The following is a 123,589-nucleotide window of genomic DNA, read 5'->3' on the forward strand; positions in this document are numbered from 1 at the left end:
AGGGCACAACTACACAACAAAGCAATAGAAATATCAAACCTCATGGGAAACTTTTAGTCATGCTTGCTGTCATCAATGTAGTCTCTTTTTTTTTTTTTTGTTATTTATCATCAACCCTAGTTTGACATTCTCACCAACAAATCTGGAACATCTAGAAAGATAACCAGTTTTTTTAAAGTAAACTATGTCCAAGTTTGTATCAAGTATGTCATTAGCATCTGCCAATGTACTTCTAATTCTGTTATGATATTCTCACAATCAGATTCTTTTTTAGGCTACCACTTAAGAATCTAATCAAAACCCATTAAAATACCGAAAAACAGAAAAACCTATACCAAATCAAGTGATTGATATCCAAAAAACAACCCAAACCCATCAACATTTCGAAATCTAAAATTTGGGAAAAAAAAATCATAAAACAATATTCCTTGAGGCTGCAACACCACACTCACGACGGCTCCAACATATTTTTAAGGTTTCAGCAAAACGTATGCGGCGGTGTATGTGGCAAGGTCGCAGGGTGGAGCTCCGGTGCTAAAAGGAGAGGAGATGAGATTTGGGGTCTTTGAGTTTAAATTGGGCCATGACCAGACCCAATTTAAACTCAAAAACCAAATACTGAATAGAAGCCTACAAAATAAAAGGTCAAGTAAAAATTTATGCCTAGCAGGTCCTGAAGTTTCAACGCATTCACTTAAGTTTTGTTCGAGCAATCCCACATTTGACAGCAAGAAATAATGGGGGAAAATGGCTAAATACCTCTCTTTTGGAACTTGATATTGCTAAATTTGAGTTCTGTGTGGAATTTGACTTCACTAATATCGAGTTTCATGGGTGTTTCGTCACGATAGCAATCTCTGATGTGGCTTTTCTGAATAAAGAAAGGCTATGTGGAACTCAATATTAGTAATATCAAGTTCGATTGCACAACATACTCATCAAAACAGAGGAGTACTTCAAATCCCGAACAAAAAACTGCCATACACCATAAAACCCCAAAAATTAAAATAGCATGCGAAAACAAGAAAGTTCAAAAATATTATAATTAGGTGCCCATGATGAAGAAAAACATTCACATAAAAATATCAATTCCTTAAATTCTAGATTAATTGGTTTATCGTATATTTTAAATTTAAATACAAACATATGACCATTTAGATTCTATTGCAGCAAAACAGCAAGATCTTATTCCTAAAGCCAAACCGAAAACAAACAAGCAAACATGATCCCATTACATGAAATTTTCCCATCAGTTTTTGGTTGAACATCACCTAATTTTCCTTGGATATTAAATGGAAACTTACACCCTCTCATCATCGAAGGCAATGCCGACCAATTTGCAATGAGGCAATCCCGTGATTTCTACTTTCCGTCTTTGTATTATAATAGACTAAAGAGCAATGGTTAACACCTAATTCCAGAAAGATCTCATCGGTGTTAGTGTTGATGGCAAGAATGCGACTCAATCGCTTCAGTTTAGACCAATCAAAAGGAAAACGAATAGTTTGTTTAACCCAAGAGTAGTTGCAATTGTGGTAGTCCTCCAATATCCAAATATTCAATTTGTCAGGCTGCAACTTTTCTATGAAAGCCAAGCGTCCACAAACCGCAGCAAGATGTCCATCATGGTTGTGTACTTCTAATTTAGCACCATCAGGATAAGGGCTTAATCTAAAAATCTCGTCGTGGAGATCAAATGCCACTATTTTGGGTGGCAGTCTGTCACAATTGGTTACCCAATCGGTAAGCCAATACATTGCACCATTAGCAGAAACACCAACTTCGTTAGGAAAATATATATTACGTAATAAGTCAGCTCCGTAGAATTCTTCAGGAGCTAACTGTCTCCAACTATTACTTCCTCCGTTGCCGTTGTCGTTGCCATTGCAGTTACCTAACGTGAAAATGCTAGGAGATACTCTGTTGCTCCAAGGTCAACTGAAGAACTTGAATTGGTTGGACAAAGGATCAAAGCCCAAACCGCTAAATTCAAAGTCGCTTGCTGGACTATACAAAGAGCCAAACTCTGTGAAGGAGTGCTGACATTCAAGATATTTACAGCTTCCCTATTTTGAAAACATAGAAAACCATTGACGAGTTTAAAATATTCATCAAGGTCTCCATAAAGAAAGTCGAAAGGGAGCGTGGCAACAAGAGTGGCGGGTCCTATGTTAACGCTGCCTCCCTCATTCAGGATCTCTGCAGAATAAAAATCCATACCTTTATCTTCGCGGCTGCGGCTGCGGCTGCGGTCGTGTACCAAGATTCGGGCCTTGCTGCTGCTGTGCTGATGAGGACGTTGAGAATGAGAATTTTTTTTCTTCTTCATGCTTGCTGGCGAAGGATAAGCAACGTCTACTGTTGTGGCGGATTACATTTTGAAGGGAAGAAGAAGTAGTACTAGCACTTGCAGTAGCAGAAGAATCAGCAACAATGGTGTTCAACTTCAACTTCAACAATTGCGCCCCACCACATCTCCAACATAAGAGAGACATGATTGAAACTGCGTAGTTTCTTTTGTGCGGTATGTCGGCGGGGCTGGATATGATATCTAATTATCTCTCATTTTTGGGTTTATTTTATTTTATTTTTATAAATTAATTAACGTTTTTTCTATAAATTAATTAGTAAATACTATATTAAATAGGAGTATTAAATTAAGGGCAAAATGAGGTTGTTTTCGGGGATTTCAAATGATAATGGAATAATAGAGTTTTGAAACTTAGAAAACATGAAAAAATGCAAATTTTTAGATAATTGAAATGAAAGATAATGAAACTTAAAAGGTGAATTTTGGAATTTGAGTTTTTTTTTTTGTTAAAATATTATTTTAGCTTCTAAATTTTACCAAAATTTTAGTTTTTCATTTTTGAAAATTTTTTTTTTTTATCTCACACTTTGTAAGGTGTTTTTTTTTTAAAAAAAAAAAATTTAGAGATAAAAAAAAGATAACAAATTTTTTTTTCAATAGTTTAGAAACGAAAAACAAATTTTTAGTAAAATATAAAGATAAAAAGTAAAATATTTTTAATAGTTTAGGAAAAACAAATAAACTTATCTATTGTTTAGGGAATAACAAACTTTTTAAAGTTTAGAAATAAAAAACAAATTTTTGATAAAATTTAAATAGAAAATAATAATAATAACAATAATAATTATTATTATTTATTTTTCAGTCACAACAGAGTAATAGACAATGGCAAGGGTTTATGCTTAAGCCCTAAACTAAAATCCCATATCCCTTCCTCTGCTACAATTACACATCTCAATTCTCAAAACCCCATTCCAATCCCACAAAATAAGAGAAAACCCAGATGCTTCTCAATCGCTCAGCTTCATTGCTTTACCTCCACAAGCTCTCACCTTCTCCTACTAAATTCTTTTCCCATTTCAAACATTCATACTCTCTTCCTCTCTTTAACCCTTCACCACCGCCACCATTACTTCCTTCATGCCCTTCATTTTCTTTGCTCAGGGTCAGCTTCTTTTGCCTGAACCCACCTCGCCATAGACAAGCTAGACCTTTTGCTACCGCCACCGCTGCTGCCGCGGAAAGGAAGGGAACTGACACGTTTTTGGCCCTTTGAAGACGTGTCGTGGGCATCCCTCGAGGTGTCCGATAAGCTCTCTCGGGCTCTCTATAGTGCCGGCATCGATAGGCCCTCTCTGGTTCAGGGACCCACACACACTCACCCTGGCCTTGTTCGCTCATTTGTTGAATTATAGCAGGAATGTCAATGTTTTGTTTTTGATTGTTTTCGGAGAAATGAAAGGTAAAGAGGGAAAAGCAACATATTTAGAATTGTGGGTTTTGTTTTTTGAGGGGAAAAGATGAAAACTTTGACCAATACGGTGTTTAATAAGCGAAAATTTCTGTACTTTACTTGTTAAAGGCTTTGTTTTGGATCTCCCTTTGTAATTCTTAGGTTCAATTTGGTTTTCAGTAGTATAAATTGATTGATATAAATTTAACAACACATGATGATAATAAGGTTTTGAGATTTTCTGTATAAAAAAAAAAAGGTTTTGAGATTTTGCTAAAGAAAAACACATGATATTATGAATATGAAATGACATTTTACACTTAAGGTCTGTTTGGATAGAACTTATTTTGTTGAAATTGAAAACTGAAACACTGTAGCAAAATAATTTTTAAATGTGTGAATAGTGTTGTGGGACCCATTTTTAATGAAAAGTTGATAAAAAGTGGAGTTTGTGAGTCTGTGAACAGTGCACAAGTGCACTGTTCACAATTGAAAAGTCAATAAAACCGGCTCTGAAAAAAAAAAAATCTGAAAACGCGCAAAGTTGAAAACGTGAACGTGGACGTGTTATCCAAACTGCACCTTAGTCATTTCAAATCCACACATTTATCATGCTTAAATTCCTTCATAAATTTCATTAATAAAGAAAAACCTATCATTTCATACTTATTCAAGTCATTTAAAACTAAAGATTGAAATCCAAATCCTTGTGCATTTATTTTTAAGTGAGGTTTGATATTTTGCAATTAGAAATAATAACCATCATCACCATCTCTAATTCCACGAAATACCACAACCACCATTCCCTTGACAAACAATAACAGCAACAAAGCCCTCATCCAAAACTATGGGATCAGCTATAGATCCTTAATCATTCACTTGTATTCTTTTTCCGCTATTCTATCCTATATAAAATAAACTCTTTGTCACCTCCTTTATTAACATCTCTTTTTATACTACTTCTCCGGTGTTCGTTTTTTCTTTTCTTTTTTAATTGATAAACTACACCCACCCACCCACCCATTAGGTCTTGAATCGAACAAAATTTCTCTCCAAATTAGTTTGGAGAGAAACTTTTCAAACTTCTCATATATATTTTTTTTGGACGTGAATTTTGAAAATCCAACCGTTGAATTTTATGTTCCTTATGTTCTTAACAAGCATATCAAATTTCATTCAAATAAGATATTATTTACTATTTGATCAATTAACTTATTTTTTATATACAACTTTAGATTACAAAAACTTGAAATTATAACATTTATTTGATGACATAGCAATTGATCTTTGATTTTCTTGAAATTTTGTAAGCATTAAGGATGTAATAAGAGCATGCAATCTAACGGTTAGATTTTCAAAATTCACACTCAATATAAATATATATGATGAGTTTGCAGGGTTTTTCTCCAAACTAGTTTGGAGAGAAACTTTGTTCGTCTTGAACCCATGACCTCACTAGCTCACTCAGTCACCCTCCAACCCATTATTATGGCTACTAGTGTTATTTTAGTCCTCCCTCTAACTACTTTAGTTCCCTATCCTTATTAAAAGATGCACTTGAACTCTTTTGCTTACAATTAGTCTTAAATCCTTACTAACTATTTATAATGGCTATATAGTGACTATAAACTGCAGCTGATTATAATCGATAGACTACTCAATAAGTCCTGGACCATTACTACTACTGTCAATTCTGTTACAGTCAGCTCGAAAGTTGACAACCTAGCAAGTCTTACAACTCTTACTACTATTATTAATGAACTATTGAGGCTTCTTTTCTAATGCTGCTATGAAATGCCATACTACTAATTGCTTTGTATAGGTAGAATCATAGTTTTAGGAAAACTTACACTTTTTGAAAATTTTGGGTTGGGAATTCCAGCTGCCAATGATCTGAATTCTGAACAGTAGTGTTACGTGTAGAAGGGAACCGAATTCTATACTTGATGAGACAAAAAAAAAAAAAAAAAAAACTCCATCATCGTTTGGTTGTTCATCACAACACATGAAAATCCCTACAATAAGATTATTTATCAGTAATTCTAACTTAGTCAGGTGATGTCATAAATAAAAAGAAAAGAAATCTGGTAGGGTGAGACGGAGGGAAGAGTAGAATGAGAGGAGAGGGAAAAAAAAAACCCTAAATAGGCTAAGAAAGAGAGAGAGAGAGAGTAGCTGACTGTGTGAGCCGTGGCAGAAGAGTGACAGTGAGAGAGACGGAAAGGGTGTGAGACGGAAAGGATGCTTACCCATGTAAATGCATGTTATACAAAACTCTTTCACACACAAAAGGAACTAACTTGAATAAGATTATAGGGAATAATCGAAACTACAAAAGCAAAAAAAGAAAAAAAAGGACATTGCTTGCTATGCTTTTTGACAGAAACGAGGACAAAGAATCACTTGGTTCACTCACACCAACTATGAAGTGATAGATTATGAAAGAAGTAATAAAGGCAGCGTGTATGGTTCCATGGTTAATAAACCTAGAAGGTAGCCTAAACAAGCTCCAGAAGCAATGAAAATCCCTATCGGGTTGCTTGTAGCAATCCCTTGATATCATAACCTTGAAGCTGCAAACAAACACAGTTTACAGTTAGTTTTTACTTTTAACACTTGATACAAAATTATACATGTAAATTTACACGGTAATGACATATATGCCTGCTTGGTTGTCCTTGAGATCCAGTGCAATATAATAACAGTAAAAAAGGTCGTTGTCAACGGCGAATCAAGTAGACTTATGCACACACGTCATAAAACTTCTACCTGAAGAAAGTTGAGAAGCAATATCACTCCAGAGTTCCAAAAGGGCATGTAAAACCTCAAAGTAGTCCCTGCAGGAATCACAATGTACTGTTATTTTATAACAATATACGGAGTAAGGAATTTTACTGAAAAGATAACATGCAAGAGCCATTTGCCGTAAAGTTCAAAAAAATGAGCATCATTCACGTAAGTTAGCATTTAGGTAAGGAATTAACCATTCATTAATAAGAAAAGAAGAAAAAAAAAAAAGCTGAGAGAAAAAGCTTTTGAGAAATGAATCCATAGGCAATTTGACAAAATGCAAAAAAAGTACAAAGCACATTGAATACCTTCATGATGAACCCTGTAATCTATCAGACCATGGCAAACCCACAGTAAGAGAAGATGTACTAGTACCACCCATATGGGTTTCTGTAGAACTTGTGAATTTACTCTAGTTGGGCCATTGCCAGATCTTAGAAACAAAAAAACTACACCTTTACTTCCAATGTTAATCTTCTTCCCCTCACCATCCCCATCAATTATGGAAGTCCCATTTTGTCAACCTCTCCCTTTCACAATTCTCATACTACCACCAACTCTATTGGCCAAGGGAGTTAATACCATACCGAAAGCTGTACCGATTTAGACAGTGGTACAATATATTTCGGATACCGGTCAATACCAGTGTACCGTTTCGGGTTTACCGTTATTTTTTTATATTTATAAATAAATATACATACATACATACATACTGTGGGGCCCGGCCCAAAATAATGGGCTAGTGAAATACGGGCCCGTCCAAGAAGCATCGTGTTCGAGGAGAAGTCATAGCCAAAACATTATTCAAGCCCAACTGCGGTAAAAGAAACCTGTCCGAGGAGTAACACCTTCTCAGACATTACGAAGTCCAGACCAAAAGCTCGCCCCAACCACTGCAGTTCATCCTCCAAGCATATAAAAAAGAATAAAACCCAAAATATCTCATGGAAAGCTGCCACCACCACATTAAATGTGTCATAACCACCCTCTTGGCCGCATTAATGAGGAAAAGACCCCTGAACAGTACTACCTTGGCCACTGCAACTCACAAGAGAGTGATAAGGGTGTCTGATAGGACAGGTGCTCAAGTAAGGGCTTAGATGATCAACAAGTGTAAGGTTCAGATAAGAATGAAAGAGCTATATAATATAGTAGAGTCCCTCAAAGAAGGGGACGAAAAAATGTATTATCTATACCCAGAAAATATAATCTTCTGTGAGACATTCATTCTTGTGTTTTTGCTTCTGCAATGACGTTGTCCATGCATCAGACCGACTAAGTTCACTGAGGCTAAGTTCTTTGACCCATCCTCTACAAAGATTTATTGTGTGTTGCACCTTGGGCCAAGGCCTGATCAGTAGGATTTGGACCAGGAAAATCGTGCAACTACAATTGGTGCCGTCTGTGGGAAGAACTAGGGCATCAGCTAGCACAGCGGTCGAGCATGGCAGAACTAGGTCCACACCAGGAGAATCCTCACCAGGCTAACTCCCAACAGACACAACCCGCCGAGTCCCAGAGGCAAAATAACCCCACCAACCCAGGCGGCAGGGGGAATCGTGAGGGAAGTGTGCATACTACCCGGACGAGCCAGAGTCACACTCAGATAGGTAGTCACGTGTCCCAGAGGCGAAATAGTCATCAGGCCATGCAGCGAGAGATAGATGACCTGAAAAGGAAGTTACGACGTGTGCAGCGAAAACGACCTCCCTCTAACTCAGACGAGTCTTCTAATGCGGAGGATGCGAGTTACCGACGGAGGTCAAAGACCCCCCCAAGTGAAACCTTTTCCTACGAAAGGGAACCATGTCCTGTACGGAAGTATGAGAGCCCATCCAGCAACGGTTCGGGGAACGATGCTATGAAGAAGGCGCTGGACCAGGTTTCAAGGTCACCCTTCACGTATAGAATTGAAGGGGCTAAGCTACCTCGTCGCTTCAACCAACCGGCGTTCGCCATCTATAACGGCCGAGCAGACCCGGTAGAGCATGTAAGTCAGTTTAACCAGAAAATGGCAATCTAATCGCAAAATGAAGCCTAATGTGCAAAATCTTCCCATCTAGCTTGGGATCAATGGCAATGAGGTGGTTCAACAGCCTGAAGACAAATTCCATAGGCTCCTACAAGCAGCTCACTTAGGCTTTCTGCTCCCGTTTTATTACAGACACCAGAGTCCCTCGACCCCTCAGTTCGCTATTGTCCTTATCCATGCACGAAGGAGAAACCCTGAAAGTATACTTGGATAGATATTGGGAGGTGTATAACGACTTAGATGACAACCATGATGATGTTGCTATTAGCACGTTCAAAGGCGGTCTCCCCACCGAGCATGGCCTAAGGAAATCCCTCACTGGTAAACCAGTTGCCGACGTTCATCAGTTGATGGATAGGATCGACAAGTACAAAAGGGTGGAGGAAGATCAGCTGCAAGGAAGGGAAAAGGAGAAGGTCATCCCCCCCAAAGCAAATGATTTTAGGTCGGAACGGTATAACCCTAGCCAGCCGAGGAGAGATTTTTCGCGACAGGCTGGACAGAGCAACCCGCAAACAGTGAATGCCGTATTCAGGGAGCTAGTACAACAGGTACTGGAGAAAGTAAGGAACGAGCCCTATTTCAGATGGCCGGGAAAGATGGCTGGAGACCCTTCCAAACGTAACCAGGACCTATACTGTCACTACCATCAAGACCATGGGCATACCACTGAGGATTGCAGGAATCTATGGAATCACCTAGATCAGTTGGTCCGAGAAAGGAAGTTACGTCACATTCTGCACCCCTCGAGTGGCCATCCCGGTTAAGCAATACAAGAGTCTCGAAAGGATGTGTCCTTAAGACCCCCCACCGGAACGATACATATCATCCTCGTTGCACCAGGAAGAACTGGGCCACCCATCCCCAGTGTACTGGCTGTTGATCGGCTCCCCTCCGAGGACAAGCATAGGGAACCCAAAAGGTCAAAAAAGCGAAGCCCTTTGATACTGGGATTCTCGGGCGAGGATAAGAAAGGAACTATTCAACCTCACGACGATGCCTTGGTGGTTACGTTAAGAATTGGAGGCTTCGATGTGAAAAGGGTGTTTGTAGAATCGGGAAGTGCGGTAGAGATAATGTACCCTGATCTATACAAGGGGCTGAACTTGAAGCCGGAAGATTTGGCAGCTTATGATTCCCCCCTTCTCAGCTTCGAAGGGAGGATTGTTACACCAAAAGGGCAGATCCGACTACCCGTGCAGACTGGGTCGGAGGTGGTGGAGGTAAATTTTATCGTGGTCGACGCTTACTCACCCTACACCGCAATAGTTGCCAGGCCATGGATCCACGCCCTAGAAGCCGTATCCTCCACACTCCACCAAAAAGTAAAATACCCATCCAGAGGACAAGTAGAAGAGATCCGAGGAGATCAGGCCGTGGCCAGGAAGTGTATGGTGGCCGCCATCTTACATCGGCCCCGTGCCGAGTCCTCAGCCCCCGAGAGCTTATAGCAACCAGCCACCTCGGCAACGCAAGGCGATGGGCTAGCCGAGGAGATAAGATGTGAAAGTTTAGATAAGATCGCTGTCAACAACGACCCGGAGAAGTTTTTTCAGGTCGGCTCTGAGTTGCCTTCTCAAGAAAAAGAGGAACTGGTCAGATTTCTCAGAGGAAATGTCGATGTGTTTGCATGGGACGCCTACGACGCCCCGAGAGTTGATCCTAGCCTTATTTGTCACTACCTGAACGTCAACCCCTCTTCCATTCCGAAGAAGCAGCCACCCCGACGCCCTTCAAAGGAACATGCTAGTGCCGTAAGAGACGAGGTGGCAAAACTGAAAAAAGCAGGGGCTATTAAAGAGGTCTTTTACCCCGAATGGTTGGCAAACACGGTGGTGGTAAGGAAGAAGACAGGGAAGTGGAGGGTCTGCGTGGACTTCACGGACATGAACAAGGCGTGCCCAAAGGACCTATTCCCCCTACCCCGAATCGACAGGTTGGTGGATGCAACCGTGGGTCACCCTCGGATGAGCTTCCTAGACGCCTTCCAGGGCTATCATCAGATACCCCTTGCACTGGAAGACCAAGAGAAGACGGCTTTCATGACGCCCATCGAAAATTATCACTATAAGGTGATGTCGTTTGGGCTGAAGAACGCAGGCTCAACCTACCAAAGGATGATGACCCGGATGTTCGAGCCACAGCTGGGCAAGATCATTGAGGTTTACATAGACAATATGGTTGTGAAGAGTAAAAGGGTGTCCGAGCACGTGAAAGACCTTGAAAGAATCTTCGCTATCTTAAGGGAACACCGGTTGCGGCTGAATGCTTCCAAATGTTCATTCGGGGTCGGGTCCGGGAAATTTTTAGGGTACATGGTAACCCACAGGGGAATAGAAGTAAGCCCCGATCAAATCAAAGCAATTAACAGCCTACAGGCTCCTCGGAACCCGAAGGAAGTGCAGAAGCTCACTGGTATGATTGCAGCATTAAACCGGTTCATATCGCGATCAGCGGATCGATGTCGACCTTTTTACCTCCTGATAAACAAGTGGAAAGGGTTTGAATGGTCGGAGGATTGTGTTCGGGCTTTCCAGCAGCTTAAGGAATACCTGTCCCGACCACCCATCATGTCCAGCCCCGAGGCAGACGAGGTGCTGTTTGCGTACATCGCTGTAGCTCCCTATGCTGTAAGCCTGCTACTGATACGGGATGATAATGGGGTGCAGCGACCGGTTTACTATGTGAGCAAATCATTACATGAGGCCGAGGTGCGATACCTGCCTCTAGAAAAGGCAATTCTGACGATAGTACATGCCACACGGAAGCTCCCTCATTACTTTCAGGCGCATACGGTCATCGTTCTAACTCAGCTTCCCCTACGAGCAGTGCTTCAAAGCGCTGACTACACAGGAAGAATCGCCATGTGGAGTGCGCTTTTGGGGGCCTTTAATATTAAATATATGCCCAGATCCTCCATCAAAGGACAAGTCCTCGCAGACTTGGTAGCGGAGTTTGCTGAACCCTCTATAGAAACGATAACCGAAAAGAAATACATGGATGGAAAATCGGTTGGTGCAATTTCAGTAAGGGGGACCTTGCATTGGAAGGTCTATGTGGATGGCGCGGCCAACCAGAAAGGATCTGGAGTTGGGATAGTTTTAATATCACCGGACGATGCTGCCATTGAAAAATCACTGAGGCTCGGATTCTCGGCTACGAACAATGAAGCCGAATACGAAGCCTTACTTCAAGGGATGACGATGGTTCAAAGATTGGGCGGAAGAATAATAGAAGCATTCTCGGACTCCAGATTGGTCGTCGGACAAGTGATGGGTGAGCTGGAAGCTAAAGATGCTAGGATGCAAGAGTATCTAAGACAAGTCAAACGCCTACAAACGAGTTTTGAATCCTTCAATCTGACGCACATTTCCAGGAGTGTAAACACCCATGCAGACTCGCTGGCCACTCTCGCCACATCCTCGGCGCATAATCTGCCGCGAATGATCCTTGTTGAAGATCTAGCCCAGGCAAGTCCCATCAGCAGAAACCCGGCCCAAGTCCATCAGATCAGAAAGAGTCTCAGCTGGATGGACCCCATAAAGAACTTCCTCCAAAATGACACCTTATCGGATGAAAAACTAGAGGCCGAGAAGATACGTAGGAATGCTCCTCGGTTCTGGCTATCAGAGGACCACAAACTATATCGGCGCTCGTACTCTGGACCGTACCTACTCTGCGTACATCCAGAAGAATCCGAGTCTCTACTTGAAGAGTTACACGAAGGAATTTGTGGAAGTCACACCGGAGGAAGGTCGCTGGCGCACAGGGCACTCACCCAAGGATACTGGTGGCCGAACATGCAAAGGGAGGCCCAAGAATACGCTAAAAAGTGCAATCAGTGCCAAAGATTTGCCCCGAATATCCACCAACCCGGAGGGGTTCTCAACCCCCTCTCTAGCCCATGGCCGTTCGCACAATAGGGCCTTGATATTGTCGGACCTTTCCCCAAAGCTGCGGGGAACAAGCGATACATAATAGTCGGAACCGATTACTTCACTAAATGGGTGGAGGCTGAACCTTTGGCCAACATTAGGGACGTGGATGCCCAGAAATTCATCTGGAAGAACATTATCACCCGCTTCGGAACTCCACGTACACTCATTTCCGACAATGGTCTTCAGTTCGACAGTAAGAGCTTTAGGGAGTATTGCCGTGAGTTTGGGATCATTAACCGATATTCCACCCCCGCCTACCCCCAAGGAAATGGGCAAGTCGAGGCCGTGAACAAGTTCATAGTGAACGGACTGAAGAAAAGATTGGATGAGGCAAAGGGGAGATGGGTAGAAGAGCTCCCGCACGTCTTATGGACCTATCGGACAACGCCGCGACGGTCAACCGGTGAGACCCCCTTTTCGATGACTTATGGGGCTGAGGCCGTGCTCCCAATCGAGAACAACTTTCCCACATTGAGGTCTAACACGTTTACCCCAGACGGTAACGACGAGTTATTGGGAAGAAGTCTAGACCTAGCCGAGGAAAGAAGGGAAAAAGCAACGATTCATATGACCTATTATCACCAAAAGCTGAGACAAGGGTATGATGCCAATGTTAAACTGCGACCTCTAGGTCCGAGTGATCTCGTGATGAGGAAGATTCTCGGCAGTGCAAAAAACCCTTCTTGGGGCAAGTTGGGGCCCAATTGGGAAGGACCATACCGTGTCACATCCGTGGCCGAGATAGGCGCCTACTACCTAGAAGATTTGGATGAAAAAACTGTACCTCGACTATGGAATGTAAATAACCTCAGAAGATATTATTATTAATGAAAATGGCTTAGCCCATGTTTTGTTTCGTGATTATCCTCTGCCTACTGGTCTATTTACGACTATTCATAGTTTTAAACAGAACCTAAGTCCTGCATGGCTCCTCGGACCACAGACTTAGGGGAAATTATTACTCATGACAACTTATACAAGTTTTAAACAAAACCGAAGTCCAGCATGGCTCCTCGGACCACAGACTTAGGGGAAATTATTACTTGTGGCGACTATTCATAGTTTTAAACAGAACCTAAGTCCTGCATGGCTCCTCAGACCACAGACTTAGGGGAAATTATTACTCATGACAACTTATACAAGTTTTAAACAGAACCTAAGTCCTGCATGGCTCCTCGGATCACAGACTTAGGGGAAATTATTACTTATGGCAACTATATATAGTTTTAAACAGAACCTAAGTCCTGCATGGCTCCTCGGACCACAGACTTAGGGGAAATTATTACTTATGGTGACTATTCATAGTTTTAAATAGAACCTAAGTCCTGCATGGCTCCTCGGACCACAGACTTAGGGGAAATTATTACTCATGACAACTTATACAAGTTTTAAACAGAACCTAAGTCCTGCATGGATCCTCGGACCACAGACTTAGGGGAAATTATTACTTATGGCAACTATTCATAGTTTTAAACAGAACCTAAATCCTGCATGGCTCCTCGGACCACAGACTTAGGGGAAATTATCACTCATACAAGTTTTAAACAGAACCTAAGTCCTGCGTGGTTCCTCGGACCACAGTCTTAGGGGAAATTATTACTTATGACAATTTGGAAAACTATTACCTAAGGGAAATCATTTTAAGGCGTGCGCGCAGTCTAGCACCATTGCAACCCTCATTCAAATTCGCTACATGACATCCTCTTCACCTTGACCGTTTATATCATTACTAGCGTTAAATAAAGGGATGGTACCAGCATAAATCCATAAAAATGAAGGAAACATTCTATATTAATATTCCGAGATCAATACAAAAAGAAAGGTCCTTACAAGAGAACACCAAAAACAGGACGACTCTCATTTATTAAAAAAAAAAAAAACTGAAAGCCTAAGTGCTAAGCCTTAGCAGGGGGATCCTTCTTCTGCTCTAGCTAAGGAGGAGGAACGTCGGAGATAGAGTCAACAGCGGGATCTTTCGCCTTGTCAGGCACGGGGACGGCATCAGGCACCGCCAAATCCTGCTCAGAAGCTGCTTGGACGCCGTCAGGATTCTCTCGGATCTCCTGAGGGTAGAAAACGTTCTCAGGCAGTCTTAGCGCCGAATCCGCAGGAACTCCTGCAGCATCAAGGGCCTGAGCCCATGAGATGCTGCAATAGTCCCTGCACACCTCGGGGATCTCCTCGGATAGCCTGGCCTCCGTTTCTTGGACCCCGAGCTGGCGAGAAGCATTCTTTTCAGCCTCTGTGGCCTCTCGGATCAGCTGAGCCTCCTCTTTGACCCGTCGCAACTCATCCTCGACTTTTTGCAGAGCAGTCTTGAGATCCAGCACTGCCTGCTTCTCGGTGGCAAGGTTGATCTGGGTCGAGTACAGCTCTTTGCGCTGGTCCTCCGCTTGGGTCTCAGCACTTTTCAAACCAGCCTCTGCACTTTTGAGCCGTTTCTCCGACTCCTTGAACTTCTCCGTGAGTTCAAGGTGATCGTGCTTGAGGGACCCCAAGGCTTTCTCCATCTCCGTCCGAGATTGGGTCTCAGCCTCAGCCCGACTGCGATTATCACGACAAAATTCCTCAGCCACAAATACCTGCTGAGTAATCTGCGAACGAAACAAGATTGATTTAGAATTTAACAGGGTTAAATAAATTAATAAAACAGTAAAAGGATTACTTACCATCGCAAGATCCCTTTTGAGGGATAGGAAAATCTCGGGCTGAGAGAACCGCCTATAGGCCTCCATATTCCGAGGAAGGAGTAGGGGTTGCTTCAAGGCATCAGCCACGTACCCTACTCGGCCCCGGTTGTACTCTCGGATCGACGAATTTTAGGGAATGGCAACCCCATCTAGCTCCAACTTAGGGCTCCATTTACGCGGGGTAGCGCGCACCTCAGCACGGTTCTCCTCGTCCCGGCTCTCCGAGGAGTTTGCCCTCTTACTCCTCTGTCCTTTAGTAGCCTTTTGCTGCTTAGCAGGTCGAGAAGCCAGTTCACCCTCCTCAAGAATGTCAGCCTGCATCTTCTTTTTTAGGTCAGGGTTAACCTTGAGGTTAGGGTCAGAAGGGACCTGAGGGGCGATTGGAGGAGGGTCCTGGGTTTGTGCCTTGGCAGGCGCCTTTGAGGACTGACCCTTTCCTCGGCTGGACATCAATTCTCACAAAGACTTTCCCATATCACCTACTTCTCCGTTCGAGGAGTCTTCCGAGCAGGTTATTATGATTGGACCGCCAGCCACAGAATTGCGATCCTGCTCTCCTGCAGGATCAGAAAGCTCAACCACGGGGTCTTGCTGAACCTCCTCCTCAAAATAAAACTCGTCTATCTCTTCCTCAAGGGAAAGACGAGATGATTCAGTTTGCCCCTCAACCGGAACAGCAACGCCAGGCTTGTCTGGCGGAGGTAGTTGCTCTGCTAGATAGGGATCTCGAACACCGGGTAGTACGACTGGTGGAAGATCACGTTGAGCTAGGAACCCGGTCTTAGACATGTCAATCCTAGCCAACCTCGGACTGCCAGCCCTTATGGCGTGACCGATAGCTTGGAAAGAGCGGCTTAGAGGTTGATAGCCCAGAACCAGATGAGCCGCACGTAACTGTCCGTCCTCAGTAACGTAAATTTCCGACCTCAGAAGGTAGTTCAGCGCCGGCACATTCACGAAGTTTAGCCGAGGAGCGACATGAACTTTATCTGCAAACGTCCAAGAGAAGTGGGATTAGTTCATGAAATTCTCCAATTGTAAAGAAAGCGAGAAAAATAACCCCCCAATACTAAACCCTTTCCCAAAAAGGATTGGCCCTAAAGACGCCGCACCTGGGATTCCTGCCCGAGTCAGACAATGAATACCATCGAACCACTCCCCCGAAGCAATAAGGAAATCATTCTTCACGGTCTTATTGGATATTGGAAGACAAGAGATCAATCTAACAACCTCGGATCGGGATTTAAGATAATACCCTCCGCTCTCGAGGCGGTGACACTCGTACAGATAAACCACATCGTGCCAAGTAAGGCCTAGATTCATCCGCTCGCCTAAGACATCTACACAGCCTAGTATCTTGAACATATTTGGGGCACACTGATGCGGCGTCAACCTATGGTTGAACAGGTATTCCCTTGTAATCCTACGCATGGGAATTGTCATCCCTCCCTCTATGAAAGCAATCATGGGGATAACAACTTCTCCCTCGCCTCTATCTGTCAATACTCCTTCAAGAGGACAGTACTGCAGCCCCACCCCCGGGGGAATGTGGTATTTTGCCCTAAAGGCCTCCATAGCGGCCGAAGTATTTACTAATTTTTCGAATCTACCCATCTGAGCTGTACTGGAGGAATGAAAATAAAGACCGAGGAGAAAAACAAAATCCAAGGAAGAAATCGAAGCGACAAAGCGAACAGAACTTACAGATATCTTCTCAAATGACCGATGAGGTGATCGGAAAGCTCTTCTATGGAGGGTGCTTCGCAGAAACGACTATGAAGATCTGAAGGAAGGAGGTGCTCAAGGATTTCTGGGCGCTGGAGTTCTCTAGAGGTCTCTATTCTGATGTGCGGATAAAAAAAGAAAAAGGGAGCCTATCTGACGTCTTATATAGTCGGGAGGAAAGAGAAAAGATCGATCTTGTCTAAAAAGTCGAGAAATAATGATGGCCGTTCGATCCACGCCTCACCGTTGGATGAAGGGGACAAAAAGCCTCCGGAAGTAAATGGCCGTGCCTCGTAAATTGTAGCGCGTCCAAAGTAATTGTCCGCTCGCGCGCCCCAAGCCCTCCTTACTTCCATCCTCTCACTGACATCAAAACCCCACTTTTCTCCTCGGAAGGAGATAAAAACCGGAGTTTTGAGGGGCTATTGTGGGGCCCGGCCCAAATTAATGGGCTAGTTAAATACGGGCCCGTCTGAGAAGCATCGTGTCCGAGGAGAAGTCATAGCCAAAACATTATTCAAGCCCAACTGCGGTAAAAGAAACCTGTCCGAGGAGTAACACCTCCTCGGACATTACGAAGTCTAGACCAAAAGCTCACCCCAACCACTGCAGTTCATCCTCCAAGCATATAAAAAAGAATAAAACCCAAAATATCTCATGGAAAGCTGCCACCACCACATTAAATGTGTCACAACCACCCTCTTGGCCGCATTAATGAGGAAAAGACCCCTGAACAGTACTACCTTGGCCACTGCAACTCACAAGGGAGTGATAAGGGTGTCTGATAGGACAGGTGCTCAAGTGGGAGCTTAGATGATCAACAAGTGTAAGGTTTAGATAAGAATGAAAGAGTTATATAATGTAGTAGAGTCCCTCAAAGAAGGGGACGAAAAAATGTATTATCTGTACCCAGAAAATATAATCTTTTGTGAGACATCCATTCTTGTGTTTTTGTTTCTGCAATGACATTGTCCATGCATCAGACCGACTAAGTTCACTGAGGCTAAGTTCTTTGACCCATCTTCTACAAAGATTTATTGTGTGTTGCACCTTGGGCCAAGGCCTAATCAGTAGGATTTGGACCAGGAAAATCGTGCAACTACACATACATACATATATATATATATATATATATATATGTATGTATGTATGTGTGTGTGTATATATTATAATAAATATAAAAGTTTACCATAAAACATTTCCTCAATTCAGAACTAATTATTCATGGTTTTAGATTTTAGTATCAATTAAAAGAAAAAAAAAAACACAATATAAAAAATAGAAAGCTTAAAAGTTACCATTGCATACTAAGAAAACAAGTAATACTAATAAGTTAATGCACATAAGTTATCATTCTGCCTTAACAAAAATTCAAAAATTACAAAACTTAAAAAAAAAAAAAAAAAAAAAAAAAAAAAAAAAAAAAACTTTTTTTCTGTACTGGCCGATATTGCTCGAAATTGGCCGGTATGCCCGGTATTTTTTCCAGTACGAAATAGGGGGGTTATATGTACTGGTTTGCTTGTCGGTACGGTATATTCTGGCGGTATCGGCCGGTACGATACGGAATTGACTCCCTTGTTATTGGCACATAGAGCAACTTGCAGCTCTTCATGCATCCAAAGTACTACTCTCTCCCACTCCTTTCTCCACTACGATTCCTACTTCACTTCTAAACTTGCCAAGTCTGAGTCTTACAGAAAATACCCTCTTTTCACTAACAATGGCATTTTCTGCAGGTTTTTGACCAGAAAGAAACCCACTTGACCCATTGCTTGAAAACCCATCTTCTTCTCTTGGGTCCTTAAAAAAAACTGGGTTTTCAACGTAAAGTCCAGCCCAAGTGTGTAAAGGTTTCCTCTATAAAGGGGGCAAGTTGAATTAGATAGTAACCATGTGCAGGGCCAACCCAACAACTTGGGGTGTTAGGCAAAAATTTTAAAAGGTATTTTATTTATTTATTTAAGTATTAATTAAATAATATTTATTGATTTTTTTAATTTTTATTTAAAATATATTTTTTCATTATTTTTTATATTCAAAATTATTAGTTAAGTTTTTGTTTAAAATCTGATCCATATAATCTTTATTGTGACATAGTAAACCTTAAATAAAATTTTATTAATTTAAGTTTTGATTTTTTTTTTTTTTTTGCAAATGCAAATGTACTGATATTTTATAAGCAATATATGCATTTGGAATAGAATCTAGCCTTTTTAAATAATTAAGTACATTGGCTTCCAAAAAAAAAAAAAGTTCATTAATTAGAGTATTTTCATTTATTTGCATAACTAAGTACAATAAATTACTTTCTCAAAAAAAAAGTACAACAAATTAGTATCACTATAATACAAATGGGTTGATATGATATACATCAAATTATTAATTAGTGCGATAACTTATAATAATTAATAAAGGACAAGTCTAAATTATGCATGTACAGTGTAGTGGGTGTGTGCCTATGCTACGAGTATACAATGAGATTGAATGTGGGTTGTGGGTTAGTTTGTGTTGGCTAGCCAGCTAGCTATAAGATGTGGTGTGGCCATGGCAGTGCCTATGTTAGTGTGCTTTCCTGTCCTTGCTATCAACTGTATGTGCAGTAGCAGTGTGCAGATTAAAAAATAAATTTTGAAATAGTGATATAAGGGGGCCTTTTTAATCTTCTGTATTTTAGGATACAATAGGACATTTTTAATGCATTCTATTGATCAATAAAATGATTGAAAAAAAAAAATTGTAATTAAAATATATAGATAAATATATTATATATAATTTTTTTTCCTTTTTTTATAAGGGGGCTTTTTTTATTTATTTATTTGGGGGTCTTAGCTAATTGCACCAATTGCATCTATAGTTGAGCCGGCCCTGACCATGTGTTTATTGAGTGTTTTATACAAAGAACTATAGGAAAACTTTTGACAACCAGTTGTTTTAAAATAGAGTCCAAACTAACTTGTCTAAAATTTCACACACAAAACAAAAAGAAAAAAGAGGTAATACAGGTTAATTCCGAACTTCAATCACTCTTCCTTTTTCTTTGCAACTCCCCAATAATAAGAACCGTCAAAGCCTCTGCCTATCTCACTATGGGGCTCTTCAGTTTCTTCTTTTTGGTCCCCCATCTTGTTCATATCTTTTGTCATCTACACAACAAATGAAAGATATTTTTCAAGGAGAGGTGCATCCTCATGGTACCTCGTAGCTACAAATACAAAAACAAAAGGGAAATTTAAAAACAATAATTTGTTGATAGTGAAAAACTTATTTATTATTAAAAAAAAATTAAAAGTTACTTTAAGACATTAAGGTTGCATTTGGTATTGGCTGAAACAACCTTTTTTTTACCATTTTATCTTCTTTTTTTTTGCTACTATTCAGCTTATTTTTGTTACTATTTATAGGTCTTATTGCACTTTTTGGTATTATTTATGAGTTCCATTGTACAGTTCATGGGTTCTATTGTATAATTCAACTACCTTTTCGCTTTACCTACAATACTTTCAACAACAAAAATTTTGTTTCAACTAAATAAATTGTTTCTAAATGGACCCTAAATCTTCTTTGCTTCAGTAGGTCTTGAAACAAATACTTCCCATACTGCATCAAAAACAAAAACAGTTTCACACAGTAAACAAATTAATTGAAAAAAGAAGAAGAAGAGAAAATACACAAAATAACAACAAATAGAAATAGAAATAGAGGAAAACAACAAATAACCTACCTCATCAAATTCATAACCTAGGAAGCACGGTGCGAATTTGGGTTCAGGTTCAATATGGTGATACGACATTTTTTAAAAAGTAGAACATGGGTGTGGTAGGATACGTTTACTAATTAATTATTAAATATATTTTTATTTATATTTTCTATATGTTGCTAAACTTTTTTTTTTTTTTTTTTCATATAATGGTAAACATGATAACTAAATAAGCAATCAACATATTTTTTTAGTTATCAAAAAAAGAAAGAAAATCAACATATCTTTTTCAATCAAGAAATCAACTAAAATTATTATTGTAGGGTAGAGGCCTGAATCACATACTGGGCCTTGGACCCTGTCCAAGGAGGTGAGTAATCCAAGGACTAACAATCAACACAAATCGTTTTGAGTCAGACTTCACGAGCAGAGTATGGAACAGGAAGGTTGTCCGAGGAGGAGTGTCTCCTCGAACCGACTCGGAATGGGTCAAACACTGGACCTAATGATCAAAGCTACCTACCAGGATGCATCAGTGACAACGACGTACCCTCAAAACGTGCAAAAGAGAAGAAGACCCCAAAAGAAAAATATAATATATCTGAAGGAAAGCTACTACCACCGCATTAAATGTACCGCAGCTACTTTTCTTGCCGCATTTATGTGGAAAAAACCCCTAAACAATAAAGCCTTGGCAACCGTAACTCACAGAAAGCCAAGGACGGTGCCAGATAGGATAGGTACTCAAGTAAGGATTTAGATGGCCAACAAGTGTAAGATCAAGATGGTCTGAGGAGGATTATATAACGTGAAAACCCTCCATGAAGTAAGGCGGAGAAAAAAGACTGTAATGAAATCTGTAAAAGAACTTTAAGAGAAAAATACTTAAGAATCAGCGTCCTCGAACCGTTCCGAAAGCATTATTCCTTAACAAACTTCTGTCATCTTTCCAAAATTTTCCATTTATTTACTTAACTGTGGAGTTCACTTTTAGCTTTAATCCGATTGTTCTATTTCACAATTTTCACTATCTATTAATTGGCATGATTGTACTGCAACTCTATAGAACTCTAGTATGCCATCACATATCTAACCATTATATAGTCTACTACTATTCTTTAGAAACTACATATTATAATCTTAATTAATCAATCCAATAGCCTATTATTCCCTGAATGCCGCAAAACATAAATGATAAAGTTGGACTAAGTATTTGAACAATGATATGTTCGTGGATGATAGATTGGTGGTGAACTTAGTTAGATAGTATAATTATATAATAACCATAAAGCACCTTTTTCCCATTAGCATGGTGACAAAATTAGATTGCTTAAGTCCCTCCTACCAACCTATGATCTATGGGCACAAAGACTAAATATACATAACCATTCTCTTTCCTAGATGTGGGAGATATCACTAACCCATAAACCATATATATGCTTGATAGATATCACGTAAATAAAAAAACCCAAGTAGTGAGGAGGGCTGACCTGATTCTCCCAAGCACAGCCACAGAAAAGAAAATCAAGAAAATTGTGTGGTGCCGTTAAAAGAGGGGAAATCTCTTATTTATATATAAACGGCTAGGGTTTTTTAACTTATCAAGGCCCATATATTTACTTATGCCATCTTTCTGGGGCTTCTTATTCCATAATAATTATCTTATTTAAATATCTTAGACCCAAATCAATTAAATCCATTTAATTGTGGGCTTCCTCTTTAATTTATGTATATGAAATAAATTAATAACAAAATTATGGGGTGCTACATGGGCAGTCAATGTCGACAGCTCGATGTCCAGAGCCATTGTTAAAATCATCAGTGCCGGGATTTGTGGCCAGAGTTGTCATTTTAGCGATCGTTGTTGAGGGTCCAATGGCCAAAGCTACCATTTTGACCACCAAAGTCACTACTTCGATTATCGGTGCCAAGTTTCGATGGTAGAAACTGCCATTCCAACCACCAAAGTCATTGCTCCGACAACCGGTGCTAGGTTTTGATGACTAGAGCCATCGCTTCAATGACCAATGCCGAGGGTTCAATCATTAGAGCTGCTATTCCGACGATCGGTATTGGCAGTTGATCACTGGAGACACGGTTCTGGTGACCGATGTTGGAGGTCTGATAACCAAAGCCTTTGTTTCAGTCATCGGTCTTGGAGGTCCGGTCATCAGAAACACTGTCCAGTGACTGGTGTTGGAGGTTCGATAACTGAAGTCGTTGTTCTGGCTATTGGTGTTGGCAGTTTGGTCACCAAAGACATCGCTCTGACAGCAATCGCCAAAGCCACCATTTAGGTAGTTTGGTCACCAAACCTTTGGCACCAACGACTCTAGTGGTTGAGCCACCTATTTTGATGGTTTGCTTTAAAAAACATACTTGTCTGACCAAATACCTAGAAATATTTTATTGAAAATGTTTTACTTGTAACATTTTCTACAAGTAAAATTTTAAGTTTGAAAATATTTTACTTGGAAAAAAACGAAGCATAAAATTCAAATATGTGTTTGTATAGTTTAAAAATAATTAAAGATTTGGATTTGACAAATCATGGAGGATTTTAAACCTTGAAATCCTTAGATTTGAAATAACTTCTAAATTAATAGAATTTTAGATGATAAAATATATCCAAATAAGGAATTTTTAAATTTATAAATTCAAAATTAAGACATTTTAAATTCTTACTTTAAAATCCAAATTCAAATTCGAATTTAAGTATTCAAACATTGACTTAGACTAACTCTTGTAAATTTTGTTCCAATCCCTATTGGGTTTAGGTTTAGCACTGAATGATCTTCTCTCACGTATATAAATAAACAACAAAAGCCCAGCCAAGCCTAGCCTAGCCTCTACTCTCCTCTCCCACTCATATTGCCATGGATTTGAAGCTATGCTTTCAAAAAAGCACGTGGACACGCAGACAGAGTTCCAGTCTGACACGCCAAGGCAGAAGAACAATGACTTTGGATGATCTTCACGAAGATATATTGGTGGAAATTCTGATTCGGCTGCCTTCAAAGTCTGTGTTTCAATGCAAATCCGTCTCAAAACGTTGGTATTCCATAATCTCTACTTCTTATTTCACTAACCGCTTTTATATGCTGAATCCGTCCTTCACCTTGCTCATCCAGAGATCATTCTACTCTATCCATGTAGTACCCACGGATCCCAAACTCAAACCCTTAATATCATTCAAATTCAAAGAAATAGTAAACAAACCATTCATGGTTCAAGCTTCATGTAATGACTTGCTCTTATGCACCTATTCCAATTGGCCCGTGATTGATCAATTTCATATGATCTACTACTACGTGGTAAATCCAATTGCTCATACATGTGTTGGGCTCCCCCCTGTAACTCTACTTGGTACGGGCTATCGGATCGGGTTCATCTACCGTTATGGCAATCATGACCAGCTCATTTATAGGGTGGTGCTTATTCCTCCCTTTAGTGACAAGTTGAAGGAAACTAAGGTAGAGATCTTCGCATCTGAAACTGGTAAATGGAGCAATTCAGTGTTACCGTGTCCAGGTAACTTTGATCGCCGCGGTGTTCCCTATAAGAATTTGCTTTTTTGGTGGGATAGTGAAGGTGGCCGCCTTATTTGGTTCGATCCATACAATAGTGACTGCTGTGGTTTCTTTGAACACCCTGAAAAGTTAGATCCATTTCAGGGTCATGTTATAAAGGATCCACTTGGAGTGTGTCATGGTTGCCTGAGGCTATGTCAGTTTTTAAAGAATCCGCAAGAGGGTTTACGCCTTTGGGAGATCAAAGACTATGATGATAAAGGAGGAAAATGGTACTTGGAGCATGAGATGTATTTTAATGAGATGGTTTCGCTTAAATGTCCTCAACTTCTACAACACATAAACAGGAGTTCTCATCCAATGTTAGCTTATCATCCAAAGGACAAAGATATCATCTATTTGATTCTTATTTTTTGGGCGTTTCCTGGTTCAGAACAACGCATGGTTATATCATGCAACATGAGAACAAAAACATTGGAAGTTATCCATGATACTCAATCCATCTTTTACTTTCCTCACCATCTTAGGACACGCCATTTATTCGAAGTTTTCACCTTTGTGCACCCTCCCGTACTTTCTCTTTTATAGAACGCCTCTCATATGGAATATAGTTTAATTATCGTTTTGTTGGCTTCCATTTGTGTATTACGATTTGCCTACATTTATAGTTTATTATTATTATTATTGTTGTTGTTGTTGTTGTTGTTGTTGTTGTTGTTATAGATTAAAATATCCCACATTTTATGGTTATTTGGTGATGGCTAATTATATTTACACGCCCACATCCACATGTTGATGGCAATTGAATTACTGCATTTGCTACAAGTCTGGAGATAAAATACACCATTAAAGCAGAATGATTAAATCAATCAATAATCGAATAGTGTTTAGCAAACAGAACTTTCATCCAGTTGAAAGCTCAGGTTAGGCTGTGTAACAATCTGTATTAACCCAGCTTTCATGTGCTTCTGCATCAAGTTGACTTGTGAATTCCTTTATACATAACTGACTAAAATAAGATTATGCGTACTTCATTTTTCTTATTTAGTTTTATCCGAGCCTCTGAAATTTGTTCAAAAAGAAAGAATGCTGGAAGTATAAACTGACCAATTGACATTTAAATACTATATGTATGATAGAGCATTCCTCGGCAAGTGATATTATTATCTACCTAAAAATGCACAGTACTGAGTTCTGCATAAAACCAAAACATAGCATTACAAACATTTAGATGGTATAGCACTCGAGATGGGTATTCAAGCTCAACAAAATTGACAAGAAAATATGCATACCTGAATTGCTCTTTAATGAAGAACTGCTGCTTCATATAAACCACTGATTGCAATTGAGCAACTTTCAACAAACATAATGCACAAGCAATTTATAACATCTGTTTAGCATTGATCACATGAGATAATAAGCCTGAACCAAGAGCCATTGATTTAGTAATGAACTTCAAATCAAATTTGAGAATATAAGAAAACTTGTTAGTGCTATAGGTTGAAATCCCCTCTCAAGATATAAAGAGAACCCTCAAATATTGTCTAATGTACAGCGATTTTTTCATGCCTCTAAGCCTTTGGTTATTCAATCTACTCTCCATTTATTTTGTTGTACATAGTTCCAACATGGACGTTGTTAAATTCTCAAATAGGTGTTGTTGGTGCTTGTCACGTCATCAAAGTTCACTAAAAGTAGCGAAATGTCTTATAAAGCAAACCACAAAGAGGTGGTATAAAGTGTTTTGGACGCATGTATCTTCACACTCACATTAGGGACTCACACTTGTGGGACCCACTCTAATGTAAGTGTGAAGATGCATGCATTCGAAACATCTTGTATTTTCTCAACCACAAGAGTGATAAATGCCTCGTAAATCAAACTATAAGTACAATGAAGGTAAGTATCACAAAATAATACATAGGATAGCATTTTCAACGTTGGCGGGCTGAAAGAAGTTGTAGCTTGTAGTAGCAGAATTTGGTGTTGGTGGAGTGGGCATGAAAGTTCCTCTTGTTCTGGAGGTGGAGCTCTCAAGTTATGGGCTTGGTTGGTCTTTTTATATTTAGTATTTATTAGTGAATCAGTACCGCATGGAATACGGTGGACCCCACGGTATCTCACGGCGGTACCAGTGCTATTGGTTTCTCACTGCATCTCAAATTTCTAAATCTACTATTATGACCTAGTACTGGTGCAAAGGATAAAAGAAAAGTATTTTTAAGGGTCTTTTACTGTTATTTCTTAACAAAGATTAACGGAATGTTTGAATTGAAAATTTTAAAAGTTAAAGTACTCAAATGAATGAAAGTAAAATTAGAGGTCTTAATTGAATTTTGACAATCATGTAATTTGCATTTTAGCCAAAAATATAATTTAGAAAACAAAAACTACCTTGTCTCTATGATTAATATAGACCAATTGACAAATTTCTTAATTTTTTTTAAGAGAACTGTTGATCTAACTCAAATATTTGGAGGGGGCAACTCCTATTTTGTAGGCTAAATCTTAAAAGTTTTTTTAATGTTTATAATTACCTATAAATCATAAAAGAAATTTTAAAAAATTTGGGGGGCCCACCCGTGCTTATAACTACGCCCTTGGTTGTAACATAAACCTTGTTGGACTCTTCTACTTTGCGAATCTCTTCAGTGCACAAATACTCAATTCGTGTCTAACTTCACTACAACAACTCTTCTTCCTTGCAGTAGCTTCACTTGGAACACCTTAGAAATCTTCTATACGGCGTCAGAGACTATATTTTGTATGAAACCCTTGGAGCACAAAAATTGCAACAAAATATCCTTTTCTTGTGTTTCTGAACTCAAGTTTAATGTGGAAGGATGGGATTCTTTATGAATATCTTAAGATTTCTGCCTCTACACCTTATAAAAATTCAAGCATAATGGGACTTTATATAGGCTTTCTATTAGGATTACAAAAACCCACTTATAAGTCGACTTAAAAAAAAAAAAAAAAACAAAAAAAATAATAATAATCCACAAGTCACAATCGGTCGAGTGGTATCTAGCCTAGTGTTGAACTTCAATCATCCACAATCGATTGAGATGCAATCGAGGAAACAAATTCAGCAATTATTAAGCTTCTTGTGTATTTAAACATAATCTTCAAACATGCTTCTAGACACTAAGAACTTACAACTCAAAATATAATTGGACACATTTTGGATATAGGCTGGCAAAACATAATAATTTTAACCTTAACTGTCAACATGCCTAAATAAATATGTACTTTTTTAAAAATAGTTTTTATTTATATGTAATCTAATTTCCAATTTTTGTTTTAGAGTTGAGAGAGAAATATATTATTTGGTGTGTGATTGTGTGAGATATTGAATGATTAAAGTTAGCAAGCAACCATGTGGGAGATTTATTTACAAAATTTGAACTCTAAAGTTTACAGGCAACCCTCATGATCAAATACAATATTATATTTTATAGTTTCCTTCAGCAATAGATTCTCTCGTTATTCTCAACATTCACAAGCATATAATAGATTTACTTGAATCAAATTTTTAATATAATTATTCACATCAATCGCATATATTAAGCATAACGTATAAAAAATAAGATAAACTTATGTATCTTATATAAGGTGAATAAGTTTAAAATTAAGAGAGAAAATTAATTGTTTGAAGATATTTTTTAAAAATTTTTTTTTTTAAACCTCAATAATTAGGGTAGGGGGATTTCAACTACGGATGTCTCCATCGAAAATATTAGAAGGTACCAATTGAGTTATGTTGGAACATTTTATATAATTAAAATTGATTTATTTTACAACATAAAGGTAAAGATGTGGGAGTTTATATGGAAGATGGGGAGTTAGTGAAAATGTTTAATCCCACATTGAAAAGAAGAGAAACTATTTTATTCTTTTGAATTGTGGTGATTAATGAGCTAATATGAATTGACTCAGATATTGAGTTAGATACATGTGCAAGAAGGAGATAAAGGGAGGAGGTGTCAAAAATGGAAATGAATCAACCATTAAGTCTGATTTTTTTAAAGAGATGGAGATTTTTTTTTATGGGAAAATGGACACATAGCTAATGAAGTTGTTTTTTAAAATTTTCATTTAAAAAATAATTACAAAATTGTCTACCAAAGCAAATAAAATATATAATTCAATGTAATCACTTAAAGTCTTCAAAACATGGACGATACATAATTTTGATAGATAAAGTGCAAATTTAATTAAAAAAAGATATACTAAAAGGCAAATTACACATTCTAAATTTGACCTAAATTCAATTCAGGCTGCTAATTTTACTTTTGTTCATTTGAGTACTTTAACATTTAAAGTTACTCAATTCGGCCTTCATGTTTAGAAAGATTTTCACTTACATTTGGTTAAATTAAAGTGGACCGAAATGTTATATTGATGTGGCTCAATAAGAGCATAACAACAATAAATTTTATACATAAGATTTTAGGTATTACAAGTTTGAGATTTATATATTTTCTAATAAATTTGGATTTAAAATAGGTGTTCTCAACCCAAACCTATATTTCTCCATTATGCAATTACACAAAAATGGATTAAATGCAACAAAGTGGACCAAAATAGACCGACGTGGACCGCATACGACCAAAGTGGACATAATGGACCGAAGTGGATCAAATTTGATGGAATTGGACGAAATAGGAAGAAAGTGGCCATACTGGACCAATTAGGACCGAATGGACCGAATAGGACGGAATGGGACCAAAGTGGACAGAATTGACTGAATATGACCAAAGTGGACCAGATACAACCAAATTGGACCGAAGTAGACCAAATAGAAGTGGGTGTTTTAAATAATATATCATTTTGAAGGGAAAGTGAAGTAGTGTACAAACGGGGGGAGAGAAATCTAGATTAATACTATCGTGGGGAAGAGAGTGAAGGAAGAGAAGTTTGAAAGTTGAATGGGAGTGGTGATGGAAGAGAAGCCTTGCGACATTAGGGTTTGTGGATAGCTTTTAAGAGACCTCATTTGCTTTTAAAATTTAAACAAACTTAAAATTGATATTTAAATAATATTTAATTGATATTATTTAAAAGCTTTATGCTTAACAGCTTAATGAATGAGGGAGAGAGAGGACAGCAGTACAACACAACAACTACTTGTTTAAAAAAATGAAGAATAAAAGACATGTAATGTACCTATGCTCAAGAAAAACTATAAGACACTCTTGAAGTATGGTGTGTAGTGCTCTCTCCTATTATATTCATTGTAAATCTCATTATTAATTTTATTAGTAGAATCCACACACAAAAAATGAGGGGAGGGAGCACTACGTTACCGTACTCTAAAAGTATCTAATAATTGCTTAGAAAAAACAAAGCATATAAACCATAGGAAGTTTACAAACAAATTGGCACCAGCCATTATATCTACCTCCAATTACCAAATACCATCAAATTTTGTAACTTCAGTCACAAATCACCATCTTCTAAAACCATACTTTACTATGCAATTTGTTTCGAGTTGCATATGTGTCAACTTGTTATTGGATGACGTCTCTTACACATAGGTCTACCATTAAGATGTGGTGAAAAATAATCTAATTACTACTTAATACAAGTAGAAGTTGTGACAAAGAGTGTAACAAAGTCTGTATCCCTAAAATTTTCCGTTCAAAAATCAATGGCCTCAACTACGAACTTCAAAAAGGCAAAAAAAACAAAACAACACAATATCCTATACGATATGACATTGACATACAAGCGTTAAGAACTTTACAACAAAATCCAAGTAAATACAATGATTAACCACCTATGAGGTTCAGACCTAACCCCTATTATGTGTATATATTGATACCCAAGAGAGACTCAGATTGTTTCACATTTTGGCCACCCTTTGAAAAAAATTTCTAAATTTTAAGTTTATTTTAGTTTTTTTTAATTACTGGGGCTATTGATTTGGGCTTCAATGGAAGCAAATTCACATGGACTAAAAGGAGGTGGGGGAAGAACTGTATCAAAGAATGGCTTGATAGGGGTGTGTGTAATGATGAATGGAGGATTCTATTCCCACACGCTGGTATATGGCACTTGCCAGCCACACATTAAGATCAAAATCCTATATTACTGGATACATTCATAAACATGAGGAAGAAGGGGAAACCATTCAGGTTTGAAGTTGCTTGGGCGAGGGACAGCTCCTGTGTAGAGATAATCAAGAAGGCGTGGCAGTCAAGTTGGGAGGGCAATCCAAGCTATCAACTGTGTAGGAAAATGCAAACAACAAGGGAATATTTATCGAGATGGAGTAAAGGACTTAGGCAAGGGGACCCTCTCTCTCCCCTATCTTTTTATCATTTGTCAAGAAATGTTGTCAAGAATCATTAACAGAGCCATGCAAAGGGGAGAAGTAAATGGAGTGAGAGCTAACAGATCTGACCCTATTTTTACCCATCTCATGTATGCAGATGATGTTATTTTGTTCTCCAAAGCAAAATTGGCAGAAATACAGGCAATGGAGCAATGTGTAAATCTCCACTGCTCTTGGTCAGGACAGATTAGTAAGAAGGAAAAGTCTGGAATTTTTGCTTCCAAGTCTGTGAACCCAACTTTTTGGAGACAGGTAACACATTTGTTGGGAATGAAGAAGCTACCCCTAGATTCAAAATACTTGGGAAATCCAATGTTCTGATCAAAAAAGAGATCAAAAAATTTTAAACACTGATTCTCCTGAGGGAGAGCATAGGAATAAACACCAGTACAAAGTGCAGGTGTTCCTTCTGGTATTTTGTCTGAAATTAAGGAAACCAACAGGTGCCTTCAAATCTATATGGTGCCGCAGCTCACACCCAGGATATGTGCATAGACCAAAGTAAGTGTCAACATCAGAATTAGTACCCCGTGCAAACTTTTGCATAAAGTTAATGTGGGCATATTACAGCAAGTCTGACAATCACAAGGATCTCATTTCCTATGATTGCAAAATGCAATTTGCAGAAACAAACTAATAGCTCTCAAAGTTCACAAGTTTTATTGTAAAACAATGGTTCTTAAAATATGCTACAAAAGATGACCAAAAATAAAAAAGGAAGCATCCGAAAAATAGATACCTATAAACTTCAATTATCTCTCCTTCTCATATATAACATAGAATACAAGAAATAAGAGAGTCATGCATTCAGCAAAGAGGGAGGGAGAGAGATAGGTCAATCAAACAGAAGAAAAATGATATTACCTCCTCACTGTGAGTAGTGAAAAATCAAATTCACTCTTAAGAACTTCATATCCTTTATACGCTTGACATATTTTGATAAAAAATCTCTATGTAAGTACAGAGTAATACCACGTATATGAAAGTCAGAATTTACAAAGCAGAAAGACAATAAGTCATAAAAGAATGTAAGACAGGTAAAAGGGTGACATAAAACAAACGATAACATTTAAAAATAAATAAATAAATAAAGGCGTGTCAAAGAATTAGGGCACAAAGTGGCAAGATCTGCAGCAATCAAGGGTCAATTCAATTAGGTCATAAGAAATAATGTCTCTCATAGAATCTTATATCTGTAGAAAAACTGTTTGTTAGAATTTGGAGGCATGCAGTAATTCAATCCACCCTCTTGGGAACCAAGATCAGCCAGTATATGGTGGGCAATCAAAAACTTATTTGATAGGTAAAAACAAATAGATAAGGTCTGTGTTTGAGTTCTTATAAAAAACAAATAAGGTCTGTAAAAAAATGTCATGGATTTCTTTTACTAATTGACCATAATAATTTTTTTATTGGCAGCTTACACATACACTCAATGGGTTTGAAACCCACAACCTCACCCCTACCCTTTTCTTATAGGGGAAGAAGGTGCCATTTGACAACTCCTTGGCTATTTGACCATAAATTTTTTTGAAAATATTTCTTCTACCATTTACATTTATATTTCATTCTGTCAAGGGAAGAAAGAAGAGTCATAAAGAGAACAAAGGCTGAATTCAGGAGAGAAGAAAACAGTTGGCGTAAAAGCAACTGATCTCCTCTAAGATCAAGACAAATGAAATTATTGTCAATAAAACAAAATATAAGGTGACACAGTAGGAGATGAAGTAATTTTGTACCTCTTCCCATCAGGATGTGTAATTATAATGTCTAAATCCCCACAGGAAGTTTTTCCACGTCTAAATGATCCTCCACAGACTATGTTCACCTTCAAGACTGACATCAAAATAGTAGGATAACCCATATACAAATATGCATTATTAATGCTAAAATTATAATTAATACTTTTGCCTTGAAATTTGACTGTCAAGGAATTATATCTCAATCCACATCTAATTGAATAACAATGATGAACCAAAATTAAATTCAGCATATAATCAATTCATTTAACATTGTCACCTGATATTAACCAACTAATTTATAATGCTAAACACACAGAGAAAAAGAAATCACACTTATTGCTAAAAGAAATTTTGGGCAGGAAGCATTTGCACCAAAGAAAAAGTGATAGTGCTCACCCCATGCAAAATATCCTCCCCAACTTTCTGAAGAAGAAGAAGAAGAAGAAGACCCATCTCTTGAACCTGTGGAATCAGAAATAATTTCAAAAACATCCAAGGTGAAGTAAATCTAGACCTTCCAGATTAGCAATGCAAAATTCCAAGAAGTAACATGGATATCAGACCTCATGACGTGGAATCCTCTGCTTGATATCATCAAAATATTTTAACCCAATTCTCTGTGAATTTGTTAATGAATTCTCGTTTTTCAGATCATCTAGTGTACGATACCCTTTCTCATATAATTTAAGGGCAGTGGCAGGACCAATACCCCAAACTTCGCCAAATAAGGTGATTGTTCGTACCTACAAATGGTAATGCAGTTGAAAGAAAGATTATTAAAAAGATAAGAGTTATGGTCAGATATAGCTTGTATATATGTATATATATTCATAATCTCCAATACTGCGTAAGTGGATAAACAATTTAAAACCCACTCTGAATAGAATGGAATTTCTTTCTTGCTAGTCACTGTACATAGTGCCAACAAAGAAGCTCCAAAATATAAAACTTCAAAAAAAATATTAAAAGAATAAGATCTTCAATCAATGGATCTTCAATCATTGGCATACAAAGACTAGATTCACGAAAGCAAGTCCAAATTAATGAAATAATCATTTTATTCAAAAAGGTGATAACAAGGAAGAAGATACTTAACAATCAGAAAGAATGTAAATAACTCATGATGCATTTAGCAGTTCATGATAGTAAATTCTACTTTTACTGAGGACCTTTGCAACACCTTTTCATCTTTTTCAAAGTGTTCCAGCTTGGATAACTTCCCAGTTGTCACTATCTCCTGGATCTGCAAGTAATTACACACAAAAAAAAAAATCTGTAAACTTTAGATGATAGAATTTAAAGCATCCTGTACACCAGAGAGTGCATAATTTTACAGCATAGGCTTCTCTAAATTCTGATTGTAACTCTTATGTGTAAGGATCCAAAACTAATGCACAAAATTTTGAGCTTGAAGATTGGAATTAAATACCTCACCACATTAATCTTCGATGTTCGAAGCACACAGTATAGATAGTTTTACATAACAGACCACAATTCAGCTAAGCATGTAACAATATCATGATGAGACTCATGACTTAGCAAAAAATTTCCTAGTGACTCATAATCATATATTCATCATTCATATAGGCAAGTAATAAAATACCCTATTATTCATATAGGTAAGTGACTAAGAAACTAGTCAGCTGTACCATTCTTAGAAGTGCAATGTTTAGCATCTGTATAGAATTCATGTGACGACCAGCTTGAGATAAAAGACTAAGCTTTAAAAGACAAGCCAAGTAAACAACCTAGGCCAATAATGCAGACATCTACTCATGAGCATGTTCACTTACATGATCTTGCAGTGACTTCCCAATTGAGGGTAGGTCTTTGACCTGGTCTGCACTGTCAATTTTAAAGGACAACTTCTCAATAACTGCAATGGCCTTGTAGTAGCTAAATGACCTCCGGTCTTCACCCAATGCCTCTCTTAGCAATAATCACAAGGAATCAGATCACCAAGAGGTTAAAGAAAAAAGACAACCAAAAATAAAAAAATTTACTTTAGTCTCACCTCTATATATGTTAACAAGCTTTCCAAATATCTCGGTTATATTCCTGTTTAAATCAGGAGGAATATATGGCAAGGATGTTTGCATTGTGTCAACCTGATTGAAAATAGTAAAAGTATTTAGTTGCAAAAAGAAAAGAAAGCCTAAATTCCACAAAACAATTGCCATGGCTACAAAATTTCCAATACAAAGTTCCAGAGAATATCTGAATCATTGGCATCTTACATCCTTATTAAAAGGATCTGGGGTCAGTGGACTGGTATTCACTGGGTTTAGAGTACTGGGTGAATTATCAGAACTTCAGGGAGTACTCGGTGTGTCATATAGAGCACTACTTTTTGCATCTTCCTTGCTTTCTGCATTTATATTTTTTGAATCTTCAGGAGAGGATCTGATTTTTTTTGCTATCTGATGGTTCTTCATCGCTAGTAGTGTTTTTGTTCGCTTCTTTAGGAACTAAAGACTTGTCTGGGATGTTATCTCCTTTTCGGTCCTCTTTAATATTGTACAAATCCTCAGATACCTTTTCTCCTGATCTCAAGCTGTCCTCTAGCCACTGATAAAGGAGAGCCCTCTGCAAAAAGTGATAGTACATAGATGAATATGATATATGAAGACAAAAAATCTAATCTAACAAAATTATCACGTTTTCTCAAGAAACAAGTCAAAATAATTTATCAGAAACTACTTGATAGAGAAGTCCTACAGAGTTGAATGTTGAACTTGGCCTATACCTAACTAGAGAGTCTTGCCATAACATGTCCTTTATATTCTATGTTCCTGAAAAACAGCCTCTGAGGATTTTAATGTAGGCAATGTAGTAGTTTAAGTGTAACTCCTTTGACCATAACTGATTTCCCATAATTGATGTGGGTCATTAAACTCAACTAAACAAGAGTCCAACATAAGATAACATAGAGGTAAAGTACACTGTACACCACTTTTTTTTGATAAGTGCACCACTTTGACTACAATCTTTGTCAGCTGCTATGATTTTAAGCACACTTGTGTGCATTTTGCAAGCACAAAAAGGCCAGTTTTTTGGGCTTTCGAGCATATTTTGGTGGGCCCCATATTGAAAAAAATTCCCCTTAAGCAAACAGCAAATCACATTCAAACTTCAATCTTAGCAAGCAAATTTAGCTGCTAATTTGGTCCACCAGTAAAAATATTAATCATGAACTCTAACTAAGAAACTGAATGGAAGTAATAAAATTTTAAACAATAGAATTAGACTTAAAGTTATATGTCAAACTTGTAAGTAAGACCATATTAAATTAAATGATGCAACAATGTAGGAATATGTAAACCATCATACAAAATGAAAATCATGCTCAAACAGAGAGACAAGAACTGAGACTCACTCCCTTAAAGCGTTCCAAGCATTCAGCGGCCACTTGTTTGAGAAGAGCTTCTGAGTTCATAGCAAATACATGAGTGACCCTTTTGGATAAGCGCTCTTCTATTACAGCCCCCATTTGCACTAGTTTCTGCTTCCAAATCTTTATATACCCAAAGAAAAGAGAGACAGAAAGATTCAAACACAAATAAATATTGTGTAGCTAGGTGGGATTTGTGATATATGGGCAAAACTGAGGTACAAATCCCTTAGTTAACAATAAAATTCTTGCATTGACCAATACAACAAAATTAATGTTTTTTTTTTTTTTTTTTGCTAAACAGCCTAAACTACAACAAAATTTATGTTAACTTTCTCAAAGAGAATGAAAATAAATGCAGTTATGTATGTGTTAGAATATAATTGGAGAAGCTAATGTAGAACACCTAGGAACTGTAACTAAAGTTTTGTTTGATAATATACTAAAAACAAAGTACAAACGTAGATGGAGTTAGAACCTGTAATCGGCGAGGCTGAAATCCATGTTGGACTAAGAAAACAACCATTCCTGCGAAAATCCCATCTGGGTCTTGAGGGGTACTTTTGTTTTTCGTTGTCTTTGGCGCCATTGCTATCAGTCTCTTTGCTTCTCCTACAACTACAAGCCAAGTAGGGTGTGCATGGGTCGGGTTGAGGGAATTTTTTTACCCAACCCACCGTGGTGGGTCAAAAAAAATTCAATCCAATCCAATCCAACCCAATTCACGTGGATCGGGTTGAACCCATGGGTTTGACAATTTTTTATTTATTATTAAATTGAGTAGAAAAAAAAATATAAATATTAATATATTAAAAAAACCTAAAGATTAGTATCAATGTAACTCCTTGAGGCTTAACACTAATGACTAAACAACAATAGTAATTTATTAGAATTTGTGTGAACTAATTGGCTTTTATATAGGATAGGAAAAATTGGTTATTTAAAAAAATTTATTAATTATATAATATTATATATATATATATACATATATATATATATATATATATTAAATTAGTATTAGTAGAAGGAATTGAGGAAATGCAAATTATTAAATATATAATATATATTTAAATATATATGTATATATATATATATATATAAAAGTGCCCTACAATTGATTTTTTTTTTTTAAAAAATTATTAAATATAAAATATATTTTAAATATATATTAAATATGGGTGGGTCGGGTCGGGTTTGTAATTTTTTGACCCAAACCCAACCCGACCCACTATAATAATTTTTTTGGTAACCCAACCCAACCCACCAAGCTTTAAAAACCGACCCAACCCGGTGGGTCGGGTCGGGTTGGATCGGGTTTGGTGGGTCAGTGGGTTTTCTGCACACCCCTAAAGCCAAGTGACTTCTGTACATAGTAACTTGTAACCGAAAATGATGGTATTTTATTTTCTAATTACAAATTAACCCCTAAAATTTGGAGTAATTTTGATTTTGTTCTTTAAAGTTTCAATTTTTTAATTTGCCTCCTTAGGTCAATGTACTACACTACCGTACTATACTTTACCAAATTGGCACAACATATTTGCACACCCTTTTCTAAATTTGTATTAATTTGATTTTAAACCTTCTATGTTTGTTTGAAGTTATTTTTTATTAATTTGACACTTAACTGACAACTAAGCATGACACGTTGACGAAATGAAGTAAATCTAAACCATACCCAAGCAGAGCTAGACCTTTTGCTACCGCCACCGCTACTGCAGGAAGGAAGGGAACTGACACTGACACGTTTTATGCTGATGAAGACGAGTCGTGGGCATCCCTCGGGGTGTCCAATAAGCTTTCTCAGACTCTCTCTATAATGCCGGCATTCTGGTTCAGTCGTCCGTTGAATCATAGCATGAATGTCAATGTTTTCTTTTTGATTGTTTGCGGAGAAATGCAAGGCAAAGAGGGAAAAACAACTTTAGAATTGTGGGTTTTGTTTTTTGAGGGGAAAAGATGAAAACTTTGGCCAATGCTGTGCTTAATAAGTGAAAAATTCTATACTAGACTTTTTAAAGGCTTTGTTTTGGATCTCTCTTTGTAATTCTTAAATTCCATTTGGTTTTCAGTAGTTTAAATTGATTGATATAAATTTAACAGCACATAATGAGGTAAGGTTTTGAGATTTTGCTAAAGAAAAATACTTGATATTATGGATATGAAATGACATTTTACACTAAATCATTTCAAATCAACACATTGATAAAGCTCAATCCCTTCACAAATTTCATCAATGAAGAAAATTCTATCATTTCATACTTTATTCAAGTCATTTAAAACTAAAGATTGAAATCCAAATCTTTGAGCGTTTATTGTTTATGAGTTTAGTGAGGGTTGTTATTAAGATATTTTTATTTGAAATATAGGCTGCTTGTGTACCAGCTATACTTTCGGGAAAGGATGTGGTTGAAGCTGCAGAGACCGGTAGTGGTAAAAAAAACAAGGATATTTGATTCCCCTGATCAATATGTTCTGCTCTGCACATGATGATTCTGTAACTACTGTTTCTGATCAAGAATCAATCCAATCCCAAAGGATTTTTCTTCTTCTTTGCCCAAATGTGCTGCTTTGTGAGCGAGTGGTGCGGATGGTGAATGTCTTCGTGGCGATGATGGTAAACCGCTTCATACAGTTGCAGCTGTCTGTGATGGGCAGGTGCTTTATTTGCAAATTATTCTTGTGATAGATATGGGCTAATCAGCCTTTACATGCATAGTGTGTTTGGTATTTGGGTTCAGTTTTCTTTGGGGGTATGTCTGTAGACATTTTAAGATTTTTTGGTTCTCACAAATAAGAAACTTTGACAGCGGGGATGGCCGGTTAACGAGCCTTATATTCTTGTGTAGAAACCATCTGCTCTCCTGAATAATATTGACCCAGATAAACACCGTTGTTTGGAGTTTATGCGTGGGGTAAAATATGTGGTATGCTTTTTGTGTAACTAACTATGCGTAATTATGTTGTTTATCTCAATAATCCCAAATCTGATTTGGCAGAATGATAACATAGGAGAGATCACATTATTTATAAGTAACATATCTATTTACTATAACTTGCAGGTGTTAGATGAGGCAGATATGCTTCTTTGTGGGGGCTCCCAGAATAAAGTTATCTGTCTATTAAACATGCTCCATTTTGATGAAAAGCTATTGTCTCAGTCAAAAGAATCTGTATCTGAGTTACCAGTGGAATTGGAGTTTGAACCTTCATCACACTTTACTTTAGAGGATAAGGAGGACCTACAAACTGACATCATATCAGAAGGGGAGGAAAATTCTGAGGATGTTCATGTTGATGACTTAGCAGAGGATGTCGAAGCTGGGTCTAATAAAACAAAAGGCCGGAGGAGAGTGAGAAAAAATTATGAGAGCAGTAAATGGTACATTTGCGTTGCAGCCACTCTTACAGTAAATGGAAAGAAAACTGCTGGGGCAGTGTTGAAACAGATGTTTACAGATGCCAATTGGGTCAGTGGAAACTACCTCCATTGTCACAACCAGGTGCCCCATCTATTTCTGGTTGCCTACTATTTCTCTAGTGATATTCTTTTCCCCTTGCTAGTAACACATGGTGAAATATTAGGTTTACTGCTGGCTCAATGGAAAATTTTCGGTATCACAATGCAATGTGTGTGTGTGTGTGTATAAAAATTATGGTATGTATATTAATTATAGTCTGTACTATTTAGGACTCTTCCTATAAAGAGTAAGTGTATGGTGGACTAATGACTTATCTTAACAACAATTGCTAAATGCCAGTTCAGTCACTTACATTTAGCCCACTATAAGGCTGTTTACAACCATGCAAAAGAATTATATTATGGTGCCATAGCACATGAAATGACGAAATTATACACATGGTTGGAGATGTTTACTCCATGCACTGTGTTCATATATGTATGCGTATACGTCTACATCTATATTTCCATGGTGATCCTTTTGATTCACATTGTCGATGCCTAAAAGCTATCAGTGGGCATGAGTTCGGATTATAAATTTTGGACCACTTCAGGGCCAGTAAATGACAATTTAATCCCTTGCTTGGTACATTGAAGTATTCTGTAGATGAGAATTATTAATTTTTCTGCGTAATAACTAATAACGAAATATTGGATAATAGAATTGAGAGGGATAGGCAGGGCATATATATGAAATTTGTGATTCATACCCATCGCTCCTGAACTATGTGGGTCAAAATTATGATATCTTCCACTTTAGCAGATCCTTAGCCAATTCATTGGCAATTTGGCAAATGATTTAATAATAGCTTGATCGCATTGCCAATCATTAGTGTAGAATTTCAGGTGAGGCCTTGCATGTTTGTTAGGTGGAGCCCCATAGGTGTGCAGCCATTATCATGTGCTTAGCTCATGGAAATTAGTGTCGATTAAGAATGGGAGGAGTCAGGAGGACGGAATTTAACCTCAAATAAAATGCAACTCCAGTGATTTATGTTGAGATATATCTTCTTACGTTCCAGTTCTAGCCAAATAGCTTGACCTTTTTATCTAGTAAAGACTTAGGGAACTCACGGTTTTCTTTTTATCTGGAGTTGACTCAACTTTCTTTGTGTGTGTGTGTGTGGGGGGGGGGGGGGGGGGGGGGGAGTGGGGGGTGTACGCAACATAGCCCTGCCTTGAAGAGGCTTGCCGCCATAAAAAAGAAAAGAAAAAGGTATGCTGCTAAATAACCTCTTTGGTGTTATGATGCATGTGGAAATGCATAAGAGTTGGTGATTATTGATACAATTCCATTTCAGATTGAAGCAGAGGTGGATTGAAGTTACAACTGAGACTCAGGCGGATGAACTCATAAATGCTGTGAATCAAGTTTTTAAATCTAAAGCTACTGAATGCCGAACCATGGTGTTTGCAAATACTGTTGAGGCTGCAGAAGCAGTGGCAATATATTGTTGAAAGCTGGCATTCAATGTTACTGTTACCATCAGGATGTCTCCTTGGAGGAACGTTCCCAGAGCTCAACTGATCTCAAAGAGAAAGGTGGTATTCTTGTGTGCACTGATGCTGCTGCACGTGGTGTTGACATACCAAATGTCTCACATGTTATTTAGTTGCATCTCTTTTTATGAAATTAGCTATTCCTCCATCATGTATCTGGTTCGTTTTTCACAGGACTGAAAGCCCTGCTAATGCTAGTTTTTTTCTTCTTTTCCTGATAAGTGCTAATGCTAGGTTTCATAGCAGTTAGTAAATGAGAAAGTGCAAATGACAGACATCAAAAGAGCTTTTTAAATCATGAGAGTAAGCTCTAAGCACTTATTAAGCAACTATGTGTACTTTTACTGATTCTGATACATTAGAGTGGAAATTGATAAACATTAATTTTTTTAATGAGTGGTCACTAAACAATTAGAGTCACTTTACCGACTCCATGCCATTAGAGTAAATCTAAATAGGAAAACAAAATTATATAATTGTAAAAAGGAAAAAGGAAAAATATTTGTACATTTATATAAAAGTGGTAAAATACACCCAACTGTAGACTTCCTATTAGTTCAAGCAAGGTCAATATCAAAGTGACATTTGCTTTTTATATGAGTATTCGCATTAGGTCATGCAAAAATTTCTATCTATTATAGTATAAAAACCTTTTTTTTTTTTTACATACCTACTTTTCAAAGCATTTCACATTAAATTATCTATTTTACATACATTTCATTAAAAATATCAATCTTTTTCTTTTATTTTTTAAATTGTTTATTTTTCTTTACATACAATAATCACCATCTACTTTCTTCTTTCATGCTTGAGTAAAGAAAGAATAAACAACTAAATATAAAATGAATAGTATAAGTGTAAATTTACACAATTATTGTAGATGTGAGTCATTTTTAAGCAAAATTATATAAATTTTACACATATTTCTATTATACACTAACTAATGTCAATGCTCTGATAAGTGAACCATAAGCCTGGGTTGATTCCCATATCCTCCATACCCTCTTGGCTAGATACGTGTGTTTTTTTAAGCCACATGTGCCTTTGATAAGATTTTTTTTTTTTCTTCGTATCTTTACTTAATAATAAAAAATAAATAAATAAACCTCAACTTTCTAAAGAATTTGGACGAGGTTGAATAATATCTCATCCTATGCCAATCCAAACCCATGACCATTGTGAATAGCTTTTAGCTCCTGTCCAAACACCATTAGAGCATCCGTAGCAGATGTTGCAAATATTATGTCATTTTATCACACCAAATGTCTACTTTATTATTTTACCACATCATTTTACAACATCCCATTTATCAGATGTTTTATAATTCGATTCTATACATTAAAATAATATTTACACTCATCAACACAATCAATAGCCATCTGCCAACAACCAACAGCCACCACCACACAACCACCACATCCTCCACAACCAAAAACACAACTCACAGCAAACCCAAGCAAGTCCAACCAAATTCCACAACAAACAACCATAACCCCAACCCAAACAACCCATCAAATCCCAGCCAAATCCTTCACGACCCAAACAAATCCCAGCCAAACCCCAACCTAAACAAATCTAGCCAAATCTCTGCCACCCATCAACTGCCTCAACCAATCACCGACCCAAAACCCTAACCCAACCAACCCATCAACAAACAAACTCAACTAACCACCGGACCAAAACCCACAATGCTGCCGCAACCAACCTCAACCCACAATGCCGCCGACCCAAAACCTTGACCCACAACCCATAGCCTACCAACACCAAATCGGAAGCCCCACCACCACCACCACCTCAACCACAAACCCCGACAGACCCACCGCGTCCACACCCTCACCCATACCCACTTCCAAACCCAAAACCTTCATAACCCAGACTGCAAACCCACCATCTTCATCGTCGTCATCGTCATCGCTGACTCACACAACAGACCCACACCGACATCGCCGACCTATAGCCTAGCCCATCCGATCCCACCCACCTCCTTCGGAACCAAACTCATCAAACCACAGCAAAAAAAAAAAAAAAAAAAAAAAAAAAAAACCATTGCTAAAGAGAGATCGGAGTCAGCGTCGGCATGGGCATTGGCATGGGTGTGGAAGAGCAGTGAGGATTGGGGTGAGAGAGAGAGGAGAGAATTGGGGTGAGAGAGGTGAGACTGACGAAGAGATGAGAGAGAAAGAGAAATAAACAAAGAATATAATTATACCACACTAGTTCCGTACCGTTGCAAATTTGCAATGGTACTGTTCAAATGTTGTAAAAATTTTGAGATTTAGCCCATCTGATATTTGGTATTTTTTGTGTTTGGTGTAGCAAATGTGCCAAATATTTGGCATTTGGCACGTTTGCCACACCTACTGTGGATGCTCTTAGGGAGGAGATCTGACTATAAATAAAATAATAATAATAATAATTCAACAAGGCCTCCCTAGATTTTTTTTTTTTTTTTTTTGATAACCCCGTCTTGTTGATTGAGAGAGAAATGTGTGTGTGATGGTGGCAAGTAGCCATGTCCTCGATGCGTTTGAGAATCAGAAGTGCCTGCCAATCTTTGCGTCTTCGTCAACTATGTACATCCACATCCAAATCCGATACCACCCACGACTTCCTAATTTCTACCTTCAACAGAGACACATTCCTACAACACTTGTTCTTCATCCCGATAATCCATCAAACACTCTCTTTGGGATCCAAACCCACCTCACTCCTCACACCCACACTCCCTTTCTCCCATCCCAAGGATCTCAACATTTCTCAGTATCTCAACCCCTTTTTTCTCCTTCACCCCAATGACTATCCCCATTCCAGTCACACCCCTATTCTCACCTATAACCCTTCCACCCAACAAACTCTAACTCTTCCCCTTGATCCTCATTCACTCATTCCTGAAATAGATACCACTACTTTGTCTGTTGATGCACATTTTGGCTTCGACCCTTTAACCAAAACCCACAAAGTGTTACGACTTAAATGGACAGTTGCTATTCCAGAACCATATCCTAGAGTTACTCAAATGTTGTGCACAATTTTGACACTAGGCTGCAGTAGCAACGGTTCGTGGAGAATGGTAAAGATAAACCCTGAGCTGCCTTTTCATTCTATCAAGTATATGAGTGTTAGGAAGAGTGTGTGTATTAATGGTGTACTACATTGGCTACCACAATATGGGAATTCTATTGTGGCTTTTGATCTTAAAGACGAGAAATTTAGACTAATCCCACGTCCCCATGACTATAAAGCTCAAAACTTTATACTGCCACTTAATCGATTAATTGAACTTGGTGGATGCTTGGCTTTGGTAGCTGATAAATACAAATATGGTAAACGCGATGATTCCATTTTGCAGTTGTGGCTACTAAAGGATTACCACAATCATGTATAGGTTAAGGTGAAATTTTGCATTCCATTTTATTGGGAGGATTGGCAACTTTCTATTGGGACTATTCCCTCTGGGGAGATAATACTTAAGGCGCTTAAGAATACCTGCTGGGTGATTTTCTATGATATGGAGGGACAAGGTTTCAAGGTGGTTGATATAACTGGCTTGCCTGAATGGGTTTATTCAAATTGTTCTGGAATTAACACAACCGTTTCTATTTATGAGGGCTAGTGAAGGTCTAGGAAATGGCCTTAAATTTGAGATTTGCATGAGAGCAGCAAAGGGTAGAGTATGATGGAGCATTCTATGTAAAAGGCTTGTTTGATATAATGTGGTGTGTATTTATTGTGCTTTTCCTTAGCTATGTGGGGTGTATTTATTGTGTTTTTTCTTAGCTTTAAAGATGAGTTCTTCTTATGGTTTAGCAGAACTTACTAACTAAATTAGCTACGTCTAGTTTCGCCATGGATAACAATGAGAATTGATGTTGTCAGTAGCATACAACAAGCATCGTAAAAAACTTTTAGTCCTAATATTGTTTTTTATTTTATTTTATTTTATTGACAAGTTACGCATCTAACCTTCATCTTCTTATTAGTAGAAATATCATTTGAGTTAGAGTTCATCAACATTATCAAAGACATGCACCACATAGAATCTTAATAAGTGCTTCTTGGTTTCACTATTGTAGTGGTTATCTTTCTTTCCTATAATAACAATTGTAGTGGTTATCTTTATTTCCTATGTTGCACTTGAGAGAGTGAAGTGGCTATCATTTTTCTTTTTCTTATGTTAAGCATGAATTCAAGAATTTGGTCGGTGTAACTTGTGTTGAATTTGATATAGAAGAAGCCAATGGCTTTGACTAAATGGCGCATTTTCTACCTCACAAGTATGGGGTGGTGGGTAAGGGTTTAAATTCCCTCGGATGGTGAGTATTACAAGAAGAAAGATGAATTCTCAATTGTGATTCTCTTCATGTGAAAGCAATGTCCTTAAAATTAGTTTTTAATGTTGTTCCCTAGTATATTGCCTTAATGTATTAGATATTACTTAGAAGAGTTCTAAGTTTTAAATAAAATCGCTAGAAATTTGTGGACAAGAACAAACTAAGAATTTTCCATTATATTTTATTTGGTATAATTGAGTTTTATTGTGTTAATTTGAAATGCTTAATCAGTGGTGTTATATATATATATATATATATATATATATATATATAAAGAATTGACGAAAAATGCAATAAGGTTTTTAAATTGACACGAGATGAATTTGATTAGAAATTTACAATTATTTTTACATCTAAGAATTTCAGTGGAAGAATATATTTGATTGCAACTACAACAACGCATAGGCGAATGCCAAGTCAATGAACAAACTGAAAATGCAATATTTCTCTAGTGTGATGCTACTATTGTTCCCTAACCTCTAGTATTCAAAACCCCAAGACCAAAAGTGTTTTATTTTTTGGATGAATCAAGTAAATTTCATTGGAGTTCATTAGATTATATCTAAACTCATGTAGCTTCAATAGATCAAGACATTGCATTGGAGGCATGCAGATAGGTTTGAAATTGACACTTAGTTAAAGAACTTGACAAGTTTGTGAGGGAGTAATTAGGTAGCATATCTCGTTGCCTTTATTCATTAAGAATTTTTGGGTGGACAACATAAAACATAGCTTTTGTCCCTTGAGACTAAAGCCTTCTAATGTCATAGTCCACATTGCTGTCTCCAACTAATTTGACAGTAGAACAGAAACTCAGTTGTCTTACTTGCATTGCTGCTTTGATCTCCCATAAGCTCTTTAGCATACCTGCAAATTAAAATCTACTAGAATATAGTTGTTCCTTGGCTTCCTTCAAACAAAGCCCAGTCTCTATTCCTTCTTACATATGGACTATTGCAATAATGATAATTGCATTCTCATCAAATGGTACATAAGGTTGTTGTGCTGCATGTAACAAGATTCTCAAGTCCCAAACGGCCAAAATAGGCAACTAACAATAAATTTTCAACTATCTAGTTAGGATGCAATGTTTGCAAACTATATTTTTTACTAGCATCTCGAGTCTAAGAGACTCGATTTTGGCCTATAAATCGAGTCTCAAAGACTCGATTTCCATGGTCTGATGTGGTATCTTTTTCCACATGGTCCTAAAAATCAAGTCTCTAACACTCAATTTACAAACCAAAAAAATTTAAAAAAATTTGAAGTCTCAGAGTGAGAGAAAGAGTGACCCAAAACTTTCAAGCTCAAATACCCATCTTCAACCCAAACCCCAAATCTCAAAAACCCAGTCAATCTCAGTAGCCCATCTTCCGTCGACAAAGTAGGGGCTTGCGCGGCCCCTAGGTCGCGCGACCTGGGGCTCGTAGACGGCCCCTAGGTCGCGCGGCCCCTGGGTCGCGCTGCCTGGGGCTCACGCGCTGACCCTGGGTTGCGCTGCCCCTGGGTCACGCATCTAGTGGTTGCGATGGTGGTGGCCTGGGCATTTGGTGGTTGCAGTGGTGTTTTTGTTTCTTGGATTGAAGCATGAGAAAGAGAGAGCGGCCTTATTGGGTTTCTTTTCTTCTTTGGCTTCTTTCTTTTTTCTTTTCTTTTCTTTTTTTTTTTTCTGGCTCCTGACTCTGATTTCTTTGTTTGTGTTGTTGTTCTGATTTCTTTGTTGTAGTTTATCTTCTTAGAAATCGAGTCTCTAAGACTCGATTTCCAGGTGGACGCCATGTGGAAAATGTGCCAACTTAGACACGATCAAAACATAAAAATCAACCCTCAAAGACTCGATTAATGGACCCTAAATCGAGTCTCTTAGACTCGAGATGCTAGTAAAAAATATAGTTTGCAAACATTGCCTCCTAACTAGATAGCTGAAAATTTATTGTTAGTTACCCATTTTAGCCGTCTCAAACTATTGTTTTATGGAACTTTGCTGTAGAAGACTTGTACTTAAAGTCAGTTTAGATACAAGCCAAACTGCCCTCGCTAAATTACAATGAAGCAATAAATGATTAATGTCTTTATTATTCTTATCGGACAACACATACTTTGTATGTACTTTATGCCTCTTTTGACGAATTTAATAAGTAGGAAGGGAAGGGCATTATTATGGGTGGCAAAATTGGACACGAACCACAAAACTGACACGACACGATACGAAATTAGCAAGTTATGGATCGAGATTTAATAGGTTCATGTCATATTCAAGTTGACATAACTGACCCGTTTAATAAATGAGTTGGGTTAGTGTGTAATTCATAGAACCTGTTTGACCCGTCTAATTAAATGACATTTTATCAATATACCCTTTAAACTCTAGGTATATAAACTTATTAGCTGTTATCGTTTATTTACTTTGACATATTATGATTGATAATTTGTGATATTGGGATATGCTTTAATTTTGAATGATTATTTATGATGCAATTACTCTTTAGTTTTGAATTTTATATTAAAAATATTTATTTGTTTGTTTTTTCATAATTTTTTTTCTTCATTTTGATAAAATCTGATAAAGAGGTTGACACGATTAACCCGTTTAATAAATGGGTCATATTAGGGTTAAGGAATCTTAACCCGTTTAATAAACATGCCGAATTGGTGTTAACCTATATAGTCGAATACTCATGAGTTGACTTGACATAAACCTGACTCGTGAACAAGAATTGCCACCCCTAGGCATTATGTCCTAATTTCCACAACTTGTGCTTTGTTAGCTTATATTTTGGTAGCTTATTTGTGTAAAGCCATTTTCCTAGGAGTCCTTGCAAATAAGCTACAAAAATCTAATTTAGAGCGTCATTTCCATGATAATTTCATTTTATCCCATTTTCCTTTTTGTCCTTGCAAATTAGCTACAAAAGCCTAATCTATGGCATCATTTCCATGATAATATCACTCTATCATCAGACTAGAACACCAATTAGATTTTGGTGTAAGTGGGAGTTTGAACCCCAAATCTTTTATTTGACGACAAGAGATTTTACCGATTGAACTTATTGGAACCACACTCCTACGGTAACATTAAATCATTTGTTGTTGAGAATCAATCTATTGTGTGCAGTCTCTTGAAAACCCAACCATTCAACTCATTATGTTATCTTCTTATTGTAATGAGTTATTCACCTATATTAATTGAGTAAGAAATATGTTACATATACCTACATTTACCTACATTTACATGGTAGTTCTGTAATGTAATGTAGACGGACAAACTTAAATACATGAATGAAGAATTGATATGACATCAATTATGGTGGAGCCAAGTAACAAGAGCAACTCATAGCCAGCCATAAACATGCCAGGATATCTACTCTTTATCATCAACAGTTTTATAGACACTAATCCCTTCTATCTTTGTTTAGCAGGAAAAACTACAAAAGAAGCAATTTATGTCATTAGAATGCAGTAGTCAGGTAAAGAATGACTTTAACTAGTGTGAGAATTTTAGGCCTGATGTGTTTCCTTGGTATGATCATAATATGTATTCTAAATAGCTTTATCTTGCAGTTCCAAAATGGGATGCATATACCCTTCAGAGTAGGTGCTGAACAATAGCTCCAACCATTATTGTGGATGCCTAATAATGAAAGTTGGCATATGATTTTTCCCAAGGACCCAAATTTGCTTCCCCATAGGTGAGTGTTCTCCTAAAAAGCAATACGATTGGTTCGGAAGTCAATAAACCCAAAGTTAAAGGATGTGGTAATTGAGTCAAGGAAGCCCAAAAGATTTAGCAAAAATCCATGAGAATGTAAGAATTAGGAAATAATGAAATGGGTCAAGGATACCCAAATAATGAAATGGGCTGAGGATGCCCAAGGAATAAAATGGGCCAGGGAAACCCAAGATGTTGTATGAACTGGCCCAGCAAAAACACTGGGCAATAAAAACTAATAGAATGAATAATATATGAAACTAGCATGGTAGGCACTACAACCCACAAGCCCAGAAGTAATAAGTTGAACAAGTGTAAGTGATATCATAGCAGGAACAATGTAGTGACATGGTAGGAGCACTAGCTAGCCCATGGACAAGGAATGAAAGGAGACGTGGGCCTAATTAAAAAAGAGAAAGCCCACACCCAAGTAATGTCCAGCCTGAAGAAGGAATAAGATTCAAAGAATGAAGACCCAAGAACTCATCCACACCACAAGAGTTAAACAAGCACCAGAGCATGCAACAGAGTCAGACAAACTTGTAGGCAATGGCAAACACATGAACGCCAAAAAAGTAATGGACTCATATTGAAGTGGAGCACGCACATAAGGCTCAGGCACCACCTACCTGTACTGAGCCAATACAAGGGAGGTGGACCACAGATCAGAGGTAAGAAGGGGTGTGGTCTGGTGGTGGGGAGAAGGGGGAGCCTATTTTGGGGTTCCCTCTCAAACTTTTTTGGGGGAAATGTCTTGCTGGGATGATATCTCACCCAAAAGAGGCAAACATGAGCTGGAATCACTAGGTGCATGCTAGAGGGGTTGGTAAGAAAGAAGCCCAGCCCTTATCCGGATGGGAGTACCAAGGGAAGTAAAGAACAAAACAAATCCACTTTTGTCTAGGAATAAGGCATAGCACTACCAACATAGTGTATTGGTGGTGGTTAGATAGCCGATAGACCATTAGGCAGTCCATGCAGATCTGTGTATGAAATGGTAAAAAAAAGAAAAAGTAATGTCTTGTTTTTGGATGAGATATTATTTTATGAGAAGCATATGATAGGGTGAAAGTTTAAACACAATGTATGATGATAATCATGATATTCCATGGAAGAATTCATGATTGATGCCTTAATCTAATATTTGTTGTCAACTCGTCAAATCAAGCTGTTGTTTCTTATAGGCATTTGGAGTGCTCTGCAACTTCCCCCCTATGGAGTTATTCTGGTTACTTTGGCACACGTAAAAATTTCAAGATTCCTAATTCTGGGCAAGAAAATAGCATGCTAAATCAGTTAACTTACTTTGCTCCTCTAAGGCTACTTTTGACTTTTGAGTGTCTTTCCAACAATGAAGTTGGTAAAATATGATGTGATTTCCTTGTTACATTTCAGAACAATTTTGCAGTGTAATTTAACTTTTTTTTTTTTTTAATTTATATATGTGTGTGGGTGTGTGTATATATATATATTAATTTATAGTTTTATTGAAAACAAGAAACTTTGTGTATAGAAAAATGTTTTAACAGGATTACACAGTCTAATCTAAAATGACCAACTAGTCATTTAAAGATGCCTAATAGGCTTATTGGTCGTTTCTGATTCTCTGTTATCTCTCTTGGCTCAGTTATATTTCAAATGGTCACCATTTGTTAGTGCTGAGTCTTAATGATGATCTTGGAACACCTCGAGACTTGTCTTTTGTATGTAAACTGTTTTATTATGTACTTTATTATTGACTGAACCTCACATTCTCACAAAACACCAGACATTTGGAGATTGAAGATCTAAGCTATTGTTTGTCTTTGGTAGTGTTCTTAGTAACAGATCCTTGTAAAGTTAGGACTTTAGATCCAAGGCAGTTGCTATATTACACCTTTTCCCACCCTAGTGAAGCAGTTTCTACCGTAACATTAAATCTTCTGTTGTTGAGGATCAATCTAAGGTGTGAAGTCTCTTGAAAACCATCCCATTGAACTCATTGTGTTGTCTTATTATTGGCCTATATCAATTGAGGAAGAAAGATAATAGTAATAGTACATACACCTATATTTACAGGGTAATTCTATAATGTGGACGCACAAACTTGCATATACATGAATAGAGAATTGAAATGACATTGTACCTTTTATTTAATCCCTTTCTTTTTATTTGTCAATATTTTTTTTCTTGATCACAGTTACCTATCAATCTGTCATGGAAATACTATTGGCTTCTTATAAATGTTACTATTGTTGTAGCAACCAAACAGAGATACACAAGCTATCTAACCATTTATCCTTAGATGGAATAACTAAAAAAACTTTGGTCAAGCTACTCATCCCTTAAGATTTTTTTGCAATGGTAAACTTTGTGATGAAATATCGCACAACCAACCAGTAATGTATAGCATTAGCATAGCATGAATGCTCTAATCTATATATATTATTGCTACACTCATGTTGAGTTACATCAGTGGCCACATCATCCACTTATTTTCTTTTTTTAACTTTTATTATCCCTATTTTAAAAAGAAGAAGGAAAAAAAAAAAATTCTTCTCTCTATTAGTCCACATTTACTGTTACACTTCCTCTAACATTTCCCCCCTCTCTTTTTTATTTTGTGTAAATTCGATACCAATTCTTTCATTCAATCCATATCACAAAAAAATTGTGAGTACTCTCTCTCTCTCTCTCTCTCTCTGCATTCCAATTTGATAAGGAATCAAACACTACAGCAAATCATATTAGATCAAACTCAAATATTATAGTAGATAAGAACAATTCAGGATAAGCCCAAGCACTTTCATATCTCATATGCTTTTCTATCTTATCTACAATTTGTATTTCAAATGAATCGTTTTGTATTCAAACATAATATCCTATGTAACTGATTTGATTACATATATGAAAATAACTCCCAACGTTGAGAGTGTGGGGCATAAATTCAATTCATATAATATCTTTGTTCTTATACTTGAGTGTGAAGCATAAATTCAATTCATATGATATATCTCTCTCTCTCGGTAGATTTTTGTTCTTTCTTTTAATTGTGATTAAGGTTGATGGTTTTTTTTTTTACAATAAATGTGTTATAGTATTGTGTTTTTTTAATCTCTCATCGCTAACTCTTCCCTTTCCCTTTTATAATTTTGCCTGAATTTTGTTTTGGGTTAATATTTAATTTTTTGGGAAATAAGAATTTAAGTTTATAGTAAGACACAATCTACATAACTATGAATTTGAATATACCTACCAATTGTTTGACTAATAAATTATTATAAATTCTACCTTTTTTCCTTTGGTTTTATTTTAATTTTGATTAAAATAACATTGTAATTTTGTATTAAGTTTTTATTATTTTGATAATCTCTGAGATGATAAATTTGAAATTTATCAAATTTAGTTGTATATTAAGTAAAAAATAACACACTACAACATAAGTTAGAAGAATGCAGTTTACCGTAAAAATATATTTATCAAACATACAACAAATCACCTCATTACATAATATTTATATATTCTCACGCATTGCGTGAATATACGGCTAGTATTAATCTTAATTGCAGGCAAAAGGAATGTTTCTGGCTCTCTCAAATGTAGTGCCGCTCTTTTGATATCAAATCTTATATACAAATTATTTTCACGTTAGCTCTGCTAGGTTTTTTTTGCTGCCTTCTCATTTTTTTGGTGTCAAGGCTACTAATAGCAGCCCAACTGTGACATCCCTAGCTTCCTCTTAGTATCATGAGCTGTAACAAAATAATTTACTGCAATGGTAGTAACCCAAAATCACACAATTGTATTAAAAATTTTATCTCAAAGTCCTAATGGATTGTCCTCTCATAAATATGACATTTTTTTTAATAGGTAATAAGATTTTTATTGAAAAAAATTGAACATCATGTTCACAATGGTGAACACTATAAACAAGAAACAAATACAATATAATCAAGAACTAAAGGAAATAGAGACTAAGAATTCAGATAAAGAAATATAATTCGTAAACCCCCAAATACGAGCCCACTGAAATAGAGCACCAAAGATGAGAGATTTTGGATGATCTAATGTTCTCTCCTTATCTTCAAAAATGTGAGCATTGTGTTCCTGCCAAACTAATCACATTAAACATGCCAAGACCATATTCCAAATGGTTGAAAGATGCTTTCCAAACCAGTTTCTCCATATAAAGAAAAAGGAGCTAACTGACCTCGGCATTACCCACTGGATCCCAAACACTGCAAAAGCTTCACACCACAAGGCATGAGAAAACTTACAATGAAGAAGAAGGTAATCCACTGATTCCCCGTCGTAGCGTCATAAATATGACATGTCATTGGCTTTCTTTCCCTGAAGCAGCAAGATAAACCTTAGCTATGGTTTCTAGTGTAATTGGATGGACTATGCATACTAAGACCCCAAATTCAGTTCTGTCGAGAGTCAACATGGATAGGCTATGATATACTCAAGTGGTTCAGGATATTTAACCCAAGATTTGTTGTTAGAAGCAAGTTGTGATAATATCTTCTTTTTTTTTTTTTTTGAGGGGATTGTGATAATATCTTCTGTTCTAAGTTTTAACTGTGTGTGTATATATATAAGTAAGTTTGTGCAATATATTTATAGGTAATTTACCTATCAAATATATATATATATATATATATATTTATAGGTAAAAAAATTTATCCTGGATGATAAACAATGCAATTTATTCCTACTTAACATCAACAACAAAGCCTACAAATACACTCCAAATCTCCTCTTTCCTGTTGATAAATCATAATCTAATTCATCTTGCCTTGGTCAATCAGAAACAAAATTGTTTGGAATGGATTTGAGAATTTCTAGTCAAACCTTGTTACAGCATTTTCACTATCCAAGTGGACTCCTTCCGGTGGATTTTTGAAGGAGAATGGCCGGTGGGGTTCAAACCCCAGTGCCCAGCACCACTAGAGGTGCTGGAACGACTGGGATATCCCTCAAACCCCATTTTTCCATTTGAACATAATTCTAAGCATTTCTGCCATCTGTAGTATTTGCTTTTAGACAACAGTAAAGGAACATATGAAAAAAAAAAAGGTTAAGTTATGACCACAAAAGAAGAGACATAAAAAGCACACAAGCTAGCTCTAAAATTCTCTGAAAGGATTATAATAGGAGTAACAAAGTTTGTTTTGTTTTCAGTGTAATAATTCAAAGCATAATTCAGCACTTAAAACTTTGGTCAAGGTTAAGAATCTGGAGTTCTTATTTATGATGTGTCAACAGAATTTGTACTTTTGTAGTCCTGTGTAAAAACAAGCAACCTCAATGATATTTTTTTTTCTTTTTTTCTACTCTCTGTTGGGCTCACACTCATCCATGCATCTCCATTGGCTAAGTTTACATAAATCTTGTATTAAATATTTTGGATTCAATAACGTAATATGCATCTTGGTTATGCAGCAGATCTCTGATCAACCTTCCTTTTATATATATATATATATATATATATAAATGTAGGTAAAATAGGGGGAGGGGGCTGGTGGGGTTCAAACCCCAATTCCAAGGCACTACAAGAGGTGCTGGAACTACTGGAGTATCCCTCGAACCCCAGCTCTATGATAAAATTCTTTTGACAGAATTTGCACTGAGGTTATAATTTGTCAAGAGTGCTTGCTAAGGAAAGAAAGTTGGCAACTACTTTAGTTTACGTCATCCAAGTCACTATGGTAAATAAGTAACAAGCTTGCATTTTTAGAAATAAAAACTGATCACATGATTAATAATTCATCCCCCTTCCCCACAATGTTCTTTCCGTTAAGAATAGTAGTACTAAAATGGTAATAACTGCTGCTGCTAGACCAGTATTACTGGTTTCACTATCAGTAGATGTCCATGAACATGAGACACATTAGTCCTTTTCCACCACAAACTATTATAAATTTCATTCTTTAATAACTACTACTACAGTACTACAACTAATACTAGATTTAAAGTTAAGCAATGGCTTTATCATCAGTAGACTCAAAAGTTCTACTTGTGCTTGATATTTTGCAATCAGAAATAATAACCATCACCAACGTCTCTAATTCCATGAAATACCACAACCACCATTCCCTTGACAAAACAACAACAACAACAACAAAGCCCTCATCCAAAACTATGAGATCGGCTATAGATTCTTAATAGACTAATTAGAGTTATTCACTTGCATTCTTTTTCCGCTATTCTATCCTACATAAAATAAACTCTGTCACCTCCTTTATTAATATGTTCTTTTATACTACCTCTAGTAGTGTTCGTTTTTTCTTTTCTTTTTTAATTGATAAACTACACCCACCCACCCGATAGGTCTTGAACCCATGACCTCACTCAGCCAACCTCCAACCCCTTATTATGGCTACTAGTGTTATTTTAGGCCTACCTCTTAACTACTTTAGTTCCCTTTCCTTAACAACAGATGCACTTGAACTCTTTTGCTTACAATTAGTCTTGAATCCTTACTAACCATTTATAATGGCAATATAGTGACTATAAACTGCAGCTGATGATAATCTATAGACTCTGATCTTTGTCTAGCCTCCTCTTCTACTTCTACTTCTACACTGCTCAATAAGTCCAGGACCATTACTACTACTGTCAATTTTGCTGCAGCCAGCGCAAACATTGACAACCTTGCAAGTTTTACTACTATTATTAAAAGAACTATTGAGACTTCTTTTCTAATGCTGCTATGAAATGCCATACTACCGATTTCTTTGTATTGTTAGAATCATAGTTTTAGGAAAACTTACACTTTCTGAAAATTTTGGGCTGGGGATTCCAGTTGCCAATGATCTGAATTCTGAACAGAGGGGTTACCTGAAGAAGGGAACTGAATTCTGTACTTGATGAGACACAAAAAACTCCATCATCGTTTGGTTGTTCATCACAACACATGAAAATCCCTACAATAGGATTAGATATTTTATCAGTAATTCTAACTTAGTCAGGTGATGTAATAAATAAAAAGAAAAGAAATCTGGTAGGGTAAGGCTGAGGGAAAGATTATAAAGAGAGGAGAGGGGGAAAAACCCTAAATTGGCAGAGAGAGAGAGAGAGAGTAGCTGACTGTGTGAGCCGTGGCAGGGGAGTGACAGTGAGAGAGAAGGAAACGGTGACAGAGTGTGAGTTACTGTGAACCTAACTTGCTCTAAGCATATAAAAATGCAAATTTTATTCGCAACTGAACCTAACTTGAAATAGTTCAACTTCCCCAAAAGCCTCAAGCCCTTGAACTTTCAAAAACATAGCAAATTTTAACATAGGCATTATGGCCTTTCTTGATAAATGGATGCTTACCAATGTAAATGCATGTCATATAGAACTCTTTCACATACAGAAGGAACTGACTTGTATAAGATTACAGGGAATAATCGAAACTACAAAAGCAAAAAAGGAAAAAAAGGACATTGCTTTCTATGCTTTATGACAGAATCGAGGACAAAAGTCACTTGGTTCACTCACACCAATTATGAAATGAGAGATTATGAAAGAAGTAATAAAGGCAGCCTGTATGGTTCCATGGTTAATAAACCTAGAAGGTAGCCTGCACAAGCTCCAGAAGCAATGAAAATCCCTATCAGGTTGCTTGTAGCAATTCCTTGATATCATAACCTTGAAGCTGCAAACAACCATAGTTTACAGTTAGTTTTAACTTTTATCACTTGATGCAAAATTGTACATGTAAAGTTACACAATAATGACATATATACCTGCTTGGTTGTCCTTGAGATCCAGTGCAATATAATAACAGTAGAAAAGTTCGTTGTCAAGGGCGAATCAAGCAGACTTATGCACATACATAATAAAACTTCTACCAGGAGAAAGGTGAGAAGCAATATTACTCTGGAGTTCCAAAAGGGCATGTATCGTGATTGGCATTAGAATATTGCAGGTTTAGGCATATGAAAACCTCAAAGCAGTCCCTGCAGGGATCACAATTTACAGTTATTTTATAACAACTTTAACAACACACCCTACATCTCATTCTCATTAAAATAATATTTATTTTATGCGCATAAAAAAAATTAAAAAAAAAAAAAAAAAAACCATGTTATTGTACTTTTTGGTGGCAGTAGAGAGAAAATATATATATATATATATATTTTACATGTTCATTGCAGCAAGATGCAAAAAATTTAGCAATATGCTTCGCCAGATGTGGGATTCTATTTGTGGATTTGGTGTTACAATAATAGCTAAAATGGATTAAAGGCATTTTGCATCACCGGATGCTGATGATCTTAGGGGCTTCTTATGCATAGCTTCTGAGTTTGTCCCTTTATCACCTGTCAACCAGATGTGGGAATCTATTTGTGGATTTGTTGTTACAATAAAAGCTAAAATGGATTAAACGCATTTTGCATCACCAGATGCTGATGATCTTAGGGGCTTCATATGCATAGCTTTTGAGTTTTGTCACTTTACCAATTCTCAACAATAAAGTGACATTAATTCAACTATGGAATTTATTTTGTTTGTATGTAGGTAGGATAGCATTCAAACACAAGTTCCTTAGTTAAGGGTCAAAGATTTTACCAGTTGAGCTAACTGAAACCTATTTGATTAAGGATTACTATCTCTTATTGCTTGAAACCCCATACATTGGTTTATCAACATATAGAGAAGCTACTATGATGGCATCTTAACAAAATAACTGTCGTATTCCAATAGTTTTTCCAATTATATTCAAACACATGACTATATTAAATCTAGTTGTTATTAAAAAAGAAAAAATTATTTGTCAATTTTTTAAAATACAATGTCGATTAATTGAACTAGTAAGTTACCCATACAATGCATGGATAATGTTGTGATGTTTTATATGAAACGTTGGATAATGTTGTACATATATTAAAGCATCCACATTAGTGAAGCTAAAAGTTTTAGCATTTAACAACTCAAAAAACTACTTTATCTATTTTAATATAATTTCACAACACACCTTGCATCAAATGGTCTAATTTTTATCATCAATCAAACACTATTCATTTATATATATATATATATATATATATACCACTTTAGTACAGTAAATTGCTAATCTTGACAGTTCAAGATAGCAAGAAGGCAAAATATTTTGTCTTTGACTACACCAATGTTGGCACTTAAATTGGAGTGTGAGGTGATAAAAAAGCTAACCACTACCAATGGTGATGCTCTAAAGAAAAAGTCAACTAATTTAATAATTAGAGTAAAGAAGCATATAAATTTTGAGATATTAAAAATTAAATTAGTAGCAAGTAGCCATGTATCACAAAGATCAACCTACTCAAACCATATAATGAGTCAATGACAAAGTTTTCTTCATCACAACAATGAGTTAAAAATTAAAAATAGAGAGACAAACCACGTAGAAAGGACAACAAATATTAATTTTTCTCCAATATTCCTCCATAAGCTTTTTTTTTTTTTTTTTTCGCTTTTGTTTTTAATACTAAGACGGTGGGTATGCTATAAGTCATGAAGAAAAGAGAAATGTATGGTGTAAGTTCAGGCAATTATTGAGAGATTCATGAGATAATAGTAAAAATAAGTAAATGTGATATTTTGAGTAACAATAAAAAAACTCAACAAAAAGAGGTAAATAAAAAATAAAAAAATAAATTCAAAATTAGAGCGCCACATGGCAGGACATCATGCATTCTCGCATTTTATATATATATATATATTGATATTGATTGGATACCCAATATTCCTAACTTTTGCCCCCAAAAAAAGGCACGAATGAGGAGGAAAGCGTCAAATTGTAGATGTAAGGAGTTCAAAAAAATGATGAAGTGCAAGAGCATTTTCCATAGAGTTCAAAAAAATGAGCACCATTCACATAAGCTAGCATTTAGGTAAGGAATTATCCATTCATTAAGAAAAGAAGGAAAAAGCTTTTGAGAAATGGACCTATTGACAATTTGACATAATGCAAAAAAGTAAAAAGCACATTGAATACCTTCATGGTGAACCCTATAATCTATCAGACCATGGCAAAGCCACAGTGAGAGAGGATGTACCAGTGGACCGCTGCCAGATCTTAGAAACAGAAAAACTATACCTTTACTTCCAGTGTTAATCTTCTTCCCCTCACCATCCCCAATCCCATCAATTGTGAATATCCCATTTTGTCCCTCTCCCTTTCACAATTCTCATACTACCACCCACTCTACTGGGACAGAGCAACTGGCAGCTCTGAATCAGCAACCACATATTGATATGATCTCAATGAGTAACATCTTGCATCCAAACTGCTACTGCTGGTCTCTCCCACTCCTCTCTCTACTACAGCTCCTACTCCATCATTTGAGCTTCTAAATTTGCCAATTCCCACAGAAAATACACTCTTTTCACTAATAATGGCATTTTCTGAAGGCTTTTGACCAGAAAGAAACCCACTTGCCCCATTGCTTGAAAACCCATCTTCTTCCCTTGGGTCCTCAAAACAAAAAACTGGGTTTTCAACGGAAAGCCCAACAACCCAGGTGTGTAAAGGTTCCCTCTACAAAGAGTGCAAGTTGAATTAGATAGTAACCATGTGCCTATACAATCAATATGAAAAGCATGGCTAAACTTGTCTTGTTCTGAAAACTCACAAAGACAAACTGCACAATCAAATGGCTCTTTCAGACCGATTATCTCCTTATAGAGGAAAACTGGGAGAGCATCTACGAAAGCTTGATCTAGGTCAGAATCAAGAAAGTTGAAAGGGTTGTTGCAATTGTCTCTTAAAAGCATCAGACTCAGAAATCTCTGGGTGTCTGTTTGATTCACTAATTGATGATGAAGATCTATGTTTTGTGAGAAATCTAATAAGCAAGTGAAGTAGATCAGATATAAAAAAGATGACAGCTAGAATAACTATGATAAAAAGAATTGCTGGGCTTATTTTACTTCCAGATGATGACGATGGGCTCGGTTGTTTCTGGTAATCAATGAAGGAGAAGAAGAAGGTGAAAGTAGATGAGAGAGAGGAGGGCTGGTGAGAAAACCATTTCTCAGTCTGACTTGAGATTGAACCAAAGACATTTTAGGATATTGGCATACTAAATTCACCACCACTTTTCTCAGCTGAATTGCAACAAACACTCAGTTATCAATGTGTTAAGTGTAACTCTCAAGACACAATTTTTCCTTGCTACCTTTGACAACAAAGAATCAAACCCCAACTCATGTAATGTGGCAAACAAGCAAAACAGTCACTTGTATTTCTTGCACTCACAAGAAACCAAATACAGTTTAATCAAATAACATGAGAAAGAATCTAATTTTATTTTGACTCAGATTTGTAAACCAAAATGGTTAAAAGGACAATATTTTATTGTTACCAGAAACTCTAGTTCTTATCTTTTGCATTGACAAGAAAGAATATTGAAAAAGGAACAGCTTTTCATAGACAGTAACCATGTTTTGTAAAGGTTTCCTCTATAAAGGGGGCAAGTTAAATTAGACGGTAATCATGTGTCTATTGACTGTTTTATACAAAGAACTATAAAGGAAAACATTCTGACAATCAGTTGTTTCAAAACAGAGTCCAAACTAACTTATCTGAATCCCACACACAAAACAACAAGGAAGTAATTCATGTACAGAGGTTAATTCAGAACCTCAATCACTTTTCCTTACTTTTTCTCTACAACTCCACAAAAATACGAGTTGTCAAAGCCTCTGCCTATCCCACTATGGGACTCTTCAATTTCTTCTTTTTGGTCCCCCTTCTTGTCCATATCTTCTGCCATCTTCGCAACAAGTTAACAAAATTTTTCAAGGCGAGGCACATCCTCAACAATGGAACCTCGTAGCTACAAATACAAAAAGAAAAACAAAGGGGAAATTTAAAAACAGTAATCTTTTACAGTTACAAACTTATTTACTACTAAAAAAATTAAAAGCTACTTACAATAGGAATTAGGCTATATTCTCCAAAACCTATCCTTTTCATCTTCAAGACCCTTTCCGGGCCTAAGACATTAAATTTTCTGTGAGTTGGAAGTTTATCAAACAAATACTTCTTGCGCAGCTTAAAAAAAAAAAATTAAAAAAAAAAAACAAAACAAAACAAAACAGAACAGTTTCACAAGGTAAACAAATTAACTGGGAAAAGGAGAAAAGACACAAAATAACAACAAATAGCAATATAGAGGAAATCAACAAATAACCTACCTCAGATGGATAAGTCATATCATACTTTGTTAGTAAGACAAGCTTGCCCTAAATTTAAAAAATACTAATAATAAAAATAATAATAACAAAATCATAATAAAAACAGAGAATTTTAAAATTAACAAAAAAACCCACATCCACGCAGTCAATGGTGTGTTCAGATGCTTGGCAAAGAGCTTTCATTCTTTCTACCTTCTCCTCCTCTAGGTATTTGAATAGACGTGTACCTGATTTCTGTAGAAGAAATTAAATATATACATACTACTACCAACTTGTAAACAAACTCCTAATGCAATTGAAATAAGAAGAAATTAATTATATACATACTTTTATCACATCGTTCACCCATTTGGACTGACTTCTTAAATCAACATAGATGACATGCAAACAAAAATTTTAATATTATAGTTAAGAACATTATGCAAATACCACAGGTTCTTAATGTTACACAAGTAAAAACAAATAGATCACAGTATTATGAGGAAGAAAACTTACCATAGAATAGAACCCTGGAAACAACTGGAACGGCTCAATAAGCTTAATAAGCCGAACGTCTATTTAGGAATAACCCACCTAAAATGAACCTCAAAATTGAGAGTGATGCTGAAACTGTTGTTAAATTTTTAACTGGTGAAGCTGGTTGCAATGATGTTAAGCTAATAGAATTCAAGAGAAAATTTGTTCCTTACAATTTAAAGGTTATATGGATAAATGGGAACTCAACGGAATTGCACATAGCCTTGCACAATATGCATGTGAGTGTCAAAGGCTGGAGAGTCTTAATCATAGCACGGGAATTGCATTTAAAACAACAAAAAGGGAAGAAGTGTGGGATTATGAAAACGGTTTTCCTGCGGGTTTGATTGCCACCATATTAGAGGACTATGGGAGGAGAATGGTTAAGGTCAAATTTGGAAATAACGACATTGTTGACACTGTAAGTTGGCCAATGTTCAAATTTGGCCAACTTACAGTGTCAACAATGTTGTTACTTCCAAATTTGAACTTAACCATTCTCCTCCCATAGTCCTCTAATATGGTGGCAATCAAACCTGCTAGAAAACAGTTTTCATAATCCCACACTTCTTCCCTTTTTGTTGTTTTAAATGCAGTCCTCGTGCTATAATTAAGACTCTCCAACCTTTGACGCTCACATGCATGTTGTGCAAGGCTATGTGCAATTCCGTTGAGTTCCCCATTTATCCATATAACCTTTAAATTGTAAGGAAAAACAAATTTTCTCTTGAACTCTATTAGCTTAACATCATTGCAACCAGCTTCACCAGTTAAAAATTTAACAACAGCTTCACCATCACTCTCAATTCAAGTTCATATTAGGTGGGTTATTCCTAAATAAACGTTCTTCTTCTTCTTTTCTTCTTCTTCTTCTTCTTCTCTCTATTTAAAAAATAATAATAATAAATAAATAAATTTGTCTTATATATCTAATCTAAGAAAAACCTTTTTAAGCTAGAGTTTTGCAATAACCACCAGGTACCAAAAACCACTTGTGATCGAGCATACTTTTGGTGTGTGAAAGAATAAATGGAGAATTATCAGAAACATGCCATCTTTTCCATAGCTTTTCATAATTTTGTTAGACTAAATGATAGGATGATAGGGGTTTCAAAGGTACCAATCAAGATTTAATTCCTATGAGACAACATAATAGTGAAGCAGACAACACAAGATCTTTAACAGACCTTGAGATGGTGATTTTTCAAGATTCCATTGCTAATTCCACTTGGGGATAACAATTAGTAGTTGTATATGTATTTTACTATCTTTTTGCATTATCATTTTGTGCATATTGATTTTTTGAGATTTAATTAATATTGATAAGAAGTTATTAATAATAATAACAAAAAATTATGACACTAAAAAAACTAATATATTTATTATTATTATCATTATTTTTATAAAGTTGATACTAAGTATGAAATAAATTCTTTTATGTGTTTTTTGAAATTGCCATTTAAAAAAAAAAAAAAAGCATAATATCAAAATTTTAAAAAAAAAAAAAAAAAAATTGAACCAAACTCACCCTCAATACCGGAACAAAATCCACGGTTGTAAGTAAAATCGGAGTAGCCATGATACTTGCTACTAATTTAATTTTTAATATCTCAAAATTTATATGCTTCTTTACTCTAATTATTAAATTAGTTTACTTTTTCTTTAGAGCATCACCATTGGTGGTGGTTAGCTATTTTGCCACCTCACACTCCAATTTATGTGCCAACATTGGTGTAGTCAAAGACAAAATATTTTGCCTTCTTGCTATAGGGAACTGCCAAGATTAGCAATTTACTGTAGCAAAGTGGTATATGTGTATATATACATATATATACATATGAATAGTGTTTGATTGATGATAAAAATTAGACAATTAGATGCAGGGTGTGTTGAGTCAACTCCAGATAAAAAGAAAACCGTGAGTTCCCTAAGTCTTTACTAGATAAAAAGGTCACACTATTTGGCTAGAGCTGGAACATAAGAAGATATATCTCAATATAAATCACTGGAGTTGCATTTTTTTTTTTCCCACCTGAAGTATTATTTGAGGTTAAATTCCCTCCTCCTGACTCCTCCCATTCTTAATCGACACTAATTTCCATGAGCTAAGCACATGATAATGGCTGCACACCTATGGGGCTCCACCCAACAAACATGCAAGGCCTCACCTGAAATTCTACACTAATGATTGGCCATGCGATCAAGCTATTATTAAATCATTTGCCAAATTGCCAATGAGTTGGCTAAGGATCTGCTAAAGTGGAAGATATCATAATTTTGACCCACATAGTTCAGGAGCGATGGGTATGTATCACAAATTTCATATATATGACCGGCCTATCCCTCACAATTCTATTATCCAATATTTCGTTATTAGTTATTACACAGAAAAATTAATAATGCTCATCTACAGAATACTTCAATGTACCAAGCAAGGGATTAAATTGTCATTTACTAGCCCTGAAGTGGTCCAATATTTATAATCTGAACTCATGCCCACTGATAGCATTTAGGCATTGACAATGTGAATAAAAAGGATCACCATGGAAATATAGATGTAGACGTATATGCATACATATATGAACATAGTCCATGGAGTAAACATCTCCAACCATGTGTATGATTTCATCATTTCATGTGCTATGGCACCATAATATAATTCTTTTGCATGGTTGTAAACAGCCTTATAGTGGGCTAAATGTAAGTGACTGAACTGGCATTTAGCAATTGTTGTTAAGATAAGTCATTAGATCACCATACACTTACTCTTTATAGGAAGAGTCCTAAATAGTACATAATATAATTAAGTAGTACAGAACTTTACCGTTGATGCACCATAGCAGGAGCCTAACACCATGCTTGAGCCTACCACCATGTCTTTCAATAAAGAACAGAGATATGTGACTCAGAGAGAAGAGAGAGGCATGGCCATGGTCTATGGGACTCAGAGAAAGAAAAGAAAAAAAAAAAATGAGGAGGCGCTGAAGCGTGAACGGTAGAGAGACGAATTTGGGGAGGGGGGCGGCTGAAGGAAAGAAAAGAATAGGAGGGTATTTATATCATGCTATTATTAGGGTTTTAAAAAATTAAATAGCAAAAACGCACGCGCGAAGGTTCGAACTGGTGATCACTGATCAGCTAGGCAAAAGGCAGGGGGCATACCACTAAGCCACTGATCAGCCTCCTCTTAGAGCTGCCTAAATATAAGAATATATATAAATCGGTTGGTTTTGGGGTAGCTAAATCGACCACCAAAACCAAACCGAAATATTTCGGTTTTCTAAAATTCAAACCGAAACCAAACCGAAAAATTGAACTTGGTTCAGTCGGTTTCAACCGGTTTTTTCAGTTCATCGATTTTATGCACACCCCTACTTGAAATCCCATGCCCAAGGACCAAGGTCTAGAAATTTCTGAAGCTAATCCCTTTTCTTTTATTATATATATAGAAACATTTCATCATGATATTATTCAATTGACTGGTAAATCAGTTTGAACAAAATTTATCAATAAGAGGAAGAGACTCTATCCAGACTAAGAAAGGAAAAGAAAATCTTGCTCTCCTAGCTAAAGAATGTGCTATAACATTGTCTTGCTTATAAGTATAGGAGAAGGAAAAACACTAAAAATAGTTAATGAGGATAAAGTATCTCTTGCTAAATGACCAAAAGCAGTAGATAACATATCACCCTTGCAAAGAGAATTGACAACAACTTTTGAGTTTCCTTGAAAATTGAATGTTTGATTTTGATTTCTTGAGTGAAGAGAACAACTCTTCTAGCTACTAACATTTCAAGGATAATCACTAGAATTTTATCTGATAGGGAAGCCATGAGTTCACCAAGAGAATTTCAAATCACCACCCTTATACCTACGTCACTTGAGACTCTAAAATTCGCCCCATCAAAATTTGTTTTGAACATATCTGAAGTAGGTGATATCCACACAGTTTTGCAGCCCGAGGAGTCTTTAGTGGGGTCTTGTGATATTTCTTGAACTTCAAGAAAAAAAAAAATTTGCCATCTCAAGCAACTTATTCAAAGGAATTGTGCCTTCATTTATGCAACTTTTATTCCGACGATTCCACACATACCAAGTTGTAATTGCAAAGAGTTCTGGTGCAAGAGGTCAATTATGAATTAAACCAAATAAATTGGCTAAAGAAAATAGATTATATTAAATATAGGTGGATTGGGTTGGATTAGGTTAGGTGGATTTGTGAATCTTATAAACTACACCTGAGCCAACTTATAGTAAAAAAAAATGGTAACCCAACCCAATTCAACCAATCTGCACGGATCAATTATACTAACTAGTAATTCAAAATAAAAATAATAAAAAAAAAAAGAAAAAAAGAAAACTAACTATCTTTTTTATAAGAAAACCTCATTTATTTAATTAAGAAAATAAATTTAAACATTACAAAAGAAACAATGTTTCGGGTTTTTAAAAATGTAAACGTGACAATAATTTATGTGGCCACGTGGTGCAATAATGATTGGTTAACAAAAAATCAAACGTTTTGCTTTTATATTAGAGATAGATATAGATATAGACTAGTAACTGAAAGAGAGATAAAGGAAACTGACTAGCATTTTTATAAGAAAACCTCATTTATTTAATTAAAAATTTTAAGAAAATAAATTTAATTAAAAACCTCACTTATTTATTTATTTATTTATTTTGTTAGGACTTGCTGAGTAGGAATAGGAATAGGAATAAAAAGATGATAATGATAAAAAAATAAAAAATAATAGGGGTGTTTTGATAAAATTAAAAGATAGATTTGATTTAGATAACCGACTATAAAATCACACCGACTCAAATGCTTCTATAGGTTATCAAACATGGTTTAAACACTAATATTTACAATAATGCCAAAAATATAAAAAGTTTATAATCTTTTTAATTTCCTCCAATATTTCACTTGAAATTAATATAAAAATATATTGGTTTTTTTTAATAACTCAATAGCGTGTGGAAAGAACCAAATAGTGTTAATTGAACTACAAAATGATATTTTATATGCTTTAATTAGGGCCAAAGTAGGTTGTTTTTTTTAAGAGTGATGGAATTCATTATTAATGTATGTGGGCATGCAACATGCATTTATACTTTATGGGTGAGTTATTTATATATATATATATATATATATAAAGGAATAGTTATGTGTTTGAACGAATTGACATAGCTAGGTATACGTTGGTATATGGTCATGTGACAAATATTTGACACGTGTTAGCATATCAATGGGTCCGGTACCATTGGATTACATGCTTTTATTATATCTTCTAACCTTGCAAAATTTCTAGAAAATTAAATATCAATAGCTATATCATCAATAAATTGTTAATTATAAGGTTTTGTAGTTTAAAATTAATTATAAGGTTTATTTTATTGAATAAGATTGTAACCAATTTTGTAGCTAAATTTTGTTCTTTAAAAAACTCCCTCAACGTGACTTAACCCAACTCATGTACACTCTAGTTTTAACTTTAAAACGTCAATTTATCTTTCTTTTTTTAATTATTATTATTACAAACGAGAGTGTTTAAACCTCTTCAAGTATTTGACTATTCTCTTGAGTGTATGCAGTTCCCCCCATCTCACATACATTAGTTATTAGAAATTCTATAGAGGAGGCCCTAAGATGTTGGTAAGAGGTTTCGAACTTAAGATCTCATGGATATTAATTTATCTTTGCTAGCAAGTTAAAAACTTTGATTCTTAAAAATAAAAAATAAAAAAATTATGTACAAATGTACATTTAAACGGCTAATCTTGTAAACAAAATATGTCGGTAAAATAAACTCATTCGCACACTTTCTAAGTTCTGAATGTAAACTCATATCCCTTTATTGGTGCTGATTGATAACTCTTGGAAAGATATAGGTTGCGGCCCCTTCTTGTGTATCACGTTCTACACTTCTAGATTCATTAGCTGTCACTAACTTCCGGAAATTTGACCAAGGTTTGTTGTTTCAAATGACTTTTTAAGTGACTTTCTTTGAGTGATTAGTGATAAGAAATAACATGATGACCCAGGGAACAAAATTAGTCGTCGCTGGGCTGGATGCTTTCAGAAATAGAAAAAGAAAACCTTTTATGCAAAAATGAAAATATTAAAGCATATGTACGAGGAAAAAGGAATGGCATTGGTAATTCATCATAAGCTAAAACAGTAAGGACTTTATAAAAGAATTCCCATTTAAATACATTCCAATAGAACGAATCTAACAAAACAAATCTGCATGGCCATTCACACAAACATGTTGTAAAATAACAGAAACTCAAATTACCAACATTGATTGTGAAAATATTTTAGGCTTAAGAAAGATATCCAAACAAACAATAGGAACAAAGAAAATTAATCAAAAAGAAAATAAACACAAAATACCAGGAATTATGTGGTTCGGCAATAGTCTACATCCACAGGTGACGACAAACAAATTTCACTATAACAAATTTGAGATAATACAAATTGGTGTAGAGACAATCTTACAAACTCAAATCCCAAAAACACCCGAATAGCTCTCTCACAAATACAAACCAAAGAACCAAAGGTTCACAAATACTAAATGCGAATACCAAATACCAATACGAATTGCGCACAAACCAAAGAGAGAGCCACAAATCAAATTCAAAAGTTGCAACACACCAAGAGAGAGTAAATCACCAAACCATAAAACCAAAACCAAGTAGCAGAAAACCCCTATCACTATTCCAAATTACAACCCACAAATATCAAATAACCAAAAAAGAGAGAGCCTCTTTTTCTCACACCACACACACTCTCAAATCTCAAATAACCAAATTGCAACCCACAAATATCAAATAACCAAAAAAGAGAGAGCCTCTTTTTCTCACACCACACACACTCTCAAATATGTCGCATAGCATTATGCTTATACAAAAGACTTAAGTCGGCTAGCATGTCCAAAACCAATAAGGACTAGACTTTTTTTTCATGCATAAAAGAAGAATCATTCCATATCAAACTCAAAATCCAGTGGTAGACAAAACTTTTAATAAAGCTTGATAACTTTAAATAACAGTAACTCAAAAATAATAAAATTCCTTTATTATCCAAACCCAACAAGGAGTCGAACTCCTAATTCATATTCTACAAAACACTAATAATTTATCTTATGCATTCGACATATGTATTAGTTTTCTCATAGCATGTGAACCGTATATATTGTGAGAATTCTCATATTGTGAGAGACAATACATTTATCATATATATGAGATACATTCTCCTCACTCACGAATACTAACACACTCTTAGAAAAGTTCATTGCCTATCCTTTTGTACCAAATGCTGAACAAATTCATTGATACGCTTGTCAGAGCTCCCTCCTTCACTGACTGCTTTCTTGGCCAACTCCCTCCATTTACTAGCATTCTTCTTAATTTGCTGGTTCCTCTTTCCCTCCATCGCTTCCTTCAAACCCATTACAAGTTCTTCTTTTCTCACGACTTCCTTATCATCCTTCTTGGCTCTTAGCCCCACACCCCAAATCTCCTCCACAAACTTTGCATCGGTCAATTGGTTCCGATCGATTGCAGTGGTTAGATCGGTACATTGCTCACCCCTAGTCACACTTGCCTGTAGATAGTAGGCGGATTTTCTTTTAAAAAAATTGCAAAGTGAGTGATTAGGAGAATATCAATATATTTATGTACTGTAAATAAATTAGATGGTTTCACAAAAGTGATTTTTATAAATAAATAATAATATATATTTGATCAGAATACAATGCTCTTTTTTTTTTCTTTTTTGGGGGAGAAACAATACAATGCAAATTTTGGGACGGTGTAATAGTAATTATAACCTAGAAGGGTATTATGTTTAATTAGATTTACAGCAGCCATAATTAATGTAAAATATGCTTATTAATATTCATTTGTTGATGTAATAATGCATTATTTGCATATGCATATTATTGTAATAAATATTTAAATAATATGAAATTTTCTTAAAATTATTTAACAAGGAGGTAATAATAAATGGGTACAAATTACAATTTTTTTCCTCTCATTTTTCTTTTTAACAAAACAAAGAAAATGTATGACACTCACTTTTCTATATATCCTTATAACAAATACATATTATTGAAAAATAATATCTTTTACGTCCATCCGATATATTCCATCACTCTACATTTTTATCTTCCCTACCAAATGCAAAAGCAAGACAACTATTCCCCTTGTTGGTAGTATTAAGAAAAATCTGAGCTAAAGTATTTTGGTTGTTAATCCATCTAAGAAATGTACCCCTTTGAATCCCAGTTGGTAAAAGATATATGTATTATGTCATATGTGCGTACATTCACTTCAAAAGAATCGCGTTTATATGTAAAATATTTTTTTAAACATTATATATATGTGTGTGATTTTGTTGTCTGGCTGATTAGAAATCCCTCTAAAATTTGGATATTGTGCTGAGTTTGCCTTGGAAGGCCTGTAATATTTGAATAAGGTTTTTTTTTACAGAAGGCTTCTTGATTTTCAGGGTCCCAAAATAAGAAACTTAAATATCATTATTTTCTCCATTGATCTAAACAATTTGATCCCGGGGATGAAATCTTATGTAGAACTCACTATTGTGTCTTTATGACGAGTTGTTATTTTTTTTTTTTTTTTTTTTTTTTAAATAAACTCAAGTGTTTGGAGTAAATAAGTGTATTCGGTCTTAAATCAAACAGAGGATTAATTATAAAGTTACAAGCTATGACATAAGCTGGTAATGCCATCGTTGCCAGCAACGCTGCTGCCGCTGGCAGCTCTACATCTGCGCATCGTGATGATGAGTGTAATCAACACGATCAATAGAGGCTTCCTATCTGTACAGCCAGTTTAACGTGCATAAGCGTCTTTTCCTCCCTGTAACAAAAGAAAATCGTATTAATAATACTAACACAAAGAATTAGACAAAGAATGGCACTTGAAATTTAGTTATTTGTACCCATTGGGAGAGGGTGATGATAGTGATTTCATCATGCAAGGAGCTGGAGCCTGAGAATTGGCAAATGCCATAGGGCTATAATAGTTAAAGAGGCAAGGGCGCTGATTTTAGGGTGAACTCTAGAGCTGGTGCGGGTGAATTTATAGATAGGGGAAGGGTTCTTCTTTTTTTTTTTTGGTGGTAAATAAAAATTACTTAGGCTGTGTTTGGTTCGCGTAAAATCATTTCCGGAAAATATTCTATTTTCCGGAAATGCTATTTTCCGGAAAGGAAAATGTTTTCATGTGTTTGGTTGCATTTCAAAAAATATTTCGGAAAATATTTTCTGATGTTTGGTTGTGTTCTGAAAATAGCATAGAAAACGCATTTTCACATTTTCTCACATTTTCTTGGTTACCAAACGATTATATAATATCATTTATTCATCAAAACACAAACAAAACCCAGAAAAAAATCATCAAATCCGGACAAACGAAGGCGAGCTCGCGATCGAAGAGATCGCGATCGGCGCGATCGCGCTCGGCGGCGCGATGCGTCGATCGCGATGAGATCGCGATCGGCGCGATCGTGATCGGAGCGGTCGGCGCGATCGCGCTCGGCGGCGTGAGGCATCGATCGCGATCGCGATCGACGCGTTCGCGCGATCGCGATCTCTCCGATCGGCGCATCGCGATCGCGCGAAGATCGACGCTTCGCGCGAAGATCGAAGCGGAGATCGCGATCGGAGCTCTGGGTGGCTGGATCGATCGGAGCTCTCGCACTTCGTTGGCTTCGATCTCGTTCGTGGATCAGGGTTCGTGATCTCGCTCCTTGGAATCGTTGTGTTCTTCGATTGTTTTTTTTTTTGTTCTTTCTCTCTCGCCGATGTGTTGTGTTCTCTGTTTTTTCTCTCTCTCTCTCTGCGTTTTGCAAGCCACGGAAATGAATTGAAGTGAAAATGAAGGCAGAAATTCATTTCCGTGGTCAAGGCTTCAAACTTCGGTCAACAGGAAAATATTTTCCGGAAAATAATATTTTCCGTGACAGCCAAACGCCCTATTTTCCAGAAATTGATTTCTTGAATTCGTTTGAAGCCGATTCAAACGCACCCTTAATCGAAAAAAAGAGCTGTAGTAGCTATAGTACTCAGTCCCATTTAAGTTAATGTTTCCGACATTCGCTTTCCACATCACCTGACAAGACATCCGTTATAGATAATAAATAAATTGATAAAGATATTTCATCTGATTTGGTACCTCTATTATCCATTTACACCTATGGAAATTTTTCTCATGACAACTACAAAACCATCACACATACAAGTGACTCTGTGTATTACATCTTTAAGCAATTGTTTGCAACCAGCCTTTTTGTTTAGCTTTTAGCTTCTTTTTTTTTCTTTTTTTTTTAATTTTTTTTTTATGGACAACTTTTTAAAAATTACTTTTTTCAAAATACAAGCACACTTTAACCTATTTTAAGTAAAATGAAAAATAAGTTCATGCAAAAAGTACTTAGCAGTTGGAAGGATCATATAAAGTGTCCCTGTGATGCATGTTTTTATAAATAGAGCAGGTTGATCATTTAATGATTAACCTGCCCTGGGTTCAAATGGTCCGAGTGGGTGGGCATGAAAGTCAAGCATTCGATATTAAGCTTATAAACATTGACTGAATTGGTACACAATAATAACCGCGACCACGAAAAAGGATAACAAAGTATAGCCTCAATGGTAGGCAGGCAGCTCACCATATTGTCATGTGTCCTGGTCTTCACAACAGCTGGAGCAGGTTGGTAATCCCTCATAGATTTCCCTAGGCTAGGAAAAACCTGCACCCTACAATCCAAAAGATCAATAGGAGATTGCATTTTTCCATTACCACAAGCTTTCCAATGTGAATCAATTTGGAATAATTTTATTGGACCTTTCTCAGATGCTCCAGTGTAAAGTAAATGGAATTTCATAATCTATAAGTCATGAAAAGATTATTCAGAAACAATGATTACACTATTTCATCATCTGATATATTGTGATATTACAACAACACTCTGGCTCAAACTGGTTAGAAGTGTGTTTGGAATTCCCGTCACATTTTATCTTTCATAACTTTTTAAGGTAAAATATCCATTTTTTTTCTGAATGTAGCATTCACCCATTGTTATTTTCTCATATCCTATATAGGATGGTTGATAAGTACTGATAAAAGGCCCATTTGCTAACATATAGCGGATTAAATAGTCCTTTCATTACTAGGTGAAGTAAATGTAATATTTCATTGTCATGCAAATGCCCAACATCCAAATGCATCCATATCAGAATCATCCAAATCTTACAAAGAAAGTGAAGTAAAAATGTGGAGAGATGGAGCATCTTAAATATTTTCTCAGACTAAATGAATTGAAGAGCAGATGAACCAAGAAAAGGACAAATAAAAACTAACATGGAGATGGAATGTTATGATTGATTTTAAAATCAAAGGCAAAATTGTAATTTTTGCAATCCCCACAAATTAAGGGTATTTTGGTAGTTTAGTTGGTTCTAGAATTTTCAAGGTGATCCTAAGTATCTTAGAGTTTATTTTATTAGTTATTTCATTTTTTTTTCATTAGTCATTACATTTTTTTAAATGACAAGTTATACACACATCCAGATGATCTTAAACGCAAAACCTCACTCTAAAAAGTGCCAGATAAATTATATTGAGGAATGAAGTTGCTGAATAAGATACTTTTTAAGCATCGAGGCATGATGGTTGTTCGTGATGTTTTTTTCCTTCCCCTTTTTCTTCTTTACTTTCATCTGGTATTGTTCATACAGTCATTAAACAACATAAAATTCTCTCTTTTCCTTCTTCCTCAAGAGTTTAAGTCTTGGTGCAATAGCAAGTTTCATCCACCAAATGCGACAAACTGCAAGTTCAAGTTCAAATATCAATCTCTAATAAATTGGAGGAAAGGTAGTTTACCATGACCACTCTCAGACCCACAAAAAGTGAGAGCTTTGTGCTGGATACAACTTTTTTTTCCTTCTTTCTCAAACACAAAAATTCATGGCCTTAAGCTTAACCTAACAAAAACCTAAAACCCCCTATAATTTCATATACCAAATATCCATAAAATAACTCATCAAATCAACTTCTAATTCTTACCACCACCCATGACTCTTTCTTCAGCAATTCTAAAACCTAGATACACAAAATTCTCTAAATCATAAACACACCATAGACATATTCTCCACTTTGTCCTATGCCACCACTTTTGAGGTGGAATAGTTTCTAGACCTCAAGGGAATTTAAAAGATTTCACATTGAGAGGAGCTAGATGAAATTAGTTAAGAGTGTAGCTTGAGGAAATGTGGAGCAAGACAAAGGCCCTGTTTGGGAAGAGGGAATGGAATGGAATGGAAAGGAATGAAAGGAATAATTTTATAATATTCTTCCCTTTCCTTGTTTGGGAGTTTTAATTGATGAAATGGAAAGTTCATTCCCTTGTTTGGAAGTTTAAGTGGGAGGAAATGGAATGGGTAGGAGGGAACATTTATTCATCTTTATTCCCTTAAAATCTCAAATTTTCATTCCCCTCGAAATTGGGAGGAATGGGAAAGAATGGAATTAGATTTAATGAATTTTTTACTAAAACTCCCAAAATACTCCTATATATTCAACTTTTTATTTTACAATAGGGGTCTAATAGTAATATTGTTATAAAATGATTCCATTTCATTCCCTCCATGTTCTTACACTTTTTTCTTTTTCCTTTTTTTAATGGAACTTTTTTTTTGATAAACTGTTGCACCAAATTTAGGAAGGGAAATTCTGTAAATTTTATATTGCTAGTATAATTAAAAAAAATAAAAATAAAAAAAGACAACACACACTACTTGTCAACAACAACTCGAACTTTGATACACTAGTCTGTGTGTAACGTGTTGGCAAACAATGTAAAGTGTGTGGGCCCATGAAAGACTCACGTGAACTAAAATTGGTCCAAGTGTATAACCCTTGTGTATAACTCCTAAAATATAAATAGTGTATCAATTATCTTAAATAATCTCGGAGCCAACCTTTTAGTAGCAAAAAAATTCTTTCTTTTGCATCATTTTGAGCAATACCAAACCTAAGGATATATCCAACCTTTAGTGTTAGATGATTTTGTTGAACATGAAAAAAGAGACAGCCATGTTGAAATCAAAAGATAAAAAGGAAAAAAAATATGTTGTGTGATGGACTGTGGTAGAATAGATGAAGAATACAAAGTTGAGGGTTAAACTTACATAGATGGGCGGCTACACACAAACGCCTAAGAGTTTGCAAGTTTATTCTTGCACTTTTTTCTTTTTTCTTTTTTTGATGGATTTTTTTTTTTAAAATTGTTACACTGAATTTAGGGAGGGCAATTTCGTAAATTTTCTATTACTGGTATTATACACAAAAAAAAAAAAAAAAAAAAAAAACAAACAAACAAACAAACAATGACAACACACACAACTTATCAACAACAACTTGAACTCTGATGCACTAGTCTGTGTGTAACGTGTTGTCATACAGTCTAACGTGTGTGGGCCCATGAAAGACTCACGTGAACCAGAATGGGCCCAAGTGTATAACCCTTGTATATAACTACAGAAATATAAATAGTATATCAATTATCCTAAATAACCTTGGTGCCAACCTTTTAATAGTAATAGAATTCTTCCTTTTGCATCATTTTGAGCAATACAAAACCTAATGATATATCTAACCTTTAGGGTTAGAAATTTTTGATGAATAATAAAAAAGGAGAAAGCCATATTGAAGTCAAAAGAAAAAAAGAAAAAAAAAATGTTGTATGATGGACGGTGGTGGTATAGATGAAGAATATAGAGTTGAGGGTTATACTTACATAGATGGGCGGCTACTGACAAACGCCTAAGGGTTTGCGGGTTTATTCTTGCATTTCTTTCTTTTTTTCATTTTTTGGTGGAAATTTTTATTTTTGATAAACAATTGTACTGGATTTGGAGAGGGAAATTTTGTAAATTTTCTATTAATGGTATTATACAAAAAAAAAAAAAAAAAAAAAAAAAAAAACAAACAAACAATGATAACACACACAACTTGTCAACAACAACTCAAACTTTGATGCACTACTCTATGTGTAATACAGTGTACCGTGTGTGGACCCATGAAAGACTCACAATAACCAGAATGGGCTCAAGTGTATAATCCTTGTGTATAACTCTTAAAATATAAGTGTTGTATCAATTATCTTAAATAACCTCGGAGCCTTCCTTTTAGTAGCAATAGGATTATTCATTTTGCATCATTTTTAGCAATACCAAACCAAAGAATATATCGAACCTTGAGGATTAGATGATTTTGTTGAACAATGAAAAAGGGGACAGCCATGTTGAAATCAAAAGAAGAAAAGAAAAAAAAATGTTGTGTGATGGACTGTGGTCGAATAGATGAAGAATACCGAGTTCGGGGTTATACTTAAATAGATGGGCGGTTGCTCAGAAACGCCTAAGGGTTTACGGGTTTGTTCTTGCGTTTTATTTCTTTTTTTGATGGAACTTTTTTTTTTTTTTTGATAAACTGTTGCACTGAATTTGAGGAGGGAAATTTTATAGATTTTTTATTACTAGTGTTATATAAAAAAAGAAAAAAAGAAAAGAAAAAACAAACAGCGACAACGCACGCAACTTATCAACAACAACTCGAACTTTGATGCATCTGTGTGTAACGTGTTGCCATACAGTATAACGTGTGTGGGCCCATAAAAGACTCACGTGAACCAAAATAGGTCCAAGTGTATAACCCCTGTTTATAACTCCTAAAATATATGTAGTGTATCAATTATCTTAAATAACCTCGGAGCCATCCATTTAGTAGCAATAGAATTCTTCCTTTTACATCATTTTGAGCAATACCAAATCCAAGGATATATCGAACCTTTAGAGTTAGATGAATTTGTTGAACAATGAAAAATGAGGCAGCCATATTGAAATCAAATGATGAAAAGAAAAAAAAAAATATGTTGTGTAATGGATTGTGGTGAAATAGATGAAGAATACGGAGCTGAGGGTTATACTTAAATAGATGGGTGACTACTGACAAATGCCTAATGGTTTGCGGGTTTGTTCTTGCACTTTTTTTTTTCTTTTCTTGGTGGAACTTTTTTTTTTTTGATAAACAATTGCACTGAATTTGGAGTGGTAAATTCTGTAAATTTACTATTAATGGTATTTTACAAAAAAAAAAATTAAAAAATTAAAAAATAAACAAACAAACAAACAAACAATGACAACACACAACTTGTCAACAACAACTTAAACTTTGATGCACTACTCTGTATGTAACGTTTTGCTATATAGTGCAATGTGTGTAGGCCCATGAAAAACTCACAGGAACCAGAATGAGCTTAAGTGTATAACCCTTGTGCATAACTCCTAAAATATAAGTAGTGTATCAATTATCTTAAATAACCTCGGAGCCTTCCTTTTAGTAGCAATAGAATTCTTCATTTTCCATCATTTTGAGCAATACCAAATCCAACGATACATCGAACGTTTAGAGTTAGATGAATTTGTTGAATAATGAAAAAGGAGGCAGCCATGTTGAAATCAAATGATGAAAAGAAAAAAAATATGTTGTGTAATGAACAGTGGTGGAATAGATGAAGAATACGGAGTTGAGGGTTATACTTAAACAGATGGCTGACTAATGACAAATGCCTAATGGTTTACGGGTTTGTTCTTGCACTTTTTTCTTTTTTCTTTTTTTGGTGGAACTTCTTTTTTTAATAAATAGTTGCACTGAATTTGGAGAGGTAAATTCTGTGAATTTACTATTAATGGTATTATACAAAAAAAAATTAAAAAATAAACAAACAAACAAACAATGACAACACACAACTTGTCAACAACAACTCAAACTTTGATGCACTACTCTGTGTGTAACGTGTGTGGACTCATGAATGACTCACAGGAACCAGAATGGGCCCAAATGTATAACCCTTGTGTATAAGTCCTAAAATATAAGTAGTGTATCAATTATCTTAAATAACCTCGGAGTCTTCCTTTTAATAGCAATAGAATTCTTTCTTTTGCATCATTTTGAGTAATACCAAATCCAACGATATATCGAACGTTTAGAGTTAGATGAATTTGTTGAACAATGAAAAATGAGGCAGCCATGTCGAAATCAAATGATGAAAAGAAAAAAAATATGTTGTGTAATGGACGATGGTGGAATAAATGAAGAATAAGGAGTTGAGGGTTATATTTAAATAGATGGGCGGCTACTGACAAACGCCAAATGGTTTGCGGGTTTGTACTTGCACTTTTTTCTTTTTTCTTTTTTTGATGGAACTTTTTTTTTTTTTTTTGATAAACTGTTGCACCGAATTTGGGGAGGAAAATTCTGTAAATTTTTTATTACTGGTATTACACAAAAAAAGAAAGGAAAAAAAGAAAAAACAAACAAACAAACAATAACAATGCACGCAATTTGTCAACAACAACTCGAACTTTGATGCATCTGTGTAACGTGTTACCATACAGTATAACGTGTACTGGCCCATGAAAGACTCACGTGAACCAGAATGGGTCCAAGTGTATAACCCTTATTTATAGCTCCTAAAATATAAGTAATGTATCAATTATCTTATATAACCTCAGAGCCATCCATTTAGTAGCAATAGAATTCTTCCTTTTGCATCATTTTGAGTAATACCAAATCCAAGGATATATCGAACCTTTAGAGTTAGATGAATTTGTTAAACAATGAAAAAGGAGGCAGCCATGTTGAAATCAAATGATGGAAAGAAAAAAAATATGTTGTGTAATGGACGGTGGTGAAATAAATGAAAAATACGGAGTTGAGGGTTATACTTAAATAGATGGGTGACTACTGATAAATGCCTAATGGTTTGCGGGTTTGTTCTTGCACTTTTTTCTTTTTTCTTTTCTTGGTGGAACTTCTTTTTTTGATAAACAATTGCACTGAATTTGGTGTGGTAAATTCTGTAAATTTACTATTAATGGTATTTTACAAAAAAAAATTAAAAAATTAAAAAATAAACAAACAAACAAACAAACAATGACAGCACACAACTTGTCAACAACAACTTAAACTTTGATGCACTACTCTGAGTGTAACGTTTTGCTATACAGTGTAATGTGTGTAGGCCCATGAAAAACTCACAGGAACCAGAATGAGCCTAAGTGTATAAACCTTGTGTATAACTCCTAAAATATAAGTAGTATATCAATTATCTTAAATAACCTCGGAGCCTTCCTTTTAGTAGTAATAGAATTCTTCATTTTCCATCATTTCGAGCAATACCAAATCCAACGGTATATCGAACGTTTAGAGTTAGATGAATTTGTTGAACAATGAAAAAGGAGGTAGCCATGTTGAAATCAAATGATGAAAAGAAAAAAAATATGTCGTGTAATGAACAGTGGTGGAATAGATGAAGAATACGAAGTTGAGGGTTATACTTAAATAAATGGATGACTAATGACAAATGCCTAATGGTTTACGGGTTTGTTCTTGCACTTTTTTCTTTTTTTGGTAGAACTTCTTTTTTTGATAAACAGTTGCACTGAATTTGGAGAGGTAAATTCTGTAATTTACTATTAATGGTATTATACAAAAAAAAAATTAAAAAATAAACAAACAAACAAATAATGACAACACACAACTTGTCAATAACAACTCAAACTTTGATGTACTACTCTGTGTGTAACGTTTTGCCGTACAGTGTAACGTGTGTGCACCCATGAAAGACTCACAGGAACCAGAATGAGCCCAAGTGTATAACCCTTGTGTATAACTCCTAAAATATAAGTAGTGTATCAATTATATTAAATAACCTCGGAGCCTTCCTTTTACTAGCAATATAATTCTTCCTTTTGCATCATTTTGAGCAATACCAAATCCAACGATATATCGAACGTTTAGAGTTAGATGAATTTGTTGAACAATGAAAAAGGAGGCAGCCATGTTGAAATCAAATTATGAAAAGAAAAAAAATATGTTGTGTAATGGATGATAGTGGAATAGATGAAGAATAAGGAGTTGAGGGTTATACTTAAATAGATGGGCGGCTACTGACAAACACCAAATGGTTTGTGGGTTTGTACTTGCACTTTTTTTTTTTATTGATGGAACTTTTTTTTTTTTTTTTGATAAACTGTTGCACTGAATTTGGGGAGGAAAATCCTGTAAATTTTTTATTATTGGTATTACACAAAAAAGAAAGGAAAAAAAGAAAAATCAAACAAACAAACAATGACAACGCATGCAATTTGTCAACAATAACTCGAACTTTGATGCATCTGTGTAACGTGTTGCCATACAGTATAACGTGTGCTGGCCCATGAAAGACTCACGTGAACCAGAATGGGTCCAAGCGTATAACCCTTATTTATAACTCCTAAAATATAAGTAATGTATCAATTATCTTATATAACCTCGGAGCCATCCATTTAGTAGCAATAGAATTCTTCCTTTTGCATCATTTTAAGTAATACCAAATCCAAGGATATATCGAACCTTTAGAGTTAGATGAATTTGTTGAACAATGAAAAAGGAGGCAGCCATGTTGAAATCGAATGATGAAAAGAAAAAAAAAATATGTTGTGTAATGGACGGTGGTGGAATAGATGAAGAATACGGAGTTGAGGGTTATACTTAAATAGATGGGCGGCTACTGACAAACGCCTAATGGTTTGCAGGTTTGTTCTTACACTTTTTTCTTTTTTCTTTCTACGGTGGAACTTTTTTTTTTTATAAACAGTTGCACTGAATTTGGGGAGGTAAATTCTGTAAATTTTCTATTAATGGTATTATACAAAAAAAAATTAAAAATAAATAAACAAACAAACAATGACAACATACAACTTGTCAACAACAACTCAAACTTTGATACACTACTCTGTGTGTAACATTTTTCCGTACAGTGTAGCGTGTGTGGGCCCATGAAAAACTCACGAGAACCAGAATGGGCCCAAGTGTATAACCCTTTTATATTACTCTTAAAATATAAGTAATGTATCAATTATCTTAAATAACCTCAGAACCTTCCTTTTAGTAGCAATAGAATTCTTCATTTTTCATTATTTTTAGCAATACCAAGCCTAAGGATATATCGAACCTTTAGGATTAGATGATTTTGTTGAACAATGAAAAAGGGGACAGCCATGTTGAAATCAAAAGAAGAATAGAAAAAAATATGTTGTGTGATGGACTGTAGTCGAATAAATGTAGAATACCGAGTTCGGGGTTATACTTAAATAGGTGGGCGGTTGCTCAGAAACGCCTAAGGTTTTACGGGTTTGTTCTTGCATTTTTTTCTTTTTTTGATAAATTGTTGCACTGAATTTGAGGAGGGAAATTTTATAGATTTTTTATTACTAGTGTTATATAAAAAAAGAATAAAAGAAAAGAAAAAACAAACAATGACAACGCATGCAACTTATCAACAACAACTCAAACTTTGATGCATCTGTGTGTGACGTGTTGCCATACAGTATAACGTGTGTAGGCCCATAAAAAACTCACGTGAACCAAAATAGGTCTAAGTGTATAACCCCTGTTTATAACACCTAAAATATATGTAGTGTATCAATTATCTTAAATAACCTCGGAACCATCCATTTAGTAGCAATAGAATTCTTCCTTTTACATCATTTTGAGCAATACCAAATCCAAGTATATATCGAACCTTTAGTGTTAGATGAATTTGTTGAACAATGAAAAAGGAGGCAGCCATGTTGAAATCAAATGATGAAAAGAAAAAAAATATGTTGTGTAATGAACGGTGGTGAAATAAATGAAGAATACGGAGTTGAGGGTTATACTTAAATAGATGGGTGACTACTGACAAATGCCTAATGGTTTGCGGGTTTGTTCTTGCACTTTTTTCTTTTTTCTTTTCTTGGTGGAACTTCTTTTTTTGATAAACAATTGCACTGAATTTGGAGTGGTAAATTCTGTAAATTTACTATTAATGGTATTTTACAAAAAAAAATTAAAAAATTAAAAAATAATCAAACAAACAAACAATGACAACACACAACTTGTCAACAACAACTTAAATTTTAATGCATTACTCTGTGTGTAACGTTTTGCTATACAGTGTAATGTGTGTAGGCCCATGAAAAACTCACAGGAACTAGAATGAGCCTAAGTGTATAACCAGTGTGTATAACTCCTAAAATATAAGTAGTGTATCAATTATCTTAAATAACTTCGGAGCCTTCTTTTTAGTGGCAATAGAATTCTTCCTTTTCCATCATTTCGAGTAATACCAAATCCAACGATATATCGAACGTTTAGAGTTAGATGAATTTGTTGAACAATGAAAAATGAGGCAGCCATGTTGAAATCAAATGATGAAAATAAAAAAAATATATGTTGTGTAATGAACAATGGTGGAATAGATGAAGAATACGGAGTTGAGGGTTATACTTAAATAGATGGGTGACTAATGACGAATGCATAATGGTTTACGAGTTTGTTCTTGCACTTTTTTCTTTTTTCTTTTTTTGGTGGAACTTCTTTTTTTGATAAACAGTTGCATTGAATTTGGAGAGGTAAATTCTGTAAATTTACTATTAAAGGTATTATACAAAAAAAAAATTAAAAAATAAACAAACAAATAAACAATGACAACACACAACTTGTCAACAACAACTCAAACTTTGATACACTACTCTGTGTGTAACGTTTTGCCATACTGTATAACGTGTGTGCACCCATGAAAGATTCACAGGAACCAAAATGAGCCCAAGTGTATAACCCTTGTGTATAACTCCTAAAATATAAATAGTGTATCAATTATCTTAAATAACCTCGGAGCCTTCCTTTTACTAGCAATAAAATTCTTCATTTTGCATCATTTTGAGCAATACCAAATCCAACGATATATCGAACGTTTAGAGTTAGATGAATTTGTTGAACAATGAAAAATGAGGCAGCCATGTTGAAATCAAATGATGAAAAGAAAAAAAATATGCTATGTAATGGACGATGGTGAAATAGATGAAGAATAAGGATTTGAGGGTTATACTTAAATAGATGGACAGCTACTGACAAACGCCAAATGGTTTGTGGGTTTGTACTTGCACTTTTTTTTTTTTTCTTTTTTTGATGGAACTTTTTTTTTTTTTTTTGATAAACTGTTGCACTGAATTTGGGGTGGAAAATCCTGTAAATTTTTTTATTACTGATATTACACAAAAAAAGAAAGAAAAAAAGAAAAAACAAACAAACAAACAAACAATGACAACGCACGTACTTTGTCAATAACAACTCGAACTTTGATGCATCTGTGTAACGTGTTGCCATACAGTATAATGTGTGCTGGCCCATGAAAGACTCACGTGAACCAGAATGGGTCCAAGTGTATAACCCTTATTTATAACTCCTAAAATATTAGTAATGTATCAATTATCTTATATAATCTCGGAGCCATCCATTTAGTAGCAATAGAATTCTTCCTTTTGCATCATTTTGAGTAATACCAAATCCAAGGATATATCGAACCTTTAGAGTTAGATGAATTTGTTGAACAATGAAAAAGGAGGCAGCCATGTTGAAATCGAATGATGAAAAGAAAAAAAAATATGTTGTGTAATGGACGGTAGTGGAATAGATGAAGAATACGGAGTTGAGGGTTATACTTAAATAGATGGGCGGCTACTGACAAACGCCTAATGATTTGCGGGTTTGTTCTTGCACTTTTTTCTTTTTTCTTTTTTTGGTGGAACTTTTTTTTTTGATAAACAGTTGCACTGAATTTGGGGAGGTAAATTCTGTAAATTTTCTATTAATGGTATTATGCCATAAAAAAAATTAAAAATAAATAAACAAACAAACAATGACAACATACAACTTGTCAACAACAACTCAAACTTTGATGCACTACTCTGTGTGTAACATTTTTCCGTACAGTGTAGCGTGTGTGGGCCCATAAAAAACTCACGAGAACCAGAATGTGCCCAAGTGTATAACCCTTTTATATTACTCTTAAAATATAAGTAATGTATCAATTATCTTAAATAACCTCAGAACCTTCCTTTTAGTAGCAATAGAATTCTTCATTTTTCATTATTTTTAGCAATACCAAGCCTAAGGATATATCGAACCTTTAGGATTAGATGATTTTGTTGAACAATGAAAAAGGGGATAGCCATGTTGAAATCAAAAGAAGAAATGAAATAAAATATGTTGTGTGATGGACTGTGGTGGAATAGATGAAGAATATAGAGTTCAGGGTTATACTTAAATAGATGGACGGTTGCTAACAAACGCCTAAGGGTTTGCGGGTTTGTTCTTGCACTTTTTTCTTTTTTCTTTTTTTGATGGAACTTTTTTTTTTGTTGATAAACTATTGCACTGAATTTGGGGAGGGAAATTCAGTAAATTTTTTATTACTGGTATTATACAAAAAAAGAAAAGAAAAAAAGAACAAACAAAGAAAGAAACAAATAACGACAACGCACGCTACTTGTCAACAACAACTCGAATTTTGATGCATTTGTGTGTAACGTGTTGCCATATAGTATAACGTGTGTGGTCCCATGAAAGACTCGCAAGAACTAGAATGGGCCCAAGTGTATAATCCTTTTATATAACTCCGAAAATATAAGTAGTGTATCAATTATCTTAAATAACCTCGGACCCTTCCTTTTAGTAACAATAAAATTCTTCCTTTTGCATCATTTTAAGCAATACCAAATCTAAGGATATATCGAACCTTTAGAGTTAGATGAATTTGTTGAACAATGAAAATGGAGGCAGCCATGTTGAAATCAAATGATGAAAAGAAAAAAAAATATGTTGTGTAATGGACGGTGGTGGAATAGATGAGGAATACGGAGTTAAGGGTTATAATTCAATAGATGGGCAGCTACTGACAAACGCCTAATGGTTTGCGAGCTTGTTCTTACACTTTTTTTTTTTCTTTTTTTGGTGGAACATTTTTTTTAATAAACAGTTGCACTGAATTTGGGGGGGTAAATTCTGTAAATTCTCTATTAATGGTATTATACAAAAAAAATAAAAAATAAACAAACAAACAAACAAACAATGACAACACACAACTTGTCAACAACAACTCAAACTTTGATGCACTACTCTGTGTGTAACGTTTTGTCGTACAGTGTAACGTGTGTGGGCCCATGAATGACTCATAGGAACCAAAATGGGCCCAAGTGTATAACCCTTGTGTATAACTCCTATAATATAAGTAGTATATCGATTATCTTAAATAACCTCGGAGCCTTCCTTTTAGTAGCATTAGAATTCTTCCTTTTGCATTATTTTTAGAAATACCAAACCTAAGGATATATTGAACCTTTAGGATTAGATGATTTTGTTGAACATTGAAAAATGGGACAGCCATGTTGAAATCAAAAGAGGAAAAGTAAAAAAATATGTTATGTGATGGACTGTGGTGGAATAGATGAAGAATACTGAGTTCAGGGTTATACTTAAATAGATGGACGGTTGCTCACAAACGCCTAAGGGTTTACGGGTTTGTTCTTGCACTTTTTTCTTTTTTCTTTTTTTGATGGAACTTTTTTTTTTTTTAATAAACTGTTGCACTGAATTTGGGGAGGGAAATTCTATAAATTTTTTATTACTAGTATTATACAAAAAAAGAAAAGAATAAAAGAAAAAACAAACAAACAAACAATGACAACGCATGCAACTTGTCAACAACAACTCGAACTTTAATGTATATTTGTGTAACGTGTTGCCATATAGTATAAGGTGTGTGGGCCCTTAAAATACTCACGTGAACCAGAATGAGTTCAAGTGTATAACTCTTATTTATAACTCCTAAAATATAAGTGGTGTATCAATTATCTTAAATAACCTCGGAGCCATCCATTTAGTTGCAATTGAATTCTTCATTTTGATGCACTACTCTGTGTGTAACGTTTTTCCATACAACATAAGGTGTGTGGGCCCATGAAAGACTCACAGGAACTAAAATGGGCCCAAGTGTATAACCCTTGTGTATAATTCCTAAAATATAAGTAGTGTTTCAATTATCTTAAATAACCTCGGAGCCTTCCTTTTAGTAGCAATAGAATTCTTCATTTTGCATTATTTTTAGCAATATCAAACCTAAAGATATATCGAACCTTTAGGATTAGATGATTTTGTTGAACAATGAAAAAGGGGACAGCCATGTTGAAATCAAAAGAAGAAAAGAAAAGAAAATATGTTGTGTGATGGACTGTGGTGGAATAGATGAAGAATACAGAGTTCAGGGTTATACTTAAATAGATGGGCGGTTGCTCACAAACGCTTAAGGGTTTACGGGTTTGTTTTTGCACTTTTTCTTTTTTCTTTTTTTTATGGAACTTTTTTTTTTTTTTTGGTAAACTGTTACACTGAATTTGGGGAGGGAAATTCCGTAAATTTTTTATTACTGGTATTATACAAAAAAGAAAAGAAAAAAACAAACAAACAAACAATGACAACGCACGCAACTTGTCAACAACAACTCGAACTTTGATGCATGTGTGTGTATCGTGTTGCCATACAGTACAACGTGTGTGGGCCTATGAAAGACTCACGTGAACCAAAATGGGTCCAAGTGTATAACCCTTGTTTATAACTCCTAAAATATAAGTGTTGTATCAATTATCTTAAATAACCTCGGTGCCATTCATTTAGTTGCAATAGAATTCTTCCTTTTGCATCATTTTGAGTAATACCAAATCCAATGTTATATCGAACCTTTAGAGTTAGATGAATTTGTTGAACAATGAAGAAGGAGGCAGCAATGTTGAAATCAAATGATTAAAAGAAAAAAAAATATGTTGTGTGATGGACGGTGGTGGAATAAATGAAGAATATGGAGTTGAGGGTTATACTTAAATAGATGGGCGACTACTGGCAAATGCCTAAGGGTTTGCGGGTTTGTTCTTGCACTGTTTACCTTTTACTTTTTTTGGTGGAACTGTTTTTTTTTTTTTTTTTTTGATAAACAGTTGCACTGAATTTGGGGAGGGAAATTCTATAAATTTTCTATTAATGGTATTATCCAAAAAAAAAAAAACCGAACAAACAATGACAACACACATAACTTTTTAACAACTCGAACTTTGATGCACTAGTCTGTGTGTAATGTGTTGCCATACAGTGTAACGTGTTTGGGCCCATGAAAGACTCACAGAAACCAGAAAGGGCCCAAGTGTATAACCCTTGTGTATAACTCCTAATATATAAGTAGTGTATTAATTATCTTAAATAACCTCGGAGCCTTCCTTTTAGTAGCAATAGAATTCTTCCTTTTGCATCATTTTTAGCAATACCAAACCTAAGGATATATCGAACCTTTAGGATTAGATGATTTTGTTCAACAATAAAAAATGGGACAGCCATGTTGAAATCAAAAGAGAAAAAAATATGTTGTGTGATGGACTGTGGTGGAATAGATGAAGAATACAGAGTTCAGGGTTATATTTAAATAGATGGGCGGTTGCTCACAAACGTGTAAGGGTTTACAGGTTTGTTCTTGCACTTTTTTCTTTTTTCTTTTTTTGGGGGAACTTTTTTTTTTTTTTTTTTTGATAAACTGTTGCACTGAATTTGGGGAGGGAAATTCTATAAATTTTTTATTACTGGTATTATACAAAAAAAGAAAAAACAAACAAACAAACAATGACAACGCACGTAACTTGTCAACAACAACTCGAACTTTGATACATCTGTGTGTAACATGTTGGCATACAGTGTAATGTGTGTGGGCCCATGAAAGACTCACGAGAACCAAAATGGGCCCAAGTGTATAACCCTTGTGTATAACTCTTAAAATATAAGTAGTGTATTAATTATCTTAAATAATCTCGAAGCCTTCCTTTTAGTAGCAATAGAATTTTTCATTTTGCATCATTTTTTGCAATACCAAATCTAAGAATATATCGAACCTTTAGCATTAGATGATTTTGTTGAACAATGAAAAAGTGGACAACTATGTTGAAATCAAAAGAAGAAAAGAAAAAAAAAATGTTGTGTGATGGACTGTGGTGGAATAGATGAAGAATACAGAGTTCAGGGTTATACTTAAATAGATGGGTGATTGCTCACAAACGCTTAAGGGTTTACGGGTTTGTTCTTGCACTTTTTTTTTTTTTTTTTTTGATAAACTGTTGCACTAAATTTGGGTAGGGAAATTCTGTAAATTTTTTATTACTGGTATTATACAAAAAAAGAAAAAAAAAAAACAAACAAACAAACAATGACAATGCATGCAACTTGTCAACAACAACTCGAACTTTGATGCATCTGTGTGTAACATGTTGCCATACAGTATAACGTGTGTGGGCCCATGAAAGATTCACGTAAACCAGAATGGGTCCAAGTGTATAACCCTAATTTATAATTCCTAAAATAGAAGTAGTGTATCAATTATCTTAAATAACCTCGGAGCCATCCATTTAGTAGCAATAGAATTCTTCCTTTTGCATCATTTTGAGCAATACCAATCCCAAGGATATATCGAACCTTTAGAGTTAGATGAATTTGATGAACAATGAAAAAGGAGGCAGCCATGTTGGAATCAAATGATGAAAAGAAAAAAAAAATGTTGTGTGATGGACGGTGGTGGAATAGATGAAGAATACGAAATTTAGGGTTATACTTAAACAGATGGGCGACTACTTACAAACGCCTAAGGGTTTGCGGGTTTGTTCTTGCACTTTTTTCATTTTTTGGTGGAATTTTTTTTTTTTTTTATAAACAGTTGTACTGAATTTGGGGAGGGAAATTCTGTATATTTTCTATTAATGGTATTATACAAAAACAAAAAAACAGACAAACAAACAATGACAACACACACAACTTGTCAACAACAACTTGAACTTTGATGCACTAGTATGTGTGTAATGTGTTACCATACAGTGTAACGTGTGTGGGCCCATGAAAGACTCACAGGAACCAGAATGGGCCCAAGTGTATAACTTTTTTGTATAACTCCTAAAATATAAGTAGTGTATTAATTATCTTAAATAACCTCGGAGCCTTCCTTTTAGTAGCAATAGAATTCTTCCTTTTGCAACATTTTTTGCAATACCAAACCTAAGGATATATCGAACCTTTAAGATTAAATGATTTTGTTGAACAATGAAAAAGGGGACAACCATGTTGAAATCAAAAGAAGAAAAGAAAAAAATATGTTGTGTGATGGACTGTGGTGGAATAGATGAAGAATATGGAGTTTATGGTTATACTTAAATAGATTGGCGGTTGCTCACAAATGTCTTAGGGTTTACGGGTTTGTTCTTACACTTTTTTCTTTTTTCTTTTTTTGATGAAACTTTTTTTTTTTTTTTATAAACTGTTGCACTGAATTTGGGGTGGGAAATTTTGTAATTTTTTTTTTTTATTACTTGTATTATACAAAAAAAGAAAAAAAAGAAAAAAAAAAAACAAAGAAACAAACAATGACAACGCATGCAACTTGTCAACAACAACTCGAACTTTGATGCATTTGTGTAACGTGTTGCCATATAATATAACGTGTGTGGGCTCATGAAAGACTCACGTGAACCAGAATGGTTCCAAGTGTATAACACTTGTGGATAACTCCTAAAATATAAGTAGTGTATCAATTATCTTAAATAACCACGCAGCCAACCTTTTAGTAACAATGAAATTCTTCCTTTTGCTCCGTGGTTATTTAAGAAAAATATGGGATTTCTAAGAATGATTTCTTCTTTTTGGAGAGAGCTTCTTCTACTAGGTGACCACAAAATGACCCATTTGTCAACAGCTTCAAAATCATCAAACCCAAAAGCACCATGTACAAACAAAAATATTGCTAGACTTATAAAAAAATCCAATTACTTGAATAATGAACAATATAGCATTGTAATAATGTGTTTTCCCAAAGTTATTTTTCTAATGGTGAATCTACATACAAAACAAATTACAACCCATTTGTCAAAAGCTTCATAATCAAATCCAAAATATACAAAGCAATCAGAACACCATTCTCACAAAGCAACGGAAACAAAGGCAAACCAAAATTTTGCATAAAATAACATTTGTTGATTGAAATGAATATTTGACATGAGTGAAAAGAATAGACTGTCTCTCATTGTTTGATGTGGTGCATTTGACGGGAGAGAAACAACTGGTGTTTTGAAGATTTCTAATAGGATTATAGACGACTTAAAACTTTTCCTTTTTAAAAACATTATTAGATTGTATGTCTATCATAGGAAGTCATTCTATTTTTTGGGTCCATGTTTAGATGAATGCTTGTAATTTGTGTATTTAATTGTTTCGGTCACTTGCTGTATATTTCCAATATACTTGGGTAACTCCTTTTTATGATTTTGAATAAAATTTTCTTTACTTATCAAAAAAAAAAAAAAAAAAAAAAAAAAGTCTAACAGAATATAGACATACGGGTGTATGATATATAAAAGTTTTAGTCCTAATTCAAGGGTGTGCGTCAATGTGAGATTTAATAGTTTTAGCCCAAACCCGATGACCCAACCCATGGACAACCCAACTCAAATGCAAGTTATGTTATAATTTATAATGTATATTGAATGCTAAACAAGTATTTCATGATAAGGTATGAATGTAACTATTGGATTGAAATTGAAACTGTTTGGTGTTTATTTTGTTGAAACTGAAAACTAAAAGTTAGTTGAAATAATATAGTGGGACCGTGAATAGTACCAAAAAGTGCAGTGGAACTCATGAATAATAGCAAAAATAAGTTAAATAATGAAATAATTTTTATTTTTTATCGGTATCCAGATGGAGGCTAAAAAAAAAAAAAAAAAAGATCATGAACCTACACACAGCACACACATACCTATGTCTCACGTTACGTTAACCATTGCGGAAGATTAAAAAAATAATAATAATAAAAAACCTAGAAGGAAAAAAGAGAATTCAAATAAAGGGTACAAAAATCATATCCTTTTGCTAAAGAGAATTCAAATAAAGGGTACAAAAATCATATCCTTTTGCTTCATGGCCAAGATTGACTTTAAATTATTTTTTGTTTTTCAAATAATTTGCAATTGCTTGAATGCGAATTGAGTTAAGAATGAAAAATGTGAACTTTGAAATACTTCTGGGATGCAATGGTTATGGATGTTTGTGCATTTTGATGTATTTTTGGAATTATTTTTGTTTTAATACCAAGTAGACAATAAATAGTTTTGGGCTTGATGATTTACTGGAATCTTCAATGGTTGTTGATAACTTGATATGAATAGGTGCTTTTCAATGATTTTATTTTATTTTATTTTATTATTATTTTTTTTTTAATGAGCTTTTGAATCTGGGTGTTGTTGTTATATGAGATTGTTGCTCTAGGCATTCTTATATTTAAATTCCTTTTTTTTTTTTTTTAATGTTACTTTCAATTTCATGGCCAGCTTATTGATTTTTAATTCAGGGATCATTTTACTTTCAAACTGAGGCTGCTTGGGCCTTCTTTATCTTAGGAGATTCACTGGTTGACAATGGCAACAATAATTACTTGCCAACCAAATTGACTTTGTGCCCATGGACAGAAGCTGTACAAAATTTCTGGTTTTATAAACATTGTTAAGATATAACCAGATGCGTATCCTACACTTGCAGCTGGCATATCTGATGGAGAACAATGAATTATAAGTTCATGACTGTTGCATTTGGTGAGTTCTAATCCCTTGCAATTACTTGTAAACGTTTTATCTTTGTTTTCATAATTAATATGCCTTGTTTTTTGGGATAGGTTACAAAGTCCCAGGCTTCTATTGCCCTTGCAACTAGTGAGGCTTCTGACATATTAAGTGGGTAACTTGCATGGATTGAAGCAGAATCAATGATAGAAAATGTTGTTGCTGTGCATACTGCTTCAGTAGCTGAAGTTGAGAATGATATCAGTCCAAGTTTTAAAATGGAGCTTTCTTTTGAGAGGAAAAAGATTTGATACAGTGGAGAAAAGTGCTGAAGAGGCAAGGCATGAATTTCGCATTTCAAAGAGAAAAAAAAATGTAAATAATCATAATCATCAGCAAATGTGATAGGTTTTGATATGTGTATTGGTCACATAGTGTGTTAGTAATGGTTTCCTTTTAACAATGAAGAGTAGTCTACCTCAGTGGATAGTTTGGTGATTGGCAACAACAATACACTAGCTGTTAGTAAACTTGATTTGTAATAAAGTTTCCCTGTGACCATATGCTTATTCTTATAAACCTGGCCTTCAAAGCATTACGGTAGAAGTCAGTATTTTCCAAGATACTGGCCTTGTTTGGGACCCTGATCTGTAAAAGTTCACATGATTAAGAAGCAATGTCCTTTAATGTATCATTTCTGGAGGCCCATTTTTTATGATCATGCTGGAGCATTAGCCAAGGTTTAGCCCAATTCCTATTGCTCCTATTGCTCAGATTTGAGTGGACTCTGAACCATGCCCACTCATCTACCTGAAAAAAAAATATATATAATGGAATATTATATCAAATTTTGACAGAAAAAATATATAGAAATAAATCGTAAGGGTAGCTGTAATTGATCTTTTTCTTTTAGCTTCTTCAGTTCTCTAGCCCCTCATTGTGAAAGCAAAGGGAGTAATTAATACTTGGAAGGGGCAGCGCCTGCACTAGTAAATTCATATGACACATTTATTGAGTTTGACATTTTTTTTTTTCATTTATTAATCACTAATGTGAAAAGAGTGTTCTCCACGAAGAGGGTTCATTTAAGCTTTTAGCTAAATGTAAACAACTGATCATTCCTGCAATTTTAAGTTGTTTTGCAGTAGACTAATAAACTCAAGGCAACATCTAGGACCTCGCTTGGCTTAACTGAGCTTTTTCGCATGTGCATCACCTATACAGGATATCACACTAAGAGTCTAAGATGAATAGTTCTATAGAAGTGATGGTGCCTTTTTAAGTACTTAGAGCATTTTGGGAGTTGCTCAGATATAAAAAATTTTAAGTTTCTGCCATGATATTTTTCCTTTTGAACATATTTTTTTTGGCTAGGTAAAAAGGGCCAGTAGGGTTCAAACCCCAGTACCCAGATCCACTAGAGGTGCTGGAACCACTGGGATATCCCTCTAAACCCATTTTTCCATTTAAACTTAATTCTAAGCATTTCTGCCATCTGTAGTATTTGCTTGATTTGTTTTTAGACAACAGTAAAGGAACATAATAAAAAAAAGGTAAGAGTTATGACCACAATAGGATACAGAAATATAGAAGAAGAGACATAAAAAGCACACAAGCTAGCTCCAAAATTCTCTGAAAGGATTATAATAGGAGTAACAAAGTTTGTTTTATATTCAGTGTAATGTTGAGAGTAGAACCTCTTACACTCTCTTGCTTTACAATATGGTAATATAACTTCAAGTTTCCATCAAATTTTGATGCATAAAATAATTCAAAATGTAATTCAGCACTTAGAATTTTGGTCAAGGTTAAAAATCTGGAGTTCTTATTTATGATGTGTCAACAGAATTTGTAATCCTGTGTAAAAACAAGCAACCTCAATGATTTTCCTTTTCATTTTTTCTACTCTCTGTTGGGCTCATGCTCATCCATTGGCTAAGTTTACCTAAATCTTGTATTAAATATTTTGGATTCAATAACGTAATATGCATCCTGATTATGCAGCAGCTCTCTGATATACAGGTAAAATAGGGGGGAGGGGGCTGGTGGGGTTCAAACCCCAATTCCAATGCACTACAAGAGGTGCTGGAACTACTGGAGTATCCCTCGAACCCCAGCTCTCTGATAAACTTCTTTTGACAGAATTTGCAATGAAGTTATAATTTGTCTTAAGATGCTTGCTAAGGAAAGCAAGTTGGAAACTATTTTAGTTTACTTCATCCAAGTCACTATGAGTTCTTAGTTAAGTTCCATTTTGCATAGATAGTCTTTCCCTATTTTCAGAATCATTTTTCCAACTTCTATTATTTGCCCCCCAAACACCCCCCCCCCCTCTTCCCCCTTTTTCTTTTTATGGTCTCTTTTTTAACTGCGGTGTACATTCTTAGCATTATGGTAAATAAGTAACAAGCTTGCGTTTTTAGAAATAAAAACCGATCACATGATTAATGATTCATCCCCCTTCCCCACAATGTTCTTTCTGTTAAGAATAGTAGTACTCTCTAGAGCTTAAATAATTGTATAAACTTTCAAATCTTGATCAGGTTCAACTTTGGCAGCCCCAGAAACAAGGTATTCCATATACTAAAATGGTAATAACTGCAGCTGCTAGACTAGTATTATTGGTTTCACTATCAGTAGATGTCCATGAACATGAGACAAATTAGTCCTTTTCCAACACTAACTATTATAAATTTCATTCTTTAATAACTACTACTACAGTACTACTACTAATACTAGATTTTAAGTTTAAGCAATCGCTTTATCATCAGTAGACTCAAAAGTTCTACTTGTGCTTGATATTTTGCAATCAGAAATAATAACCATCACCACCATCTCTAATTCCACGAAATACCACAACCACCATTCCCTTGACAAAACAACAACAACAACAACAACAACAAAGCCCTCATCAAAACTATGGGATCAGCTATAGATCCTTAATTGACTAATCAGGGTCATTCGGTTGTATTCTTTTTCCACTATTCTATCCTATATTAAATAAATTCTTTGTCACCTCCTTTATTAACATCTCCTTTTATACTACATCTCTAGTGTTCGTTTTTTTCTTTTCTTTTTAATTGATAAACTACACCCACCCACCCAATAGGTCTTGAACTCATGACCTCACTGGCTCATTCAGTCACCCTCCAACCCATTATTATGGCTACTAGTGTTATTTTAGGCCTCCCTCTAACTACTTTAGTTCCCTTTCCTTCACAAAAGATGCACTTGAACTCTTTTGCTTACAATTAGTCTTAAATCCTTACTAACTATTTATAATGGCTAAATAGTTACTGTAAACTGCATCTGATGATAATCGATAGACTACTCAGTAAGTCCCAGACCATTACTACTACCGTCAATTTTGCTGCAGTCAGCTCGAAAGTTGACAACCTAGCAAGTTTTACAACTTTTACTACTATTATTAAATGAACTATTGAGACTTCTTTTCTAATGCTGCTATGAAAAGCCATACTACTGATTGCTTTGTATTGTTAGAATCATAGTTTTAGGAAAACTTATACTTTCTGAAAATTTTGGGCTGGGAATTCCAGCCGCCAATGATCTGAATTCTGAACAGTGGGTTTACCTGAAGAAGGGAACCGAATTCTGTACTTGATGAGACTCACAACACATGAAAATCCCTACAATAAGATTAGATATTTTATCAGTAATTCTGACTTAGTCAGGTGATGTCATAAATAAAAAGAAAAGAAATCTGCTAGGGTGAGACTGAGGGAAGAGTAGAATGAGAGGAGAGGGAAAAAAAAAACCCTATAAATCGGCTAAGAAAGAGAGAGAGAGTAGCTGACTGTGTGAGCCATGGCAGAGGAGTAATAGTGAGAGAGACGGAAAGGGTGCGAGATGGAAAGGATGCTTACCCATGTAAATGCATGTTATATAAAACTTTTTCACATAGAAAAGGAACTAACTTGTATAAGATTAGAGGGAATAATCGAAACTACAAAAGCAAAAAAAGAAAAAAAGGACATTGCTTTCTATGCTTTTTGACAGAATTGAGGACAAAGAATCCCTCGGTTCACTCACACCAATTATGAAGTGATAGATTATGAAAGTAGTAATAAAGGCAGCGTGTATGGTTCCATGGTTAATAAACCTAGAAGGTAGCCTGAACAAGCTCCAGAAGCAATGAAAATCCCTATCAGGTTGCTTGTAGCAATTCCTTGATATCATAACCTTGAAGCTGCAAACAAACACAGTTTACAGTTAGTTTTTACTTTTAACACTTGATACAAAATTATGCATGTAAATTTACACGGTAATGACATATATACCTGCTTGGTTGTCCTTAAGATCTAGTGCAATATAATAACAGTAGAAAAGGTTGTTGTCAAGGGCGAATCAAGCAGACTTATGCACACACGTAATAAAACTTCTACCTGAAGAAAGTTGAGAAGCAATATTACTCCAGAGTTCCAAAAGGGCATGTATTGTGATTGGCATAGAATATTGCGGGTTTAGGCATATGAAAACCTCAAAGCAGTCCCTGCAGGGATCACAATGTACTGCTATTTTATAACAACTTTGACAACACGCCCTGCATCTCATTCTCATTAAAATAATACTATATTTTATACGCATAAAATAATAAAATAAAACCATGTTATTGTACTTTTTGTGGCAATAGAGAGAAAAAAAAAATTATCTTACATATTCATTGCAGCATGATGCAAAAAATTTTGCAATATGCTTCACCAGATGTGGGATTCAATTTGTGGATTTGGTGTAACAATAATAGCTAAAATGGATTAAAGGCATTTTGCATTACCGGATGCTAATGATCTTAGGGGCTTCATATACATAGCTTCTGAGTTTGTCACTTCATGACACTTCTCAAATAGATGTTGGAATCTATTTGTGGATCTGGAGTTACAATAAAAGCTAAAATGGATTAAAAGCATTTTGCAGCACTGGATGCTGATGATCTTAGGGGCTTCATATGCATAGCTTCTAAGTTTTGTCACTTTACCACTTCTCAATGATAAAGTGACATTAATTCAACTATGGAATTTATTTTATTTGTAAGAAGGTAGGGTAGTATTCAAACTCAAGTTCTTTAGTAAAGGATCAAAAACTTTACCAATTGAATTAATTGAAACCTACTTGATTAAGGATTACTATCTCTTATTGCTTGAAACCCCATACATTGGTTTATCAACAAATAGAGAAGCTACTATGATCGCATCTTGACAGAATAACCTAAATGTTTTTTTTTTTTACTTGAAAATGTCGTATTCCAATAGTTTTTCCAATTATATTCAAACACATGGCTGTATTATATCTAATTGTTATTAAAAAGGGAAACATTGTTAGTCGATCGTTAATGCAACAATGTCTATGAATAGAATTGGATACCCAATATTCCTAAGTTTTGCCCCAAAAATAAAAAGTAATAAGGAAGAGGAAAGCATCAAATTTTAGATGTACGGAGTAAGGAATTTTACTGAAAAGATAACATGCAAGAGCCATTTGCCATAAAGTTCAAAAAAATGAGCACCATTCACGTAAGTTAGCATTTAGGTAAGGAATTAACCATTCATTAATAAGAAAAGAAGAAAAGGAAAAAGCTGAGAGAAAAAGCTATTGAGAAATGAATCCATGGGCAATTTGACAAAATGCAAAAAAAGTACAAAGCACATTGAATACCTTCATGATGAACCCTATAATCTATCAGACCATGGCAAACCCACAATAAGAGAAGATGTACCAGTACCACCCATATGGGTTTCTGCAGAACTTGTGAATTTACTCTACTTGGACCATTGCCAGATCTTAGAAACAGAAAAACTACACCTTTACTTCTAATGTTAATCTTCTTCCCCTCACCATCCCCATCAATGATGGAAGTCCCATTTTGTCCACCTCTCCCTTTCACAATTCTCATACTACCACCAACTCTATTGGCACATAGAGCAACTTGCAGCTCTTCATGCATCCAAACTACTACTCTCTCCCACTCCTTTCTCCACTACAACTCCAACTCCACTTCTAAATTTGCCAAGTCTCACAAAAAAATACCCTCTTTTCACTAACAATAGCATTTTCTGCACGTTTTTGACCAGAAAGAAACCCACTCTGCCCCATTGCTTGAAAACCCATCTTCTTCCCTTGGGTCCTTAAAACAAAAACTGGGTTTTCAATGTAAAGTCCAGTCCAGCCCAGGTGTGTAAGGGTAGAGAGTAACCATTTGCAGGGCCGGCCCAACAACTTGGGCGTTAGGCAAAATTTGTAAGCGGCCTTTTTTTTATATTTAAATATTAATTAAATAATATTTATTGATTTTTTTTATTTAAAATCTATTTTTTCTTTCTTTTTGAGATTCAAAATTATTAGTTAAGTTTTTGTTTATAAGTTCCCCTAACATTTTTTTTTTTCAATTGATAATATGTCTAATCCATTTAATCTTTCTTGTAACATAGTAAACCTTAAATAAAATTTTATTAATTTTAGTTTTGAAAAACATTTTTCTACAAATGCAAATGTAGTGCTATTTTATAAGCAATATATGCATTTGGAATAGAATCTAGCTTTTTTAAATAATTAAGTACATTAATCGGAGTATTTTCATCTATTTGCATAACTAAGTACAATAAATTACTTTTGCAAAAAAAAAAGTACAATAAATTAGTATCACTATAATACAAATGGGTTAATATGATATACATCAAATTATTAATTGGTGTGATAACTTATAATAATTAATAAAGTAAAAATCTAAAAGATACATGTATAGTGCAGTGGGTGTGTGCCTATGCTAAGAGTATACATTGAGATTGAGTGTGGGTCATGGGTTAGTGTGTGTTAGCCAGTCGGCCAGCTATGAGATGTGGTGTGGCCATGGCAGTGCCTGTGTCAGTGTGCTTCCCTATCATTGCTGTCAATAGTATGTGTAGTGGTAGTGTGCAGATTAAAAAATAAATTTTGAAATAGTGAGACAATGGGGCCTTTTTAATCTTCTGTATTTTAGGGTAAAATAGGGCATTTTTAATGCATTCTATTGATCAATAAAATGATTGAAAAAAAAATTTGTAATTTAAAATATATAGATAAATATATTTTCTTTTTCTTTTTTTATTTGGGGACCTTAGGTAATTACATCAGTTGCATCTATAGTTAAGCCAGCCCTAACCATGTATTTATTGAGTGTTTTATACAAAGAACTATAGGAAAACTTTTGACAACCAGTAATTTTAAAACAGAGTCCAAACTAACTTGTCTGAAATTCCACACACAAAACAAAAAGAAAAAAGAGGTAATACAGGTTAATTCAGAACTTCAATCACTGTTCCTTTTTTCTTTGCAACTCCCCAGTAATAAGAATCGTCAAAGCCTCTGCCTATCCCACTATGGGGCTCTTCAATTTCTTCTTTTTGGTCCCCCTTCTTGTTCATATCTTTTGTCATCTACACAACAAATGAAAGATATTTTTCGAGGAGAGGTGCATCCTCAACAATAACAGTAATTTGTTGATAGTGAAAAACTTATATACTATTAAAAAAATTAAAAGCTACTTTAAGACATTAAGGTTGCATTTGGTATTGGCTAAAAAGGCAGCCTTTTTTTACTATTTTTTCTTATTTTTTGCTACTATTTAGCTTATTTTTGTTACTATTTATAGTTCTCATTACACTTTTTGGTACTATTCATGGGTTCTATTGTATAGTTCATGGGTTCTATTGTACAATTCAACTAGTTTTTAGCTTTACCAACAATACTTTTAACAAAATTTTTTTTGTTTCAGCTAAATAAATTGTTCTTAACTGGACCCTAAATCTTCTTTGCTTCGGTAGGTCTTGAAACAAATACTTCCCATATTGCATCAAAAACAAAAACAGTTTCACAAGGTAAGCAAATTAATTAAAAAAAAAAAAAGAAAATATATAAAATAACAACAAATAGAAATAGAAATAGAGGAAAACAATAAATAACCTACCTCATCAGATTTATAACCTAGGAAGCACAGTGCGGATTCGAGTTCAGGTTCGGTACAGTGATACGAAATTTTTTTTTAAAGTAGAGCATGGGTGTGGTAGGATACGTTTACTAATTAATTATTAAATATATTTTTATTTTATTTTCTATATGTTGCTAAGATTTTTTTTTTTTTTTTTCATATAATGGTAAACATGATAACTAAATAAGCAATCAACATATTTTTTAGTTATCAAAGAAAGAAAGAAACTCAACATATTTTTTTTTCAATCAAGAAATCAACTAAAATTATTATATTGATATATATATATATATATATATATATAAATGTTACATTATTATTATTGGCATCATTATTGTGAGAGAAATACGTGTGAGCGCTATTATTATTGGCACCATTACTATGAGAGAAATACATGTGAAGAGTAATTAAGTTTCAAAATAATTTTTTCAAATTAAATTAATATCCTAAAGTGAAGTGTTTTTTTTTTTTTTTTTTTGAAAAATGCCTAAAGTGAAGTGCTGAATAAAAAACAAATGAATTGAAGAGTTACACTAAAAGGAAGTGAAGCAATTGTGTTATTTATAACCAGGAACTTCCTGGAAGTTTCTTAATTTCCTTTCAACTCACTTTCCAATGGTTAATAAAACTTTTCACATGTGAATTATTGTTGTTTTGATTTTTAAAGTTTGTTTATCACATTTATCTCTCGCTCTCTCTCTCAAGCAAGGAAGCACGGGTGCGCCATCTTCGTTGGCGCACTTGCGTCGAACTTTGTGGGACGTGTCATGCGGCTTGGATGTGGTTGCACTTGCATCCCCTAATGAATTTTTTTTTTTACCTATGTGGCCCCGATACGGTTCGAAATAGGACCCAATATGGGCCGAAATACTTATTAAAAAAACATTAATTTCAAACTTATCTTTTATTTAGTTTTAGTTTCAAACTTTCGATATTGTATTCTAATTTATGAACATCATGTAATGGTTATGTATTCACTTTATTTTCTACCATTGCTCTTAAATTGATAAATATATTTACCATTATATGAAGAAAAAGATGTTTAGCAATATATAGAAAATATAAATAAAAATATATCTAATAATTAATTAATGAATGTATCTTGCCGCACCTGTGAGGAATGGGTTTCATTTGAGGATGTAGCCAGACAAGACGAAGGTGGAATCATGATCCGATTTAAGCTTATATATGTGCTAACTTCTAAGCTATTAGTCATAGATGAAATTGATTGTGCAGGGTCATGAACTAGCAAGTATCTATAGCTCAAAAATAAGGCAATAATAAGGCCCTTGACATGGTTTAATTGTTTGATGTTATTGACATTATTTTTTTTCTTATTTGCAGGTATAGAAGGCCAAACAATCGGCTGCTAGTAAAGTCACCTGGGTTGTTGACAGTATTTTTGACTTAGTTAAATTGAGAGGATTTTGAATTTAGTATCTTTATTGTATATGTGGGTTGATATTATATTTTTCAAACTATTGTTAAAATTGTGCAAGGACATGTTCACTCATATGCAAGGAAGCACGGGTGTGCCATTTTTGTCAATGTAACCACACCAAATTCGATCGAATGCATCGTGCGGCTGTACACGCATCCCTTGACAATTTTTTTTACTAATGCGGTCCGATACGGTTTGATTTAATAATTAATAAAAATATATAGAAAATAATTAATTAAAAAAATGCTGAGCAATATATAGAAAATATAAATAAAAATATATTTAATAATTAATTAATAAATATGTCCTGCCGCACTCGTGTCCTACGTTTTCAAAAATTGTCGTGTAGTCGCATTGCACTTGAACCTGAATCCACGCCCGTACTTCCTAGCTCTCAAGTCAGAAGTCTTCTTTTTCATATAATTAACTTTTTTTCATAAGTATATTGACACATATCAAGTCATACCGGGTACTATTTCGGACTGTATTAGGCTACGTCGGGGAAACAAAATGGTCAGGAGACACATGTGCAGTTGCGTCTAGGCCGCACAGCGCGTCTCGCCGAGTTTAACACGGGTGCGCCGACCAAAATAGTGCACCTGTGCTTCCCAGTTTATAAAGCACATCATACTTCGTTAGTAAGACAAGCTTGCCCTAAATTTAAAAATAAAAACAATAAAAACAAAATCATAATAAAAAACATGTGTATAATTTAAATAAAAAAAAATTTAAAACCCACATTCTTGTAGTCAATGATGTGTTAACATGCTTGGTAAAGAGCTTTCATTCTTTCTTCCTTCTTCGGCTCTAGGTAGTTGTGTAGATGTATTCCTAATTCCTGTAGAAGAAATTAATTATATACATACCTTTTCCACAGTGTGAACAAAATATTGATGAAATTCAAATAAGAAGAAATTAATTATATACATACTTCAATCACCTTTATCACCTCTTCGATTGATTTCTTAAATCAACCTAGATAACATGCAAAAATAATAATAATAATAATATTATGGTTAAGAACATTATATTCTTAAATCAAACTAGATAACATGCAATAAAAAATTAATATTATGGTTAAGAACATTATGTAGATATACAAGTTCTTAACATTACATTTCATTAAAAGAACATTATGGTCTCAAGTAAAAACAAAAAGAACATAGTATTATGAGGAAGAAAACTTACCGTAGGATAGAATCTTGGAAGTGTCTGGAACAACTCAATAAGCTTAAATAGTTGAAAACTAAAACATTTATAATATAAAAAAAATAATATCAATATACATAGTTATTTACTCTATATTAAATTTTTTTTTTTGAGAATCATGTATTAATTTATTTTGTTGAGAATGACTCATAACTCTTCTAACATTGAATATGTTATTGTATTATATGACAACACTATCAATATGAAAATATTTTAAAAACATGTAATTTTAAATTTTCACTATAACACTATTGTAAAAGGTGGCACACCTTCCATTTCATACCACGGGCCAGATAATTCAACATTCCAAATCGTAGTACAAATGAATTGATTACTTTGTCAGTTATGGCCTAACTTAAATTTGCAAAAAAGAAACTATATCCATCAATAAATAATTTTTTTTTTTTTTTAAAAATAGCAAACATATAAACTTATGGTTCATTTAATTGTTAATAGTTCTTACGTTGGAGCTAAAGCCATCAAGTAACATTGGCCAAGTTTCTGTGTCAGAATTGTTGTTATTACTACTTCCACATTTGACCTTAAGCAGTCTCCTCCTAAAATCCTCTAATATAGTAACGATCAAACAAGTGGAAAAACCACTTTCATAATACCACACTTCTTCCCTCCTTGTTGTTTCAAAGGCAATCTCCATGTTATGATTAAAACTTTCCAGTATTTCACATGCAAAAGCATATTGTGCAAGGCTATGTGCAATTCCATTGAGTTCCCTATTTATCCATATAGCCTTTAAATTGTGAGGAAGAACAAAATTTCTTTTGAAATCTATTAGATTAACATCATTGCAACTATCTTCATCAATTAAAAAATTAACAATACTTTTAGCATCACTCTAAATTTTGAAGTATTTAATAGGTGGGTCATTACTAACTAGACATTTGGCCCAAGCAATAATGACCTCTCCTTCCAACAAATAACTTTTTTGAACAAACTCTATTGCATTTTTCTAGGAGAAATCAGAATAAACAAGTAACTGGTTTTGTTCCCTAAGGATAACACCAGTTTCGAGATAAGATGTAAGATGATTTAAACTTGTCATGATTGAATGAAATTTTGTACTTTATTATGTGTTCCCACTTACTATGAGCTTTTTGTATGAGGAATCCATATACATTGGGGTTGAACATTTGCTTATCTTGGATTGTATATTATGTCAGTTTATAATATGCAAGACATGAATTCAATTGTGGTAATTTAGGAGTTTAGTATAGTTTCACAACTATTAAATTGGTGAATTCAACTGTTTTCTTTTTTCGAAGAAGTTATATCACTTATTCAAAAATAAAAAGAGGGGGGCACCACCTCAGAACCCATCAATAGATAGGTTAAAAGAACTTGTAAAGTCGGGTTTTCTAACCGCCTCCTCCAAATAAATTGGAGTACCTACAAAATGAGAAATTCTGAAAAGTGGGCAGGTTGTTAGAAGTTCAGCCCGGTTTTTTTGGTGTCGTTGGGGAGGGATTGAACTTTTTAACACATATTCAGACATACCAACATCATGATAAAGTAGCCTTTACTTGATATTATATTAATAAAACGCTAACTGTCCTACAAACTAATATAATATAGGTTAGCGTCTACAAACTAATATAATATAGTATAGTATAGTATTTTTTTTTTTGGAGAAAGTATAGTATAGTATAGTATACTATAATATAGTATAATATAACATGCGTACCACAAGTTTTCCTATCTTTGTGAGATGTGATAGCCTTACAAATAACATGGAACCCTTTTCCTATTATACTCTCTCCAAGTATAAAATGAAGTAGAAATTTTTTAACTAAAGTAGCACGCTTGAATCTAGATCCCAAGTATATATACATGTGTGTGCGCATGTGCAAGAGTAAGTCTATTAGAAACAAATAACATAAATTAGATTAAATCATCATTGGGCCAATTACGCTCAACAAGGAAAGAACAGAGTCACAAATAAACACAATTGTGAAGAATAAACACCCTACTTCATATTAGATAGACTATATGTCATCATGAGTTTCATCTGAAATATAGGAATATAGTCAGGCAGTCAGCTTGACATTGATGACACGTCAACTTTAAAGAAATTGCTAGAGACACCAAAAAATTGCCAAATATTTCACACTCAGTGCCTTTTGTATTGTGGTGTTGCCCAGGAGAAGGGAATACTTGTGAGTGGGTGTGAAATACTCGGTGCATTTCTAGGTGTTTGTGGCAATATTCCAATTTTAAAGTTCTTGAATCTAGGAAGAACTTCTCAACATCTTAAAAGGAAGGCAATTCACTCAAATAAGTTGGACATATTAGAAGAGAAATTACTAATGAAAGAATTAGTAAAGAACATGCAATCCAATCTATTACATTTTCAAAATATGTAAAAATAATAAAAGAAAAGTTACCTTTTAACATGTAAGCTTTTGTTGGTGTTGTTGTTTCTGTGACTGAGTTTGGTTTAGGAATTGCAATTGTTGTTGCTATTTTTGCATTTGGTATAGGCTTTGCAATGCGAGAACCTAAAGTTTTGGGATTATGTACGAAATTGGAACCTAATCTCAATAGAATGTCAAGAATATAAAAAGAAATGAACAAGAAGCAAAAATTAATACAGCAGAAGCAAAGAATAATTAATAGAAAAGAAAAGAACAAAAAAAATTAAGCATACAGTCAAATTTGAATTCCTCATCGAGTTGCTCTTTCAATTTCCTTTTTTTGCTCTTCAATTTCTTTTGGGGATTTCTTTGTCAGATTCTTTAGGGCAGAAAATGGGACTTGAATATATTTGTATATAATAAGACTTGCATTTGGGTTGGGCTTTCTGTGGATTGGGTTATCAGATTTTCGACTGAAACTCTTAAAGGTGAGGTATCAACTTAAGTTTTAGGGTCTGTTTGCTTAAGTTTTAGGGCTTGTTGGTAGCATTTAAGTATTGTTATTCAAAATTATTTGAAAAATGTGGTTTAAAAAGTGTTGTGAAAAATTGTGTTTAAAGTATTCATAGATGTGCATCTCCTCAAAGCCCCATCAATAGCTAGGACCTAGATTTAGTAAATAAATACATTTATGTGTAATCGAGCGACTTTATTGCAACAAAACTCTATTACAACGAAATTTTTGTTGCAATAGTGCCACAGACTTTATTGCAACAATTGGCAACAATTTTTTTTTTCATTGCAATAGATTGCAACATTTTGAAATTTATTGCAACAAAAAATTTCGTCGCAATAAGAATTTTTTCTTGTAGTGATTTGTAATTTGGTACTTTCTTAGTAATTCCACTAATTTGTGTCAAAAATTACATTTTTTCAATGTTCCTTTAATATATATTACGAATTATAATTATGGGTATTTTTTAATATTTTTCTTAATCGGAAAGTAGGAACTTATGATCCTCATGCCGATCTTACAATCTGATCCTTGAACCCTCTCACCAATTCTGTGTAGGATCTCGATCCTAATAACTGACTATACATAATGACGGGTGCTTCATTCATATATTCCAAAGATAAATATAATTCAGTTTAAAAAGAAAAACCCACTTCCAACAAAAAGAAAGAACAATATGGGATTTCTAAGAATGATTTCTTCTTTTTGGAGAGAGCTACTTCCACAAGGTGACCACAAAATGACCCATTTGTCAACAGCTTGAAAATCGTCAAACCCAAAAGCACTAAGTACAAACAAAAATATTGCTAGACTTATAAAAAAAAATCCAATTACTTGAATAATGAACAATATTGCATTGTAACAATGAGTTTTCCCAAAGTTATTTTTCTAAAGGTGAATCTACATACAAAACAAATTACAACCCATTTGTCAAAAGCTTCAAAATAATCAAATCCAAAATATACAAAGCAATCAGAACACCATTCTCACAAAGCAATGGAAACAAGGACAAACCAAAATTTTGCATAAAATAACATTTGTTGATTGAAATAAATATTTGACATGAGTGAAAAGAATAGACTGTCTCTCATTGTTTGATGTGGTGCATTTCACGAGAGAAAAACAACCAGTGTTTTGAAGATTTCTGAAAGGACTATAGACGACTTAAAACTTTTCTTTTTTAAAAACATTATCAGATTGTATGTCTATCATAAGAAGTCATTCTATTTTTTTGGTCCATGTTTTGATGAATGCTTGTAATTATCAGATTGTTTTGGTCACTTACTGTATATTTCCAATATACTTGGGTAACTCCTTTTTTTGATTTTGAATAAAATTTTCTTTACTTATAAAAAAAAATGTCTAACAAAATATAGACGTACGGGTGTGTGATATATAAAAGTTTTAGTCCAAATCCAAGGGTGTGCATCAATGTGAGATTTAAGAGTTTCAGCCTAAATCCGATGACCCAATCCATGGACAACCCAACTCAAATGCAAGTTATGTTATAATTTATAATATATATTGAATGCTAAACAAGTATTTCAAGATAAGGTATGAATGAAACTATTGGATTGAAGTGTTCGTCCTTCTCAGTAATTAGAGGAAGAAAAGTATCATTTTTCTATACAATTAGCAATTAATACTTAATAGTATGATTTTCTTTAGTGTCAAAAATGATTACCATGAGTCAATCTTTTTGAGGTTTTAGGTTCTGATCTTAGAGCCCATGTTTGTTGATCAAGGACTGTTAGCCCAGTCCAATTCATTTTGGCAAAGGGTTTGGTGAATTCATTGTCGGACTGGGTCCATCCTAGTTTTGGGCTTGACTGCAATTTGCAGTTTCCATAAGTTGCTGGACAATGAGATCTTCCATAACTTCGCATCATTCATGGAGCAAGGGTTGGATAAGGTCCATTTGTGTTTTAATTGCTATGATACTAATTGAAAAAGTTTCTATTTAGATCCAAAGTAATTTATACCACGGAATAAACAATTAATTAACAAGTTTAAGTATGAATTCCAAATACAAGCAGATATATTAACCACAATTATCATATACCAAATCTAAAGCAATAACAGTTTCTTAAAAAAAAAAAAAAACCTACGAAGAATCCTTTCTATGGGAAAACCACTATGATGATAAGGCAATTCACTATAAAAGAGCTATTTTATTGGCTACTCACAAAACCTTTATCATTAGTTTCTATTGACCCAACAACCAATTCATTGATGTTATAACAACTTTAGAACCCCTGGACTTCTTCTATATGAATCCTTTCATGAAACCTTTTTAAATATTTGTTGTGCTAAACTTAGTGGAAAAGATTTTTGCAATTTTAAGAGAAGTTTAGGTCTTAAGGATACGTTGTTTTTATTTTTATTTATTTATTATTATTATTATAAAAAAGTATCATTTCTTTGTTTAGGCTTAAGAAAATGAACAAAATTAGATAGGTTTAGCTCTTGTACAACCATTTATCATACTTCTAAAAGTCTTTCAACAAGTAGTTTATATCAGTTCATAAAGTAGGGTTAAAATATGGAATACGTCCCCCCCTCCCTCAAGCAAAATTCAAAATTCTGGACATGATAATTTCGCTTGAGCAAGCAGTGAATAAGCTCTCCCGTAGAACACTGTTAAATGCTATTATGCTATTAGAAGGGGGGTTATGTATTACGGGTGTAACTAAATAGAACCATTATCATCAATACATTCAAACATAATAAATCAACTATGATAATTGATATAGAAACAAGACTGCTTAGTTACATCAACACCTAAAAGGATTACAAAATACCCTAAAGTAGAGATAATAACGTTAAAGAAAGTAAGAGTAATTAGATTGAGAAAAGTGTCATTCGTTTTGAATGTACTCACTACTTATACGTGAGACTTGGACAATTACTTGTACCATATGGCGCACCATCCTTATTAGCTATCTATGACTTTCACTGTGTTATCACATTCTCTATTTCAAAATTTAACTCATTTTTAATTTTGAAATTATTGTAAGTTTGGCTTCCCATTACCATCACTTTTAACAAGGGATTGTCACGTAATTGGTAACATTAAATCTGGAGGCAGTTGACAAATTCGATAAGCTTTCATCATTAAATCTAGTGGCAATTTATAGTTTAAAAAATGGTGTAACTCTTGTGATGAATGTTTGCAAAGGATAAAAGGAAGAAAGAAGAAGAAAGAAAGAAAAAGAGATTAATTTCGTAAGAGACTAATAAATGTAGGCTCACTTGATGAGAGAAGGCATAAGCTGGGCCCCACACATGTGATTAAATTTACAAAAATGACATGGTAACTCATAACTTGTAAACAATAAAAATTTGTTCTCAGTTTCCACAACTCAAACTCAATTTTTTGAGTATTGAGTTAGGAAACTAACCCAAACAAATTGAAATGAGGTGGGGCCTACGAAATTTGGGAATTGAGTTATGAAAATTGAGAATTAGGTAATGAAAACATGGCAAAACTTGGAGGGTGTTTGGTTTGCTTTTAACTCAAAACTCAAAACCCATAGCTGATTTCTCATCACTCAAACCATATCTCATATCTCACATCTCTATCTCTACTATGACTTAAAACTCTCTTTACTTTTTATTTGGTTTTAGATCTCAGCTACATGTCTCACTCCTTAACTCAAAATGATGACAAACTGGTGGAGCCCCACAACTCATAACTCATAACTCAAATTTTGGGAATATCTTAAATGCTGAACTCATATTCCATGACTCTAACTCAAAAACTAAATTAAACAACTTTACATTTCAGTGGGGCCCACTTTTTTGAGTTTTGGCTAGTAACTTTTTTTTGATGATTTTTTTTTAATGAAATAAAGTTAGCAACTTTAAACCATTTCTCTCGCGCGCGTGTATAAAATTATAATTTAACTATTCCTTTTTTTTTTTTTTTTTTTTGGCTAAGAACTATTCTCTTTCAAATACAACAATATCGAACAAAGGGGACATATTGTTCTGGAACTAGATAGTCTCACTCTCTCTTGGACTTAACAATAATAATAATAATAATAACTAGTCGCTAACCCGTGCGATGCACGGGAAAACTATTAGAAAATAATAAAGCATGCATATATTAAAAGACAATTTAAGTTCATGTGTGCTTGTAAGGGATACATACCTAAATAGTTCTTGCGGTAGAAATAAAAGCCACATAGTAGTAATATATAAATCTCTTAAAACCTAAACCTAAACCTAAACCTAAACATAAGGACTAAATATATAAACAAACTAACCTTACAAAAACTGAACTTTATAAGCTAAAATCTATACCGTGAGTTGTAGATCTTGAATGCTATACCGTGCGTTTAGGGCTTCTTACATCTGGAGAGAAAGAGAGTTTGCAGAAACCAAAGAAAATCTCTCTATAGTTTAAGAAACACAATATACTAAAATCAAAGAGATAAAATTTTCAGAAGACAAAATATTATAGATAATTTAAAAGAATTTTTGTTTAATTCTTGAACACCGCAACTCCATAAAATTCATACTAATAATAATATTTTATGATAGCGCAGTTAGAATTTTGGTTTAATTCTTGAACATTGAATTGGAAATTGATTATATGAGTATTCAATGGTGAACAAAGTACTGTGTATTAATTAATATATAAACAAAACTAACCTTACAAAAGCTGAACTTTATAAGCTAAAATCTATACCGTGCATTGTAGATCTTGAATGCTTTAGGGCTTTCTACGTCTGGAGAGAGAGAGTTTGCAGAAACCGTGGCTTTATATTTCTTAACTTGAGAGAGGGGTAAGGTTGCTAGGGTTTTGTAGATCTTGAATGCTTTAGGGCTTCCTACGTCTGGAGAAAGAGAGAGTTTGCAGAAACCGTGGTTTTATATTTCTTAACTTGAGAGAGGGGTAAGGTTGCTAGGGTTTTGAGGAGTTATAATTTTTATTTATTTTTTATTTTTTAAATATTGTGCTGACGTGGAAAATTATGGTGCCAGCAAAGGCTTTTTTATTTATTTTTTATTTTTTAAATATTGTGCTGACGTGGAAAATTATGGTGCCAGCAAAGGCTTCGGTTTTATATATATATATATAGATAATAATAATTAGGAGTAACTACACTCTCCTCCCTTGATATTTGGGAAAATGACATTTCACCCCAAACCTGAAGGGCAAAAACACTTCCCTTCCTTAAGGTTTAAAGAAATTAACATTTCCCCCTCCCTCTTTTGTTTATATTAATAAAGAAATATTCTAAATTTTTATAAGAATCTCTTTACAAATATTTAACCATGGTTTGTAAAAATAGTAACGTATAAACTTAGAATAAAAATGCAAAATTTATTAAGCACCAAAACACATGCAACAACAAATCTTTCCATAACCCATTGAAAAAAGAAAAAATTAATAAGCAAAATTCACACTTAATATTATAAAATACACTTTAATTAAAAATATTAAATTTTAATTATGAAGTAAGATAATTTTGGAAACTTGCCCTTAAGCAAATGATAGGTCAATACACAACATTTTTAATATTAAATTTAACAAAATTTGGTCAATTGAATGTCAAGGGAGAGAAAATATTTTTTCCTTTAAAAAGTTTTTTTTTTCCTTACATGTTATAAATAGGTTTTTTTATATAAAAAAAAATTAGAGACAAAATAGGGATAAAAAAAAAAAAAACCTTTTTTCAATAGTTTAGAAATGAAAAAAAAAAAAATTGGTAAAATTTAAGGATGGAAAGTAAAACATTTTTAATAGTTTAGGGACAAAAAATAAACTTTTGATAAAATTTAAAGATAAAAAGTAAATTTTTTTTAATAGTTTAGAGGAAAGTAAGATCTTTTCAAATGTTTAGAGGTCAATGACGAACTTTTTAAAGTTTAGAAATGAGAAACAAGTTTTTAGTAAAGATTAGGGAACAGAATAGTATTTTAACTTTTATTTTATATTTTTATTTTTTATCAGTCAAACTTTCAAAGTAGAGTAATCGACAAAGACAATAGCAAGGGTTTACCGTTTATGCTTAAACCCTAAACTAAAACCCCATATGACATATCCCTTCCCCTACATTCTACAATTCTCAAAACTCCATTCCAATCCCACAAAATAAGAGAAAACCCAGATGCTTCTCAATCGCTCAGCTTCACTGCTTTACCTCCACAGAGTATCACCTCCTCCTACTAAATTCTTTTCCCATTTCAAACACTCATACTCTCTTCTTCTCTCTAACCCTTCACCTTCACCTTCAGCACTACCGCCATTACTTCCTTCATGCCCTTCATTTTCTTTGCCCAGGGTCAGCTTCTTTTGCCTGAACCCACCTCGCCAAAGACAAGCTAGACCTTTTGCGACTGCCACCGCTTCCGCGGAAAGGAAGGGAACTGACACGTTTTTCGCCGATGAAGACGTGTCGTGGGCATCCCTCGGGGTGTCCGATAAGCTCTCTCGGGCTCTCTATAGTGCCGGCATCGATAGGCCCTCTCTGGTTCAGGTAGCCACACACACTCACCCTGGCCTTGTTCACTCATTTTTTGAATTATAGCAGGAATGTCAATGTTTTGTTTTTTATTGTTTTCGGAGAAATGCAAGGCAAAGAGGGAAAAAAAACGAATTTAGAATTGTGGGTTTTGTTTTTTGAGGGGAAAAGATGAAAACTTTGACCAATACGGTGTTTAATAAGCGAAAATTTCTATACTAGGCTTGTTAAAGGCTTTGTTTTGGATCTCTTTGTAATTCTTAGGTTCCACTTGGTTTTCAGTAGTATAAATTGATTGATATAAATTTAACAACACGTGATGATGTAAGGTTTTGAGATTTTGCTAAAGAAAAACACTTGATATTATGAATATGAAATGACATTTTACACTTAGTCATTTCAAATCCACACATTGATAATGCTCAAATTCCTTCGTAAATTTCATTAATAAAGACAATCTCATCATTTCATACTTTATTCAAGTCATTTAAAACTAAAGATTGAAATCCAAATCCTTGTGCATTTATTTTTTTTGAGTTTAGTGAGGGTTGTTATTAAGATATTTCTATTTGAAATATAGGCTGCTTGTATACCAGCTATACTTTCAGGAAAGGATGTGGTTGTGGCTGCAGAGACTGGTAGTGGTAAAACACATGGATATTTGATTCCCCTGATTAATAGGCTCTGCTCTGCACATGATGATTCTGTAAATACTGTTTCTGATCAAGAATCAATCCAATCCCAAAGGATTTTTCTTGTTCTTTGCCCAAATGTGCTGCTGTGTGAGCAAGTGGTGCGGATGGCAAATGGTCTTTGTGGTGATGATGGTAAACCGCTTCTTAGAGTTGCAGCTGTCTGTGGTGGGCAGGTACTTTATTTGCAAATTATTCTTGTGATGGATATGGGCTTCTAAGCCTTTACATAGTGTGTTAATTGAAGGGATTTGGTTCAATTTTCTTTGGGGGTTATGTCCGTAGACATTTTAAGATTTTTTGTTCTCACATATAAGAAACTTTTGACTGCAGGGATGGCCAGTTCATAAGCCTGATATTCTTGTGTCGACACCAGCTGCTCTACTTAATAATATTGATCCAGACAAACGCCGTTGTTTGGAGTTTATGCGTGGTGTAAAATATGTGGTATGTTTTTTGTGTAATCAACTATGTTTAAATATGTTGGTTATCTCAATAATTCCAAATTTGATCTGGCTGCCCAGAATGATAACATAGGAGAGACCACATAATTTATAAGTAACATATCTATTTGATATAACTTACAGGTGTTAGATGAAGCAGATATGCTTCTTAGTGGGGGCTTCCAGAATAAAGTTATTCGTCTATTAAACATGCTCCGCTTTGATGAAAAGCTGTTGTCTCGATCAAAAGAATCTGTATCTGAGTTGCCAGTGGAATTGGAGTCTGAACCTTCATCACACTTTACTTTAGATGATAAGGAGGATCTACAAACTGACATCATATCAGAAGGGGAGGAAAATTATGAGGATGTTCATGTTGATGACTTAGCAGAGGAAGTTGAAGCTGGGTCTAGTAAAAGAAAAGACTGGAGGAGAGTGAGAAAAACTTATGAGCGCAGTAAACAGTACGTTTTTGTTGCAGCCACCCTTCCAGTAAATGGAAAGAAAACTGCTGGGCAAGTGTTGAAACAGATGTTTCCAAATGCCAATTGGGTCAGTGGAAACTACCTCCATTGTCACAACCCCAGGTGCCCCATCTATTTCTGGTTGCCTACTATTTTCTCTAGTGATATTCTTTTTCCCTTTGCTAGTCATCTGCTTTTGAAGTATTAGTGTGTGTTTTTAATTTTAAATTAATATATACTAGTAACACATGGTGACCTATAGCAAAAAGATTAGGTTTACTGGTGGCTCAATGGGAAAATTTTGGTATCACAATGCAACATATATATTAACTTTAGTATGTACTATGTTGGACTCTTCTTATAAAGAGTAAGTGTATGGTGATCTAATGACTTATCTTAACAGCAATTGCTAAATGCCAGTTTGGTCACTTACATCTAGCCCACTATAAGACTGTTTACAACCATGCAAAAGAGTTATATTATGGTGCCATAGCACATGAAATGATGAAATCATACACATGGTTGGAGATGTGCTCCATGCACTATGTTCATATATGTATGCATAGATGACTACATCTATATTTCCATGGTGATCCTTTTGATTCACATTGTCAATGCCTAAATGCTATCAGTGGGCATGAGTTTAGATTATAAATTTTGGACCATTTCAGGCAGTAAATGACAACTTAATCCCTTGCTTGGTACATTGAAGTATTCTGTAGATGAGCATTATTAATTTTTCTGTGTGTAATAACTAATAAGGAAATATTGGATAATAGAATTGAGAGGAATAGGCAGGGCATATATATGAAATTTGTGATACATACCCGTCTCTCCTGAACTGTGTGGGTCAAAATTATGACTTCTTCCACTTTAAGAGATCCTTAGCCAACTCATTGGCAAATGCTTTAACAATAACTTGATTGCATTGCCAATCTTTAGTGTAGAATTTAGGTGAGGCCTTGTGTGCTTGTTGGGTGGAGCCCCATAGTTGTGCAGCCATTATCATATGCTTAGCTTGTGGAAATTAGTGTCGATTAAGATTGGGAGGAGTCATGAGGAGGGAATTTACCCTGAAATAGTACTTTAGGTGGGAAAAAAGAGAGAGATCCAACTCCATTGATTTATGGTGAAATATTTCTTTTTATTTTCCAGTTCTAGCCAAACAGTGTGGCCTTGTTTTCTAGTAAAGACTTAATGAACTCAAAAGTATATACATAATTGGTTAAAGATGTAATGCTATATAAAAAACCATTCTTTTATTTAATATGTATTCTTATGGGTGGGGTCTTGTATCTGGGGTTGACTCAACTGGGGTGGGTGCACAAAATTGCCCTGCCTTGAAGAGGCTCTTTGTCATTTAAGAAAAAAAAAATTTATGCTAAATAACCTCTTTGGTGTTATGATGCATGTGAAAATGCATGAGAGCTGGTGATTATTGATTCAATTCCATTTCAGATTGAAGCAGAGGTGGATTGAAGTTACAACTGAGACTCAGGTGGATGAACTCATAAATGCTGTGAAACAGGGTTTTAAATCTAAAGCTACTGAATGCCGAACTATGGTGTTTGCAAACACTGTTGAGGCTGCAGAAGCAGTGGCAAATATATTGTTGAAAGCTAACTTTCACTGTTACCGATACCATAAGGATGTCTCCTTGGAGGAACGTTCTCAGAGCTTAGCTGATCTCAAAGAGAAAGGTGGTATTCTTGTGTGCACTGATGCTGCTGCACGTGGTGTTGACATACCAAATGTCTCACATGTTATTCAGGTGCATCTCTTTTTATGAAATTAGCTATTCCTCCATCATGTACCTGGTTCTCCTTTCACAGGACAGAAAGCCCTGCTAATGCTAGTTTTATTTTATTTTATTTTTTATTTTTTATTTTTTTTGTAAGTACTAATGCTAGGTTTCATAACAGTAAGTAAATGAGAGAATGCAAATGACAGACATCAAAAGAACTTTTTAAATCATGAGAGTAAGCACTAAGTACTTAAGCAGCTATGAGTGTGTTTATTGATTCTGATACATTAGAGTGGAAATTGATAAACATTAATTTTTTTAATGAGTGGTCACTAAACAACTAGAGTCACTTTACTAACTCCATACCATTAGAGTAAATCTAAATAGGAAAAAAAATTATATTATTTTAAAATGTTGGGAAAAAATTATGATGGACACAGATTTCCAGAACCAGTACAAGAACTTAAAATTAGAAGTTTCTCAATGTCAGAGAGTTTTTGAAAAACAGGAGAAAGGGAAAATATTTTTACATTATATAAAAAAGGTAAAAGACACTTAACTGTAGACTTCCTATAAATTCAAGCAAGGTCCAATATATATATATATATATATATATCACAATGAGTGCTTTGTAGTCAGAGCCAGAGGAAAATGAAAAACCTTGTTATTGGTAGTGAGATGATCATAGCCTTAGTATGGGACCCTACAGATGGATACTAGATGATCTTTCATTTTTCTCTTACATGCTCTTCTGTCATGTGACCTCTTGTACTGTTATAACTGGCATGCTTCCTTCAAATTGTTTTTCTAATTTTGTTCAGTTTGTTCAACATTTTTTGGGGTGTATATGAATTGATAGAGGACTTAACTCTTGAAATTATCTATCTATTCCAGGCAGACTTTGCTACTTCTGCGGTAGATTTTTTGCATAGGGTTGGTCGCAGTGGTAGAGCTGGACAGTTTGGACTTGTCACTAGCCTGTACTCTGAATCCAACCGGGATCTGGTTGCTGCAGTTCGTCAAGCAGAGGAACTTGGTCAGCCTGTGGTAATTCTTGAAACTTGTAATTTGATTCTCAAAGATGTGTTTTCTGTGAATAAGCAGATTTTATGCTACTTAGGCCCAGATTTTGAAGAACAAACAATGATTCTGCAATTCTATTTCTTTCCCCTAAAGTAGTGTTGTTTAATGGGATGCTGGATACTTAGGAATGTACAATTTGGTGGAAGTTACAATTCTCATTGATTTTTTATCATACATGAATGCAAGTCTTAGTTTCCTACTGATGTATTGTAAATTCCGTGTGTGGTTCCCTATTATTTTGTTGCCAATATTTTCACCTTCATGAATGATGACTGGTTATTTTCTTATGTCTGCAGGAGACGGCATTTAGCAGGAAAAGAAGCTTCCGAAACAAGCTTAAGAAGAAAGGTAAGGTTTTCACTATGATTTGGCAAAATTATATTATATCCACATAAACATGAAGTGCATATACTTAAACATATTAAAGGATGCACTCTCACATCAAAATTTGTAGTAGAATAAAAAGTTGCATCTTATATTTGGGTATAAATAATCTCAAAATATATATTAACTAGAGAAGTACAGTTTTCTTATGATACTAAATTTGAGCTTATACTTATGATTTGGCAGGTTTGACAAAAGTCAGAGACTTGTCAATTGTTGAAGAGAGTGTGTTCTAGCATAAAATGATTAGATTGTGAGGAACTTGGTATGTAAGGAAGCATAACTTGTCTTTATTTATTCAAACGAATCCTATCAATGTAAATGGTATTCTATTGATCTCTTTGAATTAGATATGATCTAATTAATACATAGGCCACAAAGTGATATCTCTCTCTCCAAAGTTGAATGTGTTCCTTTCTTTCTTGGGCCAAAAATGTTCACTTTTCAGAGTCCTAGAGTCAGTTATGAGAGTTGCATTCTACATCTTCAAGCAACTCCCGCTTAAAAATGTTCCTTTCAATGATGTCACTAAATGTACCCATTTTACTGCCCCAGTCATTTATCTTAGGTTGCATTCTAATATCTTCAAGCAACCTGCATTAATGGAGGCCCGCTTTGTCTTTCCATAGTTACATGAGTAGATATGCATCTCCGGTTCATAGGCCTAGTAGAATCTAGAAGTTAAGATCTAACTCAAACCCGTGCCCTAGGCCAGTTAAGTGATGATTTCTTATGCACAAGTTGATAATTTAGTGGAAACTAATTCACTTTGTGGTACACTTCATTCTTGGAATACTTCGTAGTTATGCTAAATGATTCTGTTGGACCTAATTGATGTTTACTGATTGAGCAATTAGAGGGATTTGATTCTTATTTCCAATGCTTGGTGTCTACTTCAAGCAAGCACAGATACTGCGGCCTAGGTTCTCTTTCCTTCTTTTTTACTTTTAAATTTTTTTTTTTAATATTATTTTTGTAAAACCTACTAACATTGAACTTTGATGTTATCTAAGGAAGACATCCAAGATTCAAATCTCCTCCCCCATTATAACCATCAAATGAATAAAAAAAATGAAGTCGAGGAGATAATTGTTGGAAAAGGGTCAGTTGTAAAACATCATGAGAATTACATCACAACTTTGAGGCCATCTGGGGTATGAGAAAAGTCTCAGTCTCTCATATCTGTGTTTTTAAAGTTTTTGAAGAACTAAATGTACTCACACAACTCAAAATCTGATGTGTCATTTTGGTATTTTTAATAGATGATGTGGCATTATTATTTTAAAGCGTTTATTAGTAGATTAATGATTTGGGAGAATTTGAATCATATTACAAAAATAAAAGGTCAAGATTTAAAGAACTCTATATGATGAAATATCAAGATTTAAAGAACTCTATATGATGAAGTATCTTAAAAACTCTTAATGATCTTGATGCATTCAAATTTAGAAATATAAAAACTAACAAAAATAAAGGGAAATAAGAATTTTTATTTTTATTTTTGGTTAAAACTTAAAAGGGTTCTAGACTTTAAAATTTCAATGAAAAATGTATAAATATATAAAATTCAAATTCGACCAAACAATAACAACCAGGTACCAAAAACCACTTGTGATTGAGCATACTTTTGGTGTGTAAAAGAATAAATGGAAAATTATCAGAAACATGCCATCTTTTCCATAGCTCTTCATAATTTTGTTAGACTAAATGATAGGGTGATAGGGGCTTCAAAGGTATCAATCAAGATTTAATTCCTATTAGACAACATAATAGTGAAGCAAACAACATGAGATCTTTAACAGACCCTGAGATGGTGGTTCCTCAGGATTCCATTGCTAATTCCATTTGGGGATAATAATTAGTAGTTGTGTCTTTTTTTTTTATTTTTTTATTTTTATTTTTATTTTTATAAATTTTATAATATCATGTACTAGTACAATTTAAACTTGGATTATTGGTATGTATTTTATCATCTTTTTGCATTATCATTTTATGCTCGATGACGTTGAAATTTTTTGAGATTTAATTAATATTGATTTTTCGAGATTTAATTAATATTGATAAGAAGTTATTAATAGTAATAACAAATAATTATGACACTAAAAAAAACTAACACAAACATTATTAAAACTAATTTGTAACCCTATTCATATGCATGGATACACTTAAAGATATACAATAAGATGCATAATATAATTCCTATATATATATATAAAATTTAAATACTATTGATAGTCATTTTTATATTTTATTAACTCTTTAAAAAAATTTGTAAGGATATTATTAGGTATAAAACGTAAATTGTTCATATTTATTATTATTATTATTATTATTATTATTATTATTGTGAAGCACTTTTTTATTTTATTTTATAAGATTCATTTATTCTAGACTCTTTAATTTTTGTACTTAATAACTCACTTGAATAAATATTTATGATGTGGTTCCACATTTGATTCTAAAATTAAGATATAAATCTCTTTAAGAATAAATAATTTAGGACACATTGCGCAAAATTAAAATTCTAATTTGGAATTCTAATTTGAGTTTCTCTCAACTTCACCTATTATTATATATACTAGCATCTAACTCCATGTAAACGCATGGATGCATTTAAAATTAAACAAATTTTTTATTATAAAAATATAAATAATTAGTCAAATTTTTTTTTAAAAGTATGTAATACATGCTGTAGGGGCACAAAATCTTCAACGGCCCAGCGACGATGTTGGGCTTGCACGCGGAAGATCCCTCACAATAGTATTTGTAGAGAGTGGGATTGAAAGGCCAGCGTTGGATCACAGGGGGACGTTTCGAGCCGGACTTTAGGTGAGCCGATATGAGAAAGAGTTTTGGGTTGGATATTCAGGCCCATCAATCTTGTATCTAGGAGGATTTGTCTCCTCGGATCATGTCCGAGGAGCGATGGTGTTGTCCTCGGTTACCCGTCGGTAGGTTTTTAGGTGTTGTCCGGCGTATATTCTCCAAGCATTCTCTTTCATCAAGTCTTTTTCCAGAAGCTGGATGGGAGAGACCCCCTCTCTTTATTAGTTTACCTTTCCTTTTATACTAGCCTACGTTTGTTGTCCCTCGTCCACGTGTAGGGTCGATCTTTCCAGGACAGATATCTATCCCATCAATCTAATCCCAAAATTACTGTAGATGATCCATAAAGCCTAAGATCCCGGCTCTGTTAGGGGCAGTGTCATGTCAGGGAAGGGTATTAAAGACAACTTCCCCAGGATATTTTCTGATCTTTCTAACTTACTCATGTTCCATTCCTATCCCTGAGATTTTGGGCCTGCCGAGGACGAAACCGTCCTCGGCTATGCCTTCGGGCTATTTTTATGTTTCCTAGTTTCGAGCTTGGGCCCCGGCCTCCTTCAGTTTAAGACCGGTGGGCTTCCCCTAAACGCGTGGGCCGGACCCGTAAATTATTGGACCCCACATTAGCCCCTCAAAATCCTGCTGTCCAACATCATGGTAGGACAGGTGGATTTTGATGATGTCAAGCCCTTATTGCCGCTCACTTTCTTCGGATCTTGATCAACACGGGCGACTCTTTCCCTCCCCAAGGAACGCAACGATCTACGAGCCGTTTTTCCGGGATTTGCGCACGTTGCTGTTATGCCGCGTGGTTATCTGCAGCGTGTCTTTAATGCCTTCCCATTTACGAGGCCTCCCAGATGCAACGGTTTACTGATGGTGTGGGAGAACGAAACGGCGCGTTACACTCTGGATTTCCCTGGGGATCTTAATGTGTCACATACCCTCTTCTTCGTTCCCTATATAAAGAGAGAAGACTGAGGGTGACCTTTTCATGTTCGAATCCTTCACGTTCTTCCCAGAATCCACTTCCTCCATCCGGTTATTCCCCATTTAATAATACTTATCTCATAATAATCCACCATGAACAAATCCTTCCTTTCCCAGAGACGCCATGTCCTAACAAAACTCGAGATGGCTCGGTCGGGGCAAGGGTGGCGGAGGCTTAAGATTCGCCTCCCCATTCTTTTAGCCAAAATCCGAAGCAGGGACTCGTCACACCCCATTTCTGGTGTGACTGAGTCGAAAACCTCCCTTGTCATCTCCATCTGCTCTCTCATGAGCATACCTAACAAGGCTCCCCTTCTCCCTCTTTTGCTCCTTTTACTTTCTTTTCATTGCTTCCCTCTTCTTCTCCTCCTTCCCGCTCATGTCCTCCATCTTCTTTTTCCCTTGCATTCTTCAGCAACAAGAGCTTGCTGAAGTGCTTCCATGTGTTCCAATTCTTCTTCCTTGTCCTTCATTATTTTTGTATAAGGATCTTCTCCTGATATGAGCAGTACTGAGGCATAGATTTCAGAAAGACTTTGAAGGCGAATTCAGAAGACACCTGATGGTTTACTTGTGTTACGGATGTTGTTACTGTTTTAGCAGTTCATTTTTTGTATAGGCTCGTTTAAGCCCTTCCTTGTACGTTGTAACAATTTTTCATATTAATAAAAGTTATTGTTATTCTATTTCGTATGTCTTGTTTATATATTTTAACAAATGTGAAAGCGCTGCTCGGCATAATAGTATAGCATTTCAATCGATAATAAATAAGGCCAAAGTAATCGTTGATAAAAAGATGCCACGATGACTTTAACAAAATTATTATTCAACATAGCAATCCGACTAGTGAGGAATGAGACTTATCTTAAAATTAGCCGTGATGGGTATTAACTGCTTCAATAAGATGTAAGAAGTATCTGTCCGAGGACGTGTTACCCACCGGATGAATGGCCTCTTTAGGTTGACGATCATTAGGTTGTTCTGCCATTTTCATGATACGCGAGACTTAACCCTTTCCAGTATTTAAGCCGAGAAATTTCTTCATTCGGGCAGTTGATTTCCCAAGCAGCCTGAGTCCGAGGACTTTGCAAAACCTGGGTTTTGTTCGAGACTTATGCGTTTTATCTTATGTACTTGACTTTTTCCCTTTAGGCTTGAATCCGAGGACCATGCAAGGCTTAGGTTCTGTCCGGGACCAATGCCTGCATTAGTACTTGGTCTTCCCTTTCAGCTTGAGTCCGAGGACCATGCAAGCCTTAGGTTCTGTCCGAGACCAATGTCTGCATCAGTACTTGGTTTTCCCTTTTAGCTTGAGTCCGAGGATCATGCAAGCCTTAGGTTCTGTCCGAGACCAATGTCTGCATCAGTACTTGGTTTTCCCTTTTAGCTTGAGTCCGAGGACCATGCAAGCCTTAGGTTCTGTCCAAGACCAACGTCTGCATCAGTACTTGGTTTTCCCTTTTAGCTTGAGTCCGAGGACCATGCAAACCTTAGGTTCTGTCCAAGACCGACGTCTGCATCAGTACTTGGTTTTCCCTTTTAGCTTGAGTCCGAGGACCATGCAAACCTTAGGTTCTGTCCAAGACCGACGTCTGCATCAGTACTTGGTTTTCCCTTTCATTAAGCATTTCCCGAGGTGCCGAACAGGGTGTCCCTGGGCCTTTATGCAAAACGGGCCTGGGTCGCGAATTCAATGAACCCGCGGATTAAGAGATATTTCAGCAACCTCTGGCCATGCAGTACTTCTCTGACGCCCCAAAGATCGAGGCGCGCCTTTACGAGGCTCCTTCAGTCTTTTGGCTGCAGTTGACGTTGGAAGTTGAGCCAAGACCACTTTGTCTGTAGCGCTCCTTGGGACGCCGCGTGAGTTGACTGTCACTATCTTGTCTTTTCAAATAAATAGGAGGGAGAGAGGGTTGCTTTATATATACACCCAGCCTTTTAGTTTTCTCCCATATCACGCTTCCCATACCCGGAGCTCTCCTTTCTTGGCATAACATGTTGAAAGCGAGGGTCGGGAAGAAAGAACTTCCTCCGCCGCAGAGGCGCCGTGTCTTTATGAGGCTTATAACAGTAAGGTATGGGCACAGGAAGCACAAGTTCAGGAGGGTACTCCATTTCCACCGAGGGGGAAAGGAATCTTTCCCTCTTTTAGTCAAAATCCGAAGCAGGTTCTGTCCATGCCAGAGTTTTGGTGCGGCAGAAGAAGGGTTTTCCTCCATCAGCGCCTCTGCTTTGCGGTGGGCGTATATTTAGAGAAAGCCCCACCACCTCCAACTCCCTACACATTTTCTTCAACGGTGTCAGGTTCAAGTTGGGTCTCTTGAGCTGCCTGAGTTATGGGCAGGTAAGGGTGCGGGGGAAGAATAAGGTCTCGGAGCTGTAGCCAACCTTTCCTCCGACATACCTCCTCGGCTTTCTCCAGCTTTCTTGTATTTTTCTTTTTCCTGATTATGTAGTAAACTTTGACGTAGGCTGATTCTAGCTCTTCGTTTGTACACTGTACTATTTCTTCATCGTAATAAAAATGAAAATTGATTTACATGTTTTAAGCGTTGGTCTAATGGGCAACACCACTTTGTGAACGAATGTGCTCTATGTACGTGTTGCTTTGAAAATATTTGTGGTAAAGCTACTTTGAAGCATAATCTAATCAACCTTCGTCTGTCAGTACTATCAGGCATTATATCGATAACTTGTAATAAATCAAACTTAAGAAACTAACCGGGATATCAGTTGGGTATTCTGTGATAAGCGCGTGAATATCGTCTAAGGCTGATGATTTATAAATATTCCATGCGAGCAATCGACTGGGAGTTAGGGGACTCCGATGGCGCTTTTGCGTACTTAGTTTCCCCATAGGCTTGAGTCCGAGGACCATGCAATGCCTTGGTTCTGTCCAAAACTTGTATGCTTCTTTTTAAGTAGTTGGTTTCCCCAGAGGCTTGGGTCTTAGGACCATGCAAGGCCTTGGTTCTGTCCAAAACTTGTATGCTTCTGTTTAAGTAGTTGGTTTCCCCAGAGGCTTGGGTCCGAGGACCATGCAAGGCCTTGGTTCTGTCCAAAACTTGTATGCTTCTGTTTAAGTAGTTGGTTTCTCCAGAGGCTTGGGTCCGAGGACCATGCAAGGCCTTGGTTCTGTCCAAAACTTGTATGCTTCTGTTTAAGTAGTTGGTTTCCCCAGAGGTTTGGGTCCGAGGACCATGCAAGGCCTTGGTTCTGTCCAAAACTTGTATGCTTCTGTTTAAGTAGTTGGTTTCCCCAGAGGCTTGGGTCCGAGGACCATGCAAGGCCTTGGTTCTGTCCAAAACTTGTATGCTTCTGTTTAAGTAGTTGGTTTCCCCAGAGGCTTGGGTCCGAGGACCATGCAAGGCCTTGGTTCTGTCCAAAACTTGTATGCTTCTGTTTAAGTAGTTGGTTTCCCCAGAGGCTTGGGTCTTAGGACCATGCAAGGCCTTGGTTCTGTCCAAAACTTGTATGCTTCTGTTTAAGTAGTTGGTTTCCCCAGAGGCTTGGGTCCGAGGACCATGCAAGGCCTTGGTTCTGTCCAAAACTTGTATGCTTCTGTTTAAGTAGTTGGTTTCCCCAGAGGCTTGGGTCCGAGGACCATGCAAGGCCTTGGTTCTGTCCAAAACTTGTATGCTTCTGTTTAAGTAGTTGGTTTCCCCAGAGGCTTGGGTCCGAGGACCATGCAAGGCCTTGGTTCTGTCCAAAACTTGTATGCTTCTGTTTAAGTAGTTGGTTTCCCCAGAGACTTGGGTCCGAGGACCATGCAAGGCCTTGGTTCTGTCCATTACTTGTAAGATTTCTTTTTTGTACTTGGTTTCCCCATAGGCTTGGGTCCGAGGACCATGCAAGGCCTTGGTTCTGTCCATTACTTGTAAGATTTCTTTTTTGTACTTGGTTTCCCCATAGGCTTGGGTCCGAGGACCATGCAAGGCCTTGGTTCTGTCCATTACTTGTAAGATTTCTTTTTTGTACTTGGTTTCCCCATAGGCTTGGGTCCGAGGACCATGCAAGGCCTTGGTTCTGTCCATTACTTGTTGGAGATCAGCCCCTAGACCATGGCGGGGGGGGGGG

At 35.2% G+C, this 123,589-nt stretch overlaps 3 protein-coding genes, 1 long non-coding RNA gene and 2 pseudogenes across 5 annotated transcripts; 3 read left to right on the forward strand and 3 right to left on the reverse strand.

Moving 5' to 3' along the window:
* The first annotated feature begins 23,596 nt into the window (after nt 1-23,596).
* On the forward strand, nt 23,597-24,757 carry LOC126719855 (F-box protein At3g26010-like). Its single transcript, XM_050422365.1, has one exon. The coding sequence runs from the start codon at nt 23,597-23,599 to the stop codon at nt 24,755-24,757; it is 1,161 nt and encodes a 386-aa protein (XP_050278322.1).
* Nucleotides 24,758-32,404: 7,647 nt separating this feature from the next.
* Nucleotides 32,405-37,588, reverse strand: LOC126718595 (DNA polymerase lambda-like; annotated as a pseudogene).
* A 372-nt stretch (nt 37,589-37,960) lies between these two features.
* On the forward strand, nt 37,961-40,715 carry LOC126719856 (DEAD-box ATP-dependent RNA helicase 22-like). The gene is made up of 4 exons (XM_050422366.1): nt 37,961-38,569; nt 38,705-39,276; nt 40,404-40,545; nt 40,593-40,715. Exons 1-4 carry the CDS (start codon nt 38,549-38,551, stop codon nt 40,713-40,715), a joined length of 858 nt encoding a protein of 285 aa, XP_050278323.1. The 5' UTR covers nt 37,961-38,548.
* Nucleotides 40,716-52,443: 11,728 nt separating this feature from the next.
* On the reverse strand, nt 52,444-96,952 carry LOC126718596 (uncharacterized). Of its 2 annotated transcripts, none has more exons than XR_007652995.1 (4): nt 96,570-96,952; nt 95,198-95,409; nt 56,110-56,266; nt 52,444-55,550 (listed from the first exon to the last, which is right to left on the reverse strand). It is a non-coding gene; the product is annotated as an uncharacterized LOC126718596 (long non-coding RNA). The 2 variants fall into 2 exon arrangements; XR_007652994.1 differs by having other exon boundaries at nt 95,198-95,302; nt 96,570-96,949.
* LOC126718591 (RING-H2 finger protein ATL46-like) lies at nt 58,188-64,327 on the reverse strand (annotated as a pseudogene).
* Nucleotides 96,953-110,433: 13,481 nt separating the features above from the next.
* LOC126718599 (DEAD-box ATP-dependent RNA helicase 22-like) lies at nt 110,434-116,093 on the forward strand. Its single transcript, XM_050420894.1, has 8 exons — nt 110,434-110,898; nt 111,464-111,751; nt 111,909-112,022; nt 112,163-112,605; nt 113,941-114,253; nt 115,121-115,273; nt 115,606-115,657; nt 115,880-116,093. Exons 1-8 carry the CDS (start codon nt 110,530-110,532, stop codon nt 115,927-115,929), a joined length of 1,782 nt encoding a protein of 593 aa, XP_050276851.1. The 5' UTR covers nt 110,434-110,529; the 3' UTR covers nt 115,930-116,093.
* The last annotated feature ends 7,496 nt before the right edge of the window (nt 116,094-123,589 follow it).

The sequence above is a fragment of the Quercus robur genome, chromosome 3 (assembly GCF_932294415.1).
Source record: "Quercus robur chromosome 3, dhQueRobu3.1, whole genome shotgun sequence".
Taxonomy (NCBI): domain Eukaryota; kingdom Viridiplantae; phylum Streptophyta; class Magnoliopsida; order Fagales; family Fagaceae; genus Quercus; species Quercus robur.

Bases quoted from the DNA above. Each gene is read 5' to 3' on its own strand.
- LOC126719856 (XM_050422366.1), top strand. From the start codon at position 38,549: ATGCGTGGGGTAAAATATGTG. The intron at 39,277-40,403 runs GTGTGTGTGTGT...ATTCCATTTCAG, and splicing joins GGTATCACAATGCAATGTGT to ATTGAAGCAGAGGTGGATTG. The intron at 40,546-40,592 runs GCAATATATTGT...TGTTACCATCAG, and splicing joins TTGAGGCTGCAGAAGCAGTG to GATGTCTCCTTGGAGGAACG.
- LOC126718599 (XM_050420894.1), top strand. From the start codon at position 110,530: ATGCTTCTCAATCGCTCAGCTTCACTGCTTTACCTCCACAGAGTATCA. The intron at 111,752-111,908 runs GTACTTTATTTG...TTTTGACTGCAG, and splicing joins CAGCTGTCTGTGGTGGGCAG to GGATGGCCAGTTCATAAGCC. The intron at 115,274-115,605 runs GTAATTCTTGAA...TTATGTCTGCAG, and splicing joins AGGAACTTGGTCAGCCTGTG to GAGACGGCATTTAGCAGGAA.
- LOC126719855 (XM_050422365.1), top strand. From the start codon at position 23,597: ATGACTTTGGATGATCTTCACGAAGATATATTGGTGGAAATTCTGATT.